The 144,179-nt window shown below is 42.7% G+C and overlaps 1 protein-coding gene across 6 annotated transcripts; it reads right to left on the bottom strand.

Moving 5' to 3' along the window:
• Positions 1-54,415: 54,415 nt before the first annotated feature.
• IL21R (interleukin 21 receptor) lies at positions 54,416-131,859 on the bottom strand. Of its 6 annotated transcripts, none has more exons than XM_073636767.1 (11): positions 131,713-131,859; positions 113,543-113,743; positions 94,870-94,951; positions 86,302-86,389; positions 84,881-84,995; positions 81,292-81,476; positions 76,523-76,668; positions 76,257-76,440; positions 75,186-75,276; positions 72,943-73,027; positions 54,416-61,740 (listed from the first exon to the last, which is right to left on the bottom strand). In XM_073636767.1, exons 4-11 carry the CDS (start codon positions 86,363-86,365, stop codon positions 60,919-60,921), a joined length of 1,692 nt encoding a protein of 563 aa, XP_073492868.1. In that variant the 5' UTR covers positions 86,366-86,389; positions 94,870-94,951; positions 113,543-113,743; positions 131,713-131,859; the 3' UTR covers positions 54,416-60,918. The 6 variants fall into 6 exon arrangements, with proteins under 6 accessions (XP_073492868.1, XP_073492869.1, XP_073492870.1 ...); XM_073636768.1 differs by having other exon boundaries at positions 113,543-113,728; positions 131,713-131,857; XM_073636769.1 differs by lacking the exon at positions 131,713-131,859 and adding an exon at positions 130,562-130,826 and having other exon boundaries at positions 113,543-113,728.
• Between the last annotated feature and the right edge of the window lie 12,320 nt (positions 131,860-144,179).

The following is a 144,179-nucleotide window of genomic DNA, read 5'->3' as shown; positions in this document are numbered from 1 at the left end:
ATTATTAAAATCACTGCTCCCGAAAAAACGGCCATTTTTAAAACTTTTTTTTGCATTGATACATGTCTCCTGGGGCAGGACCCGGGTCCCCAAACCCTTTTTAGGACAATACCATGCAAATTAGCCTTTAAAAATTAGCACTTTTGTTTTCGAACGTTCGAGTCCCATAAACTTCAATGGGGTTCTAACGTTCGTGCAAATTTTCGGTCCGTTCGCAGGTTCTGGCGCAAACCGAAACGGGGGTGTTCGGTTCGTCCCTAGTTGGCGCCAAGAGGTTAATGAGTTAAAAAAAATACCTTTTGATTTGATTCATGAACTGATCATTTGCTGTGCTTTCTGCCTGTGCTGGCTGTTATCAATTACATTGTTCTCAGCACTGCAGAATCAAACTCTCTGAGTTATGAAGAATAGAAGAGGGGTTGGGTAACTTAGCCCGATCTTGTTTCTGTTGACCTGATACAGAAGGACAAATGAGTGTTATTATTCTAGGGCTTGAGGTATGTTACTGGCTGAAGCAACAGATGAAAATGAATGGAAAAAAGCTTGAAAATAAATGCTGGCAACACATCTTAGGAATTGTATGCAATATATTAAATGTTTATTTTTGGCTTTAAATGTACTTCAAGTTCAGCCTGAGGCACTTCAGGGATAATTCACAATAAAAGTGATTGTAAACAATCACCTTGTAAAATAACCCATTCAGTTTAAGATGGAAATTAAAGGCAAAACATTTTTGTATAGATGCAAAAAAATAAAAATTGTAAATACCTTTTTCCCCTTTTTTTATAAATGATCACAGATCCTCTGTTCTCAGCAGCATAAGAGCTGGGGGAGGAGAAGCAGCAGCACACTGAGCTTCCTAGTGAATGGTTGTGCAGCAGGGGAATGTCAGGACATAGCTAGAGAACTGACCACACTGTGCTCTCCTGCTTAATGTGGTCAGTTTTTATTAGGAATGCAGAGGGACTGGCAGGAACACCATAAAGGAAACAATACAAATAGAACAGGATTCTTTCCCATACAAGTACATGGTATAGCAGGCATATATCAGGAATATGAAGCGTTGGGGTAACAAACGCTTTAACTGATAGGTGCAATAGACCTCCTCCTGCATTAACCTGCTTCAATTTGCTTTTGCAGTGATGTTGACTTGTATGGGAAGAGAAGAAATTCTGACATGAACAAAACTGGCTGTCACAGTGGTCACATGATCAGGAGCCAGTCCAACCAGCTCCCTATTATTACTAAAGACTGGGAGCTGTCTTTGACAACTTGCTCTCTGTACTGGATGTGTGCTGTAAGCACAGAAACCTCTGCCACCCAGATTAGAATTAGAATTACTAGTGAAAGTGAGTATGTAAAAATGATAATAGAAAAGAATTATATCAAGAACGATGTACCTTATAGATGCAGTAGAATGCTTTTAGTACCTGTCTGCAAAGGGTTAAAATGACTGGTAAATAAAAAATAAAACTGGACATTGAATGCCAAACTGACAATGGACTAACCTACTTAGGCTGGTTTTACACGGGTGTTCCATTTTTTAGTTCAGTTCAGTCACGTTTTTTTTGTAAATAAAAAGGGATCAAAAAATGGATAAGGATGTCAATGTTTACATCAATTTTCATGTCTGCTGATATCCATTTTTTTACAAAAAAAAAAAAGTGACTGAACTGAACTTCAAACACTGTATATAGCTGGTTACTAAGGATGGGGCTGAGAAGCCGGCCGCCATGTCCTTAACAACTGATGAGTCATCAGCTGTCAGCGGGATTCCCCGCTAACAGCTGAATGTAAAAAAAAGAAATTGTCGGCAAATAAAAATTGCAAAATAATAGGCATGGGGTCCCCCCCAGGTCCATACCAGGCCCTTCGGGTTTAGTATGGATTCGAAGGGGACCCCCTGCTCCAAAATTGAAAAAAAATGGCATGGGGGGGCACTCACTCGTCCCTTCCCTTTCCTGACCTGCTGGGCTGCATGTGCTAATAAGGGTCTGGTATGGATTTTGGTGGGGCCCACGCCTATTTAAAAAAATTTGGGTGTGCCCCTCTGAATACATACTAGACTCGAAGGGCCTGGTATGGACCTGGGGGGGACCCCACGCCGTTTTTCTTGCGATATTTTTTGCCGCCATTTTTTTTTTCTTTTACATTCAGTTAGCAGCTGATAACTCATTAAATGTAAAGGATGCGCTGGCTGGTTACCTGGCCCCCTCCTTAGCAACTGGCTATATACAGTATGTTTAATGGGGGGGGGGGGAGGGTTTAAAAACAGATGTCAGCGGATCAGATGTCAGCGGATCAGATGTCAGCGGATCAGATGTCAGCGGATCGTCCGCTAACATACATTTTTCGTCCGTTCCCTTTTTTTTATGGAAGAAAAATAGGGTTTTCTTCCGTCATAAAAAACTGAGCTTAGCAGAGATGCACATTAGCGGATGTCAGTGGCTGATCTTCCGCTAATGCCCGCTATCCCATAGATAGTCCCTAGTATTAGCAGGTTGCATTGTTGCATCACAGAGGGCTTCATGGCATCCACCCTTCCACCACCCACAAATTACAGGTTCATGAGAAAGCTTGCTTGTAACACCTTTAAGCAGTATACTCTGCTCTAGCAGTTACAGGTAAGCTTAGTGGAAGGTGTCAGTGTTTTGTTTTTGTTTTTTTTACAATTTAACTTTTAACCACTTCGCATCCAGGCCATTTCTGACACTTCGCTCCTACATGTCAAAAATCATCATTTCTTTGCTATAAAATTACATAGAACCCCCAAACATTATATATGTTTTTTTAGCAGAGACCCTAGAGAATACAATGGCGGTCATTGCAACTTTTTATCTTGCACGGTATTTGCGCAGCAATTTTTCAAACGCGTTTTTTTTTTTAAAAAAACGGTTTCATGCTTTAAAAAAAAACAAAACAGCAAAGTTAGCCAAATTTTTTTGCATTGTGTGAAAGATGAAGTTACGCTGAGTAAATAGATACCTAACATGTCACGCTTCAAAATTGCACACACTCGTGGAATGGCGCCAAACTTTGGTACTTATAAATCCCCATAGGCGACGCTTTAAAATTTTTTACTGGTTACATGTTTTGAGTTACAGAGGAGGTCTAGGGCCAAAATTATTGCTCTCACTCTAACGTTCGCGGCGATACCTCACATGTATGGTTTGAACACCGTTTTCATATGTGGGCGGGACTTACGTATGCGTTCGCTTCTGCGTGCGAGCTCACAGGGACAGGGGCGCTTTAAAATTTTTTTTTTTTTTTTTTTATTGTTAATTTTACTTAAAATTTTTTATTTTGACACTTTTTTAAAAAAAATTTTTTTTTTGATCACTTTTATTCCTATTACAAGGAATGTAAACATCCCTTGTAATAGGAATATGACATGACAGGTCCTCTTTACAGTGAGATATGGGGTCAATAAGACCCCACATCTCACCTCTAGGCTGGGAAGCCTAAAATAAAAAAAAAAAACGATCACCGCTTCCCAGCCGAAGCGGCGGCGTTTTATTGAATGCAGAGACCGGGCGTGACATCATAACATCGCGCCCGGCCTCCGAACGATCATAGAGACTCCGGCGACCATCTGGTCCACCGGAAATCTCTATGATGTACATCCGGCGCTTGCGGATCCGCTATCCGACTCACCGATCGCTGAGGTGAGTCGGTAGAAGCACCGGAGGGCGGCGGGAGGGGGGGACGTCCCCTCTTGCCGCCCGTAAGAACAATCAAGCGGTGGAACAGCCGCTATGATCATTCTTATGGTGTACGGAATCGACGGCTGAAAATGCCGGTATCTGAATGATGTCTGTAGCCTCAGGCATCATTCAGATATAACCCCCGAAAGTCGAGGCCGTCATATGACGGCCTCCGGATGCCAAGAGGTTAAATATTTATTACAATTCTCTTTTTTTTTTCATTATTATTTTTTTTATCAGCCCTTTTGGGGGTGGGGGCTTTGGTCAGGTATCAGGGGTCTAAACAGATGCTCAGTTATGAATGGACAAAGTCAGTGATCACTGGCTGTGCATTCAGAAAAGAGCCGGTAAATGACATATATACCAGCTCCTTCCTCCACTCTCCATACTGACAGATCTGGGACGGGGGCCAGAGGAGGACATGGAGGGGGACCGGAGGAGGACATGGAGGACCTGGAGGAAGATACAGGAGACAGTCAGGGATGATCGGTGTGGCGGTGGGGGCAGTTACAATCACTGATCTTCCTGTGCGGCTTTCAATAAAGCAGCTGAAAGCCGCAGATAGGGAGAGGAGGAGAAGCGGCTGTCAGCTGCTTTATTGAAAGCCACACAGGGAGATTGGTGATTTGTACAGTGCCTTGCATTTTTCGTGTTTTGTTGCCTCACAACCTGGAATTAACATGGATTGATTGAAGATTTGCATCATTTCATTTACAGAACATGTCCACAACTTTGAAGATTTTTTTTTTTTTTATTGTGAAGCAACTAACAAATAGGACAAAATAACAGAAAAGTCAATGTGCATAACTATTCACCCCCCTAAAGTCAATACTTTGTAGAGCCACCTTTTGCAGCTATCACAGCTCCAAGTCACTTTGGATAAGTCTCTATGAGCTTGTCACATCTTACCACTGGGATTTTTGCCCATTCCTCCTAGCAAAACTGCTCCAGCTCCTTCAAGTTGGATGGTTTGCACTTGTGAACAGCAATCTTTAAGTCTGACCACAGATTTTCTATTGGATTGAGGTTTGGGCTTTGACTAGGCCATTCCAACACATTTACATGTTTCCCCTTAAACCACTCAAGTGTTGCTTTAGCAGTGTGTTTGTGGTCATTGTCCTGCTGGAAGGTGAACCTCCGTCCTAGCCTCAAATCACACACAGAGAGGTTACGGTTTTGCTCAAGAATATTTCTGTATTTAGCACCATCCATCTTTCCCTCAACTCTGACCATTTTCCAGGCCTGACTGCTGAAAAACATCTCCACAGCATGATGCTACCACCACCATGTTTCACTGTGGGGATGGTGTTCCTTGTATGATGTGATGGGTTTGCGCCAGACATAGCATTTCCTTTGGTGGCCAAAAAGTTCAATTTTAGTCTCATAAGACCAGATCACCTTCCTCCCTACATTTTGGGAGTCTCCCACATGCCTTTTCGCAAACTCAGAACGTGCCATTTTGTTTTTTTGCTGAAGGTAATGGCTTTCTTCTGGCCATAAAGCCCAACTCTATGGATCGCATGGCTTATTGTCGTCCTATGTACAGATACTCCAGTCTCTGCTGTGGAACTCTGCAGCTCCTCCAGGGTTACCTTAGGTCTCTGTGCTGCCTCTATGATTAATGCCCTCCTTGCCCGGTCCGTGAGTTTTGGTGCGCGGCCGTCTCTTGGCAGGTTTGCTGTTGTGCCATGTTCTTTCCATTTGGTTATGATAGATTTGATGGTGCTCCTAGAGATCATCAAAGATTTGGATATTTTCTTATAACCTAACCCTGACTTGTACTTCTCAACAACATTGTCCCTTACTTGTTTGGAGAGTTCCTTGGTCTTCATGGCAGTGTTTGGTTAGTGGTGCCTCTTTCTTGGGTGTTTCACCCTCTGGGGCCTTTCAAAAAGGTGTGTATATGTAATGACTAGGGATGAGCTTCGAGTTTGAGTCAAACACAACGGCTTTTCGCTAGTTCAGCGAACAGCGAACAATTTGGGGTGTTCGCGGCAAATTCGAAAGGGGAACCCCGCACCAAAATTTTAAAAAAATGGAGTGGGGTCCCTCCAAAAATCGATACCAGACCCTTATCCGAGCACGCAAACTGGCAGGCCACAGGAAAAGAGGGGGGGATGAGAGAGCGCCGCCCCTCCTGAACCGTACCAGGCCACATGCCCTCAACATTGGCAGGGTGCTTTGGGGTAGCCCCCCAAAACACCTTGTCCCCATGTTGATGGGGACAAGGGCCTCATCCCCACAACCCTTGCCCGGTTATTGTGGGGGTTTGCGGACGGGGGGCTTAACGGAATCTGGAAGCCCCCTTTAACAACGGGACCCTCAGATCCCGGCCCTCCCCCCTGTGTGAAATGGTAAGGGGGTACTTCATTTCACAAAACAAGTGTCAAAAATGTTAAAAATGACAAGAGACAGTTTTTGACAATTCCTTTATTTAAATGCTTCTTCTTTCTTCTAGCTTCTATCCGCTTTCTTCTATCCATTACGTGACTCATTACGTGACCCCGCCCCCCTCTGACATCACAGGGAATGCCACAGGGAAGTCCCCGTCAAGTCCCTGTGCATCAGAGGGGGCGGGGTCACCAGGTGGCCCCGCCCTCCATTATTTAAGAACCATCAAAAGAGGAGAAGCGTCAAACAGCGGGACCCTCCCATCATTGTGGATGCGGAGCGGCCCAAGAAGAAGAAGGGAAGACGCGGTGGAGGAAAATGCCGGACGACAACCCCCGGAGGAAGAACCAGAAGAACCAGAAGAAGATGGAGGAAGAAACCGAAGGAAGATAGAAGATAGAAGAAAGAAGAAGCATTTAAATAAAGGAATTGTCAAAAACTGTCTCTTGTCATTTTTAACATTTTTGACACTTTTTTTGTGAAATGGTAGGGGTACTTTTGTACCCCCTTACCATTTCACACAGGGGGGAGGGCCGGAATCTGGGGGTCCCTTTGTTAAAGGGGGCTTACAGATTACGATAAGCCCCCCGCCCGCAGACCCCCACAACCACCGGGCAAGGGTTGTGGGGATGAGGACTATGTCCCCATCAACATGGGGACAAGGTGTTTTGGGGGGCTACCCCAAAGCACCCTCCCAATGTTGAGGGTATGTGGCCTGGTACAGTTCAGGAGGGGGGTGCGCTCTTGCGTCCCCCCCTTTTCCTGCGGCCTGCCAGGTTGCATGCTCGAATAAGGGTCTGGTATGGATTTTTGGGGGGAACCCACGCCATTTTTTAAAAACATTTTGGCGCGGGGTTCCCCTTAAAATCCATACCAGACCTGAAGGGTCTGGTATAGATTTTGAAGGGGACCCCACGCCATTTTTTAAAACATTTTTGGCCGGGGTTCCCCTTAATATCCATACCAGACCTGAAGGGCCAGGTATGGACTTTAGGGGGACCCCCCCCTTTAAATTTTGGTTCGGGGTTCCCCTGTGGGGAATTCCCATGTCATTTTTATCAATGAACTTTTATGTGTATTGTTTGACCGGCAATTCATTAATAGCCACGAGTAGTTTTAAATGACTTTTTTCCTTTGAAATGTCATTTTGCTGTCAGACTGTTCTAAACACGGGAAACATGCGCCCCTTTACAGGCATACTATAGACACCCCCCAGGTACAAAATTTAAAGGAATATTGCACTTTTATTGTTTCACTTTAAGCATTATTAAAATCACTGCTCCCAAAAAAACGGCCGTTTTTAAAACTTTTTTTTGCATTGATCCATGTCCCCTGGGGCAGGACCCAGGTCCCCAAACAATTTTTATGACAAAAACTTGCATATAAGCCTTTAAAATTAACACTTTTGATTATTCATGTTCGTGTCCCATAGACCTTAACGGTGTTCGCGTGTTCGAACAAATTTTTTGCCTGTTCGCATGTTCTGGTGCGAACTGAACAGGGGGGTGTTCGGCTCATCCCTAGTAATGAGAGATCATGTGACACTTAGATTGCACACAGGTGGACATCATTTCACTAATTATGTGACTTCTGAAGGTAATTGGTTGCACCAGAGCTTTTTATGGGCTTCATAATAAAGAGGGGGAAAACATACGCACATGCCAATTATAATTTTTTTATTTCTGAAAAATATTTTTATTATATATTTTTCTAATTTTAATTCACCAACTTAGACTATTGTGTTCTGATCCATCACATATAATTCAGATTAAAAAAACATTGAAATAAAGGCTGTAAACAAACAGAGGCCAAGATGGCAGCTTTCTTGGCTGTAAAGGTTAAAAATGGTTTTGCTCTGGTTTAATTTTTCCCTGACTGATTATAATTTAGCAGTGTGATTACAGGGAAAGAGAAGACTGAGAAATTGCATCATCTAGTTTAGAGAAGACAGATAACATCGTGTCAACCACAGAAAATTTACTGGACTGGGTCACAAAGACATAAATGTTAAAAGTAGAGTTTTTCTGAAAAAAAAAAAAAAGATACAGTTGCTGTATACTGTATAGTGACATGTTTGATAATGAAGCTGACATACTGACAGTGCAATTTCCAGACAAAATTACCCAACGACCTACATTTACAGACTAATGATGAGGTAAGAAACTTAGACAGAAGGGGGCTGTTGGGCAAGCCGAAAACCCCTGAGCAACGTATGGGGATAAAGATCTTTTTCTGTATTTCTCAAACTCCAAATCTTACTTTGTTCAGAGAATAAGTAAAACACGTTGGCCCCTACTGAGAGGGGGGAAAATACTGGGTCAAATTCTTTTAAAAAAGGCTAAAATATATTTTCTTAAAAAATCCACTAACTTAGCTATGAAAGTAGTTCCTACAGTATAATGGTGTAGCACTAACTCTAGCTGGAGCTGCTGGTTTAAAGTGGGCTGTTACCTTCACACTCGATACCTCTGTTTCACCGGCATCGGGTCTTCCGTTGAGTTTACCTCTGTGCGATGCAAGCACTGAACACTCGAGTATATTTTCCAATGCTTTAATGAACAAATAAAGGAAGTAGCAGGAAAGAGGCAGAAGGAAAGCTGCAGGGAAGCTCAAATACCTTTCAGTAGCATTCTTCAGAACATTCTTTGGAATTGAACACTTGTAGTTGAATAGTCTCCCCTTTTCTTGTAGGATCTAATCTTTGCCCGTCTGGATAGACATCTCTCACTTGTCTAGCAGCCAGTACGCAGCACGAACAAAAGACTCCACCACAGACTTGTTTGGAATGAAACCCGTACAATCCTTTGCCACAGGATGTATTGGTTTGCGATGAATGTCAGACCCAGTACTTGAACCTTTAAGCCAACCCGGCAGTACTATGTAGTAAGATTACTTCAGGATACGTCCTCCAACCGAGTCACCAGGCCCCTCTCCAGACCAGCACTCTGCATGATCCTTCCATGACGGGTCCTCCCCTGGGATCTTCTCGATTGTCCAGCTTATTCACTCAGGATAGACAGCTCAGGACCGTTCCTCTGCTGCTGTGGTAGGCCCCAGACAGGCTTCTGGGCCCACCCATACGGCGCAGCGACGTGGGCCTCCGGAACGGAGGACCACGAGGTGGTACTCTTAACACATACCTGTCGGCCAGGAGGGCCAGCAGGTGGCTGAAAATGAACCCCAAAATATGGTGTCTGTCCCATAAATGCCCTCTCCCAGAATGCAACTCGGAGGACCACCTCCACCGAGTTGTCCCCGGGACAGAGGAGCACGCATACGTTTCAACACGTTGCTTTTCCAACACTGGCCCATGGTGACTACGACACCCACCGGCACAGTGTGGAACCACATGCAACTCAGCCAAGCTGGAACAGAGGCAAATCTGACTTCCTCTAACAAATGACCCACTATATTTACCTATCAGAGGTAGATTAAAAATCTACCAGCGCTACAATGGCTTTTTTTTTTATTCACTCTTTAGCTTTCAAGGTGCAAAAGAAAATGTTGTAAATGTATGTCCTGCAGATGTCTGAAAGAGAGGGGTAGGGGTGGTAATTGCAATGAAGCATGTTTCATAAAACTAGTATGAATGTGGCGTTCAAGATCAGGGATTTCCTATTGCATGAATCAAAATGTGTAATATACTGTATAAAATTCCCTCCAGAAAGAAACTATACATTAGATGCTACAAAAGAAAAATTCATGGTTAAGAGGAGAGAATACTTTTCGATTATGTGGAAAGGGGGTTAAAAAGGCCCATGAGCTACGTGACTGAAAGAACAAGTGGGAGGAGTTACCCTACTTGCTACCGCGTGGGACGCGTGTGGTGTGCTTGGCGCCAGAGGAGAAGAGAAGCCTCGTGATCGTGCTGAAAAGATCAGAGCGTGGCCATGTCTTTTCCGGCGTTGCAATCGGTTGTGAGACCCAGAGTGTTCCCGGCAAGCACCGTGATGAATACTGTGCAATCTGGAACTCTGCTCACGGATACTGGAGTTCGAATGAAACCGCAGGGGAAGTTTGTCCTGTATACCTCGGGAGATGTTGAGGGACTGGGCATGACCTGCCATCGATGTGGAGGATTGGCTGTGCATCTTCGTCCATTCGGCCGATGTCCGCAGTGTGGAGAGTATTTGTTTGCAGTGGAGCCACCTACTATGCCACCCCGTGCCTATTGGATGGACTGGGTGACAGGTATCGCTACAGTGGAAGCTGCTACCGCTATAGAAAAAGAGCGACGGGCCGCCACTTCGCCTGTTGCTGCCGATAATGTTTCGGATAGAGACACTGCTGCTGCCGTCTCATCAGGAGACATTACTGTGATTCCTGAGTCCACTACACCTGTTCCTGTAGTACCTACTCAGAAGAAGGTGGGCTATGTGAAAGCTTCTCGCGGCCGTGGTCGAGGCCTACCCCAGAGGTTACCTGAGCCGGAGCTACCAGAGCCTACGTCTGTAACGGGTAAGCCATTGTTGGGGACTGTAAATAAGTATTTGCCAGCAGAAGAATTGAGAGACTCGGAAATAGAATCCATGTTGGATCTTTCCGGGGATGATGACTTGTTCGAAACCATGTCGCAAGAGCTATTGTGGTCACAAGGCGAAGATGTTGCCTCCACAATGACCCTTCCTGAATGGACTGCCATGAGTTCTGGGAAGACGTCGCCCTGTGTGGAGACGCACAATGCTATTGCTGGGACTTTGTCAAAAGTTATTGAATCACTACAGACACCTGCTGGGTCTATGGTGAAAAAGTCATTAGACTCCTGTGTACCGCCTGGTATAGGAAAAGACAGATCTTTGCCAAAACTTGCTCGCTTGCAAAGGATGTTAAACAAGCGTGTGGCCGCAGAGTATGGATTAGAATTTCCTTATGTGCCCCAGGATGTCATGCGGGAGATTGAAGATAATCGGGAACTTTGGTACAATGAAGCTGTTTGGGACTACTTGTCTGTGCCTAAACCCTTTAGAAAGACTGGATGTTCTGTCCGGATGGATGAACGTTTTAACGGATGCTTTGTTCACTGGAACTGTGGTCGGCATATCTATGCTGATAAAGTGGTGATCTGCAGACCGGGAAAGGACAATGCTGTGTATTTTATCACCACTGTAGACAAAGAAGGAAAATATGTGACTCTATCAGATCCTCGGTTCTACTGGTAATTGTGGACACTAATACCTTGAAGTTAGTTAGTTAGATAGTGACAGGGCAAAAGAGATCTGCGTGGTCAAGATTTGCGGATCCTGTTCTGTGTTAAATCCAAGGACTTCTGTTTGATAGCCGGATTTCTTTGATAAGAAAAGTTCTTATGCAGGGATGGACTCCTAAAGATTATATATATATTGGTATGGATCATAGGAAGAGAATCTCATTTTAAATAAGACTTTGCTCCTGGTGCTATGTAGTGTATATACGTGTGTTTAAATATGTTTCTTTTTCAGGGATCATCGGATCATATGCAGAGCTGGGAGCCTTTTCAGCTAGTTAGTTAGTGAGGGAAAAAAAAAATGTATATTGTGGTTTTGTTCGCGGCTGTGAACATAATGTTTTATAGATATAAGTGTTATAATGTCTTTAAACTGTCCTTTTCTCAAATGCTACTCTCAGGCTTGAGAGTTACTGTTACTGCGTTAAGGACAGACGTTGGGGACAACGTCTATTGTAGTGGGGGGAGTATGTAGCGCTGGTAGATTTACAATCTATTGCAGATTAGGTAAGTTTAGTAAATTGGGTGTTAGGAAGGTTAATAGTTTGCCTCTGTTCCAGATTGGCTGACGTTGTCTGTGCTTCCGTGCTGACCGATGGGTGTCGCTGTTACCACTAGTCAGTGTTGGAAAGGCAACGTGTCGAAGTGTATAGATGCTCCTCTGTCTCGGAGACAAGCTCGGTGGAGGTGGTCCTCCGAGTTGCATTCTGGGAAGGGGGTATTTATGGGACAGATGCCATGTTTTAGGGTCGTTTTACAGCCACCTGCTGGCCCTCCTGGCCAACAGGTATGCGTTAAGGAGCTACCTCGTGGTCCTCCGATTGGGAGGCCCATGATGCTGCGGCGCACGGGTGGGTCCAGAGGCTTGTCCGGGGCCTACCACCGTGGCCGAGGAATGGTCCTGAGCTGTCGGTCATGTGTGACGAAGCTGGACAGCCGAGGAGATCCCAGGGGAGGACCCGTCTTGGAGAGATCACGCAGCGTGCTGGTCTTTAGAGGGGCCTGGTGACTCGGTTGCAGGACGTATCCAAAAGAAGTAATTATACAGCATAGCGTCGCCAGTTCGGCTTATAGGTTCAGGCATTGTGACTGACTGTTCATTGCAGAAGATCTGATACATCCTGTGGCAGAGGATCGTGCAGATTTACCCCCCCAAGTAAGTCTGTGGCAGAGACTTTAGATTTGTGCTGCGTGCTGGCTGCTAGACCGCTGAGAGAGGCCTATCCAGACGAGCAAAGAGTGTGTCCCACAAGGGGAGCGCATTCCATCCAATTATCTGAAATCTATCAGGACATTTGTTGCTAAGATATTAGAAGAAGATATTTGAGTTTCTCCTGAAAGTTTCCTTTTCCACCTCTTTCCTGCTACTTCCTGAAGTTTGACTGTTTAATAAAGCATTGAAAACATACTCCAGTGTTGGTGCGTGTGTCGTCCAGCAGTAAGCTCAACGGAACCCCTAGACCCGGTGCCGGTGAAACAGAGGGAAGCAAAGTGAAGGTAACAGACCCGCTTAAACCAGCAGCTCCACCGTGAGTTATTGCTACATTTACCTTCAGGTTTGTTGCTGAAAATCTTTCCATGTGTGTCATTTTCTCCTGCACCCCTTGTGTCCCTATGCTTTTCTTCTTCAGCCCGCCGCAGCTAAATGTCCGGCCTGTCAGTGCACATGATGAATTCATGTGCACCTGGCCCGCAGACATTTTAACCCCTTCATGCCGATCTGTACTGGGGTGATACCTGCAGCTGCATGCATTACCCAAGTACCATTTTTTAGAGCCGGCGGTTTTCTTTCTTGGGATAACAATCGATGCAGCTAAAAATCTGCTTGGTTGTTATCCCAAGCAGCGGGAGGGCATTCCCCCCCCCCCCACATTCAGGCACAGAGCCATGATTTGGCTCCGCCCCTCTCTCTTCATTGGCTAACTGACTTTCATTGACAGCAGCAGGAGTCAGTGATGCCGCTGCTGTGTCTCAGCCAATCAGGTGGGGCAGAGGACGTCAGATGACCGAGGCACTTGTGCACATCGCTGGATCATGGTGGGGCTCAGGTAGGTATTGGGGGGCTGAGGGGGACTGCTGCACACAGAAGGTTTTTTATCTTAATGCATAGAATGCATTAAGATACAAAAACCTTCTGCCTTTAGAACCACTTTAAAAGAATGATCAGAGTGAGAAGTCGATTGGGAATAATGAAGTGGTGGCCAGAAAATGTAGAAAGTAGTTTAATGGAGCAGACAAGTTTGATGATTTGGTGCAAACTCTAATAAAACTGTGAGAAATAAAAAAGATGAGACCGTAAAAACAACTCTTAAACCAACATAAAAGCCCATTTTAGTGAAGACAGAGATTTCCAGGCTGAATATTTTCTGATGAAGAGATTGTGATCCCCATTCTCAGAAATCAGAGGAGAAACACAATTCTAGTTGTGATTTACAACCTTCTGCTGTACTGCATAGTCAGGAAGATAAGTCCCCTTTAAAGTTTCCTGTGACATCTGCCTTCTTACTGGATGGAGGAAGTGATACGGTTAATTGCCCAGTGAATAGGCTTGAAGCAAAGAGAGGACATAAGAAGCTGCAAAGCTGAATAAATAAAAAAAGAGTGTTACCTGCCTGGCTCAAACACCTGTTTTTGACACCCCCCCCACAGTCCACCTAAAAGAGAATGTGCAACCGTTGAGGGCTGTACACATGTTGTGGTTGTAATGCTGTTATTAGCGCAGAGGCAAAAATTATACCCTATGTCGTGTGGTAGTATCGGCACCAAACGAGACCCGTCCAAGTGAATAAGGCTGCACCTCCACTGCCCTGCAATAGCCTGGAATTCAGGTGGATGTAGTGTGGTGGTGAAGGCTTTTCAGGGGTTAAAACAGGCAAAGAGGAGACAACATAATGGGGTTGATTTACTAAAGGCAAATCCACTCTGCACTACAAGTGCACTTGAAAGTGCAGTCGCTTTAGATCTGAGGGGAGATCTTAAATGAGGGGAAGCTCTGCTGATTTTATCATCCAATCATGTACAAGCAGATCTACAGCGACTGCACTTCTAGTGCAAAGTGGATTTGCCTTTAGTAAATCAACCCCATTATGTTGTCTCCTCTTTGCCTGTTTTAACCCCTGAAAAGCCTTCACCACCACACTACATCCACCTGAATTCCAGGCTATTGCAGGGCAGTGGAGGTGCAGCCTTATTCACTTGGACGGGTCTCGTTTGGTGGCGATACTACCGGATAAACCCCATTGTCTCTCAGCTGTCTGTGAACCTCCCTTTGAAAAATCTTTATCAGCCATAACATTATGACCACCCAACAAACCCGTTGAGACATGAACTCCAATACACATCTGAAGGCATGCTGTGGTATCTGGCACCAAGCCGTTAGCAGAAGATCCTTTAAGTCCTGTAAGTTGTGAGGTGGGGCCTCCATGGATCAGACTTGTTTTTCCAGCACATCACACAGATGCTTGTTTGAATTGAGATCTTTCGAATTTGAAGGCTAAGCCAACACCTTGAACTCATTGTTATGTTCCTCAAACCATTCTTGAATCGTTTTTGCAGTGTGGCATGGCGCATTATCCTTCTCTAAGAGCCTATTGCCACCAGGGAATACTGTTTCCATGAAGGAGTGAATTTGGTCAGCAACCATGTTTAGGTAAGTGGTACATGTCAAGTAACATCCACATGAATGGCAGGACCCAAGGTTTTCCAGCAGAACGTTGCCTAAAGCATCACACTGCCTCCACCAGCATGTCTTTTTCCAATATTGCATCTAGGCACCATCTGTTCCCCAGGTAAGCGACACATATGCACTCGGCAATTCACATGATGCAAACAAAATGTGATTCATCAGACCAGGCCATCTTCTTCCATTGCTCTGTGATGGACACAGCTGGTAGAGGCAGTGTGATGTTTGGGCAATGTTCTGCCCAATGCGCCCATTTTTGGTGCTTTTGGCTATGGACACGGGTCAGCATTGGTACCCTGACTGGTTTGCAGCTACACAGCCACATACACAACAAACTGCAATGCCCATTTTATCTGCTTTCAAAACATCAACATTTAGGGGCATGTTTACTTGCTGCCTAAAATATTGTACCAACTTTCAGATGCTATTATAATAAAATAATCAATGTTATTCACTTAAACTGCCAATGGTCATAAAGTTATGGCTGATCAGTGTATTTCAACAGTATGTGTAAAAGTCTGCAATAAAAGCATTAAAAAAGAAACTAATGTCAGTTTTAAACATTTTTTTATTAGACAAAACTTTCCAGAATAGCAAAAAAATTACAAAAATATCATACGCTCTTCATTTGCTTACTCATGCATGCAAAAAAAAAAATCCCATCAAGGGTAAAGAGTGAAACGTGTTCATTTACCTGCTTAACAGGATGTAGTGTGGTTACTTTGTATTCTTTGTAATGGCAATACTTCTTATTGAATGATCTAATTAACCAATCAGAGCATGGGAAATAGACTATGGGAATCTCCCTAGGTCTTGCAATCTGATTAATACTGTTATAAATGATGTTTGCATTTGCTCAGTGTAAGTTTGAATGTCTAAGTAGAAAGGCTTTTTTTTTTATATAAAAAAATGTGCATAATCTGAACATGCTGTAATGACCACAAACCCAACCTCAGACAAAACATTTCATTTGTTTTGAATAGAGCAGGGAAAAGTTAGAACTTCTGACAGGTTTTTCATTGCTGTTCCTACTAGTGAGATTACTTCTCACATCTTGCTGGGACAGGTAGCAATAAAAAATCTCTCCAACAGGGACCTGTAAAACAACAGATGTCTAGTACAGTGAGGAAGAGTTAGATCTTTTCATAATATATTATTGCTGTCTATTCATTCCTGTACCAGTAATACCAACATGCAGGGCAGGTACCTGGGAGAGACAGGAGGCATAGCTCCCAGCAAATGTCCCTGATTTCGAGGGACTGTCCCTGATTTGAAACAATGTCCCTCTGTCCCGCTTTCCTCCTCATTTGTCCTTCATTTTGATCTGATCTATAGAGATGTATATAAAATGCGCTATTTATCTTTCAAGTGTTTTACAGTGCTAAACCTTTCATCCAATTTCTAAATGGCTGTATTTGTAAATTCCAAAAGACAGTATAAAGGAATAGTAGTGGTAAAAAAGCACTTGTGGGTTTAACATAATCATAATAACAATCATTTTATTTTTGTACAATTCTCCTTTAAGGGGGAGTGACAAGGGGTGCATCCTATTCCTGCATACTTTCACTAATAGGTGTCCCTCATTCCCATCTCAGAAAGTTGGGAGGTATGCAGGTGGGGCAGCTGCCTCGAGCACAGTGTTTTTATTTCAGGGGAGGAAGTGCTGCATGTGCAACCTGCCTTTCTCTATACCAGTGGTCTTCAAACTACAGCCTGGGGGACAGATGCAGCCCTTTGCTTGGCCCTTGAGGCACTATTTCATTCACTGACACCAATGAAGGAAACAATTCCTTCTAATGACACCAACAATGGGGCACAGTTCCTACCAATGACACCAACAATGGGGCCTAATGATGGGGCACAATTTCTCCCATTGACACCAATGCTGTGGCACAATTTCTCCCAATGGCACTAGTGATGGGGCACAATTCTTCTCAAGGACACCAGCGATGGGGTACAATTCCTCCTACTGACACCAATGATGGGGATTGTTTACTCCCAATGGCCCCCTTAAAGTCTGAAGCCCTTTGTTTAGAAAGTTTGAAGACCCCTGCTCTATACTGATTTCATTATGTACACCATTGACGGACGAACATTGAGGCTCAGGGGCACCGCCCCTCTAATTCATGGGCCCGGCCCCTAATTTACATGCAGGGTGCCGGACGCATGGATTCCAATGTGTTTTTTTTTTTCATTTCGAAGCACATGATTAGAGCTGGAGGCTCTAATTGGCTTCAAAAAGGGTGCGCTCACCCACTTGTGTGACAATAGTGAATTAATATTCGCTATTGTCTTCTTGATTCTCCTCCCCGCCAATCAAGAAGCAGCTCCTGAGACCTGATTGGCTGAGAGGAGAAGCACGGGCTTCCATTCTCCTTCCTCCCACGTCATCCAGGCGCACACGTCATCCAGGCGTGCCTGACACTTTGGCTTGGCTCCCCAGGACTCCAATCCTGCTCCCAGCAGGGGTAAATGCAGGGCCAGACGGATGGACGAATGAGAGAGCGACTGGGGGTCTGATGTACACTACAGAATAATCTGCTGCTGCGTTCCTGTCATTGGGCTCAATACTGCCACCTCTGGCTGATTGCTGCAAATGAGCAGGTGTGTGCTGCCTCTTCTCTACATGGTGAGACAAACATGGTGGTAGCTGGAAGTGGGATCTAAGCTGCAGAAGATCTGGCATGCACAGCACGAAGGGGTTATAGGCGGACACAGTTTGACATCTTCACACTCTATTACTTTGTCTGGGAAGTGGTATCACTGGGGCAAGATGAAAATACACTCCAAGGGGGTCACAGAAGGAACTAAAAACCTGGCAGAAATTTTAACTGTTCCCCTCTTTATCCAAATCTAAGGGGGGAAATGTGATAGAATTGAGCTTCAAAGTAAATGAAAAACCCTAACTGGATGACGGTTTGCTAAAACTCTATGGGGGTTATTTACGAAAGGCAAATCCACTTTGCACTACAAGTGCAAACTACAAGTGCAAAGTGCTCTTGAAATTGCACTGAAAGTGCACTTGGAAGTGCAGTCGCTGTGAGGGGAAGTTCTGAAATGAGGGGAAGCTGATTTTATTATCCAATCATGTGCAAGCTAAAATGCTGTTTTTTATTGTCCTTGCATGTCCCCCTCAGATCTACAGCGACTGCACTTCCAAGTGCACTTTCAGTGCAATTTCAAGTGCACTTTGCACTTGTAGTTTGCACTTGTAGTTTGCACTTGTAGTGCAAAGTGGATTTGCCTTTCGTGAATAACCCCCTGTGTTTCATAAGCAATTGATTTTTTCCTTTTAGAAAATATTGTTCTCACATTTTTTTCTCCTTTGCTGCATGTCAGCACTGCTTATCTACTCCAGCTTCTTGTAGCCACTTTCCTTCTACAATCATGCAATGTGCAGTAGCTAAATATTTTTACTCAGGGCAGGATTCCTAATGGTGACAGTGGTGGACCATGCCTTTGCAATATGAGTCAGCATCGACGCTCGTAGCTTTCACTGAAGTGCATGCGAGAGTTTGACAACGTAGGAGAGGAATTTGGCTTAAAGGGAGAGCATTGCCACCTCACAACAGGAAGTGCCTAAACAAGGACCTTCAAAGCAGGATTAGCTTCTAATACTAAATTAATAAACTGCAGATTTAACATTTTTGAAAATAATTATTGAAACTACATTAGCATGTTAAAGATTTAGTGTTTAGGTTTACATCTATTTTATTATAGAAGAATTTATTTTTCAATATTAGGTGGTCTTCAGGAGGACTCTGTATGTTATGAAGGTAGCACACAGCGCACATACACCTCTCTCACACGCCCGCATACACAGGAACATACTGTAAGTTTGTGGTGCCATCTACTGGAATTTTATTAAAAAAGAAATCAAAAAGCTTCTCTTTGACGTACTATACTCATTTTAAGCTTTTATTCAGCGGCAATGGATGATAGGTTTAGGAGATATTTTTAGGATGTTTCAAATAGGGTACATGAAAAGAGTAAAGACTTCTGGGAATCCTTATGGACCAGGTGAAGAGGACAGGCAGATGATGTCACAATCTACCCTGTCCCACCACAGAACACTTTGGGGTTGATTTACTAAAGGCAAAAAGACTGTGCGCTTTGCAAAGTGCAGTTGCACACTGCAAAAGCAGTTGCTTCAGAGCTTAGTAATTGAGCAGAAGTTCTGCTGAGTTCCATCATCCAATCACGTGCAAGCAAAAATGCTGTTTTTTTTTTCATTTTCCTTGCACGTGATTGGGTATTCTTTGAAAAGTGAAGCTTTACCTCATTTACTAAGCTCTGGGGCAACTGCACTTGCAGATCACAGTCTATTTGCCTTTAGTAAATCAACCCCCTTGCATTCATTAAAAAAATATAAGAGCTTCTCTGGATGGTAAAGGTGGTGAGCGAGCAAATCTCTGTGTTAAGTGTGCAGAGCGGAAGCTGCAGGAGTAGGACCTTGGAGATTGTGAATATCACCGTGCAGAGCGTGTTACTACAGTAGTTTCCAACTTCCATAGCAGCTCTCTATATCAGCTTGGAGAAACGCTTGAAATACCTTTCTGGTTTCATGGAAACCCTGATAATAATTACTATAATAAGAAAAGGGATGATCGGTACTCAGGATGACATACAAAAATAGTATTCCTTTATTGAAAAGACATGTACAAGGCTGTAAAAACAACCTAAGCATTTTGGACGTGGTCACCTATGCTGGTTAATCATGTGACCTTTTTATATACTATTTACTGTAAGTGTTACTTATTCTGTTTTTTATCAGCCATGACTAAGGACTAACGTCTGAAACGCATAAGCTGTTTTTACACTGTTGTACATGTCTTTTCAATAAAGGAATACTATTTTTTGGATGCCTTTCTGAGTGCTGACCATCCCTTACCTCATTATGGTACATTGGAGTTGTCGGCAGCCTCGAGGTCTGAGCACCTTGTGGAGTTATGGGGGAAGGTTGTAGCGCCTACACACCTTTTATTCCATAATAATTACTATTTTTAGAGCTCACAGTACAGTAGTGTGATCGTCAAAAGGGAAGGATGCTCTTTACATTTAGGGTCAGTGGAGGACCCTAAATTAATTCCCCCCTTACAGACAGCTAAAAAAGACTTGGTGTCAGTAGTTACTCATCTGAGATGCAGAAGATGCTCATTGATCAAGGAACCCCTAGCAACCCCTAGAGGGACCCCACGGTTCAATGGAGCCTTGGTTGAGAAAGGTTGCTCTTGATATAAGACACGGATTGAGTTCTACTTTAATAATTAACCGGTTCCCGACCGGCCGCCACAGTTTTACTGCGGCAGGTTGGCTCCCCTGGGCGAGCCACCGTAACTGTACATCGCTCCTTAAGGACGCTGCCGGAGGCGCGCGAGCACCCGCAGCATGTGCCCGGAGCCGATGCAAGTGCCCGTCGGGCACGATGACCGCCATGCACCCACGATTGCTCGTGACAGAGCGAGAACTGGGATCTGTGTGTGTAAACACACAAATCCCGGTTCTCTCAGGGGAGAGGAGACAGATCGTGTGTTCATACTAAGTATGAACGCCAATCTCTCTCTTCCCCTAGTCAGTCCCACCCCCCCCCCCCCCAGTTAGAACACACCTAGGAAACACAGTTAAAGGGGTTATAAACCCTTGTGTTTTTTCACCTTAATGCATCATTTTCAACTCTTGATCGCATAGATTGATAGCAGCGCAGCCATTGGCTCCCAAAATCCAATGACGTGGGCGCCAGGTGGCGGGGCCGAGTCTGGCATTCTTGTCTGTGGATGCAAATGCTGGACTCGGGAGAGCGCCCACAAGCAAACCCCCGGGAGATCGCTTCTCCTAGGGGGTTATCTGATAAGAGGAGGAGCGGCGAGAGCCGCAGAGGGAGCCCAGAATACTGTGTTCGGGGCCACTCTGTGCAAAACGAACCGCACAGTGGAGGTGTCAGGTTCTTGGTAGCAGGCCGAGATGCTGAGAGGGCTCCCCTTGCAGCCGAGTGCAGCACAACCCTGAAGATGACACAGGGATGAGGTGCTCACAGAAGCACGGGTTGCCTGGAAGTAGACGCTGGTGTTGGGAACTTGATAGGACAAAGTCACTGGAGGCAATGTGCTTAAGGTCCAGAAAGGGGGACCAATGGAAGTCCAATAGGAAATCAGAAGCCAGGCCAGGGGGTCAAACACAGTAAGACAGTCCAAGAACCGAATCAACAAATCCAGGTACAGGAGACAGAGAAATGCGGAGTCCGTTGATCAAGCCGGGGTCAGATGCAGGGTGCAGGCAGGAGGAGTCCAAAGCAAGCCGGTACGTGGAGTCAGGAGGTTCAGAGGAGTAGATAAACAAGCCGGGTCGGTACACAGGAGGTCAGGAGAACAAGAGACTCAATCACAGGAACACAGGAAGAGCTGATGACAATCCAGCGATGTGGCACTGTCAGTGGAACGTTTAAATAAACAAGGCGCCTGTATCACGTCGTGCGCGCACCGTTACGTTCGCGCGTACTCGCGATTGCGGCATTGTCACGAACGCACGCGCATTCGCCCGATCGCGGCGCCAGGCGTTCGTCTAGTAATGGTATTGTACCTTCGTGTGCGCTGATGCGCGTTAGCGTGACCTTGCCTGTGCTGGTTAGCTGACCTTGTGGAACTGTGCATGGGGATGCGCCTGTTTCCCTGACAGGAGGTAAGTATGACATGTTTGTTATTTTAAAAAAAAATGTGAATCTTTACAATCACTTTAATCCCTTGATCGCTCCCTAGTGTTAACCCCTTCCCTGCCAGTGACATTTATACAGTAATCAGTACATTTTTTATATTTGATATACTTTATAGCACTGATCACTGTATAATTGTCAATGGTCTCAAAAAAAAAAAAAAAATAATAAAAAAAGGCATAAATCTATCCCCTATTTTGTAGACACTATAACTTTTGCGCAAACCAATCAATATACGCTTATTGCGATTTTTAAACTGAAGAAAAAAAATATATATATTTTTTTAAATTGGGGATATTTATTACAGCAAAAAGTAGAAGATATTGGGGTTGATTTACTAAAGGTAAATCCACTTTGCACTACAAGTGCACTGTAAGTGCACTTGGAAATGCAGTCGCTGTAGATCTGAGGGGGACAGGCAAGGAAAATAAAAAACAGCATTTTTGCTTGTACATGATTGGATGATAAAATCAGCAGAGCTTCCCCTCATTTCAGAGCTTCCCCTCAGATCTACAGCCACTGAACTTCCAAGTGCACTTGTAGTGCAAAGTGGATTTGCCTTTAGTAAATCAACCCCATTTTGTTTTTTTCAAAATTGTCGCTCTTATTTTGTTTATAGCGCAAAAAATAAAAACCGTAGAGGTGATCAAATACCACCAAAGCTCTATTTGTGGGAAAAAAAAGGACGTCAATTTTGTTTGGGTACAGCATTGTACGGCCGCGCAATTGTCTGTTAAAGCGACGCAGTGCCATATCACAAAAAATGGCCTGGTCATTGAGCAGCCCAATCTTCTGGGGCTGAAGTGGTTAAAGCAGTAGTGAACTAAACAAAAATAAATTTAAAATGGTCCCCTGCAGGTTAATGCCATAATGTGCTAGCATGCCCAAACAGAGCCCTCCAGCAGCGTGCTACTACTTCCATCGTTGCACTGTCTTACTTCCTGATTCACGCTCTCCAGCCATTTTAATGGGCTGCAATGACGTCATTCCTGCACATTCGCATGGGAGTCACGATTGTTTATATTGTTCTCTCTGCTTTCATGACACACTCGGGGTTCTGTGAATGCAAAGAATACTGTACATGAGCCAGTGATGCCATTAGCTGGAGCTGATATCAAAGCCGTTTCAAAGACACCTAAAGGTAAGATTTTTTTTTTTTAACTCTTACCTGTAGGCCAAATTTGAAATTTTAACTTTACTACCACTTTAACAGGTGACAGGGGAAAACGTGTAGGATAAGTGAATGGTTCGGGACCTATCGATGGTATGTGTCCCTCTGGTGCATTCCAGTTAATGACAGTTTAACTGGAATATGGAAATGGTTGCACTGCTGGTAGTGTGTCGTCTCCGAGCCGGTGTGTTGTGGCTGGAGGCCTATTAGGATAAAGGTCCCGCAGTATGTGATGGTACGTAATCTTGGGGTTCCACAAAGACCATCAGGCTTAGAGACTGATATGTTTCTGTTTTAAAGAATGTTTTTTCTCCTTATGTTAATTGAAGTTTAAATTGTACGTAATGGTTGCACTTCTGGTAGTGTGTCGTCTCCGAGCCGGTGTGTTGTGGCTGGAGGCCTGTTAGGATAAAGGTCCCACAGTATGTAATGGTACGTAATCTTAGGGTTCCACAAAGATCATTAGGCTTAGAGACTGATATGTTTCTGTTTTAAGGAATGTTTTTTTCTCCTTATGTTAATTTAAGTTTAAATTGTTATTAAAAGGCTGTTATGACCATTTTTACTCCACTCGCTGTGTGGTCTCAGTTATTGGGTTAGGTATGTAAAGTGGTTGGTGGGGTGAGTTGAGTTTGGCCGTCTCAGCCAGTGTTAAGGTTGGGGACATTTGATCTACACTGGTCAAGTTCCCCCCATCCTGCACCTACTTTATAACACTTGATCATTACTGTATATTGCTGCTTTGTATCATTTGTGTGGTATTATTTGTCGTATGTTGACTTTTTTGGAAATAATATATTCAGTATCATGAGGGTGTTTTCAAGGGACGGATAAAGATATGTTTGTAGGTGGGCTGCAGGGCGGTGGAATAACACACTCAGTTCAAGTGCAATTAAAGAACTTGTTAAAATAATGGAGAAACAGTTCACAAATAACCCACTGGAAGGGCAGCCAAACCGGAAACACTCATGTTTCCAACAGCATGTAGAAAGCAGAATGTAGCCAAGCTGTCAACATCTGCAAAGAGGAGAATAATGCAGCCCAACCATCTTGTGCCCAACAGGCAGGTGTCTAGAGAAGTTGCAAGCCCTACACTATCCCTCGTAGACAGGATCGTTTCCCTGCCGGTAGTATTGTCCCTACCAGGCAGGGTACATGTCCCTACTCTAGGGAAATGCATGCCAAATCTGGGAGCCAGGGCATTAAATAGGCTCTGCCTGACCCAAGATGGTCGCCAGAGTCCCATGGGGTTGCAGCATCCAATGTTTTCCCAGTACCCAGGAAATCATAGAGGAACTGTGCCTGCAAAGCGCCCTGAAAGAGCCGTTCCTGTCTGTTCAGTGTGAAAGCCCAAGGGCTTTCACACTGGAGCGGTGCGCTGGCAGAACGGTAAAAAAGTCCTGCTAGCAGCATCTTTGAAGGAGCGGTGTGTATACTGCTCCTCCACCGCTCCTGCCCTTTGAAATCAATGATGATTTCCACTTGATGTCAAGCAGGATCCAGAATGCCATTTGTTCTACAATCCGGCACTCTAATTATGCGCAATCACCTGCCAGTAAAAGTATAGTTTCTGCTTCATCAGCAGAGAAGCAGCAGTGCGGAAGTGTGCGAGCAGTACCACTGCACGGCAATGCTGGGCTAGGGCTGAACTGACACCAACGATGAGGGTTATTTTCTCCTATTGATACCAACAATAAGGGTCATATTGCTCCCACTGACACCAATAATAGACTAATTTTCATACCACAGAAAGAAATTTTGCCATGGGCGTAGCATAAGGGGTTGCAGAGGTCACAATCGCAACCCTGCCCCTAACTCCAGGGGGCCCCTGCAGTTTCCCTGTCATATTATCATATCCTCCACAAAGTCCAGCTGTGGAGTCCAGTACTGGGCTTCCACTTTGCCTTCCACAGTCGACACCCCTCTGTTCTCATTGGCCGGGGAGAGGCTGTGAGCCATTTCCTGAATGGAGAGGATCATGGGGTGAGAACAGCCCAGGATGGGGAAGTGTCTGTGCTGTGTGCTGGCAACATGGAATGGTAATCGAGCTCACTAGCTGGGATTCTCTGTACCCCCCCCACCTGGGGATGTCCACTTACCCCACTTCCCTGACAACTGGAGAAAAGACACACACCTCCGGGAGGTGACCTCCCCCCAACACCTGCCAACACTGACAGAGAAACCTTCAGAAATTGCTAAAACAAATCCCTTAACACCTTCTGAGGGGCTGCAGGCTCCAGATTTCATGTCACATAGCTTTGCCCCCCCAGATCTAAGTTTCACCCCCCCGCCTGGGGTCTCTGTCCTCTGATTCTCCAGCAGTGATCCCTGTCCTCTGATTCCCCAGGGCTGATCCCTGTCCTCTAATGTAAGGAGGAACTCTGGGAACTCTAAACTCTTAAGCCATTTTGAGTATCTTGGCGTGCGGTGGGTGTATCTGTACACACGGTGGAAGTGGTGGGTGGTAGTGGGTGCCCAGGTCAACTTTTGCATCGGGGCCCACAAGCTTCAAGCTACGCTTCTGCACGGGACTTAATGTATCAAGCCAAAAAAGCAGAACAAAAAGATTGTATAAAAAGATATTAGACAACTTTATTAATCACATTCAATATAAAAAATACACATAGTGAAAAAAAGGGTTATTTTATAAAAACATGCTTTGATGTACATTATACAGTAGTGCATAGTATTCAACACAATTGCCAAAGTATATGGGTAAGAACCAAATGATATAGGATTGCTGTTCAACGCGTTTCCTGAAACAAAGTTCACTTCATCAGGAGATAAGGCAATTTTCCATTTAATTACCCATATTCAGCAGGTGTATAAAAATTGTATGAAAAACAGCTTGTAAATCTTAGCAAGTCTTCAACCATAAAATCAATACAGGATATTCCCTCACAAAAGAATAGGTGCAGATGACTGAATGCCGGTCAGGGCAAACTTTCCTGGGAACTGTGGGTGGACCCGGTCGCCAATGGGGAGCCCAGTTGACAGATAAAGAGATCAGCATACGCTGATACTGAGACACCTGGCAAAAATAGTATCCAAGTGAAAGGCAGACCTCCATGACTCTAGCAGGAAGCGGTAGTTTTCTTACCCCCTAGATCAAGGATGGGCTTCTGTTAAACATTCTGACACCAACAATGAGACTTTTTTTTACTTCCACTGACACCAATGATGGGCTTTTTTACTTCTACTGACACCAATTATAGGGTTTATTTTACCTTTCACAAACATCAATGATGGCCATTATTTCCTCCCACAAGCAATGACACTCACTGAGCAGTAATCTAAGATCCCTTTCACACCGAGGGCATTTTGCAGGCGCTATAGCATTAAAAATAGCGCCTGCAATCCGCTCTCAAACAGCTGCAGCATTGTCTCCAGTGTGAAGGCCCGAGGGCTTTCACACTGGAGCGCTCCAAAGAAGCTGCTGACAGGAAAAGTCCTGTCAGCAGCTTCTTTGGAGCGATGAAGGAGCGGTGTGTTTACCGCTCCTCCACCGCTTCTCCCCATTGAAATCAATGGGGCAGCGCTGGGATACCGCCGGCAAAACGCTGCTATTGTTGCGCATTGTGGGTGGTTTTAACCCTTTCTCGGCCACTAGTGGGGGGTAAAAGCACCCCGCTAGCGGCCGAAATGCGCCGCTAATCCGACAGTAAAACGCTGTTAAAAATAGCTGCATTTTACCGCCGACGCTATGGGCGGCTCGGTGTGAAAGGTGTCTAAGGGGCACTAAGTTACTAATACCTGACTCCTGCAAGCTCTACATTGTCCTGGCTCCTGCACTGTACATACATTACATATTTTTTACTAAAATGTGTATTATAAAACCTGCTGTTTGATGATATTAAAAATTTACTTTTTGTTTTTGAAACAAATGCTTTTAATTTCATTTAAATTGTAAACCCTCTTTACTGTCTTAGCCTTAGGTACTTATTATGCAGCTGGACTCCTAGATGTGTATGTGGTTAAGACAATGCGATTAGTTTAGAAGTGTAAAATTTCCTCCAGTTGTGACATTTACAGAAATTAGCCCACAGCCTAGCCTGAAAACAGGGGACATTTGCAATAATGTCAGTTTAGCACGTACCCCACCTACACATTACATCTGTAGACCACCCAAAGCCTTGCCGTCTGGTAAACAGTAATTGCCTTGTGCTTTTTTTTACTTTTCCTATTACTCATTCATATGTTTAACTAATTTTAATTTACACATTTACTAAGTGGAAAAATTTGTGTTGGTTAGCATTGACATGTAAAGTATGGCATAGATGTTTAAGAGGTTGATTTACTAAAAGTGCAGCTCTGCATAGAATCCAATCGGCTTCCAGGTCTTTTTTGTCAAAGCTTAAAGCGGACCTTTAGTCATTTTTTCAACTTTCCATCTATTAAATCTTCTGCCCTTGTAGTTTTAACTTTGGAGAGTAAAACATTTTTTTCCTGCCAGTAAATACCTTATACAGCCCACTGTAGGCTAGGCTTATGACATAATGCACAGCTCTCTCTCTCACTCTCGTGAGATTTTGCCAGGAAGGGAGGGGGATGAGTCATAAGAGGGCCAATGAAAGCTGCAGGGTTGCAGAGCTGGAGATGGGCCTCTGTGTGCCTGTCTAAATCCAGGAAGTGAACAGGCAGCAGCTTTTGCTGCCCACAGTTAAAATGGCTGCAGCCAGACTCAGTGGAGGGAGATTTCTGCAGCATATTTGGCAAGCACGGAATCACAGTATATATAAAATAATATGCAAAGTTGTTGGAGGGAAGCTTCAGAATGGCAAAGATGTTTTTATTACAAATTATGTGAGCAGACTGCAGTTCCTCTCTAAAGTATAACTAAAGGCAAAACTTTGTTTTTAGTTTTGGATAGAGTGGAGAGGGATTAGAGCACCTGTCAGTTTTTATTGCTGTCTGTGCCCCCATTAAGGAGATTCACCCTTTTTTATTTGTCCTGTTTACTGTTATCACTAAAAGTGAAAGTAAAAGAAAATCCCAAATTTTGGGTTGTCCCCAGAAAAGTAATAGAGGAGAAATCTTCCAATGAGGACACTAGTTCTGGTAACCTTGGGGTCCCCAAGAAAGTCCCTTAATTTTTAGGGATTTCCTCTCACTTCCTGTTTGGCTCTGGGACCGGAAGTGAAGGAAAGTCTCCACAATGGAACACAGATAGCGAAAGAAATTCTGACAGGGGTTATAGCTATCCTTTACTCTATCCAAAATGAAAAAAAAAAAGTTTTGCCTATAGTTCTACTTTAATTGAACAAGCTGAAGTTAGAAGCTATTAAGCAAGAAGACGCGCCAGTGTACCAACACCAAATGAATAATATAAACAAAGCAGCAGCTTGAAGTGAGATACACACAATAATAGATAGAAAATAAGAGAGGCTGTGCTAAATAGTCCTAAATATTGCAGAAAATTTCTTTAGAACGGCATGTTATTAATCAACATATAGGATGGAATAAATCCTCTTCCCAGTGGCACCACAGTGATTCCAACCAAATAGTGCCCCGCCACCTTAAGAAAATCTGCTTACTGGATGGCAAGCAAAAAAGGCATGTGGCTATAGCCCAGCCAAGGCCTTTAGCTTGCACAGACGATCTCTGGCTGAGGATCACAGGATAAATGGCTGTAGATCTCCCAAGCCCTGGCACCGTTTATGGAGTCCGTGATCGTTACACTCAGCAATTGACCCAGAAAAAAAGACTGACCATAGTGTAATACAGTCTAATCGATTTAATTTATAAAAAAAGTATTGCACTTACCTTTGGTATGTTTAAAATTTACATATAAAAACAAAGCCAGGCAGCAAACAACAGAAGCCCGTCCTCCTAGAACACAGCGTGGTGACGTCAGTATGTACCCTACTCCAGATGCGTTTCATCATACATGACGTTGTCAATGGGTTCCTGTCAGGGCTTGGCTCAGCCCTTCCTTCTCAAAGCGGGCTGCTCAGCTGTCGGCTAATTGCTAGCTCCTTTCTCTCCACAGTGACTCACCTGTTGATGATATCCTGCTCGTCAGTCCTGCCTACTTAAGCCGTCCAGCCCAGATGATCTCTGCCTTCGCCTTGGTCACATCTCTAGAGACGCTCTCCTGTGTTCCTGTTAAAGACTTGCTTGGCTGACATTCCTTCTGGCTCCAGATCCTGGTTGCTGTTCTACTACGCTCATCTCTGGCTCCCTGACATTTTGGTTTGTCTGACTATCTGTTCCGGTTCCTGAACTCTGGCTATGTTTTGACTACGTTTACTCTGTTTACATTTTTATTATTATTAAACAAGTGTGATTTAACTGTACTTCTGCCAGTGCATTGGCAGCAGGGGTCCCGCTTGCTCCGATCTGCAACCAGGAAGGAAGCGTTATCCTGGTGATTGGCCCCCCTTCTGCTCAGTCGACAGGATCCATACCACAGCAGCAAGGTGCTGGTGAGTTATCCTGCTTACCTTTACTAATAGTGTTGGGCAAGCGGTTTGAGCCAAGCAAAAGTTCAGCCCAAACATCGCCTGTTCGTCCGTTCGGCAAACACCCAAATTTGTTGGCCATTTATCAGCCGGATATTCGCCCGCCGAGTGCCCCACAAGGCACTGCACGCTTAACAGTGCATTCTAGGGCCCTAATTGGATAAAGCCTTGCATCTGACCGCTGGTCAGGTGCTAGGATTCGCCAGTTAGGGCACAGAGCTTTGTCAGAGCCCTGATTGAACAAAGTGATGATGACTTTCTCCAATCACGGCTCAGTGCTCAAAGTTCCACCCCACACTATAAAAGGTTCCTTCCCATAGAAAGCTTTTGCAGTGTGTTGAAGTGGAGATAGATAAAGCAGGGCTCAGTTGCTACTAGCAAATTAGTGTGCTCACTTATTGTGACTCTGAATGTAGAGTGTTAGTGTAGTGTTAGTATAGTGTGTGAGTATAGTGTGTCAGTATAGTGTAGTGTCAGTGTAGTGTGTTAGTGTAGTGCAGTGTTTAACACAGCAATACATAACATTTGAGAGTGTTAGTATAGTGTTAGTATAGTGTGTGAGTATAGTGTGTCAGTGTATTGTGTTAATGTAGTGCAGTGTTTAACACAGCATTACGTAACACTTAACTCTGAGTGTAGAGTGTTAGTGTAGTGTTAGTATAGTGTGTGAGTATAGTCTAGTGTCAGTGTATTGCATTAGTGTAGTGCAGTGTTTAACACAGCATAACATAACATTTTTTTTTTTTGCCTCCTGCCTGCCCCCTTTTTTTAAATTGTCAGTCGCAGCTTTTCTGACTGCGACGTTGGTGTTCCCCCCTTTTTGTTTATTTTTTTATAGTTTTTCTATAAAAGTGCACCAAACACCACTTTTCATTCATAGTTACAGTACATAGTTGGTAAGGTTGAATAAAGACAACAGTCCATCCAGGTCCACCTGTGGTGTGTGTGTGTGTGTGCTTGTAGAAAATCATTTCCCATATCCCCGTATATTATTTTCGCTAAGATGCACGTCCAAGAGTCTTTTAAAACTATACATACTTCCTACTGATACCACCGATTGTGGAAGAGAGTTCCACGTTCTTACTGCCCTGACCGTGAAAAACCTCCTACGCAGCTTAAGGTTAAACTGCTTCTCTTCCAGTCTCATCATGTGGCCCGTGTCCTCTTACACTCGCTGGGACTGAAGAGTTTCATACTTACGCTGGGATCATCATTGAGATATTTGTATATTGCTATCATATCTCCTCTCCTTCTCCCAGGGAGAATAAATTTAGCGCTTGTAGTCATTTCTCATAATTGAGGTCCTCCGGTCCCCATCTGTGAACGTGTGTTGTATTGCCCTGGGCTGCTAGGCCAGAAACCTAAGGCCTATCCCAGGAGGACATCTGGCTGCTAGGCTGTCTTAGGGCCTATCCAGAAATACCTCTAGAAGGCTACAGGGTGAAAGCAGCAACACCCAAAGGCCGATTTTTCCGCAACTGTTTTTACCACTGGCCGACCAGCGCACGCCGATGTACGTCGGCAGAATGGCGCTGGTAGGCAAAAGGGCGTACAGGTAGGTCCCCTTTAAGAAGCAGTGTCGCGGGCGCACGCCCGCCAGGTCTCCGTGACCATGACTGCAGATCCCTTGGACTCGATGTGCGCCGGGTGCCCGCGATCATGTCACGGAGAGGAAGAACGGGGAGATGCTTTTGTAAACAAAACATTTCCCCGTTCTGCCTAGTGACAGGACAGAGATCACAGCTCTCTGTCATCGAGAGCAGTGATCACTCTCCTGTGTATTAAAACCCAGCCCCCTAACAGTTAGAATCACTCCCTAGGACACACTTAACCCCTTCAGTGCCAGTATCATTTACACAGTAATCAATGCATTTTTATAGCATTGATCGCTGTATAAATGACAAGGGTCCCAAAATAGTGTCAAAAATGTCCAATGTGTCCGCCATAATGTCGCAGTCCCGATAAAAATCTCAGATCGCCGCCATTGCTAATAAAAAAATAAATAAATAAATAAAAATGCCATAAAACTATCCCCTATTTTGTAGATGCTATAAATTTTGCGCAAACCAATTAATATACGCTTATTGTGATTTTTTTTTTTTTTTTAACAAAAATATGTAGAAGAATACATATCGGACTAAACTGAGAAAAAAAAATGTTTTTTTTTTTTTTCAAAATTGTCGCTCTTTTTTTGTTTATAGCGCAAAAAATAAAAACCGCAGAGGCGATCAGATACCACCAAAAGAAAGCTCTATTTGTGGGAAAAAAAGGACGTAATTTTTGTTTGGGTACAACGTCGCACGACCACGTAATTGTCAGTTAAAGCGACGCAGTGAAGAAAGTGTAGTGTATCTCGCAACCAACTAAACAAATTAAAGTGAACAACCTTAAAATATAATTGGTAATCTTAATAAGCTGCTATCCCCAAACTGAATGATTATATTACTAGTGCAAATTGAAACAAAATTGGTAGGGAGCGCTTACGTGAAAAATATATTAATAAAAAATATATAATCTTATTAAAAAAATGTACGTTGAGTAAGTCGATCCGAGTATAAGTCAAGGCCCTAATTTACCACCAAAAAATGGGAAAAAATTATTGACCCGAGTATAAGACGAGGGTGAGAAATGCAGCAGCTACTGTAAGTGGAAAAAGAGGGTCAACAATGCCCATCTGCAGCTGTATACCTCCCTGTGTCCTGTGCATGTGTCCTGTGTATATGTGCATGTGTCATGTGTCCCGTACCTGTGTCTTGTGTATATGTGCATGTGTCATGTACCTGTGTCCTGTGTATATGTGCATGTGTCATGTGTCCCGTACCTGTGTCCTGTGTATATGTGCATGTGACATGTACCTGTGTCCTGTGTATATGTGCATGTGTCATGTGTCCTGTACCTGTGTCCTGTGTATATGTACCTGTGTCCTGTGTATATGTGCATGTGTCATGTACCTGTGTCCTGTGTATATGTGCATGTGTCCTGTACCTGTGTCATGTGTATATGTGCATGTGTCATGTCTATATATACCTGTGTCCTGTGTCCTGTGTATGTGTGCATGTGTCATGTGTATATGGTCCTGTGTATGTGTCTGTGTGCATGTGTCTGTGTGCATCCTACCTGTGTCCTGTGCATGTCTCCGTGTGCCGCTCTGCACCGATCAGCGCGTGCTATTTCTATTCGGCGGCCATTCAAAAGTCACGCCTCCTCGTCGTCCATGATAGGCAGAAAACTCCATTTCCTCCGCGGTCAGCCTATCACGGACATTCTCTCATCCTCATACCACAGACGAGGATGAAAGAATGTCCGTGATAGGCTGTACACCGACTGCCTATCACAGACGAGGAGGCGCAGCTTTTGAACTGTGAAAGCCGAGAGCTGCTGCTGAGTGCTATGTAGCGCACGCTGGCCGCCGTCTGCCTGCATGACACACTGATCATGTAGGCAGACAGCGGTGACTCGTGTATAAGTCGAGGGGGGCACTTTCAGCCCCCAAAAAGGGGCTGAAAAATTCGACTTATACATGAGTATATACGGTATATATAATAGAAAGCAATAGAATAGCAATATAATAGAAAGCACCAGCCTACCTGATTAAAAAGTGACAAAGCCTATGGCTAAAAAAATTGACTATAGGAAATACAATATATCCTATGTGATGGTAACATCAACGAAGTACAAATGAATACACACAGTAACAATCCGCTAGAACGTGATAACAGTGAATAAACCTATATCTTAGCACTATAATCCTTGATTGAATAAAAAAACACACAAATGTCACATAACCAAGTGAACATAAAGTCCAAATTGTGATGAATCCTATGGACAAGTTTTCCAATCCTGAAGATACGTGGAACACCTTCACCGACTATAATATCACCCAAAAGTGCTCAATAGATGGGTGTCAGCTTACCAGATGATGTTGACCTTATTAATGGAAAAAAAGGTCAAGCAGGCTTTAGCAAGATAATGCTTGCTACAATAAGGGAGACTGTGGACTGGATTAGCCCCTTTTAACGGTGTGAGGGGCTAATCCAGTCCACAGTCTCCCTTATTGTAGTAAGCATTATCTTGCTTACATCAAGATTACCTCTATAGGGTTATGGTGTGAAGGCACCACCAACACCCAAAGCCCAATTTTTCCGCACCTGTTACTTATATCCAAAGTCTGCGAAAGAGACACCAGACTTTATCTAAAAAAATTGTTAATCTTGGTCTGAGTGTACTATAATTTTGCTTCTTCACATAAGGCTTGCTCGCTGTGGTGCAAAAATGTGTTATTTCCATCCAAAGTCCACCAAAGAGACACCAGAATTTAGCCCAAAACTCTCTAATCTTGTTCCGAGTGCACCAAACTGTGGCTTCATCATACAGACTGGCTCCCCAAGCCGTTGTTTACAAAACAAAGAAAGCTCACAGGGAAAATCAATTTAAATGTAATTTTTTTCTGTATAAATGTCAGTTTTGCTGCAGCAGGTTCTATACACGGTACAGACGTGCCACTTTATAGACAGACTAAGGGTATCCCCCAGGCACTATATTTAAAGGAGTTTTATTTTTATTGTTTCACTTTAAGCATCAGTAAAATCACTGCTCCTTTAAAAACAATCTTTTTTAAAAGTTTTTTTGCATTGGTACATGTTCCCTATGGCAGTAGCCGGGACACCATACTCTTTTTATGGCCAATAACTTGCATAAAAGCCTTCAAAATGGGGAATTTTGATTTTTCCTGTTGTTTTCCTGTCCAATAGACTTAAATCGGACCATTCGGGTCCGAACTTTTGTGATGTTTGAGAGTTCTGGAGCAAACTGAACCGGGGAGTGTTTGATCCATCTATACTTATAACTAGCATTTAAGAATCGTTAGCTTGGCTGGTTAGGGATTTACATTCTTCATCTACTCATGCACAGGCTGTCCCAGCTTCGGTTATTATGCCTAGTGATAATGCTACTGCAGAGATTTGGGCGCCATCTAGTGGCCTTTTTGCTAATGATGCTCAGGTCTCTTTCAATACTTATGAGCCTGTACTTTCTTCTAATGTCTTCTCCAGTTTTCAGTAAGCCAAGTGTCAGAATATTCCCAAGACATTTTTAAAAGAATATTTGCCTTGTGAACTTTCACCTTTAGGATTTCATCTTTCTTTTCGGTTAAAGAAAAGATTTGGCGGGGAGAGTTTGTTGACATTCTATCTCTACTCCCTTCCGCCAAAGAATTTATTTTGAAAACTGAAAAAAAGATGACAAGGCTGATGATTACAGGAGGAGAACTATATCAAGGACTTTTAATAATTGGCTTTAGGCTTTTTTGTGATTTGAGGATACAAAATAAGGTAGTACTGAGTATTACCAGGGAGGCAGACTTTTTAGGCTGAGAAACAGTGGAGACGATATAGCAGTATAAAAAATATAAATTAATTGAAAAATACAAATATCTAAAAAACAATGACAATTGTAACATATAGCATCTATGAATATTGTGCAGTGAGCCCTTGTATGTCTACGCGTTTCACTGTTAGGCTTCCTCAGGACACGGCCAAGGTTCACAGATGAGACAGAGAAGGGAATATGTCTCTCTATCTTAAATTGGAATGCAAAATCATGCAAGTCACGGTAGCATGAGAAAGTTCAATCAGAAATAAGAAAGTATATTAGGTATAGCTAAATATCTCAGCAGGGGCATGAAAACAATATTCCTAATTAAGGGAGCAGCCATTAGAGGGAGGAGGGCCAACACCGGATGCACCACTTAGATCCTGAATTTAGTATCAGCAATGTTGAAGGCTCAATACAATCCCATCGCTGCATATTCAGGATACAAATAATCCAGCGTGCCCCTGGGAGACAGCAATGCACTGCACACAGTGTGCTAGATTCCTAGTTCCGGATTCCTGCCATACACCCATCATTTACTTATTACCAAAGATTCATAAAGATAATACCAACCCACCACAGAGACCAATAGTGAATGGCATAGACTCACTAACGTCCAGATTAGGCCAATATATCGATGTATATCTACAACCGGCTGTACAAAACACACAAGCATACTTGAGGGATATAAAACAAATGCTGCAGATCCTAGAGAATATTCCGAAAGAGGAAGGCCCATGGATTATGGCTACGGCAGACGTTGCCTCATTATATACTATAATACCACACCATCTAGCGTGTGAAGCAGCAAAATGGGGTCTGAGGAAACACACCCAATTACCCTGTATGCAGAGAAAATTTTTAATCAAGTGTATCAACTTCAATTTAAAGAATAATTACTTTTGGTACAATAATAGGTACTATCACCAACATACTGGAGTCGCAATGGGAGCCAAATTTGCCCCTAGCGTATCTGGATTATTTATGGGAGGAAGATAATGTTTTTAAGGATACACCAGGTGAATTGGTGATCTATAAAAGATATATTGATGACATCTTCATCTTATGGAAAGGGGACACAGAGCAACTTACCTGTTTTCGTGAAAGACTTAATATGAATAATAAAAATATCACGCTGACTTGGGACATCAGCAACAGCAAAGTAACGTTTTTGGACTTAGAAATTATACAAGAAAATTCCATACTAAGATCGCAAACGCATTTCAAAAACGTTGACAGAAATAGCTACCTCCCCATGGAGAGCTGTCATCATAAAAATTGGCTTTTTAACGTACCAAAGGGCCAATTTGTACAGCTTAGAAGGAACTGCATACATATGAATACCTTTCTGGACCAAGCAGAAAAGATAGCACTCAGATTCTCTAACAAAGGTTACGATCGCCAGTTTATTGAGAAGAAAGTAGAAGTCTCTGCACTGGATCGGAATGCACTGATCAAGGACACTAACAAACCCAAACAGCCACTAGGGGGAGCACCTTTGATCTAGGATTTTAGTGCACAGCACAAAAAAATCAAAAAGATTATCAAACGCCATTGGCACATACTCTTAGCAGATAAACAACTGCAAGGATCATTACCCGCTCTTCCGTGTTTTATATACAAAAGAGCACCAACTATCCGCGATAGAGTGGTAAAGAATGCAATAGATCCACCCAAGAGAACCTATACCTTTTTTACGGGCAAAGGCTTCTTTCCATGTAAGAGGTGCTTTGCGTGCTTAAAAACGAGAAGACCAAATGAAAGAAAATTCCAGTTTACATCAACGAGTACAGGAGACACATACAAGATAAAAAACTTTATTTGCTGTAACACTGAAGGAGCTGTATATGTCCTAGAGTGCAGCTGCGGGTTCCAGTACGTTGGTCGGACAAAAAGACCACTCAGGGTATGGATTAAAGAACATGTCAAGAACATTTTGAATGGCTATGATAAGCATAGCATCTCTAAACATTTTTTACTATGCCACAATAAGGATCCTACCCATCTTAAATTTTGGGGGATCGAACCATATATCAGACACTGGCGAGGGGGACACAAGGTTAGGACCCTCAGTCAGGCCGAATCCAGATGGATATTTATGCTAGATACGTTTGCACCACGAGGTCTAAACATAGAATTCGACCTGAATTGTTTCCTCAGTGATTTTTAGTTTCTCATGATTACACACTCTGTGTCTTAATCTGTATCATTGGTCGTTTACTTTTTAAATCTGTTTATGAGCTATGTTTTTACTCCTGCTTTTATTGCTCTTTCCTATGTTACGCTCTGCCTCCTTGCTGTGTTGCCCCCCCCTCCCCTCCCCCTCCCCCCCTTTTCTCTCCCCGCTCCTACCCTATTACCATACCCCCTACTTCCCTTTTTTGTCATACTGCACTCGCCACTGAGAGACATTTTTTTATTGTGATTTTTATATCCTTCTGGGCATTTTTACTATTTATTATATATTTTTATATATCCATTATATCTTTCTATCGTTGAGGCAGAATATTTGATACCCCTCGTGGGACTATTTTTACATTATTATATGGACCATACGCTGATTTCAGTGAAAAGGCTTATCCCATGCAGATTTGCTAGTTATTTATTAGTTACCTAGTTACCTTTCCCTATACAATATAAAATTTCTATGGGCTCTCTATTGCCGGCTATCATTTATTTACCGGCTGCCACTGTTTGGCTATAAGGGGGATTTGGCTAAGCATCTAGGCTGTCCCCTCCCTATTAACTATACCAGTTACTCCATCTGCAGCTCTTCTCAGCATGGCATTGCCTTAGATATTCATCAGACGCAGGCCATTAGCGCTACTGACGTGTCTGTCAGTGCTTTGATAACCGTTAAAATGGCCGCCCCCATGCAACCTTGGGAAAATGGCCGCTATGGCATTTTCCCATTGGGCTTCAAGAAAATGGCCGCCATACATTCACTTAACCTGATCTATTTAACCACTTGACCACTGGGCACTTAAACCCCCTTAATAACCAGACCAATTTTCAGCTTTTGGTGCTCTCACATTTTGAATGACAATTACTCAGTCATGCAACACTGTATCTATATGAATTTTTTGTCCTTTTTTTCACACAAATAGAGCTTTCTTTTGGTGGTATTTAATCACCGCTGGGTTCTTTATTTTTTGCGCTATAAAAGAAAAAAGACCGAAAAATCTGTAAAAAAATTAATTTTTCTTCGTTTCTGTTATAAAATTTTGAAAATTAGTAATTTTTCTTCATATATTTTGGCCAAAATTTATACCGCTACATATCTTTGGTAAAAATAACCCAAATTAGTGTATATTATTTGGTCTTTGTGAAAGTTATAGCGTCCACAAGCTATGGTGCCAATATCTGAAAATTGATCACACCTGAAGTACTGACGGCCTATCTCATTTCTTGAGACCCTAACATGCCAGAAAAGTACAAATACCCCCCAAATTACCCCTTTTTGGAAAGAAGACATTCCAAGGTATTTAGAAAGATGCATGGTGAGTTTTTTGAAGTTGTCATTTTTTCCCACAATTCTTTGCAAAATCGAGTTTTTTTTTTTTCTTTTTTTTTTTTTTCACAAAATTGTCATATTAGCAGGTTATTTCTCACACACAGCATATGCATACCACAAATTACACCCCAAAACACATTCTGCTATTACTCCTGAGTATGGCGATACCACATGTGTGAGACTTTTACACAGCGTGGCCACATACAGAGGCCCAACATGCAGGGGAGCACCTTCAGGCATTCTGGAGCACCCATGCCAATTCTGACATTTCTCTCCTACATGTAAAAATCATCATTTATTTGCTAGAAAATTACATAGAACCCCAAAACATTATATATGTTTTTTTAGCAAAGACCCTAGAGAATACAATAGCGGTCATTGCAACTTTTTATCTCGCACGATATTTGCGCAGCAATTTTTCGAACGCGTTTTTTTTGGAAAAAAAAATGTTTTTTGCTTTAAAAAAAAACAAAACAGTAAGGTTAGCCCAATGTTTTTGCATAATATGAAAGATGAAGTTACGCCGAGTAAATAGATACCTAACATGTCACCTTTCAAAATTGCACACGCTTGTGGAATGACGCCAAACTTCGCCACTTAAAAATCCCCATAGGCGACGCTTTAAAATTTTTTACTGGTTACAAATTTTGAGTTACAGAGGAGGTCTAGGGCCAAAATTATTGCTCTCGCTCTACCGATCGCAGCGATACCTCACATGTGTGGTTTGAACACCGTTTTCATACGTGGGCAGGACTTACGTATGCGTTCGCTTCTGCATGCGAGCACACAGACAGGGGCGCTTTAAAAATTTTTTTTTTTTTTTTTATTGTTCATTTTACTTTATTTATTTTAGTTTGACACTTTTTTCCCAAAAAAAAAATTTTTGATCACTTTTATTCCTATTACAAGGAATGTAAACATCCCTTGTAATAGGAATATGGCATGACAGGTCCTCTTTACAGTGAGATATGGGGTCAATAAGACCCCACATCTCACCTCTAGGCTGTGCCTGAAATTAAAAAAAAAAAAAAAAAAAAAGATCCTGGCATCGATCGTAGCGGTGAGTCGGTAGAAGCACCGGAGGGCGGCGGGAGGGGGGGACGTCCCCTCTCGCCTCCCGTAAGAACGATCAAGCAGTGTAACAGCCGCTATGATTGTTCTTATGGTGTAGGGAATCGCCGGCTGAAAAAGATGATATCTGAATGATGCCTGTAGCTGCACCCATCATTCAGATATCCCCGCACAAAGTCAAGGACGTCGTATGACGGAAGGCCAGAAGTGGTTAAAACGCTTTTTTTTTTTAACACAAAGTTGTCCATTTATACAATATTTATAACACATAGCATGTACATATCAAAAATGACACCCCAAAATAGATTCTCCTACTCCTCCTGAGTACGGCGATACCCCATGTGTGAGACTTCCACAGCCTGGCCACATACAGAGGCAGAGTATGGCTGAGCATGGCTGGGTATGGCTGAGCATGGCTGGGTATGGCTGAGCATGGCTGGGTATGGCTGAGCATGGCCGAGTATGGCTGAGCATGGCCGAGTATGGCTGAGCATGGCTGGGTATTGCAGAGTATCGCCGAGTATGACTGGGTATGGCAGAGTATGGCTGAGCATGGCTGAGCATGGCCGGGTATGGCTGAGCATGGCCGAGTATGGCTGAGCATGGCTGGGTATTGCAGTGTATCGCCGAGTATGACTGGGTATCGCCGAGTATGACTGGGTATGGCAGAGTATGACTGGGTATCACCGAGTATTGCAGAGTATGGCTGGGTATTGCGGGGTATTGCAGAGTATTGCAGGTTATGGCAGAGTATTGCAGATTTTTGCGGGGTATTGCAGAGCATGGCTGGGTATGGCAGAGTATGGCTGGGTATCACTGAGTTTTGCAGAGTATGGCTGGGTATCACTGAGTATTGCAGAGTATGGCTGGGTATCACTGAGTATTGCAGAGTATGGCTGGGTATCACTGAGTATTGCAGAGTATGGCTGGGTATCACTGAGTATTGCAGAGTATGGCTGGGTATCACTGAGTATGGCTGGGTATCACAGAGTATTGCAGAGTATGGCTGGGTATCACTGAGTATGGCTGGGTATCGTGGGGTATGGCAGAGTATTGCGGGATATTGCGGGGTATTGCAGGGTATGGCAGTGTATTGCGGGGTATTTCAGGGTATTGCAGGGTATGGCAGAGTATTGCGGGGTATTGCGGGGTATGGCAGAGTATTGCGGGGTATTCCAGGGTATGGCAGAGTATTGCGGGGTATTCCAGGGTATGGCAGAGTATTGCGGGGTATTCCAGGGTATGGCAGAGTATTGCGGGGTATTCCAGGGTATGGCAGAGTATTGCGGGGTATTCCAGGGTATGACAGAGTATTGCGGAGTATGGCGGGGTATTGCGGAGTATGGCGGGATATTGCAGGGTATGACAGAGTATTGCGGAGTATGGCGGGGTATTGCGGAGTATGGCGGGATATTGCAGGGTATGGCAGAGTATTGCGGAGTATGGCGGGGTATTGCGGAGTATGGCGGGATATTGCAGGGTATGGCAGAGTATTGCGGAGTATGGCGGGGTATTGCAGGGTATAGCAGAGTATTGCGGAGTATGGCGGGGTATTGCAGGGTATGGCAGAGTATTGCAGGGGTATTGCAGGGTATGGCAGAGTATTGCAGGGGTATTGTGGGGCATACCAGAGTACTGTGGGGCATTGCAGGGCATGCATAGTAGTGGGGATGGCTGAGCATGGATGGATGGATGTCTCTGTGCAGCGCTGTGGGCACTACACATACAGCCCACAACGCTGCAGCCATCCATCCATCCCCCTCCCCGCTCACAGCGTACCGATCGGTACACAGGCGGGGAGGAGAGGAACCGGCGTCATCAGATGACGCCGGTCTGTTTACATGTGATCGCTCCGTCATTTGACGGAGCGATCACATGGTAAACGGCCGCGATCAGCGGCCATTTACCGGGATCTGTGCCCTAGGGGGCGCGCGAGAGCAGAATTCTGGGAGGACGTCCCTGGACGTCCTCCCAGAGTTAAACAACCGCCCTGTAGCCGTCATTTGGCTATGGGCCGGTTGTTAAGCGGTTAAAGACAACTCTGTGTGCCTCCCAGCATCCCCTGATGAAATCACGTGACCCGTGATGCCACGCGTAGGGACGGGACAGGCACCTTCCACTGTCAGAAGTGTACAAGCTCGCCGCTCATTTGGTTATATACGCCCTTTGCTTGTGTGAGTACTATTTTTAATGTTAATAAAGCTGACTTGGTTTTACAAAATACTACACTATATGGCATCTCTTTCCTCCTCTGGCCGCCTTGCCCCTCAGATGATCTGAGGCATATAGAGATCTAGTCCGGGACCCAGGACCAACCCCCATAGGAGCTGATAAGAGCGGTGATTGATCTATGCTGTAACCTCAGTATAATGAGGTAAGGGGCCACTATCTACCAGTGTAGGATTGTTGCATGAAGAGGACTGAGTATCTCTGTGATCCATACACTTCACATCCCTCACCTATTTCAAGTGATTGGTCTTTGAATCAAGTTTGCTGTCAGTGCTCATAGAGGCATACAGACATAAATACAGTCCAAAAAAGGTGGCTTGTGCAACAGAATCTTCAATGACTCATCAATCCTCAGAGTGCCAAACAGTGAGATAGTGCAAACAGAAAACTTGATTCAAAGACCAATCATTGAAATAGGTGAGCATGACTGCCAATTTGTTGTGTACCAGTGTTTTCCCCTCTCTGTAGGCTCTTGTTCCTCTCTTCCTCAACCTTTCTCAACCTCACTGAAATGTAATAGTGAATGTGATTGATATACAGCATGCAGTGACAGACTTATCAAATGGTGCATAAATAAACATGTAGGTGACGAAACAATTGTTACACACAATTTGCAAAACGCAAAATAAAAACAAAAAAGTACAATGTTACACTGTACGTCCGGAGAGATCTCCAGATGTGTGACGGTAGTCTAAAGTGTCCAGTGTCAGCAGTCAGTGCTCATAGAGGCATACAGACATAAATACAGTCCAAAAAAGGTGGCTTGTGCAACAGAATCTTCAATGACTCATCAATCCTCAGAGTGCCAAACAGTGAGATAGTGCAAACAGCAACTTGATTCAAAGACCAATCACTTGAAATAGGTGAGCATGACTGCCAATTTGTTGTGTACCAGTGTTTTCCCCTCTCTGTAGGCTCTTGTTCCTACCTTCCTCAACCTCAGAACCAACATAAGAATCAAGTAATGCTTGTGCATCATCAAGGAGCAAGTGGCTGACGCTGTGTTCAAACAACTCAGCTGACTCCTTCATGCATGATGCTGGGGCTAGGGTAGGAATAGCAGTGGACAACAAGGCAGAATAAGCTACTCTGGCAGCTGCGGTGGACTGCGTACTAGTCTCAGTTTAGGTGACAGATGATGAGGAGGATGAGGATAGTTTAGTAAGCCAGTTACTGTTATGCCGCGTACACACGAGCGGACTTTACGGCAGACTTGGTCCGGCGTACCGGATTTCGTCGGACAATTCGATCGTGTGTGGGTTCCAGCGGACTTTGTTTTCTCAAAAGTTGGACGGACTTAGATTTGAAACATGTTTCAAATCTATCCGACGGACTCGAGTGCGGTCGAAAAGTCCGCTCGTCTGTATGCTAGTTCGACGGAAAAAAAGCCACGCTAGGGCAGCTATTGGCTGCTGGCTATGAACTTCCTTATTTAAGTCCGGTCATACGTCATCACGTACAAATTCGTTGGACTTTGGTTGATTGTGTGTAGGCGAGTCCGTTCATTCAGAAAGTCCGTCGTAAAGTCCGTTGAAAAGTCCGCCGGCAAAGTCTGCCGTAAAGTCCACTCGTGTGTACGCGGCATTACTGTTACACTGTACACAGAGCCATGATTGGAGAAAGTAATGATGACTGTGCCCAATCATAGCTCATTGCTCATAGACCCATCCCCCTCTATAAAAGGATCCTTCCCACAGCAGCCATTTGCAGCGTGATATTAGAGTAGAGATGAATAGAACAGGGCTCTGTTTATTGCTACTAGCAAGTTAGTGTGCTATTGTGATACTATTGTGAGTGTAGAGTGATAGTTTACTGTGAATATGGTGATAGCGCAGTGTGAGTGTAGTGTAACCATTCATTTTTACGTTAGTGTCAGTTTAGTGTCTCAGAGCAGGTTTAGTGCAGTATATTGAGGTGTGTTAGTGCATGTTTAGTGCAATATATTGAGGATTGTTAGTGCATGTTTAGTGCAGTATATTGACGTGCACGGTTACCATTAGTTCGCGGTTACTGCAGTATATGGGGTGCATTAGTGCACGTTTACTACAGTATATTAAAGTGCCTTAGTGCACTTTTACGGCGGTATATCGAAGTGCCTTAGTGCACTTTTACGGCAGTATATTAAAGTGTCTTAGTGCACCTTTACGGCAGTATATTTAAATGTGTTAGTGCAGTTTTACTGCAGCATATTGAAGTGTGCCAGTGGAGTGTGTCTGTGTAGTCAGTTAAAGTGCACCAAGCACCACTTTCCATTGATTAAAGTGCACATTCTCAATCACATTCACTATTACATTTCAGTGATACCCCCCCCCCCCCATCATGTCTGGAAGGCCAAAAAGGAGAGGCATACATTCCCATGACACTGTGAGGGGTCCAGCAGCGTCTGTATCCACAGGCAAAGGTGGACGTAGACTGTCCTCAGGCAGGGCACCATTTCCTCTGTTTAGTGATGTTGCCCATGCTATCCAGCCACAGCATGCAAAGGAAATGGTGGACTGGCTTACTAAACTATCCTCATCCTCCTCATCCTCTGTCACCCAAATTGAGACTAGTGCGCAGTCCACCGCAGTTGCCAGAGTAGCTTATTCTGCCTTGTTGTCCACTGCTATTCTTACCCTAGCCCCAGCATCATGCATGAAGGAGTCAGCTGAGTTGTTTGAACACAGCGTCAGCCACTTGCTCCTTGATGATGCACAGGCATTACTTGATTCTTATGTTGGTTCTGAGGTTGAGGAAGGTAGGAACAAGAGCCTACAGAGAGGGGAAAATACTGGTACACAACAAATTGGCAGTCATGTTCCCCCAGCTGCAGCGTATTGCCAAGTTGGCTCCAGTGATGATGAGGATGGAGGGGATGATGATGAGGTCACTGACATGACTTGGGTGCCAGATAGAGCAGAGGAGGAAAGTGAGGGTGATGCTCAACCCCAACGAGGCAGCCATCATGGAAGAGTAGAGAACAGCCAACCTAGTCCATCACATTGTGGAGCTGTTATCTCCCGGCCCACTTACCACAGTTTAGCTGGGCCATTTTTAGCACATGTGCAGCAGATCGCACTGTTGCGATTTGCAAACTTTGCCTCAAGCAGATCAAGCATTGCAAAAACACCAGCCATTCGCGTACCACATGCTTGACAAGGCATTTAACCTCCTATCACTCAGCCCGTTGGCAAGAGCACCTGAAAGCCACACAAAAAGGGATGCAATTCTGCTCCTCCTCACTCCTCATCTTTCAGGTCTACCCCAGCTATATTTCATGACCTTTCAGCATCCCCCACTGACAGGGATGATGGTATAGCGAAGGGTGTCACACCACCAGCTGTAGGTTATAGCAGGCAAATTTCTCTGCCCCAGCTGTTGTAGCGGGAAAAAAAATACAGTTACTGCCACCCACATGCCCAGCATCTAAATTCAAGCTTGTCAAACCTGCTGGCTTTACAACTCCTGCCATTCCATTTAGTGGATTCTGTCCCCTTACGTGAATTTGCAGAATGTGCTGTACCACAATGGCAGGTTCCCAGTCACTATTTCTTTGCGTGTAAGGCCATTCCAGCTCTGTACCATCACATGGAAGGCAATCTTGTGGCATCATTGGGCAAGGCAGTCAGCGGCAAGGTCCACATTTCTGCTGACATGTGGTCCAGCAAGCATGATCAGGGACACTATATTTCATTCACAGCTCACTGGCTAACTCTGCTTGCAATTCAGGAGGATGCAGGACAGGGCTCAGTGCTGCAGATTGTTTTGCCGCCACATCTCCATACAGTTGGTGGTGATGATGCAAGCTCTGTCAGCTCCACCCCTTCTCCCCCTCCTCCTCCATGCCCTCCTCTGCAGAATTGTCCTATGAACCACCAGTACCCCCTAAGTGTTCAAAGAGCTATTCAATGAGTTAGGCTAAAAGATGTCATGCAGTGCTTCAGCTGGTCTGTCTATGGGACAGGAGCCACACTGGAGCAGAGCTTTTTTCAGCTCTGCAGGGGCAGGCCCAAAGGTGGTTCACGGCACACCAGTTAGTTGGAGCCAGAAATGGTGGTGTGCGATAATAGCACTAACCTCCTGTCTGTCCTTAGACAGGGAAAGTTGACACATGTGCCATGCCTGGCATATACATCAATTTGGTGGTGCAGCATTTCTTAAGGGTTTGAATATCTGCTAAAGCAGGCCAGAAGTGCCTGTAGTCATGGCTTGGCACACATGGAAACCAGTTGGGGGATGGAGAAGCAGGTGAAACAGCACAAGGAGCCAGTCTTTTGTGCTGCACTGCAAGACACATGCTGATCAGGGGAGAGAGCAGAGTGACCGCATTCCTGTGCAAATCGCATGCTATGTCTGTGCGGTGAGATTTGAGCTATTCATTTGTATGGTTCAAATTGCCCCGCATCTGCACCAAAAAAGGTGCAGGATCCTTTTTTTCCCTGCACTGGAATCGCACCCATGCACCCATGCAATCTGATTCTGTCCATTGCACTGTGTTTTGCTAACCATTTTGGGGTGTCGTTAACTTAACATTGACACCCACATGAACGGTGGGTGATTTCAATGCAGTGCGGGAAAAACATACAGGATTTGCTGTGTTTTCCACACCACATATATGTGAACCGAGCCTTACTGTTCAGTAACAGGTTGGGGAGGAACCAGGCCTGTAATTGTTATTTAACTGCAGCAGAGAAATATCAGGTCTCCTGCCCTACCAGATGGAGCTGTGCTGTGCGGCTGATCTGTTTAAATCCTAGGACTGGTTGGACACAAATACAAATCCTTTGGCAGGTAAATGAGCTCCTATATATGTATTTAATCTGTCTAGCTGTTGCCTGGAGTTTAGCTATATAAATCCTGTATAATAATAATAATAATAACTTAAAAAGCTGAGTAGTTATATTTTTGTCTAACCATATACAATGCAGCCACATGTTTGTGGACACCTGACCATGTATATGAGCTTGTTGGACATCCCATTCTATAGCTATGGGCATTAACATGGAGTTGGCAACTCTTTGCAGCTATAATAGCCTTCTCTCTCCTATGAAGGCTGTGCACCAGGTTTTGGTGAGTTTGTGCGGGTATTTTTTGCTCAATCAGCCAAAAGAGGGTTCGTAGTTCTGATATCAGGGATGTAGCATTAAAATGTGGCTATGGGCAAAATCATAAATAGCGTATAGCGCTAACCCCTTAGGAGCCGCTGAGTATTTTGGGTTACCTGTCTCTTTTGAGCCTGATCTAGGAGCACAGGCCCTGCTAACATCACCGTAAAAGCTTGACCAGGTGAACCCCCTGGCTTTAAAACACAAAATAATTATACAGTTTAAGATGAACAAATACTCTGATTGTATTAAGGTCGGGGTATAATTAGTGCAAGCACAAAAGAAATAACAATAAGCATTCACAAAATTTAAACACACTTTAAAGCTTAGACAAGTGATCATGCACAGTACCACTTTAAACAAGCTCAAATGTCCGGCAGGACCAGAGTTTGAACTGAAATAGGCTATTAAGAAACTAGACTATTTCACTGCTGGGTTTTCAATGGCTGGGAACAGGGTTTAACTATACAGATGAGATTGCAAATAATATTGTCCCCTTTGATATCCCAAAATGTTGGAACAAACTCTTCTGCATGCTTGATGGAGCTCTAGTTTGTGCACATCAGGGTTGAGGTCCTTTTATGTAGGAGCAAGATTTACAGAGGATGGTAGAGCAATAAGAAAAGTTCCCCATGGCCCGATGGTGAGAAACTGGGGAAGGTGTATGGGGAATGGCTAAAGTTGAGGAAGGGGTGGAAGTAGACTTCAAAAGAATTGAACCGCTGTAGGTGGTGAGCTAGTCTGATGCACACCTCCCTTCAAGTAATGCCCGGCGTCCTGCGAATCTGGGCCCATAGAGGAGCCCAGTCCCGGAACATGTTCTGGCACTTGACTCCACTAATCCCTCAGTCAAGTGCGCGCCATGCAATGCACTGCCCAGCCAGCACAGCCCCCCACCTCCCCTGCCCACTCATGCATCTGCCCACTCGCTAGCTCGCCAGCCGCTCTACAGGCTGCAGAATGGGAGAGGAGGTGGGCTAAGTCTGCTCCATATCCCCCCATGTTCTCCCTGTGCCCTCCAACAACCCCCTGCATGCAGCCAATCCTGTGGTTGTGAAGGGGTTGTGTGGGCGGGAATTTTAAAGCAGTGATCCTGATGTCATTGCCCGAGATTCTGGAGAACAGCCAGCCTCGGGTGAGTGAACTCTCTGCTCTCTCTCTTCCTTCCATGTGCCATAAAGATTTTTCCCTTCTGCTTTCCATGTGTCATAGTGATCCCTTCTTCCTGCCTTCCATGTGCCATAGTGATCCTTCCTTCCTGCTTTCCATGTGTCGTAGTGATCCCTTCTTCCTGCCTTCCATGTGCCATAGTGATCCTTCCTTCCTGCCTTCCATGTGCCATAGTGATCCCTGCTGCCTTCCATGTGTCATAGTGATCTTTCCTGTCTTCTTTGTACCATAGTGATCCTTCCTGCTTTCTGTGTACCATAATGATCCTTCCTGCGTTCCATGTGCCATAATAATCCTTCCTTCCTGCCTTCTATGTGCCATAGTGATCCTTCCTTCCTGCCTTTCATGTGCCATAGTGATCCTTCCTTCTTTCCTGCCTGGCTTAAATATACCATAGTGATTCTTCCTACTTTATATGTGCCATAGCAATTCTTTCTTCCTGCCTTTCATGTACCATAGTGATCCTTCCTGCCGTTCATGTAAACTAGTGATCATTCCTGCCTAACATGTGCCATAGTAATCCTTCCTGTCTTCCGTGTGCCATAGTGATCCTTCCTGCCTTCCATGTACCATAGCGGTCCTTTCTGCCTTCCATGTGCCATAGTGATCCTTCCTTCCTGCCTTCTACATGTCATAGTGGTCATTCCTGCCTTCAGTGTACCATAGTGATCCTTCCTGTCTTCTATGTACCATAGTGATCTTCCTGCCTTTCATGTGCCATAATGATCCTTCCTTCCTGCTTTCCATGTGCCATTGTGATCCTTCTTTCCAGCCTTCCATGTGCCATAGTGATCCTTCCTTTCTGCCTGCCTTCCATGTACCATAGTGATTCTTCCTGCCTTATATGTGCCATAGTGTACATTCCTTCCTGCCTTCCATGTACCACAGTGATCCTTCCTGCCTTCCATGTGCCATATTAAGCCTTTCTGCCTTCCATGTGCCATAGTGATCCTTTCTTCTTGCCTTCCATGTGCCATAGTGATCCTTCCTGCCTGCCTTCCATGTACCATAGTAATTCTTCCTGCCTTATATGTGCCATAGTGATCCTTCCTGACTTCCATGTACCATAGGGATCTTTCCTCCCTTCCGAGTGCCATAGTGATCCTTCCTGCCTAACATGTGCCATAGTGACCCTTCCTGCCTTCCATGTGCCATAGTAATCCTTCCTGCCTTCCTTTTCCCAATTGATCCTTCCTGCCTTCCACATGCCATAATCATCCTTCCTGCCTTCCATATACCATAGTGATTCTTCCTGTTTTCCATATACCATAGTAATCCTTCCTGCTTTCAATATACCATAGTGATCCTTCCTGCCTTCCATGTACCACAGTGATCCCTCCCGCCTTAAATATGCCAAAGTGATCCTTCCTGCCTTCTATATGCCATAGTGATCCTTCCTTCCTGCCTTCCATGTGCCATTGTGATCCTTCTTTACAGCCTTCCATGTGCCATAGTGATCCTTCCTTTCTGCCTGCCTTCCATGTACCATAGTGATTCTTCCTGCCTTATATGTGCCATAGTGTACATTCCTTCCTGCCTTCCATGTACCACAGTGATCCTTCCTGCCTTCCATGTGCCATATTAAGCCTTTCTGCCTTCCATGTGCCATAGTGATCCTTTCTTCTTGCCTTCCATGTGCCATAGTGACCCTTCCATGTGCCATAGTGATCCTTCCTGCCTGCCTTCCATATACCATAGTAATTCTTCCTGCCTTATATGTGCCATAGTGATCCTTCCTGACTTCCATGTACCATAGGGATCTTTCCTCCCTTCCGAGTGCCATAGTGATCCTTCCTGCCTAACATGTGCCATAGTGACCCTTCCTGCCTTCCATGTGCCATAGTAATCCTTCCTGCCTTCCTTTTCCCAATTGATCCTTCCTGCCTTCCACATGCCATAATCATCCTTCCTGCCTTCCATATACCATAGTGATTCTTCCTGTTTTCCATATACCATAGTAATCCTTCCTGCTTTCAATATACCATAGTGATCCTTCCTGCCTTCCATGTATCACAGTGATCCCTCCCGCCTTAAATATGCCAAAGTGATCCTTCCTGCCTTCTATATGCCATAGTGATCCTTCCTTCCTGCCTTCCATGTACCATAGTGTTCCTGTCTTCCTTTATTCAATATACCATAGTGATCCTATCTTCCTTTATTCAATATACCATAGTGATCCTTCCTGCCTTCCATGTGCCATAGTGATCCTTCCTTCCTGCCTTCCATGTACCATAGTGATCCTGTCTTCCTTTATTCAATATACCATAGTGATCCTTTGTGCCTTCCATGTACCATAGTGATCCTAAAAAAAAAGGGGTCCACTACCCCCACCTGTGACTGGCCATTACACTAAGCAGCATTGGAGGGCAAATAGATATAAACAAGGCCAAGGAGAAATCCAAGAAATTCCAAGCTTACTTACCGACCAGCCCATGGACAACCAGATCAACCTGTCTAAAAGTATGCGTTAAAAACAGGGGTTTAATCTGCACACATTTGTAAATAACTGCGTAAGCTACAGAGCCCCGCCAAAGTACCCTGGTATATGTAGTTCCTATCACTGACTGATGAGTGACTCCACAGTGGAAGCACATGCATATTGATGAGTAGGTGGACTGGCCTTACAGTAAGCAGCATTGGAGGGCAGATAGATATAAACAAGGCCAAGGAGAAATCCAAGGAAAAATTCCAAGCTTACTTACTGACCAGCTCATGGACAACCAGATCAACCTGTCTAAAAGTGTGCGTTAAAAACAGGGGTTTAGTCTGCACATATTTGTAAATAACTGCGTAAGCTACAGAGCCCCGCCAAGGTACCCTGGTATCTGTAGTTCCTCTCACTGACTGATGAGTGACTCCACAGTGGAAGCACATGCATATTGATGAGTAAGTGGAGGGCAGATGGACTGAAGGGAGCCCACTCATTCTTAAAAGGTACAGGTGCACACTGAGCACCAAGCAAATTGCACAATGGCTGCAAAGGTGTCAGTGCGTTGCCTGACCAATATAACATTGTTGCAAAAAAGGGGTCCACTATCCCCACCTATGACTGGCCATTACAGTAAGCAGCATCATCCGAATGCATGTGCTTCCACTGTGGAGTCACTCATCAGTCAGTGATAGGAACTATAGACACCAGGGTGCCTTGGCGGGGCTCTGTAGCTTACACGTGTATTTGCAAATGTGTGCAGACTAAATCCGTTTTTATAACATACTGTCAGACAGGTTGATCCGGTTGTCCGCGGGCTGGTCGGGACACAGTACTGGAAAGGCGTGTTCTGTGTGCATTTCCCGCACTGCATGCAGCCATGCTGCCCTTGTGAGACACACGCAGGTGCCATTAATTGTTAATGGTAGCGTGTTTGTGGCCACCAAACCACATGGTACTGCAGTTCTATGCAGTTTGGTGTGGTACGATTTGAAAAAGTAGTGCTTTGCAGAGAGTCCCCATTCACTTGAGTGGGTTGTGGTCGGTGGGCAGTAGGCCCACCAAAGCATCAGGGGATATAATTCCTGCCGCAGATAGGAAAAGAAGCAAAGCATCATGGCTGCAGCATATGTACACCCCCAGCTGCTGCTTCTGCAGCTAAAGGGGAGCACTTGGCGAGGTGGTAAACCCTGTGGCTGAGCCACGGTTTTACCACTCTGCAGCTAAAGGGGAGCACTTGGCAAGGTGGTAAACCCTGTGGCTGAGCCACGGTTTTACCACCCCTGCAACCACTAGTGTGAATGAGCCCTAAGTGTTATGTTGCTTATTTCTGACATTTGAGATAGGATTTCCTTGTTGTTTGTTCGTGGCTAAGAATTTATCCAATAGAATCACTTGTAGCTTGTGGATTGGGTTATGGAACCCTCTCACCCAGTCTGTAGACTTAGCAGAGCGAAGGAGTGGTTCTCTCAGTCCCTCTGTAGTAGAAGCAATGCCGATACTACAATCCAACAGTCTGCAGGGTCGACTCTCCTGCCTCTCAGTGATGCGGTCCCTCTTTCCGGCTCTTCGATGCAACCCAACCAGGCCTGAGTCCTCCGAGTCCCACACTGCCGTCTCACACACATCCTGACCCTCTCACAGTCTCCTTCCTTCTTACCCCGAAAGTTCCCAAGCTTTAGATTATATAGGCTCTCACCGCTTTACCGCTGGGAAATGTAGTCTGCATTTAGCTTGCCTGGGTACAGAAGTCCTGTTATCAGCATACAAGTTCAGCAAAGCTTTTCTGTACTTTACCAAAGTCTAAATAACTAAACTGCAGAACACTGCCATCTTGTGGTTAATTTACATCCTGCAATCAGTAACAGTGCAGTCTGTTACAAACGCATACAGTGCCATCTGTCAATAGTATTAAGACAGCAGTTTTTGTTTTTACCAGTTCTTCTGGTAGCATACTTTTATTACCTGTGTACAGGATATCTTAAGCCCTGTACACGCAGGCTGAATATCGGGCGGTATCGGACGGTTCAACAGAAAAAGGGTGACATTCGGCCCGTATGTACGGCAGCTGGTCCAACAGAAGCAGGCAAAATGTTCAACTTCTGTTAAAGGGGCATGACTGCAAAAAGGTTTGCCGATCGGCATCCAATCAGCGCTCTCAGTGCTAACCAGTGTGTTCTGGCAAGGAAGTGGGGGCAATCAGTTAGTGTTAATCAGGCAATCCCTCCTGCTAAACTATTGTGTTCTTCCAGCAAGGGGGCGCAGGGATCTGTCTCTGCCAGGAGAACACAGTGATTACTGCTAGCGGCTATAGCTGCTGGCAATAATTGTATGCTAAAAATTCAACATGTTGGTTGTACCCAAGTCAATTGATGGATCAACTTGAGTACAATCAGCCTACCCACAGATGGATTGAATATCAACCCGTCCCTGCTGAACCGATAAAGATTCGATTCATCTATGGCCAACTTTAGATGAACATATAGTTTTATTCTGATACAGTCAGGCTGTTTATAAAATCAGAATGTTGTTGATTGGAGCACTGTGCACTGGGTGTGTTGGACCACTGGAAATTTTGTCCACTACACTCTGTGTGGGAGCAGAAAGCTGAATCTTCTGTATTCCATTTTATTCTCATTTTACATGTTTGGTCCTGCCTAAGAACAACTGTCCCAAGATGCCTACTATTACCTTTACTAGAAATCCCTACAGAAAAGTATTTTCGATGCTCTTCACTGATTTAGTTATACTTTGTTACTATAGCCAAACTTTCACAGGCCTGATGGCTGATCCCTGTGAACTGTCTTTTTACTGTTAATGAGATTGCATTCGTGGCCACTGGCCAGTAAGGTTTCTGACACTGGACATGGGTGTGGCATTTGGGAAATCTCAACCTCAAAATCATGCAAAGTGAAAAGGACCCAGTAAGGATCCAGTAAAAATGGGAACTAAATCAAAGCAGGGTACAGAGGAAATGTTATGGCTTATAAAGGTAATAGTAGACATTTTGTGGTGTCTGTTCTTAGCAAGACCTTTTAAAGGGCATTTTCCCCTTTTGCCTTTACTGTTACTGTGGCCGTATTAGAGCTAAGCCCCCTTGTGTAGGTTTACACTAATTAAGGCCTCATGCACACAGAAGTATTTATTTTTGAAGTGTATTAGGTTTTGCAAGTTTTTGAAAACACACAGAGGTTTATTAGCTTTAAAGTCCTCAAGAGTAAACATCATACTTCCCAACTTTTTGAGATGGGAATGAGGGATATCTATTAGCAAAGGTATGTAGACATAGGACACATCTTCTGCCACACCCCTTTATAGGAGAAATATACAAAAAAAAATATTTATTTTTTTACCACTTTTTACTATTCTTATTAATATTTCTTTATATTGGCTTTTGAATTTTACAAATGCAGCAATTTAGAACTTGGATGAAAGGTTTAGCACTGCAAAACTCTTTTTTAAAGATAAAAAGTGCATTTTATATACAATTATATAGATTAGACCAAAATGAGGGACAAATGAGAAGGAAAGCGGGACAGTCCCTCAAAATCAGGGACAATTGGGAACTATGAAACATCAAGGGGCTTTCTTGCACCCAGGGAGCTGCATGTGCTGCTTAACACTCCAAAACAAGTGAATGGTTGTATGTAGCCATACTCATGTAAATGCTGATGACGTCTGCAGCAGTGTTTACCCACGTATGCATGTACAGTGTATTTCCCCAAACAGGAAAGGTATGTTTGGGGAAATGCACCTTACACACATGCAGGAGTAAATGCAGAAGCAGAAGCAGTCAGCATTCACATGCGTATGGCCATGTACAGCAATTCACATGTATTGGCAACTGTATACAGCACATACAGCTCCCTGGGTGGGAAAAAAGTGCTGGGAATTTTATGCTCAAGCACATTGGATCTAATAAACATCCATGTGCATGAGGCCTAAAATGATCAGTAGGATTCAACTGTTGGAATGAGCTTGGGTGTGTTCGGTTCAGAGTCTGAACCCATGTAAAAAAGCCCGCCAGGAAGCTGTCACTGTTCTATGCCAATCATAAGCAGCCAAGGCATTCCCTGCCCCTCAGGTGCTCTTATATATGCCATTGGTATAAGTCATGCACATATATAGGGCCACTTACGAATAGCATAGTTACAGCTTCCTGTGCTCATTCTTATTCAACTGCTAATCAGGTTCTGGTGATTATTTAAAACAACAACAAAAGCAGCAACACTTATACATACAATCTTTTATTTGGATTGTTCTCTTCCGTCACATAAATCCATTCTATGTAATGACAGGTATAAGTCTTTATTGCACAAGTAAAAGGCAAGCCACTTTATAAAGCAAGTCAAAGAGTAAAGAAATCAAGTGTACATAAAAAGAAAATAATGATGAAGAATCATTTAATACTTTTGCTTCTGGAGACTTTGTCACTAAGGGGTTGATTTACTAAAACCACAAAGTGCAAAATATGGTGCAGCTGTGCATGGTAGCCAATCAGTTTCTAACTTCAGCTTGCGTGGATGTAAACCCGATTCATGAAATTTGAGCTGGTCACATATATCTGCAGTGTTTTCTTATCTCTCTTTGAGAACGCCCTATGTCCCTTAGCTTTCTCCTGCTCTGTTCTGTTATCAGCCAGATAACTTCTCACAAATTTTGTGTTGTGGAGGGAGTGATCAATAGATTAGCAGACAGCTTGCTGTGTCACAGAACACCTCTGAGAGTCTTTGCCAATGTGGAGAGGGGGTGTGTGCCTTTCCTCCTATCAGCTGTCTTGGCTGTATGCCCAGACTTCACACTCTGTGTTAAACAGGAAGCGAAAATCTCCTAAAATGATCTGAAGTTTCTAAACAGTATATAATATTGAAGACAGCAGATATACATGTAAAACTTATGTAGGAGGAATTGTTTCACCTCTGTGTATCATCTGAGGCTGTTCACTCCACTGTGTATATGTGAGAGTTTACATCCACTTTAAGCTTTGACAAAAAAAAACTGGAAGCTGATTGGTTCTATGCAGAGCTGCACTAGATTTTGCACTCTTCAGTTTTAGTAAATCAACCCCTAAGTGTTGGGGACCTATCACACCACAGTTTTAGGATTTTCCCTTTTTTCCCGCTTCAGTCAAAATCTATAATTCAATTATTCATTAGGAGAATTTACATCTTTTCCTTCTCATCTGATATATACATACACAGGTAACTATTTACAGGGGCTTTCCATTTCTAACAACTAAAAGTAAAATATATTTGTAACCTTAGACCTTATGCCCATTTTCATATTCCTTTAGGCTACTTTCACACTGATGCGTTTTTCAAGCGCTAAAGGGCTAAAAATAGCACCTGTAAAGTGCCTGAAAAACACCTCCCCTGCAGCTCCAGTGTGAGAATCCGAGTGCTTCGGCAGCGGCACTTTGCGGGCACTTTTAACCCTTTTTCGGGCACTAGCGGGGGTTAAAAGCGCCCGCTAGTGGCCAAAAAGCACCGCAAAATAGACAGTAAATCGCTGTTAAAACTAGCAGCGCTTTACTGCCTAACGCCGCCCCGCCCTAGTGTGAAAGTGCCCTTAAAACTGCAGGGCCTTTATGTGGGTTTTATGTGCATTGGTGGTTATTTACAAAGTGTGTAACTATTAGAGACTAAGGATGAGTTTGGATTTGGCTTGGGTTCAATCTGAACCCAGAAGGAAGCTGTCAGTACAATTGTCAGGACCTAGATCACCTGCTAGTGGCACTGTGGTTCCTCCCTGGGCTGAGGGTTGTAATTTCAATGTCCACCAGCGGGGGTGTCCCAGCAGCCAGCAGACCCAGTAATCAAGTAATCAGTTTCCATCTAATGTTGGCTGCTGTGAGAGTATTTAGCCCCCCCATTAAGTACCTCTGGCTCTAGTGTTTTGCTGCTGCCAGATTGTGTTTGCCTAGATGCTCCTCTTGCTCCTACCCCGTACCCTGCCACCTTGTACATGCTCTCCCTTGTTCCTGATCCCATTGTTGTTTCCCCCTTCCCATCTGCTCCCTGCACTCCCCTAGTTTCTCCATGCTTTTTGTTGTTCCCCATTTTGTATATATTGTATATAATTAGTTGTTAGGCTTCTGTTTGTTAGTTATTAGTTTGGTATACTGTCACTGTGTTTTTTGGTTCACTTATACTTTCATGGAAGGATTTTGTTTTTCTGTAAATAAAACTCACTTTAAAGAACCATAATCTGGTCCCAATTTCCTGAGTATAGCCTGTGACAGACCTAGTTGGGACAGGGGTTTTTGGAGAGAACCGGGAAACCTTTTTCAGCTTCCCATGTCCCTCTTATGTCTAAGTCACCCTGTATTAGGGGCACAGGGTGACCAAGCAAATGGGATAATAATATTTATCCACGATATGTCCCAGGAAATATTCAAAGAGTATTCCTGGTTTATTTGATTTTGAACTATACATGTTAATTGAAAGAGCTGATCACATTGGCCTCTGTACAATGTAGGAGAGCTACTGGGAGCTCCTGCTATTGTGTAAAGGTGTGTGTCCTGTGTTTATACCTATGATAATGTAGATTGCGTCTTCTGAGCTAGAAGACGACAAGGCTGACCTGAAAGGTCAGGCCTCTGAGTCACCTAGGCTGGTTAAATTATTAGATAATTAGCTCATGTTAATTTATGTTTCTGGTTACAGTTGTATTGTTAGGGTAATATGATCAGGAGGGGGAACCTCCTCCTCAAGTGTATAAAAGACTGTATTCTTGTTCTAATAAACAGTTCTATTTCTAGTGTACTCCAAAACTGGTGTTGCCTGGTTCTTGGGGTTACTATAGATAGCCAGATCCATTGGTCTTATGTTGCAGGTCTTGGGAAGCAGCTTCTTGGCGGAAATACCCAACAGGGTGTCCGGAGTCCATCACATAGCCAAACAGATCTGGACATCTCTGCTGCTGATTCCTAACAGCCAGGCATATTAGTAATGTTGATAAATTAGGTGAATGATGTCATAAGCATCCCCATCCCTTTGTGCATGGGCAGCTGTGGGGAAGAGAATCATTTTTGTGTAGCTGGTTGGCCCGCCACTGACAGCTTCCTTCCGAGATCACACGAACATGGGTCACACCAAACCCAAGCTGAATACAAGCTCATCCCTATTAGAGACACATTTGTTATCAGTTTATGGCATACCTGTGCTTTGCCCCTGCAGACCAAATCACCAGGTTTGATTTACTACCACCCTCAGCATTATATGCTCTTTTTTTCACTCTCCCCCATTCAGCTACTGTTAGTAAAGGAAACACCTGATGCATCCAGATATGGAAGAACATATGACTCACTCCCCTTCCTGTCATGTTACAACATTGGTTATATATTGTCACAAGTGGTTAGAGAGATAGTTCTTAGCCTTGTGTTACCTCTGGCCAAAGGGACTGTTCCTTCATTGTCCATTCACAAACTTGGGGGTAGGGAAGAGATGTGTAAGCATTACTGAATTGCAGCACAGAAAAACAGGTCTCATGATATGCACAAAATGGTTATGTTGTGTGGTAGACAGACATCTGAAGTCTCCCGGAAGGTGCGGGAGACCCCCGCATTTCTGCGGTGGCTCCCGCACGCCCGCAAGTGCTCCCCATCTCCTGGGAATGATCGGTGCAGCGGCTGTCCCTCCTGCTGCGTACCAATCATCCCCAGCTTCTCTGTGTACTCCTTCCCCGTCCCCCTCCGTGTCCTTCTCCGTCCCTCCCCCTCATCACCCGCAACCGGCTCCCCTCCTCTCCTCTCCCGCTGGCTGTGGGGGGAACTAGTAATTGGACACAGTGAGCGAGATTGCTCCTGTGTCCTGTGATTACTGAGCAGAGTAAACTGTGTTTACTCTGCTCAGTTTATGAATGGACAGGAGCCTCTGTCTCCTGTTCATTCATCTTTAGTGCTGAGAAAGGGACTGGGGAATGTGTCCTCAGTCCCTTTGTCTGTCTCAAAGGGGAGATGACAGGGGTCTGTTTAGACCCCTGACATCTCACCAAAGCCCCCCCAAAAATAAAGAATAAAATATTATTTTAAAAATTCTAAAAAATGAAAAAGTGTAAAAAAAATTTAAAAAGCATTGTGAAAAATTTTTTAAAACAAATTAAAATGTAAAAAAATCAATTATTAAAAGTAAAAAACTACTGACACCATCCACTGCCACCCACCCCCCACCCACTTCCCCAGAAGCACTGCGAAAAAATTTTGAGAGAGTGATTTAAATAAAATTTTGCCATGGGGGTGGTGTTTGTGGGTGCCAAGTGCCACCTCCCTGAAATGAGTTTTTGCAGGTTGGGATGTCTGGGTAGTGCTGTTTAAGTCTCAAAACTGGATAAACAGAAGTTCAAATCCTTTCACAGGTTAAACAACTCTCATATATATTTTGTTTAAGGACCTTAACATTTCATCTAGATCTGCTAAGTAGGATGGAATTTCAGCTGTAATGTACATGTTTCTTTTGTGCCTAGCACATGTGCATTAGAATTTGTACGATTTTTCTGAAAAGGAATCACATTCACGGTTAGAATTTTCTTTGTTCAGATAAGACATGATAACATTTTTCCATCCTGCTCCTCTGAATTTTTTCATTACTAAAATGACTGTTGATTCGACACCACTAACCATTATACACTCAAACATTCTGAAAATGAACATTATTTAATTAAATTTTACTGGTGTATGGTCAACTTTACATGTCCAGTTTAAAAAAGGCTTTTAGGGAAAGAGTTAGGGCCTGTGTCATTGAGTTTTTTTTTTTTTCAGATCAGAACTGCTTTCCCCAAACAAGTCAAAGGGAAAGTAAAAGTAGTTTGGGGCAGGGAGATGCCGCTTAAAAGTATAGTCCTGAAAGAGGTCAAATTCATGTAAAGTTCACCTGTCAAAGAATTCTAAATGATCTCAGAAACTGATCTCAAATGCAAGTGTGCACTTTAAAGTATTTGCACATATACATAAGCACTTATACTGTATCCACTTGGCTGTTTATACTGTGAGCCCTTACCTGAAATCAGTCCTGCTAACACAAATTAGTTGTTAGGGAAGGTGCTGCCATTGGTATTCCTAGACATGAATAAGTATCCATGACTACACCTCCAAAAACAACCAATCCATTGCAGCACCACTGATGAGTAAGCCACAATAAAGGGTCATACACACATGCCGAATACTGGGCAGTTCAATAGGAACTGGCCGATATTTAGCTTGTGTGTATGGCAGCCAGTTCAAAAGAAGCTGGTCAAAGGGGCATGACTGAAAAAGGTCTGCCGATCACCATACTAACATCGGATTGTTAGTACAGGACCTTCTTCCTGAGACCCTGTTTTTTTTTGTTCCGCCCGCTGGGTTGAATGAAAAAAAAAACGGATAGTGTGTACTGTACTAGGCTTAAGTAGCCTTTTTATAAAGAGTGACAAAAATAACGTAGGAACGCAAGAACATCCATTGCACATGGTGACCAATGAGGTATAATCTATTATTCCCTAGGATAATTGATTAGGGAATAGAGTTGCACACTGTTAGCAAGCACTCCAGTTTTATTGCTGTTATCTTTTCACTTTTTCTAATTATTTCAAGCTGCAGTTTCCTAAAAAACATTTTTAAAAAACTACTATTATTCCCTAGGATAATCAATTAGGCAATAGAGTTGCTCACTGTTAGCAAGCACTCCAGTTTTATTGCTGTTATCTTTTCACTTTTTCTAATTATTTCAAGCTGCAGTTTGCAGTTTCCCAAAAAACATAAAAAAACTGCTTACTGATACTCCTGGACTGGTAAGCAGTAAACAAGCATGGTCAGCAAATGAAAAACATCCATTTATTAAAACAGAGAGATTTCAAGCATTTAGGTGTTCACATGTCTTAATTACAGCACATACCCTACATACATTCAATGGTGGTTTTCATTTGTATATGCTAGCTATGCACTGTGTTCAGTGCTTAGCAAACAGAGTTCTTTTTAGACAGAAGACAGTTAATATATTTATTATAATACTCAATGGAGAATGCAGTGGGTGGAAACTCCAGTCTGGCTACCTTGTCCGACTTGAAACAATGGCCATCAAGGCAGGAACACCAGCAATCAGTTATAGGTAGCTATTATTGATCCAATACTCTGACCTTCCTATAGATTTGAAATATTTGAAGGGAGAGGGCTTATGCTTTATCTCTAATCAGAGTTGTCTGTATTTGCTACATCAATGGGACTGAAACTGTATGGCAGAAGGCAAGGTTAGTTAAGCTAAGGCAAATATTAATAATAGAAAATACACAAAGACATGAATTCATTTGTAGGCATTTCAGCTTAAAAGTGAAACTATATCTGAAATATTTTGATTTGAATAAATTGGATAAGGGTTAGTGTCTCTATTAGGCTTTAATTGTTGTCTGTTTCCCCTGTAGGGAGTAGAGTTGGTTCTCAAGTTTGGATGACAATTTCATGAATTCAAAAGTCCTGACCAAAATCCCAATATCCATATTAAATTTAGCATTTTAGATTTCCAAATGGTTTCCGGGAGAAAGGGACCAAAGGCTTTATTGAAATCTGTTTCTGCCTTATGCTATTGCATGGATGACCTTTGCTTGACTGTCAGTGCCACCAAATCCCACCCTTCCATCTTCCTTCGTTTTGCTGGTGGAACTTTACAGAAAATGGCTTTGGCTTGCCATAATGTGTCTGCATACATCAATCCATTGCATCCAAAGATACACAAGTATTTAAAGACCCAGATGAGGTACTGTACTTTACTCTGTTAGTTTTTTTGTTGTGGATTCAGCTAATACAGAATGACTTGGCACCCACTGTTTCACATAATTTCTTTCATAAGTTTCTTCTTCTCTACTGTAGGTGTCTAAGCTGAGTGGTTCTGGCGGTGTGCCTTTGTTTCCAAAATCACTGTCCACTGGGCTCCCACATTCAGAATCACAGAAACCACTGTCAATGGTATCCAAATCTAGGCAAATCCTAGGATAGCCAAAATCAGCACTATCCCCTGAGTCTGGAGAAAAGGCATTATAATTGTCATTGTAAAAAACATTTTCATCATCATCCTGGCTTGGAGAATCTTGAAACTCCCATCCTTCTGGTGAAGCTGGCACCAGGTCCAGAATACTTATATTTGGTCCCAGGAAAACTTCATGCAGACGGACATTAGAGTGAGCTGAAAAGTTTGTGGCACCTTGAGAATCTGATTTCTGGTCAAGCATGGGGTTCAACAGTTTGCTGCTGTTGCTGTCAAGGTTAACACAAGGGTAGCTGTCATCTCCACTCTCATCCATAGCAGCTTCCGGACCATTCCTGGTGTTGAAGTGAGGACAAGCCTGAGTGCCCATGGATGGGTTTTCAAAGACCTTGTCTAGAACTGCTTTATTACAGTCACAGTTCTTGCAATTTTCGTTGTCTCTACTTGGGCATGGCCTGTTAAGTAAAAACTTCTGTTTTTCAAAGCTGTTGAGATCCTGCTTAGATGCATTTTTTAGTAAACCTTGGCTGTAGACTTCAAAGATTTCTGGGAATGCCATGCTATCAAATGGTGTTGCTTGGTAGTAAGAAGAACCCAGCCAGCTCTGAAAAAAAATAATATATAAACCACTGATTATGTGTCGTTAGAAGGCACTTTCTGGTTATTTCTGGCAGTTATAATTATTTAGCTAATGAAAAATCTTTCACAAGTAAAGGGAATTTCTAGAAAATTACAGATTTTGCCTGCTGATAATATCTAGTATTAAAGCCTAAGTTTAGTTTAAATAAATAAAAAAAAAACAGCACAAGGGATTGTACTTACATTCAATGAGAAGTGTCCCTTGTGCTAGTGGCTGCTGTCTTAGTTGAAATTTTCAGTCCTCTGCTGGGGGGGTTAATACAGTTGATAGTTGATGGACCTGTTAAAGGCACCTATCAAGTTTTTGGCTTCCTGCTTCTCCATTCATAAAAGCTGTACAATAGCTTCCATCAATGTAATGTGCTCTATGAGTGGAGGAGGTGGGCCTTTCATTTATCTGCCTGTCCTATATTCTTTAAGGCTCTTTTCCTTGATGAAAGCCATAGTACAGCTTCTTTGAATGGAGGAGGGGATAGAAAGGGCAGGACTAATCAGTACTCTTGATGATTGTCTATACAGGTCCAGTGGCTGCAGGGGTATGGGGGGGGGGCAGATGACTTAAGACTTTAACTAAGACAGCAGTTGCCAGCATAGGGGACTATTCTTGAATGTAAGTACTGTCCCTTGTGCTGATATATATATATATTTTTTTAACTAAACATGGGCTTTAATCTAAAAATTTCAAGCTTCAGCAGAGCAGACATCTTGCTACTGCTGTAAGATCTGGTGGTGTGTAAAGCACATGCATACATATGGAGGAAACTAAATGAAATTAGGGATTTCACCTTCATTTGGAAATACATATCTACATCACAGAAGCATATACGCTATGGCCTCGTTCACTTGTGCAGGGCCAGGTGTTCCATGCAGGCAGTCCCACTGATGTCTGTTGGGACACAATGACATCCGTGTGGGTGCAGGCGCGTGTCATGAATGCACACAGGGTGAGTTTGGGAATACGCCTGCACCCACATGGATATCATATTGGTACACAGCGGGGTTGTTTCCCAATAGACATTAATGGGACTGCCTGCATTAGGGATACACGGAACAGCGTGAACTATAAACATTCCCTGCTCAGGACTACAGTATTGTACGCCCTATGTGAACGAGGCCTATATCAGAAAGCACCTGAAATAAAGTATACTGTAGTGTTCATACCTCTGGCCTGTAGATGTAAGTTTTTTAAGTTGTTACATGTATAACGTGTCTATATTCTGACAAGTGTTGTCAAGTTTGTGTTTGTGTTCCTCTTTGTGGATGCCTGAAACTATTAATAAAACTCTACGAGGGGGATTTACTATAATTGGATCTGTTGCAACTGCATGGGTACTAATCAGCTTCTAGCTTTCATTTAGAATGCTTAACTTAACAAGCTTTAGCTGGAAGTCGAATGGCTACCATGCACAGTTGCTTCAAAAATTTTCCGCCCCAGTTTTAGTAAATTCCCCCTACAACTACTTTGCCTCCCATACTACAAGAGATAACAGTTACCAAAACATTTGATTTTGTGATATCATTCTGATGCCCAATCTACTAGCTTCACATTTTACCTGGGTTGTAGATGGGCCCCAGGAACCAAAATTAGAAGTTAGCTTGGCCCTGAATCACACCAGTACTGCAAATTGCCTTTGTTCCCAAACATCTCCTCCAAGTTACCTACTTAACAAGAGTGCATGATATATAGAACATTTTCTATAGGAGATATTGATTTTGCCTAGTCATCTAAGGTCACATTTTAAAAAATGACAGTACTCCTCTTCAACCTTCTGTTTTTGTAATTGGCTGCTTTGGCTTATAGGCAATTAACCAGCACCAATCACAAAGCATAAAGGTGACATTTGGTGAAATTTAGAATGCGGTGGGCATGGATGTCAAAATAGAAAGTACGCTAACTGAAACTCCCTATGAAGTTGTAAAGGGTAATGCCTAGTACACACGATGAGAATATTGGACGAAAAAGAAAAAACACATTCGGAAGATCGTCCAATAATCTGTTCGTTAGTTCACAGCTTTTGAGAGCCGATTATGACAGTTTTTGCAAACAATATCTGAAGGAACATGCACAAAAATATTCTCATAAGATAACAGAACGATTTTCGTGTAATTATTATAGTATTTGTACATAAAAATTGTGTGACCATGCATGCTCAGAAATGAAAGCATACATTACAATAAAATAAAATACATTACATTGCTTTTGAAATTGTATTCTGTCGTATGAGAATTTTCGTAATTTTAGTAACCTATTCGTTTTCCATATGAGACCAAGAAAAGCTAGAAGAATTTTTACGCGCATTTGTGCAAAAACATGTAAATACACGCATTTACAATACTACCCATCCTTGGATTTTTTGTTTTCCCATAATGGATTGCATTTTTATCTTCTGACAGAAATCTGATGTTCAATATTGTGTGCAAGTACCAGGAGTGAGGGTCATCCAGCCATATATGTATTTGCTGAATAAAGTCTATTCTATAGTATATTAGGAACACAATAAGGGTTAGGCTGGTAAACACAGAAAGAGCTGTATTTTGTATTTACCTGGCTAAAAAAAAAATGTAGAATTCTTATTTTTTAAAGCAATGAACATACACACTATTACTGTACATTTATCAAAAAAACGCAAAGGAAATATATTTTTATTGCTCATCAAGCAGGTGTACATGCAGCCTTTTATCTTTCTTTCTGATAGAAAACAAATGCAGTTGATATGGTTAATGGTTACTGTTGCTATATATTTTGTATTAACCTTGATAAACCACATCCTCCATGTGTGAAACGACATTCACAATAAAAACCATGTGGGTGGAAAATGTATCACTTAAACATGTTTTAGTGGTTTGGTTAGTTATGTACATGTAATATAATAGCTGTTGCATATTTGAGAAAAAGATCATTTTTTTTAACCTTTCTGCTCATTATCCTTTTCAAAGTCGAATCAAACTTCCAGTACTGACCACAAACATTAGATGGCTGTTTGCATGATGGATTTTACTGCCAAACCATTACTATTTAATGCCAAATGTACATAATCATTCCTTGTATTAAAGTGGTCAAACTAGTTATGGGGTTAAAATTAAATACTGTATTTATTGGGGTATAACACTCACTTTTTCACCATGAAAATCAGGTGCAAATACCATGTGCGTGTTATACGCCAATACTTCAATTTTAGCTGCCTCGGAGGGGACAGGGAGGGGAACAGGATGAGCGCCATCACATTACATACAGTGAGAATCTCCTTTTTACTTGGCAGCCTCTGTAATAGGAAGTCCTGTCTCCTGGGCTGCCATTGGACCACTGTTCTGTCTATCATAGGAGATTCTCACTGTATGTAAATCTGTCGACGTTCGTCCCTCCCTGTTCCCTCTAGGGTGCAGATGGGCATCAATCAGGCTGCACTGATGGCAATGGTAAGGCTGCTGCATTGAAGGCAATGGTGAGGCTGCTGTGTTGATGGCAATGGTAAAGGCTGCTGCATTGATGACAATGGTAAAGGCTGCTGCATTGATGACAATGGTAAAGGCTGCTGCATTGATGACAATGGTAAAGGCTGCTGCATTGATGGCAATGGTGAGGCTGCTGCATTGATGGCAATGGAGAGGCTGCTGCATTGATGGCAATGGCAAGGCTGCTGCATTTATGTGGACTGATGAGTGAGGCTGCATTGATGTGGACTGATGAGGCTGCATTGATGGCACTTGTGAGGCTGCAGATGGGCACTGACCCTTATTTTGCTTCAAAGTTCCTTATTTAAACTGTAAGTTTTTTTTCCTGAAACTTCCTTCTTAAAGCGGGGGTCCACCTATCTATCGTTTTTTTTTTTTTTTTGAGTTCATTCACAAACTTTTCTTCTCAGCATTACATACTCACATATTGTGTGTAATATGTCCGCCTGTGTCAGATTTCGTCGGAAAGAATAACTTATATTATTCACTGCAGGCGGTTTCCATCTTCATTGTGGGCATTTGAAGCCCACAAGCATTTATTTTCTGGATGTGGTGAATGCTGTGCTCCCAGCATTCACCGCTCATTCCCGCACATGCTCAGTGGCATCCTGGGAAGCCTGAGACTAGCTCCCAGGAGTCTGGGAGAGGCTAGAAACACGCCTACTCCCACGGGAGGAGAACCAGGAAGTGCAAAGAAGAATAGAAAAATAAAAGGTAATTATGGCTATTTAAATTTTTTTAAACGGCATGTCAGCATCTAGGCAAGGAAGAGAATACATACAGATATTGTTCAAAATTTGGGTGGAACCCCGCTTTAAAATGAATGTGCGTGTTATACGCCTGTGCGTGTTATACGCCGATAAATACGAATCCTCCCTGTAAAAAAAATAAATAAATAAATAAAAATGCTGCATACTTACCTTTCTGGTGTCAAATGCCTACTCCCCTGTTGCAAGTTGTGGTTCCTCCCACTGGCTAGTAGTTATGTAGAAGCTAGTGGAAGGAACTACAGCATATGATGTGTGAGGGGATGGACAGATATTTGGGAAATTTTAAGGCATGGGCTGGTGGAAAGGTAAAATATACAAAATTACTTTTTACAGGGAAGCTTTACTTTCATTTTCAGGATTAGTGATAGGATCACTTTAAGCAAACATATCTATTTCCCCTGCAGACAGCTCGGAAAATAACCTAAAGCTTGGGTGCATACAGATCGAAAATCTTCCAATTCAGCAGTGACCGTTCAATCAAGTTCAATCTGTGTGCAGCCTTCTCAGTTCGACAGAAGCCAATGATGCCAATCAATGGACCCTCTGAAACACCCTGTCCGATCAGCCAACCAGCTGCAGCACTGATCAATGTATTCTGACAGCAGAGAGTCTCTGCTGTCAGAATACTATGTCCTGTAAGGAGGAGGGGGGTATTTCTGCATCCACTTTGCTTGTGTGGCTACAAGAATCTGTTAGATTGTTTCATTCAGCCAGCTAAAAAAAAAAAACTGTGTGTACCTAGCTTTAGCTATTAGAAAGGTTTGTTGAGTTCTGAGGGATCTAACACACCTGTACACATGTGCTTCTGATCTTCCATAGCCACAAATATACTCCTGAGGCTTGACTGGACTTGTAGCTTTAACTCTTTCACATTCCACAGAGAAAGCAACACATGGGGGTTGATTTACTAAAACTGGAGAGTGCAAAATCTGGTGCAGCTCTATGTGGTAGCCAATCAGCTTCTAACTTCAGCTTGTTCAAATAAGTTTTGACAAAAAAAAAACCTGGACGCTGATTGGTTTCTTTGCAGAGCTGCACCAGATTTTGCACTCTTTACTAGTTTGATGGAAGTCAGCAGAGCTTCTGCTCATTTACTAAGCTCTGGAGCAACTTTGCAAAGTGCACAGTCTATTTGACTTTAGTAAATCAACCCCTTTATATCCTGGTAACACTGCTTACCAGAACAGATAGAAAGGATTAATCTCCATGGCAGGAACACTGATGGAAATAAAAACCTTATTTTATTTATTTATTTATTTCAGGTACTTATATAGCGCCGTCAATTTACGCAGCGCTTTACATATATATATTATACATTCACATCAGTCCCTATACCCTCAAGGAGCTTACAATCTAAGGTCCCTAACTCACATTCATACATACTAGGGCCAATTTAGACAGGATCCAGTTAACCTACCAGCATGTCTTTGGAGTGTGGGAGGAAACCGGAGTACCCGGAGGAAACCCACGCAGACACAGGGAGAACATGCAAACTCCAGGCAGGTAGTGTCGTGGTCGGGATTCGAACCAGCGACCCTTCTTACTGCTAGGCGAGAGTGCTACCCACTGCGCCACTGTGCCGCCCGATGGTCGACGGAGCGATCCCTGCTGAGCAAGCGGATGTTCACAGGGCGGATCATCATGGATCCGCCCCGTGTGAAAGGACCCTTACAGGAGTATCAACACGTTCCACTCTATCCAAAAAATTATGACTTTAGATATACAGGGGTTGATTTACTAAAGGCAAATAGACTGTGCACTTTGCATGTGCAGTTGCTCCAAAGCTTAGTAAATGAGGTAAAGCTTCACTTTACAAAAAGTACCCAATCACGTGCAAGGAAAAAAAAAAACAAAAAGAAACAGCATTTTTGATGAAAGTCAGCAGAGTTTCTGCTCATTTACTAAGCTCTGGAGCAACTGCACCTTTCAAAGTGCACAGTCTATTTGCCTTTAGTAAATCAAACCCAGGGGCAGACTGACCATTGAGCGACTCGGGCACTGCCCGAGGGCCCTGGGCCACTTGGGGGCCCCATCAGGGTTGCCAGCCTCAGTAAAACCAGGGACAGTATGTATAAATCTGTGGTTTTTTTTACATCTATGTATACTGTGTGTACATGTATGTGTATACTGTGTGATTGTATACTGTGTGTGTGTGTATACTGTGTGGCCCCATAATCTCCTATTGCCCGGGGGCCCCATGAGTTATCAGTCCGCCCCTGATCAAACCCACAGGGGTAAATTTACTAAAGGCAAATAGACTGTGCACTTTGCAAAGTGCAGTTGTACTCTGCAAGTGCAGTTGCTCCAGAGCTTCGTAAATGAGTGGGAGCTCTACTGACTTCCATCATCCAATCATGTGCAAGCAAAAATGCTGTTTTTTTTATTTTCCTTGCACGTGATTGGGTATTCTTTGCAAAGTGAAGCTTTACCTTATTTACTAAGCTCTGGAACAATTGCATTTGCAGAATCAACTGCACTTTGCAAAGTGCACAGTCTATTTGCCTTTAGTAAATCAACCCCACAGTGTGAGCATTTCAATTTCTTTGATAGTTTCCGCAATAGTATTTTCCACCTTATATTTCTTATGATTAATGAGTAAACTTTTTGTTCCTTTTACAAAACTGACACGACTAAGACCCCTTTCACACTGAGCTGCCCCGGGCGTCAGTGGTAGAGCGGCGCTATTTTTGCGCCTCTTTACCGTTGTTTTAGCGGCGCTATTCGGCTGCTAGCGGGGCAGTTTTAACCCCCGCTAGCAGCTGAAAAGGGGTTAAATCCGCCCACAAAATGCCGCTGCAGCGGCGCTTTGCCGGCGGTATAGCAGAGCTGCCCCATTGTTTTCAATGGGCAGGGGCGCTTTAGGAGCGGTGAGTTCACCGCTCCTAATGCGCTTCAAAGAAGCTGCTGGCAGGACTTTTTCTGATGCCCTGCCAGCGCACCGCTTCAGTGTGAAAGCCCTCGGGCTTTCACACTGGAGTGAATGGAGACGCTGTTTCAGGGCGCTTTGCAGGCGCTATTTTTAACGCTATATCGCCTGCAAAGCGCCTCAGTGTGAAAGGGGTCTAAATAAAGAAATGCTGAAAAACTGCCACATCAGATTTTGTGTATGGTTAAGTGGCAAGGTTTGTAGGCATGCAACTGTTATTTTCTTCTAGTTGATCACTTCCTTTGAGGAAGTGGCAGGAAGCTAACATAACTATTGTGTGCAAAAGATACAAAACAAATGAGTTCTTACACAAAAGTGTGCTGTTATTATACACAATAACATAGGTTTCTGTGTATTCACCACATTTCTCATCCTTCTATCTTAAGGGAGAACTGCACTCCCACCGCATTTCCCCCCCCTTACTTTTTTGTGTTGGGTTACACACAAAACACATACACGCCCAGCATTCTGTGCGGATCTGATGAAGATGGTGGTGTAAGATGGGGTGTGCAGCGGCAGAGCAGTGCATCATTAGGGGCCATCTACAAGAACTAGGTAGTGACAGCCATACCCCTGATGATGTGCTGTAGGGCATGCACTGTAGGTAAGAATCCAGGACTTGTGAGGAAGATTCCTGAAAAACATTTAAAATGAAATGACAGAAAAGTGGGTGGAGAGGGTGAAGGCATTAACTTCTTAGCACCGGCCCTTTAAGAGGTTTAGGATGCCAGGAGGCGGGGTTTATGATCATGTGACTACCGCGATTGGCTGCCATGGCAGTCACATGATTGGAAAGCTTCCGTTCGCAAGCAGCGATCGGGAACTTTCTGTTAACCACTGGTAACTGTATCAGGAATGCTCTTGGCACAGCTCTATTTGCTCAAATTCATGCAGATATGCAGCTGCTCGGCACCACCCACCAGCCGAAAGGCCGTGTATTTGCGTGTGGCCGGCGCCAAAAGGTTAATATGGGATAAGGGATATTAGATGAAAGCATCTCAATTTTTGGTTGGCGTAGTGCACGACAACCCTTAATAAGCATGCAGTTTAAGCAATTGGGCGGTTTATAAAAGATCAAATTCAGCTTGAGTGTCTGCCATTTTTGTTTTAAACACTGTTGCAGTGAATCTGGGCTGAATCCTGCAGCAGAGCCCAGTTCCTGCATTTGATTCCACTAATCCAGCTGCCAGGTGCACGCCGTGCTGCAACTGGCAAGACTGAGACTGACACCTCAGTGCCCAGCCAGCACAGTTCCCCCACTTCCCCCATCTGCTCTACATCCCGACCAAATGGAAGAGGAGGGAGGCTAGGTGTGCTCCACCTTCTCCCCGTGTCCCCGTGTCCACCCACAACCCCTGGCATGCAGCCATTGTTGTGCCTGTAAAAGGGGTTGTGTGGGCAGGAATTTTAAAGCAGTGCTCCTAATGTCCCTGCCTGAGCCTTTGGTAACCAGCCATACTCGGGTGCGTAAACTCAGTCTTTGACTGAACTCTGCTCTCTCTCTCTTCCTTTCATCTAATTCTTCCTTCCACATAATATAGCGATCCTTCCTGCCTTCTATGTACTAGTTTAACCATTCTGTCCTGCCTTCCATGTACAATAGTGATCCTTCCTGCCTCCCATTTACCATAGTGACCCTTCTTTCCTTCCTTCCTTCTATGTGCCGTAGTGATCCTTCCTTCCTGTCTTCCATGTGCCATAGTGATCTTTCCTGCCTTTCATTTACCAGAGTGATCCTTCCTGCCTTCCATATGCCATAGTGATCCTTCCTGATCCTTCCTGCCTCCCATGTGCCATAGTGATCCTTCCTGCCTTCCATGTACAATACCACAGTGAGCTTTCCTTCCAGCTTTCCAAAAACCATTGTGATCCTTCCTGCTTTCCATATACCATAGCGATCCTTCCTTTCTGCTTCCATGTGCTATGGCAATCCTTCCTGCCTTTCATGTACCATAGTGATCCTTACTGCCTTCCAAATACCATAGTGATTCTTCCTGCCTTCCATGTGCCATAGTGATCCTTCCTGCCCTCCATGTACCATAGTGATCTTTCCTGCCTTCCATGTGCCATAGTGATCCTTTCTGTCTTCCATGTGTCATAGCGATCCCTTCTGCCCTCCATATACCATAGTGAGCCTTCCTGCCTTCCATAAACCATAGTGATCCTTCCTGCCTTACATGCACCATAGTAAACCTTATATCCCGCCTTCCACGTGCCATAGTCATCCTTCCTGCCTTCCATGTACCATAGTGATCCTTCCTGCCTTCCATGTGCCATAGTGATCCTTCCTACCTTCCATGTACCATAGTGATCCTTCCTTCATGCCTTCCATGTGCCATATTGACCCTTCCTGCCTTCCATGCACCATAGTGATCCTTCCTTCCTGCCTTCCATGTGCCATAGTGATCCTTCCTGCCTTCCATATACCCTGGTGATCCTTCCTGCCTTCCATGTACCGTAGTAATCTTTCCTGCCTTCCATGTGCCATAGTGATCCTTTCTGTCTTCCATATACCTTAGTGATCCTTCCCGTCTTCCATATATCATAGCGATCCTTCCTGCCTTCCATGTGCCATAGTGATCCTTCCTGCCTTCCATATACCATAGCAATCCTTCTTGCTTTCCATTTGCCACAGTGATCCTTCCTGCCTTTCACATGCAATAGTGATCCTTCCTGCCTTCCATAACATAGTGATCCATCCTGACTTCCATGTGTCATAGTGATCCTTTCTGCCTCCCATGTGTCCTATTGATCCTTCCTTCCTGCCTTCCATGTGTCATAGTGATCCCTCCTTCTTGCCTTCCATGTGCCATAGTGTTCCTTCCTTCCATGTGTCACAGTGATCCTTCATGCCTTCCATATCCCATAGTGATCCTTCCTGCCTTCCATGTACCGTAGTGATCCTTCCTGCCTTCCATATACCATAGTGACTCTTCTTCCCTCCCATATACCACAGTGCTCCTTTCTCAATTCCATGTAAAATAGTGACCCCTCCTTCCTTATACCATAGTGATCCCTCCTGCCTTCCATGTATCATAGTGATACTTCCTTTCTTCCATGTACCCCAGTGATCCTTTCTTCCTGCCTTCTATGTACCATAGTAATCATTCCTGACGCCTTTTCATGTACCACAGTGAGCCTTCCTTCCCTTCTTCCATGTACCATAGTAATCCTTCCTTTCTTCCATGTACAATAGTGATCCTTTCTTCCTGCCTTCCATGTACCATAGTGATCCTTCCTTCCTGCCTCCCATGTTCCATAGTTATCCTTCCCTTTCTCCCTAAGGATTGGTTCACACTGAAACACAGTGCAGGAAAGGCGCGTTCTGTGTGCATTTCCCGCACTGCAAGCAACCATGCTGCCCTAGTTAGACAAACATGGGTGCCATTAATTGTTTATAGCATCATGTTTGAGAGGTATGCAATACCTACATTTACAACTGTGAGACTGAAGGCAAAATGTAGTATAAGTATAGCACAGATTACTAAAAGGTCAATTTATTGTTTATTTCTTGCAGTTTAGGAACAGCATTTGATATAATAATGGAATAAAGGCAGGTTGGCACCCCAATGTTTTGTTACATTGGTTTGTGGCACATGGCTTTTCAATTAGTTTGTGTCTGAATACATATACAATTATTTTTTTCAGTTTTATAATTAAAACCTAATGTAGTATGAGTAACATCAGAGGTTATTTTCATCAAACCATGTTATATACTCAACATATAGCCCGTGAAATGTGGAAGCAGATGTTCACTTATTACAGATCATGTGATTTCTTGTATGTAATGCGTGTGGATCCATTTATAGAATCATTACTATACAGCAAGAATGAGCCAAGCAGCAAACCTCAGAACCCCAGCAGGCTTACGTCATGTTAACCTTTGCACCCACCCTGTGCATCATCTCCCTCCCACAGACCTCTTCTATATATAAAACTGTTCTCAGTGCTAAAAAAGTAATTGGATGCAAAAGCTACTAATGACTAATGGAACATTTTAGAATATGTATTTTGTTACCTTGAAATCTCCGTGATGAACCATGTATAGTGGCTTAAAGAAAGATGCAGGGTCGGGTATGAATACCCACTCATTCTTCCATAGACTAACAATAAAAAACAGAAAGCAGATAAAGATTTACTTATATTATTAGCAAGGTTGACACAAGGTCATTTCCTCTGTAATAAAATACCTCCTCACAAGATAAAAATTATAACTGTTGTTGCTGCCTTCTGAAAATACCCATGCACTGACTTTAGATGTTCAACACTTCTGAATAACTGCCCATAATACATATGCTACAAACAAAAATCTATGAATTTTTTGTACATAGTTACATAGTTACATAGTAGGTGAGGTTGAAAAAGACACAAGTCCATCAAGTCCAACCTATGTGTGTGATTATATGTCAGTATTACATTGTATATCCACTATACTTGTTCTAAATCAGTGACTCAAAAATGATTGAACCTTTTGATTAGCATGAATGCAGGCAACTAGCATTTTCAGAAGCAAATCAACAATAGTAGGTCACATATCTCTTTTAGTATACGTTTCCTTTAATTATACATTTTAAAGTAGATCTATTCCCAGTCACTAAAATCTCATCCAATTAATCAATCAATCAGAGAACACCTTTTATTCATTGATAATGAATGTGTGCCAAGGCCAAGCCACTCGCACAGACCCTAGAAGTTTACAGATCTCACAGTACAGTGCTAGTTTCCCCAGTGGACCTCCAGATATCAGATTGGCATACCAAGCTGGCACAATATAAGTATGTAAAAATATAATTCCTGGAGTTCAACTTTAAAATGAATTTGTCATAACGGAAGTTGCCATTGCTAACCTCCTCCTGCTGTTTCTCTGGCTGTCTCTGGCTTTTTAATATGTATGATTCACAGACCCAGGACAAATATGAAGCAAATGGAATTCTATGTAAAATCAGAAGTTCTTATCTCATTTCTGTTCTGGTCCGGTGACTAGGAAAGTACGAAAGCCAATGGATTATCACTAGCTGAGCAACTATTTTTTTCTTTAAAATGGAGAATAACCACAGTAGCCCATCTGCTTCTTTTACTACACAATTCCTTCATTAATAATAATAATAATAATAATTTTATGGGAGTTATCATATGTCTGTAAGTGCAGGTTAACTTCAAAACTTAAGTTGACCATCAGCATATATCTTAACAAAAGAGTGGAGTGGGCATACTGTCTGTTCTGCTGCCTTGGAGCCCAAATATGCATCACGTGTGCATAGAGAATGTCAAATGGAGGCCAAGTGGACAGGACTGAAAAGAACCCTTCCCTTCTACTAATGATAATTTTGGTTGTTCTGTAGAAGGTACATATATAAAGTGTTTAAGGACTGTGTAATGGAATTATGTGCATTCCTTCTAGTAACATTAAACAAGATAACCTTGTCCCTCTTGGTCATGTCAATAGAAGCAAAGCAAACTGAGTACAGAATGGTGAACTTTTTGAAGAAACCAACAAAACTGGTTATATATACTGGCTCCATTGGTTCCAATTGGAGACAACTGGCACTGGCACCACAGTTATGGGTTTAGACTTTTACTGCTTGATGGGGTTCCATAGGGCCACCCCTACGTTCTACTACAATAAGGAATGATAAGCTGCAACTTAAAGTAGAACTATAGGCAAAACTTTTTTTTTTTCATTTTGGATAGAGCAAGAGAGGATTATAAGATTTTTTTGCCAATGTCCCATTGCGGACATTTCCTTTCACTTCCTGTCCCATAGCCAAACAGGAAGTGGGAGGAAAAACCTGCAAATTAAGGGAATTCCTTGGGGACCCCCAGGTCACCAGAACGAGTGTCACCATTGGAAGATTTCCCCTCTATTACTTTTCTGGGGACAACCCAAAATTTGGGATTTTCTTCTACTTTCAATGATAATGGTAAACAGGGCAAATAGAGAGAGTGAATCTCCTTAACAGTGGGGGCACAGACAGCAATAAAAACTGACAGCTTTCGAATCCCTCTCCACTCTATCCAAAACTAAAAAAAAAATATTTTAAGTACTTATTGTTTTTACTGCAATCAGTATTACATTCTTCCAGATGCAGCAGGATTAACAATACACCAATCATTTATTTATTTATACCATATGTAGGCTGGAAATTTGTCACCTTACTCCTAGGTCATCAACGCTTCTCGGTAAACAATCCAGAACAAATACTTATTGCTGTTGTAAACACACCTGATAATATAAAAAAAAAAAAGGAAAAAAAAACGTACCACTTTGGCCTTTTGCAAGCAAAGAGAATAGCTGCCACACTTAAAGGACACAGCACCATTATTATAATGACCCATTTTTGCAAGGAGTTTTCTGAAACAAAAAAATAAAATAAAGGATTTTGTTTAAGGTTTTAGGAAAAACTCAAAACAAATGCATGATTAGTCTTTTTTTTTTACTTATATACCATATGAATATTTTTATTACACTGAGATGACACACCCCAACTGAAAATAAAAAGCTTGGGAAGGTGGGTAGAGAAGCTGGATTCTTTATATGTTGTTTATTGCTGTCATGCACTAGTAAATAAAAAAGTCTGAATATTGGTCTGGCAGCTTCTACACACTTTGGGTTGTGGATAAGTGAATTTAGAATTGAAGCACCACACTATGATATTTAAGTCCACATACAAATTTGTCACAATGATAGATTGTTTGCCATTTTATTCCAATATATAACTGGAATAAATTGTATTTGGACACGAATATTACACTGTGGTGCTTCATTTCTAAATTCACTTGAAGTGATTGTAAACGATTACCCTGTAAAACAACCCATTCAGTTTAAAATAGAAATGTAAGGCAAAATAGAAATGTAAGGCAAAAACATCATAAATATATTTTTCCTTTTTTTTATGTGATCGCATTCCCTCTGTTCTTAACTGCATAAGAGCTAGGGGAGGAGAAACAGCAGGACACTGGTCTTTCCAGGGGTTGTGTTTCAGGACAGGTCTGATCATTGAAGGAGAGCAGGCTGAGTTCCCAGCACAGCTAGAGAACTGACCATGGTGTGTTTTTTTGCTTAGTGTGATCAGTTTTAATAGCAGGGGGACTGCCAGGAACACCAGGGATTTCACACAAAGGAAGCAATGCAAAGATAACAGGATAATTTTCATACAAGTACATGGTACAGCAGGCACATATAAGGAATATGGAATGTTGGGTTTACATATTCTTTAACTAAAGTCAAGAAATCAGCTAAAATGTAAGCCAATCGGGGCAGAAGAAAAAAGCAAGTAGGTTGGTTTACAGGAGGAACCAGCTATAATCGGTATATATGTTACTACGTATTACCAGTGCTGATGCTATCTGCTGGGGTTCTCCATGACACTGGTGTACTCCAGCTACCCCAATGGCCACAATATATTCTCTTTGGTTGAGCCCGGATCCTGGCAACATAAATTTCATCATCTTCAAATAGTGATCGCAAGAGGACCAAGCTTTTCTCATCTTCATAAACCTGGACAGTCTTTTGGTTCTATAAAAACAAAGTAATAGAAGAATTGCTCTGTAGCCACTGCTCAACCACAGACAAATTCACTGTATGCAAATTCTCTTACCAGCCAAGATTCAGCATACTTCTTATAGCTTAATTCATAAGCCAGCGTATTGCTTCTATATGTATCTGAGTCATAGAGTGTTCTCCAGGAAAAATTGTAATTCTCAGAAAAAGAGACGGTGAGATTGAGTGGTGCCCGTGGTTTAACTGTTGATGAAAGAAGGTTACAAAAATAAAATATGAATATTCGCCTAAAGCTGATTTACAAACAAACAGCTGAATACACTATTGAAATAAAAAAAATGGGAATGGTGTCATCTACCAAAAGATTTGTAATTCCGCTCAGCCATTTTTGTGATTGATAGACCTCTGCCAAGCAGTGACACCACTTTCTCTGTGAGAGTTCTAGTTGAACTCTAACCACGACATGTTTTTCCCATCCCACACACTCCTAGACATTCTGTTGTTTTTATTTAGCCTCCCTGACGGTATTCCCAAGTGTGGCTCGGGGTTAAATTTCAGCACCATTAGCGGTAACCCCGAGCCACACTCAGGATTACATCTCAGGATCCTGGTGCAGTGTTACTTACCTTGTCCCCAGGATCCTGCGATGTCCCCCGCTGTGTCTGGTGGCTGTGTCCTCCTCCGAAGCCTCTCTGTGCCAGGCTCCGTTCCCTGCGAGCGTCACGACGCACGGGGGCGCAGCCTGGCGGCAAATTAAAAAAACTGTAAAAATCATAACACATACAGTACTGTAATCTTACAGATTACAGTACTGTATAAAATCATTTCACATCCCTTTTGTCCCCAGTGCTTTGTCCAATGCCCTGCATGCAGTTTTATATTATATATACTGTTCTTTCTGTCTGGAAACTTGAGATTGTCCATAGCAACCAAAAAGTGTCCCTTTACGTCAAAAGTGGCTTTAGACCAGCTAGAAAACAGCGATAGTAAATTAGTACACTTGCAGAATTGAACGAAAGTGAATCGTGGGGAAATTTATTTTATTATTATTATATTATTATTTTTTTTAATTATTTATATTTATTTATTATATTATAATTTATGATTTTCTGTTTCAAACTTCATCATACCCGGGATGTCTACTAGACTCTTGTTTGTACAGATTTAAGTGTGTTATTGTTAAGAATTACAGGCCTACAATATAAAACGTCAAATTTCCATGCAAAATAATTGTACCGCTTTCAGCACCTAAAATCCGAAATAATCATACCACCAGGGAGGTTAAAGGGTATAAAAACCCAAAATCTACCTTTTCATTATTTTTGGCATCGTGCCTCACTGTATACAGTTTTCCTGAATCGGTGATTCTCCATCAGGTCCAGATTAGGTAAATTGACATCTCTCCACAACTTGCCCACTCTCCTTTTCCATGAGAGGTGATACACTTGTATCTCACGTGTTACAGTACCCGCATGTTGCATGCAGTTGGTCTCCTTGGATGTATCTACCTCTGTTATGCTAAGTTGGTCTGGATATGCTGCTGGAACATACTACTAACATACATCTGTTATTTATATCTATGATGATTACTTGTGTAGACATATTGCACCCTCATCCTCTCCCCTGAGGATGGAAAAATTACATAACATTTCTGAAACGCATTGGGTTCGGGTCCAGCTGTGAACACCTTTGTAAACCTGGTAGCCTTTTACTCCATGAAAGGCCGGTTTGGTGCTCCAGCTTACCTCATGATCAGGGTGCTTTTGCATATATGTCCAATCATGTTGTGCTTTTTATGTATTCATGTCCCCCCTTGGGAAAATTTTTATTGATTGTAACCAACAAACTTTTGTCATACTTTTTTAATTAATTACTATTATTACGCTTTTTTTTCTTACTCACACCCTCCCCCTATCTGTTTATAAAGTCCTTGTTGGGGTTAAATTTCTTTGTAGTGGCTATTTTCGATGTTGACAGATTAAGTGGGCTCTTAGTGGTCTATGAAGCTCTTTCCTCTGTATACACTTATTTGAGGTGTAACTAAGTCAACGCTTTTATCATTTGTTTAAGGTGTGAGCGCATCTGCACACGCAGTGAGGCAAAGCCTTTAGGAGGATGGCCTGGTGTCAACAAGGCCAGCAAAGAAACCACTTCTCTCCAGAAAAAACATCAGGGACAGACTGATATTCTGCAAAAGGTACAGGAATTGGACTGCTGAGGACTGGGGTAAAGTCATTTTCTCTGATGAATCCCCTTTTTGATTGTTTGGGGCATCCGGTAAAAACCTTGTCTGGAGAACAAAAGGTGAGCACTACCATCAGTCCTGTGTCATGCCAACAGTAAAGAATCCTGAGACCATTGCTTCTCAGCCAAAGGAGTGGGTTTACTCACAATTTTGCCTAAGAAGAAAGAATGGTACAAAAACATCCTCCGAGAGCAATTTCTCCCAACCATCCAAGAACAGTTTGGTGATGAACATGGGCTTTTCCAGCATGATGGAGACATCTTGCCATAAGGCAAAAGTGATAACTAAGTGGCTTGGGGAACAAATCATCAAAATTTTGGGTCCTTAGCCATGAAAATCACCAGACCTTAATTCCTATTGACAACTTGTGGTCAATCCTCAAGAGGCGTGTGAACAAAACAACCTCCACAAATTCTGACAAACTCCAAGCATTGATTATGCAAGAATGGGCTGCCATCAGTCAGGCTGTGGCCCAGAAATTGATTGACAGCATGCCAGGGCAAATTGCAGATATCTTGTAATTATACTTCAGTATACCATAGTAACATCTGACAAAAAGACCTAAAAACACTGAAGCAGCAGACTTTGTGAAAATTAATATTTGTGTCATTCTCAAAACTTTTGGCCACAGCTGTACTGTTTGTAGAAGATAGCTTTCTAATATATATCACTGTACCTGCCTGTAGTAAACCACTGACCTATTTCCTCTGTCCACCAACATTCAATGTCTGTCTGAGTGGAGTTAGACAGTTATATTTACTGCTCTCTAGTCTATAGTCTAGGCCAGTGATGGCGATCCTTGGCATCCCAGATGTTTTGGAACTACATTTCTCATGACGCTCCACTACATTGCAGAGTGCATGAGCATCATGGGAAATGTAGTTCCAAAACATCTGGGGTGCCAAGGTTCACCATTGCTAGTCTAGGCTCATGTATACTAGAGGCACTAGATGGATGATGACACTGATGGATGGATGTCTTCACTCACAGCTCTTGCAAAGAAAACACTTAACACTTAAAAAAAGTAATATCGAAATCACGTGACCTCCACTAAACTTGCTAAAAAGTATGAGGTGCTACTTCTTATTTTAATGACTGTCTTTTCCTGTCTTTTTTCTAATACTCTTTTCCATATTGATTGCTTTTACTTTGTCTTTTTTCATATACAATTTACATTTGCTTTAAGCCCTGTCCCCTTCCAGTGAGGGACCCTTCCTTTTTTAGGGCCCATGTACACTGTTATGCTTTAATGCACATTTTGCAATGTTTCAATGTCCCCGTAATAAAAATTATCTGTTCCTATCTCATTTTGAAAAATATGACATGTCTATTTTCATTTTTTGTGTGTTGGGAGACCCATTGACGTCAGTCAGTACATCAAAATGCAAATAACATATGGCAAACAGGTATTAACAGCTTTGGTTGATAACCATATCCACTCCATATTCTAAACTGAAAAATGCTTTGGAAATGTGCATCAGCATGCATCAAAAGGCATGTCAACATACAAAGGAAACACACCAGCAAAAAATGCACCTTTACACACACACACTTAAATGGGCCCTTAATGGGGTGTTTAGTGAATTTTTTTTTTTAAATCAGCACAAGGGACAATACCTACAACGAATGTCATGTGTTTCTCATGCTGATAGCTGTAGTTTGTTTTTAAACCTTTCTTCCCTCAATAACCCCCCTGCCCTTGCTGCTGTAATATTCCAATGTCACTCTGGAATGGGACCTGTCATATGTACTCAACAAGAGTGCCAACTGTGCCCGCCCTTTCTGCAGCCCTTCTCTATTCATAGAGTTTTACTATAGCTTCTATGGATGAAACACGGTCTATAAATGAGGAGAGGTGGATGAAAGAAAGATCGCGCTCGCAAATGTAAACAGTGTTTAAATCACACATGTGAGGTATCGCCACAATTGGCAGAGTGAGAGCAATAATTCTAGCACGAGACCTCCTCTGTAACTCTAACCTGGTAACCGTTAAATTCTTTTAAAGCGTCTCATATGGAGATTTTTAGGTACAATAGTTTATCTCCATTCCACGATTGTTTGCAATTTCAAAGCATGACATGTTACATATCTATTTACTCGGTGTTACATCATATTTCACATTATACAAAAAATTGGGCTCATTTTACTGTTTAATTTTTTTTAAATTCCTGAAAGTGTCTTTTTTCCTCAAAAAATGCGTTTGAAAGACCGCTGCGCAAATACCGTGTGACATAAAATATTGCAATGATCCTCATTTCATTCCCTAGGGTCTCTGCTAAAAAACATATATAATGTTTGGGAGTTCTAAGTACATTTCTAGCAAAAAATATGGATTTTAACTTGTAAGCAACAAATGTCAGAAACAGGCTTAGGCGTGAAAGGGTTAATAGAGATTTTCATGCTGGTTATACTGGGTAGTAATAAGAAGCAATGTTAGTGATTTGGAGTCCAAAGGAGTTTAGATAACCATCTGCTGAATTGCCACTCCAAGAATGAATTGTTTAAAATACAATAGGATTAGGTCAACAATCCCTCTAGACCTCATATCTCCATAGTAGAAGCTATGTTTTGTCATATTCCGTGTCTACTGCAATAAAAATATAGCTTGGCTGTTGGCTTACATTTTTTTCCTATGATGAATGGTCCACAATTCTGAATTAAAACATCATTCCCATTGATGGATGCATTTATGAAAATTGTGCATTCAGTGTCATAAGTGAAGTCTTTCATATCAATGGTGCAGGTGTACTCATGTTTGTCACCCGATGCACTCAGTTCACAGTTCTCATTTTCCTCTTCAAGTGTCCTTTAAAAAAACATAAAAATATAAGCCAACCAGATATTTTGCATGTGTAATATTTAAGTATGAAAAGGAAAACTAGGCTTTAGATGGGGTGTAAACTGAGTAAGAAAGTACTACAAAATCTGTTATTTTGACCGATCAGAATTTTGTTTCCATTCCCTTACCTACACTACATTAAAGATACTGGATCTGACAGATCACTATGAATGATGTGAGCCCTTAGTGCATATCATTGTATGAGATCATTATAGCACAAAGAGATTTTGCAACATTCTTGAACTATAGCAGAGCACTCCTTTTTCTGTGCAAAAAAAAAAAAAAAAAAAAAAGTTGCTTACATCAGACATGTGCTGCTAAATGCTAATGCCCATTGATTGAATTTGGAAGAAGGTTGTGGTGAGTCCTAGCAGGTTCAACTCGCCTGAGGATGGGAAAATGTCTTACTGCATTTTTTTTTATCTTTTAAACCTTTTCCCACATATGGCATTGGCAATTAATAAACTGGTAGATTGGTTGATGAGACTGTAGAAACTGTACATGGTATGTATAATAAACAGACTGCTTCCTATATTACTGTAGGTAGGTGGGCAGGTAGTCAGCACTGGCCTCTGCTAACCTGAGCTTTCTCATTTGAATCTTGATATTAAACAAAGTGGTCTCATGACCACTGCTTACTACTGGTGCTAGAGAAAGCCTGGCATAGGATTAGTGTGTCTTCTGACATGGACTTTGGGCACCATCTTGGGGGAGCCTGTGTCTAAAGAGACACAGGGGTTGATTTACTAAAACTAGAGAGTGCAAAATCTGGTGCAGCTGTGCATGTATAGCTTCTAACTACAGCTTGTTCACTTAAGCTTTGACAATAAAAACTGGAAGCTGATTGGTTTCTATGCCGAGCTGCACCAGATTTTGCACTCTGCAGTAAATCAATCACACAGAGTTCTTATGAGCATTGGGTGGTCATCTTGGGGAGGCAGAGCGCTATAGCATTGTCTGCATCACAGAGGTGCCCAGCGCGGGAGGTGCTTGGAGGAAGAGACAGATAGGCTTGCCTACTTGACCAAAAAAGCTTTGGCTATTCTTCTCTTTTAGGGACAGTTCACATACATGCTGGGCCGTTTTCCCTGCATTTTTTCAAAGGAGTCCGCTGCAGTTTTGTTCACAGGTTCAGGTGCAATTCAGGTACAAATTTTTACTTGAAATCGCTACTGAACCAGACTAAAAAAGCACAGAACTCTTTAAAAATGCACCACATATGTGAACCGGCTCCATAGAGAAGGCTGCCAGTTCACATGTCATGTTCAAAACGCATCCAATTGGCATATATGTGAACGAAGTCTTAACCTCCCTGGCGGTATGATTATTTCAGATTTTAGGTGCTGAAAGCGGTACCATTATTTTGCACAGAAATTTGGCGTTTTATATTGTAGGCCTGTAATTCTTAGGAATAGTTCACTTAAATCTGTCCAAACAAGAGTCTAGTAGACATCCCGGGTATGATAAAGTTTGAAAAACGAAATAAAAAATTATAATATAATAAATAACTATAAATAATTAAAACACATAATAATATAATAATAATAAAAATTATATAATAATGTAATCAAATCAAAAACACTGAAATTTGCTCAGTTGCAGAATTTTAGCTTTTATTACTTTTAGTGTTTGATGACGGATCTCCCCACAAATCACTATCGCTCAATTCTGCAAGTGATTATAATTTATTATCACTTTTTTCTAGCTGGTCTAAAACCACTTTTGATGTAAAGAGACAGTTTTGGTTGCTATGGACAATCTCCAGTTTCCTGGCAGAAAGAACAGTTTTATATATATAAAACTGCATGCAGGACACTGGGCAGACCACTAGGGACAAAGGGGATGTGTCATTATTTGATACAGTACTGTAATCTGTAAGATTACAGTATGCTGTATCTATACTGTGTGTTTCACTTTTGAATTTACCGCCGAACTCCGTCCCCGTGCGTCGCAACGCTCGCAGGGAACGGAGCTCGGCACTGTGAATCGAGCGAGACACAGCGGCTCGCCGATCACAGCGGGGAGACATCGCAGGAACCAGGGGACAAGGTAAGTAATCTCTTCCTGGATCCTGCGATGCAAGCCCGAGTCTGGCTCGGGGATACCGCTTTTGGTATGTAAAATCCACCCCGAGCCAGACTCGGGAATACCGCCAGGGGGGTTAAAGTGGTTGTAAACCCTTATGTCTTACTTTTATCTATATGTAAGCCTAGAATAAGGCAAAAGAGGAAGTAAAACCCATAGGGGTTTACTTCTTCTTTAAGGAAAGGCACTCCTCCCACAGTCCCTGACGTGTAACAAAGTAGCAGTAGGGATGGTGAGTAGTGTTCCCAAATTGTTCCATGCTTAAAAAATCTGCAGTGGTGACCAGGACTCTTTAAAATCAGCAACATTAAGGTTTGAAACAGCAATAAATACAGGGGTTGCACAAAAATTTGGAAACACGTGGTAAAAGAACAAAATTGTTAGCTAAAATGGTGTTGGACCGCTTTTGGCATCCAACAGCTTGAATTCTCTTGGTAATTGACAAATATACACTCACCGGCCACTTTATTAGGTACACCTTGCTAGTACCAGGTTGGACCTTGCCTTCAGAACTGTCTTAATTCTGGTGTTAATTAAGGTGTTGTAAACATTCCTCTGAGATTTTGGTCCATATTGACATGATAGCATCATGCAGTTGCTGCAGATGTGTCAGCTGCACATCCATGATGCAAAGCTCCCATTTCATCACATCCCAAATGTGCTCTATTGGATGGAGATCGGGTGATAGTGGAGGCCATTGGACAAGGGGGAGGAGGAGGAAGAAGACGCATGGAGGGGAAGGACTACCCACGATGGCTCAGCCACCACGGCTCCACTCCCCAGCTCGGACAAAGGAGGGAGGAGGACGGGTGATTGGAGTCATCCCGGGCATGCAGGACCTAAGGTAAGGAGGTCGTCTGTTGGGGGTGGTGGTTACACTGTGGTGTGGTGTTGTTTTCCCTGAAATCATCTTCACGGAGGGGGGGTAGGGGGGAGTCATTCGTTTTTCACCTTTCGAGCACCAGCCACCACTGGGTTTTACTGGCCAATTCATATAATAATAAGCATTTCATGGAGTTTGCTCTGTGAACACAGTCGGTCACCCACTTGGTATGGGTGCCATTAGCACTTTCTGGATGAATTCAAAGTGTTTTCTGATTGGCTGAAGTGGAGAGCATGCATCACTTCTCCGCCTCTCCGCCTTGCCCAATGCCTGGAATTCCTAGAATTCTTCTTTTTGTTGTCCAATAAAGTGTGTGTAAGTGTGTGTGTGGTACATAAATAATTAAGCATTTTTGATACCCTCACATTTTTGACAATTAGGCCTGGGTAACCATTCTTCTTACCATTCTACAGCTGATGAATTCAAATTGATGCTGGTTCCATCTTTATCATTGTTATATTTGCATGTCAAGGTGTCTATGTAATCGACATAACAGAGGAGATGTCCGCAACCTGCAACTGCAAGATCAAGAGATACGAATAAGCATGGCAAAAAAAGATGCGTATGCAAACTTTAGCCTAAACTTTTTTGAGAGATTGGGGTAGACTTAAAGCATCTGTCAGTTGTTTATTGTGGTTTGTATCTGTAAAAAAGGCATAGTCCACCTTTTGAAAAAAAATTATAAATTGCACAAACGAACAAAAAAAAAATAGCATTTATTCATTTTTTGCATTGGAGCTTGCAGAGCATTGCAACCATGATCAGTGCATCATGGGGGTTCTGTGCACAGGCATCTGCAGACTATTCCAGCTTCAGGTCCGTTCAGGGGTGTGGACCTTCAGTTATGGAGCTGGAGGAAATAATCAATGAATGATGAGGGATGTGAAAATCAGAATCATAATCAAGAACTACACACTGGGATCGACTCCTTCACATGTCTTTATTATTTCACAAGCATACAAAATGTTCTAGCCCAGGCACAGCCCCTCCTTGACGTGTTCACTATTAAAGTGTTTAGTCATGAAAAGTCATTAAAGTATAGCTAAAGGCAAAACTCTATTTTTTACTTTTGGATAGAGTGCAGAGGGATTGGAACATCTGTCAGTTTTTTACTGCTGTCTGAATCCCTGTTGACCTGTTTACCATTATCACCGAAAGTGAAATTTTGGGTAGTCTCCAGAGTAGTAAAAAGGAATCTTCAAATGGGGAACTAGTTCTGCTGACTCTGGTGACATTTAGGGATTGCCTCACTTTAAATTGATTTCCTCTAACTTTGGCTATGGAACAGGAAGCAATGGGAAGTCTGCCCAATGGGACACAGATGGCAAAAAAATCTGACAGGGGCTATGACGCTATCTTAAGATATCGAAAATGGAAAAAAAAGTTTTGCCTTTAGTTGTGCTATAGGCGTATTATGGTGAAGCCAAATATTAGCAACTAAAACCTCTATTTTTAGCGCAAACAAGTTAGACAGTGTTTTGTTTTTTTTACTGGCTAGATAGTAGGTGTCCTAGGAATTTTTTTTTTTTTTAAATAGCAGTCTTTTTTTTTTTTTTTTTTTTTTTTTTATGAACAGGACCTTTAAATATTTTAACAGCGACAAATGAGTTTATACAGTAAATTTGGATTTAACTTAATGAGTGGCGATGAGTCATTTCTTTGAAACATTTATTGCTGTCAGTATCTGAGTCAGCACAGGTTTTTGCTTAGAGGATTTGTATTGATGTGGCTTAACGGGGAAAAAAAGAGTCTAAAGTGTAGGTGTGGTTAAAGTATCAGAACCCAAGTAACACCGCGCTGAAAGCACAAAATAACTGTACTTACTGGTCATTGTTATGCTGCACAAAGATAATAACAGGACCATTATAGCTTTACTTCTCCTTTTCATCTTTCTAATGGCTGTTGTTTTTTCCTGAAACCAAAAAAAGAACCACTTTATTTATTTATTGCCAAAAGGCCATTCATGTGTTTAAAGTGTTTCTAAAGCCTTAAGTTTTTTTTTTTTTTACCTTAATGCATTCTCTGCATTAAGGTAAAAAAACCTTCTGTGTTGAGCATCCCCCACACATCCCCGTCACAATATATTCCACAATAAAAGAAAATGATTATTTCACAGTGAATCGTTGACCTTCCTGCCCTATTATATATTGTACAAGTCTTTTATTGTATTAGAGCCAAATGATGAACAAGACTCTAGATGGCGATGAGAGGGGGGATTCAATGATTAAAAAAGATGCATTTTGTGGGTTCCAATTATCCTATTTCCAACGTATAAAGTCAGCCATGCTTGGTCAATAAATACAACACATTTTGTGGGTTCAAATTATCCCACTTCTTCCGGTTCTGAAATGAAAAATTTAAAATTACACCACAATGCATGCCCTTATTTGTTGATTCATTGATGCATTTTCCTGAAGGTAAAAGGCTCTGATAGTATATTCAACCACCTTCAATCATAAAGTCAATTGTGGCCACACACAAATCCCTCCGGATCTTACATCATTTTCATTACTAATAAAAGTAGACAGGTATACTTAAGGCCTAAGCCCAGGCAAAACCTTTGTTTAGTTTTGGATCGAGTGAGGAAGGGAAGGTTTTTTTGTCCTTGTTGACAAGAATCCCCTACGTCCTTTACTGGGGACAGTGTGTCACTAGGGCAGGAAGTGAGGGGCGATCTCCCCAATGGGGTAAAGTATGTGATATTAACTAAGCGGTTCTAATGCTAATGCACGCAACTGAAAAAATTATTTTGTTATTGTTTGCGTAGAGAGGAAACTAGAGGAAGTTTGCAGACAGCATTAAAAACCTCAGCGGGGCTCTACCCATTCTACACGCCTTGCAAAAAAACAAAGTTATCTACAAAGAAGTGTGCTGTATGAAATGACCCTCAAATCCAATCAGCTTCCAGCTGTCATTTCTGAAATGTAGGTTATGAAAATGAAATTTGACTGCTGATGGTTGCTACGTGTAACAAGAAATGTTCCTGTTAGCAGACTATTGATACATCAATTTCCTGTTATTTTCAAAAACCTTTAAAGCTTATTTCCATGTTTCCAAGCTGGTCCAAATGTACTGTTTCCTTTGCTAACTGCTGCACTGGCTCTAAACACTGTATGTACCCCATGTAGATTCTGCTACATAGAGTACACAGTGCTGGGTTCCAGCTGTTAAACAGAAAAAGACTTCCCATTTCACACCCAGAAGAAAATAGAGTCAATCTGAGCTCAACCATTCAGATGCAGCTTTGTATTCTGTGAATCAATACAAAGCTTTCACTGCTGAGGCAGAAAGAGTGATGTCATCGGCCCGCCCCTCCAACTCAGCCAATCAGTGGAAGCTTTGTATTCATTCACAGACTGACCAACTCATATTGTTCTGGGTGTGAGACGGGAAGTCTCTTTCTCACATCCAGAACCCAGCACTGTGTACTGTATGTAGTTGAAGCGTACAGTGCTTAGAGCCAGTGCAGCACTTAGTGAAGCTTGGTCCAAAAAAAACAATTTAAAGTGCAAGGAAACCTGGAGATCAGCTTTAAAGTGTAACTTTAGTCAGAAAATTAAGTCCTTCTAGATCACTTCAAGCTGGCTCTTTTTGCAGGTATAGCTATGCAAAACATTAATAATAAGTGTCTATATTGTTTAAAACAGAAGTATGGGTTTGCACTTTCTTCTAGATTAATACTTACCTAGGTGGATGCAGCATCAGTTCAATGCTGCATCTGTCCCCTGGCGCCTCTGCACTGAGAACCGAGCAATCGAACAGCACCGATCGCTCGGTTCTGATAGATCCCTGAGCAGAGAGCTGCAGAATGTCAGTCAGCGGCACTCTGCTCTGCCCCCTTCTTTGCTCACTGGAGCACTGGGCTGTGGAGGCCATCCCGCCATCCTCCCATGTGCCTGCAGGTTGTGCTACCTGAGGGTCTGCTTTGCTGGAAGCTGCAGAGAGCTGACTGAGGGACTGTTGTCTGAGAATCTAGTTTTGTATCAAAGGAAGAGAGTGTTGCAAGGATATTGGAAGGAGGCAACCAGTTTTCCAAGGATGTTTGTGAGTACATACTGGAGCGAGATCCCTGAGACATTTGGGCTGAGGCCATCCCTCAGATGTTAGAGTCAGCTGCGTGTGTAGACATAGGAGGACATAGTGTCCAGTGTCTTGAAGAGCTTAGTCTATTTAATTCCCAGTGAAAAGACTTTGCTTGGATTGGCCACCAGAGGAAAAATACCATCCTCAAAGTTGCTACAGGCTATTAGTTCTATAGAAGATAAGTGTCCTCCCATCTCTACATAGTTTCTGGAGTACCTCACTCAATTCCAGGTAACTAACACTAACACCATCCAAGTTACCCAAAAAGAAAAACACCAAAAAGAAAACCCTAAGACCGTTCATTAAGCCAAAGAGTGACTGTGACCATGTGCCTGGCTGTGGGGCAACTGTTGGGAAAATGAACCCTGAGCATCTATCTAGCAACTCTTATGGGGGTAGCGCTTCAGTAATAAGGCTAATTTTGTAAAACTAATTTTGTATATTTCAAAAATAGGATACTCAATGTAAAATAATGGGCTGCAGGAAATGACAGATGTAGTGTGAATTGTGGTTACTGTCTGTCACTACTGACATATCCTCACACCCTCACATGGAGTGGAAGGTTAAAGCAAAGCCCACAACACAATGAGATGGGCACTGTTATCTATTCTTGTAAGACCACAGGCTACAGTCAGACCTGATAACCTCTGCTATAGTAAGAACCTTCACTATTTATTCTCCCTTGGACATTTCCAAAGTGCCCAGAACAGAGGTACATTTATCAAGCAAGTTACCAACAAATTTAGAAACAAATCAGCTGCCTGTAAGTTACTGGCGATATATTTGTAGATTTTTGCCGAACATTTGTAAAAAAGTACATTTGATGCCTTGATAAATGTTACTCAAAAGTGCTTCAAATTTTCCTTTGCTGTTACCTTTGATTTTGGAATGAATGGACTTTCCCAAATGAAAACCACACTCACTGTTTGATAAAAAATGTTCTATCCTGTTCCTTTGAACTTCCTCGTCACTGCAGTTGACAATGAACATCGATCTGATCTCAATAACCATTAGAAAATCGAACCAACAGTATTAAAATGAAAAATTTCGAACAAAATTCTATTAGTGTACAGTCAGATTCAGCAAAGCCTTTGTAACCCATTTTAATGCATATTTTGACCCCTGCCCTTCTATTGCTGGGGCAGCAGACGGTTACAGATCGGCAGAGGTCTTTGAAAAATTTTCCTCTAAAGATGAGACAGATTTTTTATCAAAATGAGACCGATTTGAGACATTTTAGAAGTTGTCACAGCAGGTTTAATTCTACCCCAGTGCTATTTTCCAGTAGCTGAAGGGAACTTATGAGTAAGCCCCCCTTTCACATCTAGTCTTTTACCGCAATGTGAATCAACACACCTTACATGCGTAGACACATTATGGTGCCATTCATTTTGAATAGCACTGCAATGCACTAATGAAATATAAGGGACGTTTTGGTGTATAGGAAGACCACTGATTTGTCATTGACTGATGTGGCATAATGCACATTAATACATGCGCATTAACGCACCACACTAACGCTAAGTATATTTAAAGTGGTTGTAAAGGTTGATGGTTTTTTACCTTCATGCATTCCATGCATGAAGGTAAAAAAACCTTCTGTGTGTTGCTCCCCCCCACAGCCCCCCTAATACTCACCTGAGCCCCCTCTCGATCCAGCGATGTGCACGGGAGCCTGGGCTGTCCCAGGTCTCTCTACTCCTGATTGCTTGTCAATCACAGCCAGTGAGCCAATGAGGAGAGAGCAGGGGGTGGGACCAAGCCGCGGCTCTATGGACGCACTGAGTGGGGCTCGGGAGGGAGCTCACACCAGTGCCCCCCATAGGAAGCAGCTTTCTTTAGGAGCACTCATCAAGGGGGAGGAGCCAGGAGCACCAGCAGGGACCCGAGAAGAAGAGGATCAGGGCTGCTCTGTGCAAAACCATTGCACAGAGCAGGTAAGTATGACACATTTGTTATAAAAAAAAAAGCTGAAGTCTCAAATCCGCACTGTTCCCATTTATCACTGACTGACTGTGTGCCAGAATTAATTGATGAATGTCCCACCACAGTGTAGTGATCTATTTATTTCTATCCCTTTTGAAAGGGCAGTGGGAGATGTTTCAGCACCCCCACCTACCCATTACTTCCACCCAGTGACAGTGGACAGAGTTTCCTCTGATTATGGGTGCAGACCTTCTGTGTGCAGCAGCCTTCCCCACTACTGTCAATCACAGCCAGTCAGACAAAGAGGAGAGAGAGGGGAGGGGCTAAGTAGTGGCTCTGTGAGTGAATAGACACGCAGAGCAGTGGCTTGGGAGCGAGCCTGCTTGGGTGCCCCCATATCAAGCTGCAGGGAGGGACCAGGAGGATCAGGGCTGCTCTGTGCAAAACCACTGCACAGAGCAGGTAACTATTATTTTTTTTTTATTTGTTTTTTTAATTGCCTTTAATATCACTTTAAGGCGAACATGTTCACACTGTTTCGACACGGAAGTTGCACAACATCTTATCTGATTTTGCCCAGCGACTTCATGTCCGACTCCCATGTGACTTCAATGAACGGGATCTGACTTTAAGTCTGGTATGGATCTTGAGGAGGAAACCCATGCCAAAAAAAACAAAAAAAACGGCGTAAGGGTCCCCCCAAGACCATACTAGAGTCTTATCCAAGCATGCAGCCCAGCAGGGCAGGAAAGAGGGGGGATGAGCGAGCGCCCCCCCTTCTAGACCACACCAGTCCACATGCCCTCAACATGGGGGGTGGGTGCTTTGAACTGCTCTGCGCCCACCCCAAAGCTACCTGGGTGGTAGTTGCGGGGGTATGCGGGCAGAGGATATCACCTTGAGACCCCGTCCATCGTGACGTCACACGCCCCATGGCTATATAAGAACTGGCAGACACTGGACCTGACACAAGAGTGAAGCCTGGAGGGAGAAGCGGAGGGAGAATAAGCAGAGGGAGAAGAAGCAGAGGGAGAAGAACTGGAGGGATAAGAACACGGAGCTATGACAGGGGACATTCTTCATTTTTAACAAAGGACTTTTCCAAAACCGTCTCTTGTTTTTTGTAACACTACACTTATTTTTTGGTGAATGGGTACTTGTTAAAGGGGCTTCCAGATTCTGATAAGCCCCCTGCCTGCAGACCCCCACAACCACCTCTCATGGTTGTCGGGAAGAGGCCCCTGTCCCCATCAACATGGGAACAAGGTGCCTTTGGGGTGCACCCACCACCCCACATTGAGGGCATGGTCCAGGAGAGGGGGCACTCGCTCGCCCCCCCTTTCCTAACCTGTCAGGCTGCATGCTTGGATAAGGGTCTGGTATGGCTGTTTGGGGGGGACACCACGCCGGTTTCTTTTTTATTTTTAAGGTGTAGGGTTTCTCTCAAAATCCATACCAGACCAAAGTCTGGGGGGAACTCCACGCCATTGTTTTTTATACTGCCGTGGAGTTCCCCCTCAAGATCCTCAGAGCACAAGTCGCATGCCAGAAGTCGGATCAGTTAAGATGATGATCCGACTTGAATGCGACTTACATTCAAAGCAATGGGCTGAAATCATGCCCAAGTTGGACCAAAGTGGTGCAGGAAGCATTTTCAAAGTCGGACCAGTTAAGACAGCTCTCATAGGTAACCATTGATTTTGACATGTCATGCGACTTGTGCTTAGGAAGTCAGAGCCTATGTCAGACCAGTGTGAACCGGCCCTTAGGCACATTTTTTATCTACAGAAATTTGTGCATTTATTATTTTTTCCTTAAGGCCCCTTTCACACTTGTGCGACTTGTCCTGCGACTTGGGACTGCAAAGTTGCATGACAAGTCGTACCCCATGGTTTCCAATGAGTACCATCCATATCTGTGCGACTTCAAGTCACACCAACTTCAAAGCAGTCCCTGTACTACTTTGGTCCGAATTTGATGCGAGTTGAGGTCAGTTTATACAGGCATTCCCTGAAATCGCGGCAAAATCGTGTCAAAATCGCAGGCCACAAAATCATGGTAAAATCGCCACAAAATTGCGCGACTTTCAAGTCACGGCAGTGTGTAAAGGGCCTTAAGGTGAACTCTTTAAATCCCTTGAGGATAATCATGGGAACAAAGCAGATAACAGAGTTGCAGAGGAAGAGAGCCCAGGAAATTGTCAGCTCACAACACTTCTGGCAGAATCAACAGGTTTTTTTTGCACTTATTGAACGGATATAACAAAATACCTTGAAAGGAATATTTAACAGGCCAAAAGGGCTGAATAACAAAAATTGATTATTAGAAATGACATATACTTTAAGCTCTGCACACACATTACAATATCTAATCTCTACTAACAACTCTGTAGTCCTCTGATTGTATACATATCAATTCAATAGTCTAGGTAGGTACTCTTATTACATTGTTTTACTAATTCTAAAGAGATTGTGATTGAGATTGTGCAAAATAAATTCAGATTTTAAAGTGTTTGTTAAGCTTAAGCGACTTGCCATGCGATTTGACAGTTTAAAATTGTATGTCAAGTTGCACTCTATTGCCAGCATTAGAAGCAGTCAAATCGGTCCGACTCTATCAGAGTCGCACTGATTTTGAAAGCAGTTCCTGCATGACTTTTTTCAAGCCCAGCTGCGACTTGCATAGACATCTGTGCATGAAGTCGCACCTGAAGTAGCACTAAAACACTACTTTGAAATCGTGCTGCTTCACTTGAAGTAGCATAATTTCAATGTGGCAATCGATGTGACAGGGGTGTTATACTCATTAGTTCCTATTTCTCAGTTGCTGTTTTCCATGCCTCTCAGGTCTTATATCCTGCTAGATTTCTGTAAACAACAAATTAATACAAGTATATGAGGCACAATGAATAAGGAATATATAAGATTTCAAAAAAATGATACTGAAAAAGAGAAAATATCAAATGTGGTCTCCTTTAAAAATGAAAGGGGTACTAAACTCAAAGCAAACATTGATTATATTGCAGGTCACCAATTCTTAGATGTGATGTCTGCATTCGTTTTCTTTTGTAGGCTTTCTTTTTTTTATAACTATCTTCTGAAATTTGAATTTCAAATAGAATAAATTTGAATACATAAGAAAAGAATAGAATAGAAAAGTATAGAATAAAAAAGAATAGAATTCAAAAAACAATAGAAGTGAATAGAATAGAATAGAATAGAATAGAATAGAAAGAATATAATCATCTCCCAAAATTCAAAAAGAATCAATTCGAATTTGAATAGAATAGAAAAGAATAGAATAGAAAAGAACAGAATAGTATAGAAAGAAAAAAACACAGAATAGAAAGAATATAACCATCTTCGGAAATTCTAATTTTGAATATAATAAATCTGAATTTGAACTGAAAAGAATAAAGTATAAAATAAAAGAATAGAATAGAATAAACAAATAGAAAATAATAGAATATAAAGTATATAACAATATAACCGTTTTTCGAAATTCGAATTTTGAATAGAATACATTTTAATACAATAGAAAAGAATAGATTACAATAGAAGAGAATAGAATAGAAAATAAAGAATAGAATAAAAAAAACAATAGAATAGAATGGAATAGAAAGAATATAACCATTATCCAAAATTTGAATTTTTAATACAATTCGAATCGATTGGAATTCGGAAAATTCGAATATATTTGAATACGCATAAACTAAACGAATTCCGAAAACGAATTAAACAAATTTAACTAAACTAAATTATGTACATAACGAATCGAAACAATTTTTTCATTCTGCACATGTCTAATCAACATTTATTTATGTATGCAAAAAAATTTTATGCCAAAAGGAAAACTGAATACACAACAAAAAAAGCCAAAAAGGGTTCAAACTCCTCTGTGCTCAATCAAATGTAAAAAAAAAGTTTTGACTTGAGTCAAGCTGGCCATACACGAATGGATTTCTGAATGAATGTCACACGAACATAAGTACGAAAATTCGGATCAGTTCATCTGATTACTTGACAAATGTTGTTTGAAAGTACTTAAAAAATTCAATTTTTTGGATTTGATTTTGAAATGAATGGACTTTCTCAAATGAAAACCACATAAACTTCTAGAAAATAAATCATGTGAGAAAAATGCTCCACCCTGCTCTTTCAAATTCTCTTGCCAGTTCAGTCCAAAGCAAACATTGATTTGAGCCCAATAACAATTAAAAAAATTGAACAAATGTTCTAAAAACAAGAATTTTCCAACAAAATTTTACTAGTATATGGACAACTTGACACATAAATAATAAATGATAACCAACTAAACAAATACAGAGTTTATCATACTCATTCAAAAGACAGATGGGTCATTGGTGACAAGTTCAAAAATTACCTGTGTTTAATTGTCCATCATGGAGAATCTATTTAGATGATCACAGGCAAGCGTAGTGACTCTACAAATACAAGACAGCCGACTGAAGAGACAAAAAATGATATGGATCTCAGTAGGTTTCTGTGTAATTATCACGTATGTCACTGGTGTCATACGTAAGGATGTGGTGGTGTGGGATGTGTAGACAAAACTGAACCTACATGTTGTACTTCTGTCTCTGAGAAGGTGGGTGAAAAAAAAATACATATTCATGATGACGTCAGAGCAATCAACCAAACTCACAGTAAACATTAATTAATTAATACATTTTTTACTTTAGTAATAAATATAATTGAGCAAAGGAGGGATCTAGGGGAAGTATTTTGTCCTTCAAAGAAGATTTTATTGTACAGTACTATTTACTTTTCACAACTTTGAAGGCTGCCAGTACTTAATCCACAGCTAAGTTTTATCCCTTCTCCAGAATAAGCATTGATACCTCAGTCTTCTGTTCCCTCTTCCTGCACCAAGAGCCAGACCATACAACCAACGTTGTATCCTGGCCTAAGCCAACAAGGCCCAGGCCTAGGGTAGCACTTTGCAGGGGGGCAGCACAGAAAGAGTCCCCGCCAGCTTGCGCTACACAAGTTAGTGTAGCGCCAGTCTTATGGGGCGGACTGGGATAAGAGGTAAATTAGCACCCCCATAAAACGGCCGCACTGCTTCTGGTATGCGGGTGGCCGGCATTCCGCAACTGTGGGGGGCGGCACTTCTAATTTTGACTGTCCTCTCATCCTGGACCACAAACCTTCCTCACTGGGCTATATTTTTTTCTGCTGCACCATTGGCATGGTTATATCTTCTTAGTCCTCTCCATAAAATTATCAGAAATTTGTGCTTAACCACCTCGCTGTCACATTTTGTATGACAATTGCGCGGTCATACAACACTGTACCCAGATGAAATTGTTATCATTTTTTTCCCCACAAATTGAGCTTTCTTTTGGTGGTATAGAAGAGTGACAAGTTTGAAAAAAAACACAATATTTTTTACTTTTTTGCTATAATAAATATCCAATTTTTTTTTCTTTAAAACCAATTTTTTCCTCAGTTTAGGCCGATACGTATTCTTCTACATATTTTTGGTAAAAAAAAAAATCGCAATAAGCATATATTGATTGGTTTGCACAAAAGTTATAGCATCTACAAAATAGGGGATAGATTTATAGCATTTTTATTATTATTTTTTTTTTTTACTAGTAATGGCGGCAATCTGTGATTTTTATCGTGACTGCAATATTGCAGCGGACATATCGGACACTTTTGACACATTTTTGGGACCATTCACATTTATACAGCGATACGTGCTATAAAAATGCATTGATTACTGTATAAATGTGACAAGCAGGGAAGGCGTTAACACTAGGGGGTGATCGAGGGGTTAACTGTGTTTGCTAGGGAGTGTTTCTAAGTGTAGGGGGAGGGGACTCACAAGGGGAGGAGACCAATCGGGGTTCCTCTGTACTGGGAACACACCATGGGTCTCCTCTCCTCTGACAGGACCATGGATCTGTGTGTTTACACACACAGATCCACGGTCCTGCTGTGTTACCGGCAATCGCGGGTGCCTGGCGGACATCGCGGCCGCCGGGCACACGTACCAGTGCCCAGTGACACGGCAGGTGCACGCGATTGCCATCGGCGGCGCACGCACCCCTTGGTGGCCCGGGAAAGCGAGGGCGTCATATGACGCCCTCCCGCAACGAGAGCTGCGCCGCCTGGCCGTCAATTGACAGCTGGCAGTCGGCAAGCAGTTAACGTAGAATTAGAGGCAACACTTTTTTTTTTCATTTTGGATAGAGTATGGGAGGGTTATAGCCCCTGTCAATTTATTTTTTACCATCCCTGTCCCATTGCAGAAATTTCCCTTCACTTCCTGCCCCACAGCCAAACAGGAAGTGAGAGGAAATCTATGCAAATTAAGGGAATCCATTGCCCCCCCCAGGCCCTCAAAACTAGTGTCCCCACTCAAAAAATTCAGGGCGGGTCTTAAACAGCAAGGGGTGTGGCCTTGACAGGAAGGGGTAGGTCATATTTAAATTTAAATTAGGGGGTCATGAGTTTAGTCAGGCCTAGGGCAGCACAAAACCTAAATACACTACTGCATACAACTTCCCTGTATAATATACTGTATATATATATATATATATATATATATATATATATATATATATATATATATATATATATATATATAGTCCACAGCGTCTTCCTGCTATTTGCCTGTTAACCACTTCAGCCCCGGAAGGTTTTACCCCCTTCCTGACCAGAGCACTTTTTACAATTCGGCACTGCGTCGCTTTAACTGCTAATTGAGCGGTCATGCAATGCTGTACCCAAACGAAATTTGCGTCCTTTTCTTCCCACAAATAGAGCTTTCTTTTGATGGTATTTGATCACCTCTGCCGTTTTTATTTTTTGCGCTATACACGGAAAAAGACCGAAAATTTTGAAAAAAAATGATATTTTTGTTCTAAAAAAAATCCAATAAACTCAATTTTAGTCATACATTTAGGCCAAAATGTATTCGGCCATATGTCTTTGGTAGAAAAAATGTCAATAAGTGTATATTTATTGGTTTGCGCAAAAGTTATAGCGCCTACAAACTAGGGTACATTTTCTGGAATTTACACAGCCTTTAATTTATGACTGCCTATGTCGTTTCTTGAGGTGCTAAAATGGCAGGGCAGTACAAAACCCCCACAAATGACCCCATTTTGGAAAGTAGACACCCCAAGGAATTTGCTGAGAGGCATGTTGAGCCCATTGAATATTCATTTTTTTTGTCCCAAGTGATTGAATAATGACAAAAAAAAAAAAAAAATTACAAAAAGTTGTCACTAAATGATATATTGCTCACACAGGCCATGGGCATATGTGGAATTGCACCCCAAAATACATTTAGCTGCTTCTCCTGAGTATGGGGATACCACATGTGTGGGACTTTTTGGGAGCCTAGCCGCGTATGGGGCCCCGAAAACCAATCACTGCCTTCAGGATTTCTAAGGGCGTACATTTTTGATTTTACTCCTCACTACCTATCACAGTTTTGAAGGCCATAAAATGCCCAGATGGCATAAACCCCCCCCAAATGACCCCATTTTGGAAAGTAGACACCCAAAGCTATTTGCTTTGAGGCATGTTGAGTCCATGGAATGTTTTATATTTTGACACAAGTTGCGGGAAAGTGACAAATTTTTTTTTTTTTTTTTTTTGCACAAACTTGTCACTAAATGATATATTGCTCACACAGGCCATGGGCATATGTGGAATTGCACCCCAAAATACATTTAGCTGCTTCTCCTGAGTATGGGGATACCACATGTGTGGGACTTTTTGGGAGCCTAGCCGCGTACGGGGCCCCGAAAACCAATCACTGCCTTCAGAATTTCTAAGGGCGTACATTTTTGATTTTACTCCTCACTACCTATCACAGTTTCGGAGGCCATGGAATGCCCAGGTGGCACAAACCCCCCCCAAATGACCCCATTTTGGAAAGTAGACACCCCAAGCTATTTGCTGAGAGGCATGGTGAGTATTTTGCAGCTCTCATTTGTTTTTGAAAATAAAGAAAGACGAGAAAAAAAAATTTTTTTTTTCTTTTTTCAATTTTCAAAACTTTGTGACAAAAAGTGAGGTCTGCAAAATACTCACTATACCTCTCATCAAATAGCTTGGGGTGTCTACTTTCCAAAATGGGGTCATTTGGGGGGGTTTTTTGCCACCTGGGCATTCCATGGCCTCCAAAACTGTGATAGGCAGTGAAGAGTGAAATCAAAAATTTACGGCCTTAGAAAGCCTGAAGGCGGTGCTTGGTTTTCGGGGTCCCGTACGCGGCTAGGCTCCCAAAAAGTCTCACACATGTGGTATCCCCGTACTCAGGAGAAGCAACAGAATGTATTTTGGGGTGTAATTTCACATATTCCCATGGCATGTTTGATCAATATATCATTTAGTGACAACTTTGCGCAAAAAAAAATAAAAAAAATAAAAAATTGTCTCTTTCCCGCAACTTGTGTCACAATATAAAATATTCCATGGACTCGACATGCCTCTCAGCAAATAGCTTGGGGTGTCTACTTTCCAAAATGGGGTCATTTGGGGGGGTTTTGAACTGTCCTGGCATTTTATGCACAACATCTAGAAGCTTATGTCACACATCACCCACTCTTCTAACCACTTGAAGACAAAGGCCTTTCTGACACTTTTTGATTACATAAAAAAATAATTTTTTTTTGCAAGAAAATTACTTTGAACCCCCAAACATTATATATTTTTTTAAAGCAAATGCCCTACAGATTAAAATGGTGGGTGTTTCATTTTTTTTTTTCACACAGTATTTGCGCAGTGATTTTTCAAACGCATTTTTTGGGGAAAAAACACACTTTTTTAAATTTTAATGCACTAAAACACACTATATTGCCCAAATGTTTGATGAAATAAAAAAGATGATCTTAGGCCGAGTACATGGATACCAAACATGACATGCTTTAAAATTGCGCACAAACGTGCAGTGGCGACAAACTAAATACATTTTTAAAAGCCTTTAAAAGCCTTTACAGGTTACCACTTTAGATTTACAGAGGAGGTCTACTGCTAAAATTACTGCCCTCGATCTGACGTTCGCGGTGATACCTCACATGCATGGTGCAATTGCTGTTTACATTTGACGCCAGACCGACACTTGCGTTCGCCTTAGCGCGAGAGCAGGGGGGACAGGGGTGCTTTTTTTTTTTTTTTTTTTTTTTTTTTTCTTTATTATTATTATTTTTTTATCTTATTTTTAAACTGTTCCTTTCATTTTTTTTTTTTTTAAATCATTTTTATTGTTATCTCAGGGAATGTAAATATCCCCTATCATAGCAATAGGTAGTGACAGGTACTCTTTTTTGCAAAAATTGGGGTCTATTAGACCCTAGATTTCTCCTCTGCCCTCAAAGCATCTGACCACACCAAGATCGGTGTGATAAAATGCTTTCCCAATTTCCCAATGGCGCTGTTTACATCCGGCGAAATCTAAGTCATAAAATGCTCGTAGCTTCCGGTTTCTTAGGCCATAGAGATGTTTGGAGCCACTCTGGTCTCTGATCAGCTCTATGGTCAGCTGGCTGAATCACCGGCTGCATTCTCAGGTTCCCTGTTGAGACAGGAGAGCCAGAGAAAAACACGGAAGACGTTGGGGGGGGGGCATTCCCTCCCACTGCTTCTAAAAGCAGTCTAGAGGCTAATTAGCTGCTAGGATTGCTTTTACATGAAAGCCGATCGCTGGCTGAAAAGAATGATACCAAGATGATACCTAAACCTGCAGGCATCATTCTGGTATAACCACTCAAAGTCGTGAATGGCGTACCTGAAGACAAAAAAATGGTTAACAATAAAGCACAGTAAACGGTAAGGTATAAAAAATTGCATATCTGAAAAGCAAACATGATAAAACATAACAACAATAAAACATTGCAGAATAGAATACAGTAAAAAAGAGCAGAACAATAGAGAGAATAGAGAGAGAGAGAACAATAAAACGACAACTATTTTTTTTTTTTTTTTTATATTTTTGTTTGTGGTTTTTTTTTTTTTTTTTTTACACTTTTTTTTGTAACTAACTTTTATAACTGTAACCGGTTCCAGGTTCGGGTCTCTCAAAATGCGATGGCATCTTGGGAGACCCTGTGAAAGTGTGCCTAGTCTGTGCAATGCTGTACCCTACGCTAATACTCAACTAGTGAATGGTAGCGTTCAAAACATTCACCAATGCAAAGACCAGGATTGTCAGGACAGGAGGGACAATAATAGGGGGTGTCACGCCTATATCCGCGCTTGCTGCAGACACGACATCTTTTTTGGGGGGGTTCATTGGGTAGGGGTACTCGGGAGGACATAAAGAAAATGCCTCTCATGCAGCCGACTGCATTTGGTTGGGGATGTGAATGGGGGAAGTACGGGTGCTGCAGAAGTGGTGGGTTCCCAATTAGGATTGGCGAATGCAGCAGGAAGGGCACTATGGACACGACAGGCCTGTGTTTGTCTTCTTGGTGGCAGCGGGACACTACTTGTGCTTGCCACCTCACCAGCTTGAACTGCACTTATGGGACTCGCCACGTCACCAAGTGTTACTGCAGTACTGGTTTGACTACGACCGGGGTGTACTAGGCCGCTGGTGCTTGCCAGTTCACCAAAACGCTACCAAAAAAACTGTTAGCGATCGCAGGGATCAGGCCTGACTCTGCGAACGCTGCAGTTATGCGTTTAGTGTTTTGTAAGTGTCAGTGATCGATCGATACTGCACTTGGGTGGGCTGGGCTGGGCCGGGCGGAGGGGCAAAACGCAGGTGCTAGCAGGTATCTGGGCTGATTCCGCTAACACTGCGTTTGTGGGAACCCTAAACTGCTGGGGACGCTAGTATAGACCTGATCAGATCAGATATTGATCCGATCAGATACTATACCACTAAGGGAGGTGTACGCTGCGTGCGTGGGTGTTAGCGGTACTGGCGCTAACCTGACGCTGCCTGGGGCTGGTGCTTGCCAGTTCACCAAAACGCTACCAAAAAAACTGTTAGCGATCGCAGGGATCAGGCCTGACTCTGTGAACGCTGCAGTTATGCGTTTAGTGTTTTGTAAGTGACAGTGATCGATCGATACTGCACTTGGGTGGGCTGGGCCGGGCACAGGGGAAAAACGCAGGTGCTAGCGTTTTTGGGAACCCTAAACTGCTGGGGACACTAGTATAGATCTGATCGGATCAGATATTGATCCGTACAGATACTATACCACTAAGGGAGGCGTATGCTGCGTGCGTGGGTGTTAGCGGTACTGGCGCTAATCTGACGCTGCCTGGGGCGACGCATATCACCGCCGGGCGATCAGGGGGCTAAACCTTTATTAGGTAATAAACGACGGGTGCCCTGACACTATAAAAAATAAACGAACTAACCAGCGTCACCCGTAACGGTTATACGGTGATCAGTGGTGAAAGGGTTAACTAGGGGGCAATCAAGGGGTTAAAACATTTATTAGGTAGTATATGGGGGTCCCTGTCACTATAAAACGCTGACGGCGAACCTAAATATTTACCTCCCTAACTAGCGTCACCAGCGACACTAATACAGCGATCAGAAAAATGATCGCTTAGTGACACTGGTGACAGGGGGTGATCAAGGGGTTAAAACTTTATTAGGGGGGGTTAGGGGGGTATCCTAGACCTAAAGGGGGGTAATACTCACTGCCCTAACACTGTAACTGTCACAAACTGACACCATGCAGTAATCAGAAAAAAAAAAAATACTGCTTGCTGTCAGTTTGTGACGGGGGGAGGGGTGATTGGGGGGGATCGGGGGGCGATCGGGGGGGGATCGGGGGTGTAAAGTATGCCTGGCATGTTCTACTGTGTGTGTGTGTGTGTGTGTTGTGCACTCACATGTCTTCTCTCCTCGGCGCTGGGACGGAAACTGCCAAGCCGAGGAGAGATGACATCACATCCTCTGCCTGTGTGAAATTACACACAGGCAGGGGAGGATTCCGATTGGCTGGGAGCGATCGCGAGGGGGGGGCCACGATCGGATGGTCTCCCCCTCGCCTCCCGACGCACCCAGTCAAATGCCGACCGCCGCTGGCACCGGGGGGGGTCCGATCGGACCCCCCGCCCGCGGGAGGCAGATCACGTACAGGTACGTGATTCTGCCTGCCCGTGCCATTCTGCCGCCGTATATGTGCGTTAGGCGGTCGGCAAGTGGTTAATATTGCAAGTCTAGGAAAGTAGCTTAAAGGCTAAGTTCACCTTTTCTTTTTGTCCTTCTAAATTCCAGCTCCCCTATGCACCAATATAGCATTCATGCACTTTTTTTGCAAAAATATCAAAGCTTTCCATAAAATCTACAGACACGTACCTTACTGTCCTCCATCCATGATTCCAAACGTAGCTACTGCTTCTGTCTTACGTCCTTACAGACTGTAGGTCATGACAAAGGAAGGAGTTGACCAGCTGACCTCATTAGCACACACCCTGCATCATCCACCCTCCCATTCCCAGCTGCAGGTTTTTTTAAATGAAATGCAATCAATTAGTGATTATCATTCTCACTAAATACACAATATACAATAAGATTGCTTTTTTTCGCCCCAAAGAAGCTTCAGAACTTTTTTTTTAGAGTGGAGCTTGGTGTGTTTTTTACTCTAAAAATGCAAGGAAATGCACAGCTGTGAATGGAGTCGCATTGTTCTTGTGTTATCGCACCAATTTCACTTTCAGGCCCCATTCACATCTAGCATAGTGGGAGTGAACGTTTGTGTCTCATTTTTCCTGTGACACGCATAGGGCAGCCTGTTGATTTAAATGGGCTGTGTATATATGTGGCTTATGGGACATGTTGGCATTTTGTAGGTTGCGTTTTTTTTACTGTGTGTTTTGCAGCATTTGCCATTCGTTTTTCTCACATGCCAAAATGTGTGTTTGCTTCTGTGTTTGGTTTGTTGTTAACAATTAATATCACTGAAAGCGCAACTAGTAATTTTAGATGTATAAAGGTGGCCATACACTTTACAATCTGATTGTACAATCTCCTTTAGATCTGTCATCAATTATGTAGTGATAGGGCCTGCCTGATTGGATATAGAGTGACTGGTTAGATAGGTGTTTCCTCCTATTATATAAGTGTGGTAAATCTAAACGAGAAAACTCATGTGGGAATGCGAGTTTCTGCTATGCAGAGATGTGAATGGGGCTTGACAGCTGAGTGTTTCTGTCAACTCCCTTCTATGTACTTGTATAAAGATGGCCATATACTATGCAACCTGATTGCATAATAATAATAATAATAATAATAATAATAATAATATATTGTGTATTTTGTGAGAAGGGTGATCACTGATTGGTTGCATTTCATTTAAAAAACGTGCAGCTGGGAGTGGGAGGGTGGATCATGCAGGGTGTGTGCTAATGAGGTCAGCTGGTCAACTCCTTCCTGTGTCAGGACCTACAGTCTGTAATGCCGCGTACACACGATCGGACTTTACGGCATACTTGGTCCGGCGAACCTGAGTCCGTCGGACAATTCGATCACGTGAGGGCTCCAGCTGACTTTTTTTTCTCAAAAGTTTGATGGACCTAGAAATGAAACATGTTTCAAATCTGTCCGATTCGAGTCCGGTCGAAAAGTCCACTCGTCTGTATGCTAGTCCGACGGACAAAAAACGACGCTAGGGCAGCTATTGGCTACTGGCTATGAACTTCCTTGTTTTAGTCCGGTCATAAGTCATCACGTACGAATCCGTCGGACTTTGGTTGATCGTGTGTAGGCAAGTCCGTTCATTCGGAAAGTCCATCGTAAAGTCCGTCGAACAGTCCGCCAGACAAAGTCTGCCGTAAAGTCCGCTCGTGCGTACGTGGCATAAGGACATAAGACAGAAGCAATAAATACGTTTGGAATCATTGATGTAGGACAGTAAGGTACGTGTCTGTAGATTTTATGGAAAGCTTTGATATTTTTGCAAAAAAAAGTACATGAATGCTATATTGGTGCATAGGGGAGCTGGAATTTAGAAGAAAAAAAAGGTGAACTTAGCCTTTAAAGTGGTTCTAATCTGAAAAGATTTAGGGTTTTGGTCATTTTTACTTTGGAGTTAAAAGTATTTTGACCTCTTCCGGACCAGCCGCCGCAGTTATACTAAGGCAGGTTCGCTCCCCTGCGGGACCGTCGTAGCTGTATGTCGGCACTTTAAGACGCCTCCAGCGTGTTAGACTTGAAAAACTTAATATAAATAAGTCACCGGGACCAGATGGCTTGCACCCGAGGGTCCTTAACCACTTCAGGCCCGGAAGATTTGGCTGCTCAATGACCGAGCCATTTTTTGCTATACAGCACTGTGTCGCTTTAACTGACAACTGCGTGGTCATGCGACGTTGTACCCAAACAAAATTGACGTCCTTTTTTTCCCACAAGTAGAGCTTTCTTTCGGTGGTATTTGATCACCTCTGCGTTTTTTATTTTTTGCGCTATAAACAAAAGAAGAGCAACAATTTTGAAAAAAAACACAAAGGGGGTTATTTACTAAAGGCAAATCCACTTTGCACTACAAGTGCAAAGTGCACTTGAAATTGCACTGAAAGAGCACTTGGAAGTGCAGTCACTGTAGATCCGAGGGCGACATGCAAGGAAAATTACAAAACAGCATTTTAGCTTGCACATGATTGGATAATAAAATCAGCAGAGCTTCTCCTCATTTCAGATCTACCCCTCAGATTTACAGGGACTGCACTTTCAGTGCAATTTCAAGTGCACTTTGCACTTGTAGTGCAAAGTGGATTTGCCTTTCGTAAATAACCCCCAGTATCTTTTACTTTTTGCTATAATAAAAATCCCAAATTTAAAAAAAAAAACAACACATTTTTTTCTCAGTTTAGGCCGATATGTATTCTTCTACATAGTTTTGGTAAAAAAAAACGCAATAAGCGTATATTGATTGGTTTGCGCAAAAGTTATAGCATCTACAAAATAGGGAATAGATTTATGCCATTTTCATTTTATAATTTTTTTTTTACTAGTAATGGCGGTGATCCGCGATTTTTATCAGGACTGCGACATTATGGCAGACACATCGGACACTTTTGGCATATTTTTGGGACCAGTGACAATTTATACAGCGATCAGTGCTATAAAAATGCACTGATTACTGTATAAATGTCACTGGCAGGGAAGCGGTTAACACTAGGGGGCGATCAAGGGTTAACTGTGTTCCCTAGGTGTGTTCTAACTGTAGGGGGGATGGGACTGACTAGGAGGAGAGAGAGATTGGTGTTCATACTTAGTATGAACACACGATCTGTCTCCTCTCCCCTGAGAGAACCGGGATCTGTGTGTTTACGGGTGCCTGGCTGTTGTCGTGCCCGCTGGGCACTTGCATTTGCTTTGCAGGCCAATGTGAGTGGTCAAAGGATGAATCGAAGTAAGGTAACATCGTTTCGCACAGGGAGCCAACCTGCCGCAGTACAACCGCGGCAGCGGGTCGGAAAGGGGTTTAAGGAACTCAGTCAGGTGTTAGGTGATAGCCAGACCATTGTTCCTCATTTTTGTGAAGAGTTTACTGACTGGAATAGTACCAGCTGATTGGAGAAAAGCCAACATGGCATCAAAATTAAAAAAAGGCCGAGATATATCCCTGGGAAATACAGACCAGTTAGCTTAACATCAATAGTCTGCAAGCTATTGGAGGGGATGATAAGGGACTATACACAAGATTTTAGTAATGAAAACGGTATCATTAGCAGTAATCAGCATGGATTCATGAAGAATCGTTCTTGCCAGATCAATCTATTAACCTTCTATGAGGAGGTGAGCTGCCATCTAGATAAAGGAGGGCACGTAGACGTGGTGTATCTGGATTTTGCAAAGGCATTTTATACAGTTCCCCACAAACATTTACTGTACAAACTAAGGTCTGTCGGCATGGACCATAGAGTGAGTACCTGGATTGAAAACTGGCTACAGGGGTGAGTCCAAAGGGTGGTGATAAATGGGGAGTACTCGGAATGGTCTGGTGTGGAAAGTGGGGTCCCCCAGGTTTCTGTCCTGGGACCAATTCTTTTTAATTTATTCATAAACAATCTGAGGATGTGGTAAACAGTTCAATCTCTGAATTTACGGACAATACAAAGTTAAGCAGGACAATAACTTCTACGCAGGATGTGGAAAGCTTACAAGAAGACCTCCTGGAGGACATTAGATACGAGGAAAGGTTGCGAGCACTGAACTTATTCTCTTTGGAGAGGAGACGATTGAGAGGGGATATGATATCAAAGTACAAATACCGTACTGGTGACCCTAGCATAGGGAACAAATTTTTCAGTGAAAGGGAATTTAAAAAGACACACGGCCATTCATTAAAATTAGAAGAGAAGCGGTTTAACCTTAAACTGCGTAGAGGGATCTTTACTGTCAGAGCAGTAAAGATGTGGAATTCTCTTCCACAAGCATTGATATCAGCAGGGGGCATTGATAATTTCAAAAGACTATTAGATAGGTATCTTAACGATCACAACATGCAGGGATATACAATGTGCTATTAACATAAACGCGCACACACACAGGTTGAAATGGATGGACTTGTGTCTTTTTTCAACCTCACCTACTATGTAACTATGTAACCATCAACTGTTGCATTTCGTTCATTCTTTGCCTAAACCCAGACACTTTCTTAGAAAATGTATATCTTTTGAGGAGACCTGCCAAGCCACTGGGGTGATACGGCGGTCTTTATCTTTTTCCTATCAATTTCTAGTAAATGCACACTCTTCTGAAGACCCTGTGTTTCTGTGGGAAAGAGACTTGTGAATTACTTTCTCGAAGAAACAAAAGAGCAGGATTTTATTTTTCACTCAGAATCTATCTGCAATAAATACCAAGTGATCTTCTACAAGCTGGTGACCAGATAGTATAGGATACCAGCAGTTCTTTCTAAACTTTTTCCATAAAGTAATCTGTTTTGCTGGCGCTTTGACACCCATCCAGGCTCTCTCATACATATATTCTAGATAGCCATATATATTATGCCCTTTTTGAAGATCAGTCCTGGAGATCATCCATAACTGGTTTTGAACTAACTGACAAACCATAAGCGTATACATAAGCATATTACTCCACCTGATGCCCATGTCCTACAAGACGTATAAAAAGTCGTTAGTAATCCACCACTTGAATGCCACCAAAGCATGCATCCAGTGTTCCTAGGAACAAATCAGTCCTCCATCCTTAAAACAATGGTTCGCCAGGGTTAATGACATTCAAGAAATGGAAGGCCTTACTGCAGCCCTTGGAGACAGAGGCTCTGAGCAAACCTCAAAATGGTTTCATTGGGAGAATTTCAAATGCTTGTCCAAATATAAATAAGAATTATGAACTTTCATTACAGCCTTTGCTTGTTCAGCCAGTACTCAGACCGCTGTATACTTTTTCGCTGTGCAGTACTGCTGTAGAGAAGTATTAATGGTTTAACTTCATGTTATATAATAAATATATATATATATATATATATATATTAGAAAAATGCACATAGGTAATTGCTGGACTTGACATTTTCCTGATATTTATATAGGAAAATGGGGACCACCAGTTCCCACAATTGCCCTGCTGTGAGGCCCTGGTTGTATTTCTCTTCACATACTAGGTTGAGGACAGGGGGAACTGGGAGGAGAGGGAACACCCTCCCCCCCCCCGGTCTTTTATTTTCTTACCTTCCTCCCCTTTCCTTCACCTCTTCCCTTTTAACGTCTCCCTCCCATTTTTTCCCCCTTGTTCCGGCAGCCATCTTTAGGTCTTTGTGCCTGATGTTTTCCCTTTAGAGGGTTACCCCCTAATTCCTTAGGCCCCTTTCACATGGGGCTGTTCATTTTGATGGACTCCACTTGCTCATTGGCGACCGCTCTGTTGATCCCTGCTGAGCTGACGGATGACAGGCCCATTTCTGCTCATTGTGCAGGGACGGACATGTCAGAGCTCCGCTCTGCTCTATGGTGGATCGGAGGAAAATGGACCGCCTGTCAGTTTCATCCGATCTGAACCGCCAGACGGATGGAAAAAAGGGTGGAAAAAATTGACAGTCAGACCTGAACGGTCCGCCCATGTAAAAGGGGCCTAAAAATAAATGTAAATATTTTTGGGAATGTTCCCTGACTAGTTAATGCTGACAATTACTTCCTTCTCTTGTGAGACTATATTATGTTGTATACCATGTATCCTATGTACTGACAGACTCTCCTGTATTTTTTAAGAGATACAGATCTGTATATTTCCTGGATCTCTAAGGGTATAAGTCTATGGGGTTGATTTACTAAAACTGAAGAGTGCAACATTTGGTGTAGCTGTGTATGGTAGCCAATCAGCTTCTAACTTCAGCTTGTTCAATTAAGCTTTAAAAATCAAATCAAATCAAATCAAAAATCAATACCTGGAGGCTGATTGGTTTCTATGCAGAGCTGCAACATTTTTTGCACTCTCCAGTTTTAGTAAATCAACTCCATGTATTTCACATATAGCCTCATCATGACTAGACTGTTAAAGTAACTTTTAGGACTTACATTGATGGTATTAGTTTGACCCCAGGTTGAGATACTTCTTAGATCATTCAGATTTCAGGTGCATCTGCATTTGGCTTCCTTCTTACCTTCATTTGACTATTTTATATTTCCAAAGACTTGTATGGGAATGCAAAATCTGTCTTATGCAAACAAAAGCCCACTAACATACAGTATGCCTTAAAGTTGTACAATATGTATTTGCCTGTATTAAAACCAGTACCCTGCCTAGAGCCCCTGTTCTGCCTCTTACATTAGCTAAGTGCTTAAAGTGGAACTTGAGTAATTTTTTCATCTTTCCATCTATTAAATCTTCCGCCCTTGTTGTTTTAACTTCAGATAGTAAAACATTTTTTTTCTGCCAGTAAATACCTTATACAGCCCACTTCCTTTTTCTTGTCTGGTAAAGAGCCTAGGCTTATGACATCATGTACAGCTCTCTCTCACTCTCATGAGAGTTTGCCAGGAAGGGAGGGGGTGGATCATAAGAGGGCCAATAATAGCTGCAGAGTTGGAGGTGTGCCCCTGTGTGTCTGTATAAATCCAGGAAGTGAACAGGCAGCAGCTTCAGCTGCCCACAGTTAAAATGGTCGCAGCCAGACTCAGTGGAGTGAGATTTCTGCAGCATATTTGGCAAATACAGAATCACAGTATATATAAAATAATATGCAAAGTGTTTGGAGGGTAGCTTCAGAATGGCAAAGATGATTTTATTACAAATTATGGGAGCAGACTTCAGTTCCACTTTAACAGTTATCTCTCCTGTAATTTATCTTCAGGCAAATGACCCCCTACACATTTGTCCTTCAGTATTCTTTGAGTGTGAGTTGTAACCATTTTATATTAAAGAAAACCTGCCATAAGAGGTCTTTTGTTTATTATATTTTGGGGTAAATATATGGTGGCGTGCAAATTACGTCAACTTTGTTTTGGTAAAAATTGCAAGAAAACTTAATTTGTTAAGTTTGTATAAAGTCACCAATTGTTTATCTAGACAATCTGGACTTTTCCTTTTAACTGGAAAAGGCTACCTTATTTATAATGATAACTTTATAAATGAGAAAACAGTGGGGGAATTCTGTCTAAATATTAGCAAACTAAGGGTGATTCATTTTGCAACTACGTCATGCATAGCTGTTAAAGATGATATCTGTGGCAAAGTAAATCATGTACTACTCAGGTAGCTGTTTGATAGCTTAAAAAGAGTTGAGATTAGGGTAGAAACTAGCATTACACCAGCATTGGGTGACATTGAGGTTATAGTCATTTTGGAGAACAGGTTAGGGAACATCCAAAAGAGCCTTATGTTAAGACTGCTTATAACTATGGTTCTAGATGTACAAACAATTATATTTTAGCAAAGAATTTCATATCACTTCTCTTAATAGAACCTTTAAAAATGAGCAATATACTATTTGCAATATCTTATTCTTAATCCTATCTAAATGATATATTTTATATTTGGCATATTTAAAGATTTTTTTAATCAAATATGATGGGTACACCAGAAGATGATTAACTGATTGTGCTTGTGACCACTTAACTGTCGGTGTAAAAAGGCTTATCATATTATTATTATTTGCACAAAAATGGTCACACCAATTAACCAAAATTATATTTATGCATTGTTGTATTTCTTATACATTATGAACAGCAAGTTTATAACATAAAACTAAAAAAAATAAAAAAAATCTGCTCCTCCAGGCAATTAAACAAACAGGGTCTCCCTAACACAACAACATAAAAGCAACATCTGTACCTTTTTAGTGTTAGGTCAGCAGTGAGCTTTTTCACCCACAGCAGGCTCCAAAAGCAGAGTGAGCAAGAGAAAAAGCGCCCTGAGCATAATCAACTCACAAATATAAAGGCTCGTAGCTTTACAGCTTCATAAAAGTCTGGCTACTAGGTAAGAAGTGAACCTAAAAATTGATTCTTTATTTCAACCAAGGCTCTACAGAGTCTCTGAGATCCAGCACCCAGTCAGAACTTATTAAGATTCAGAAAACAAAAATATTATTTTCTCTATATTCGTCATCAACCCCTGGAGCCCCTCACCAAGTGTATATGATAAACCTAAGTGACACAAACACTCCATCCACAATTCTGCCAGCCAGTGAATTGTATTCCATCTGGAGTTCCCTTTGTTATTAATATATTTTTTTTCTTGAAATGTATATTTTGCACATGGATGTTATATAAACTTGATATAGATTTTCTGCTCATAAGATATACAGTAATCCCTAATTTTGTCATTAAGGAATATTTACTTTCAATAAGTTTTTATTGAGAATAATATATAACAGACTTATGAAAACAAAATCAAACTAGTTTCGATATATCGAAAATAGGGTGAGTAATGCGTTTACTTGGAGCGGCGAATACAATAATTTTTAGAATTTCCGAGAATGAAGCGGCAAGAAGATAGATCAGCTATATAACAGAGTTTAGAGTAGAAATTTGCTGAAATGAAATAATAACTCCCAAAAAAATAGGGAAATTAATGTAGCAAGTTTGTGTTGATCAGAGTATACCAGTATTATGCTGATCCTGCAACCATAAAAAAAAAAGACATATAGTACATGGCCCCTAATGATCTGACTAAATGGACATAGGAGACCTGAAAATGGTTAAAACTACTACCATTTTTTTTCTATCTGCTTGATATTATTGAGATAATTCCCACACCAGACAGGTGTCATTGGAACATGTGTCCCCTTTAGAAGATTTTTCCTCTATCTCTTTTTCTGGTGAAAACCCACAATGTTGGTTTTCATCACTTTCAGACAACCGTCACAGGACAGAAGATGAATCTACCCAGCGTGCCGTGGACACACACAGCAAAAAAAAAAAACAATGGAGGTTCTAACTCCTTATCACACTACCCTAAACCAAATGAAACAGTTTTGGCTTTGGATACACTTCAAGTTGCTTACTGTATATGATTCAATACATTGTTGTTAATATTCATTATATTTGGCAGTTCTTTATAGCATAATGTGCTGGCAGTGTGAGACATCTGTGATGCAATCATTTGTGATGCAATAATTTGAATTTTCTCTGGTAGTTAATCTGCTCGCACTCTCTTCTACTTTTGTGCTTTTTGGTTTGGAACCCATTCAGTTTCGTGCTGGAAAACTACAGGTCAAATAACAAAAACTGCACTGTCAAGATCATTTGTCTATGGTGAACACGGGCTAACACTTACGGAAATGCTCATAGAACATAATCAGAACATTCAAGCTGGCTTCTGTTTTCATCAGCCCATGCAGTTATCATAAAACTGCCAAAGACAGCATCTCTTTGGAACAGAAAGTCCTTTCTCTCATTGCAAAAACACATCTGGATTCTCTACTCTCTTTACCTATAATAGCTTTATTTTTTAGATGATGGCATGGGTGAGGCATGTCAGACCACAACAAAAAGAATGTTTGGCCCTTTGAAAAAAATCAGTGGATGAAATACTGCATCAGGGTGCAGCTGCATGGCAATCTGTACTGACACTACAAATTATCCTGGAGGTGTTGCTGAAGATATGTGGGACAGCCAATTGCACTGCTAAGTGATCAGCTTGGATAAATGATATGCCTTCGACATCTTTATGTCTGTGAGTAATTATTGGATGTTTAATACATTTTAATGTTTTTATGATAATACACTATGCGGTTTCCCTTTTCGTTGCCCAATATCTGAGGAACCACCGGATTATCAGTCATACCAGTGTATGGGAAGACTCTTCGGAGGGAGTGATACATTCTGAGCGATTTATGCCGAGCATTTATATGTGAGGCAAAACCATTTGGTGGGTGAGACTCACAATTCACATAGGGTGATCACTTGAGGTGATTGCTTGTAGAGTGGGATAATCCCATCATCTTTCCTGCATGATTGGAACACAGCTATTTGTAGTTATATTATGTGCGGGACTTTTGCACAGACTTTTTAATGGATTTTAACACTCCATGCTTTGAGTTTCTAGAGATATATTTCTTATAAAGGAGGCAGCAATATTGTTTTCACTGTTATAGATTCATTGTTAAAGCCCTTTATTTATCACTTTTTATTATTGTTTGAGTTATATGATTTAGGTTCATTTTTTACAGAGCGGTGTTATTAGAGGTTTATTAAAAAAGAAAGTACATGTATTCAAAACTGGAATCTCCATCCTCACAGTAAAGCATGTAGACAGTATGTAAGCTGACCATAAATGTATAGGGTGAACAAAAAAAGTCAATAGATTCACAGATTCCTCCATCCCTGCTAAAGGGTGTAAAGACAAATCTCCCTTTGCAGAATACCAAAACAGAACAGTGCCTGCGTCTGATTGGATGTAGACAGTGTTCATCCAACAATTTTTCACTTGGCTCATTTAATTAATAGAAAATTCGATATTTGTTGATGCGGGTGTTGCCGCCATGGCCACCAACAGGAGTTAATTTTGCCCGATTTAGCAAATCAGAATTTGATGCACAAATGGCTAGCTTTAGATTTGGTCAAACAGAAAGAGAAAATATTTTTCATGTAGGTAGAAACCATCATAGATTTCCTTTTAGGAGTGTTTTATTAGCCCTTACCTTCACTCACAATGATGGAACACCTTGTGAATGTGCTCATATCCAAAGTCAAAGATGCCAGTACAAGCCTTCATCACATCAAAATATTGACTTGACGAGCAAGCTGTTATATAATCCACATATAGGTGAAAGCCAACGACAACTCATAGCCACTTAAATTTGCTGTCTTCTGATAGAAAGAAAAACCTGTGAATACAGAGCCTGAAATGAAATGATACTTAATAGTGAGACAATGACATTTAAAACACAAGCATCACTGAACATTTTCAGATTGTGTTATTAGTCATACAGTATTGTCTTCCTGGGCATATACCGTAAAGACTGTCTGCGCTAGTTGCCATAAAGTACTTTCAGCCACTAACAGTGTCGCTATTAGGGAGATTCAGTTTCATTTCTAATACTTGGCATGGGACTGGCTGATCTGGTCACGTGGCCCAATTAAGTGATAAACCATACTGCTAAGTGCAATGGCCGGAAAAAGAATTCTGCCCAGGGCAAGGAGTTTTTATACTGATGGCTCTAGGGCAATGTATACAGCTGGCAGAAACAATGTCTGTCACTCAAAGCAACATCTAAGAAGGAAACCAAAGTTCAGAAACTAGGACTTCAATGAGAGAGAAGACAGACAAGCACAGAAAAAGCCAGGAGACTAGAGGATTGGAATAAAATGACTTGCAAACAAAAGACAAGTCTCCAGTGGATGATCAAAGGCTCTCACTGAGCAGCACAGTCAAATGGTATCAAATTAGAAAAGCTGTTTGCTGGGTACCAATGCCTACAAATTCTAGAATGGCCTTGTTGGTGACCAGTAATAGAAAGAAAACAAAAACAACCAACAAGACAGGTGGAAATCAAGGGCTGCCAATTATAAGAAAACAAGACAAGGCAAATTCTAGACAGAAGAAGCACATGCAAATGTGCAGACCAGGCAACAAAGGCTGGTCTAAAGAATAGCAAGAGCTAAAGAGGAATTTTACCTCCCAGATTTATTTTAATCATATCCCCTACCATCTTGTCTACTAGGGTAAGCTGAGATCACATACTAACCCGCCCAGCAATTCCAGTGCTGCCCGCTGTCATCCACTGCACTCCTCCACATTCCAGGTCCCACGTCACCATCTACTTTCCTGATGTCATCAGGAATTCAACTGTCTCTTTTGGGTCCTAGCAACTAGTACTCTGATGATGCTTTTACTGGGGATGCACAGTATGTTCTACAGAGTCACAAAATCTCCTGGGATGTGTGACGCATGGTATATGATTCTCGCCTAGACAAGAAAGTCTGAAGCGCTTTGCTAAAAGGGGAGAGGCATACAATGCAATAAAGATGTAAAAATGAGTGAAAGTTTGCTTTAACATGAACTGAGGACTCACACAACAAGGAAGAATAAAAAAGGAAACCAGATCATGAGGAACTAAAAAGAAGATAACAGGTAAGGCAAGACTAGCGTTCCAAACAAGGCAAGTGTTCAGGACAAGGATGTCAAACAAGAAAGCACATAGCAAAGTTTGAATGCAGACATCTATGAGCAAGGATAATCACATCAATGTTGTTGTCAATGTTGTTGTCTTTCTCATGGGAAAGATCAGACCACTACTGAAACCACAAAGTGGGAAAGTGTGCTTGGGGGGTGCAAGGATGACAAAAGACAGAACAGGCTATGACAACAAAAGCAACAATGTGAAAAGCCAGGGACATAGTCTAACAGTATAGTATAATAGGCAAATGGAAAATATGGCGATCTAGACAAAGCAGGATCAAATCCATGCAAAGAGAGCTTTACTTTACAGGTGGACGATCATTATTTGAAACCATTTAAAGTGGTTGTAAACTCTGTTACACCACTTTTTTACCTATAGGCAAGCCTATAAGAAGGCTTACCTGTAGGTACCGTAAATATCTCCTAAACTTGCACATCATCTGTGCATGCGCACTGAAGAAAAGGGCCGCTGGTGCCATTTCTTCAGGATTCGTGCCGTGACCGGCGGCTCCCGCGCGAATGTTCGGGAGTGACGTCATCATGGCTCCAACCAATCAGAGCGCCAGAGCTACGAACCCGGAAGTAATTCCGGTGACAGATGTCGGCCGTGTACTCCATGTTCCGACGTTGATTCAAGGCATCGTTCTAAAGTAAGTATTTCATAATGAGCTAGTATGCGATGCATACTAGCTCATTATGCCTTTGTCTTGCAGGGGTTTTTTTTCCCAGGTTTACAACCTCTTTAAGGACCAAGTCAATTTTTTACACTTTGTTTTTACAAGTTAAAACCATTTTTTTTTGCTAGACAATTACTTCAAACCCCCAAACATATTTTTTTTCAGCCACGCTAGAGATGGTAGTTGCAATACTTTATGTCACACCGTATTTGCGCAGCAGTATTACACGCGCAATTTTTGTGGAAAAAATACACTTTTTTGAATCATAAAATAAGAAAACAGTAAAGTTAGCCCAATTTCTTCTATTTTGTGAAAGATGTTACACTGAGTAAATTGATACCCATGTTATGTTTCAAAATTGCGCCCGTTTGTAGAAAGACGACAAACTTTGACACTTGAAAATCTCCATAGGCGACATTTAAACATTTTTACAGGTTACCAGTATTGAGTTACAGAGAAGTTCTTTTGCTAGAATTATTGCTCCCGCTCTAACAATCGTGGCAATATGACACATGTGTGGTTTGAACACCGTTTACATATGCGGGCACGACTTATTTATGCGTTCGCTTCTGCGCGTGAGCACGGAGGGATGGGACGCTTTAAAAAACATTTTTTCTTATTTATTTTACTTTTTATTTCATATTTTTACACTGTCCCTTTAAACATTTTTTTTGGATCACTTTTATTCCTATTACAAGGAATGTAAAGATCCCTTGTAATAGAAAAAAAGCATGACAGAACCCCATTAATGTGAGATTGGGGACAAAAATACCTCATATTTCACATTTACACTTAAATGCAATAAAAAAAAGTCTTTTTTTTCCAATAAAAAAAATTGGCCCTCTAAGGCTGTTGGACGGAAGTGACGTTTGATGTCACTTCTGTCATCCAAAGGCATTGAGTCGAGTGGGGGCCATCATTCCCTCACTCGACTTCCTGAATCTCAGGGGACAGCATCGGATTGTCTCCGCCACTACCGACAGCTCCGGTAAGCGCCAGAGACTACCTTGATGCGGCAGGAGGCGGGTGGGCACCTCTCCCGCTGCCGATAAAAGTGATCTCGTGGCGAATCCGAAACTTAAAGCGGACTGCCCGCCGTTGAAGAAAATACCGGGGTTATGGCAGCAGACAGCGTTTAACGGCAAATTAGTGGCGTAAATCCACGGTGGGCGGTCCCAGGAGGGGTTAAAATGCATGCAGGTGCAGTTCAATCTCCAATTTCCAATAACATCACTACCTCCAACTAGAGAATCACTAACACACGCTATATTTTTACTAGAGAGTGGCAAATTATGGAACGTTCACTCCATATGTGATCTGCCCAATCCAACAAAGTGATCCAATCCACCATTGTAATGAAATCTATTCCTATTTAATAACATACATACAAGCACAGAAAATAAATGATGCTAGCAGCCTAGTTTGGGAGAGAAACTGATTTGCATATTGCATGTTGGATGTTATTCCAGCTGTAGAAACTGAGACAAAATCGCTAGGAGTTTATATATAGAGATCTAAACAGCTTTTACCAAAAATAATACAAATTGTTGCAAAGTTGTAATTTCGACCAGAATTTTTTTTTTTACCATGTAAATAGTATGAGCACCCTTTATAAATATGGGTTTAGTGATTGGTTGAAAAAGTATTCCGCTTAATAAATGTACCCCTGTAGTAAATATGTCAAATATTATTATTATTATTATTATTATTATTATTATAAAATGCATACAGTTTATTAATCACACCCTGTAATGGGTATTTGCTCCGTTTTAAACATGACCTTTCATTTTATTGTGGTTGCAGCTTAAGAAAGCACTCTGGAGGATTGACAAATACCTAAAAATCCTTCTGTGAAGAAACATTTGGAATTCGATATGGCAAGGCTCTTGCACTTAAAGGTGAACTTCAGGCTAAACAAATATACAGTGGGGATGGAAAGTATTAAGACCCCCTTAAATTTTTCACTCTTCGTTATATTGCAGTCATTGACTAAACTCATTTAAGTTAATTTTTTTCCTCATTAATGTACACACAGCACCCCATATTGACAGAGAAACACAGAATTGTTGACATTTTTGCAGATTTAGTAAAAAAGAAAAATTGAAATATCACATGGTCCTAAGTATTCAGACCCTTTGCTCAGTATTTAGTAGAAGCACCCTTTTGATCTAATACAGCCATGAGTCTTTTTGGGAAAGATGCAACAAGTTTTCCACACCTGGATTTGGGGATCCTCTGACATTCCTCCTTGCAGATCCTCTCCAGTTCTGTCAGGTTGGATGGTAAACGTTGGTGGACAGCCATTTTTAGGTCTCTCTCCAGAGATGCTCAATTGGGTTTAAGTCAGGGCTCTGACTTATGTGAATTGTGTGATGACTGACTTTTGCCGGAAAATCTGACCGTTTGTACGCTCTATCGGACAATTTTTGTTGGATTTTCCGCGGACAAATGTTGGATGGCAGGCTTATAAATTTTCTGTGGACAACGATCTGTTGTCAGATTTTCCGATCGTCTGTACACAAGTCCGTCAAGTACAAACACGCATTCTCGGAATCAATGCTCACCAAACACAACATTAGCAGAAGGTGCCCAAAGGGTGGAGCTAAAAAGCCACGTAGTACGTCACTACATTCGTGTTTGTTGGTCGAAAATTGTGTGCCATTTGTATGCAAGACAAGATCCTGGTCAACGCCCTTCGGACAAATGTCTGACGCTTTGTCTGCGGAAAATCCGATCGGGTGTACGAGGCTTTAATCTTTCACAGATAACCAATTAATAAATGACCTGCTTTTTATCTTCTGCATTACAATTCCTTCCTGGCAAAGACATACAGCTCATCTGTCCTTCAGCATCTGAAAAATGCTGCTCGTTTTTGTATTCCGGCCCTGTGGAAGTTCTCCTCTTCACTGACCTTCCAAAAGTGGATCAGACAAGTGGAGGACTTTAGGGTTATGAAAAGTCTTACAACCTCATTGAAAAACTTCCACCTGGTTCTAGTGGCTAAATTTCACATGTAAAGATGACTTTAAACAAATGATATCTGAGTGACCAGGAGGCTCCATGGACACATGGCTTACCTTAACAGCTACCCAGTGCAATCTTTTCTGCACGAAGTTCCTAGTTTCCCACCGGCTGCTCCCTGATCTCCCCTCTACCTCCTTACTTTTAATCAGCAACATATTCTTGTTTTCCCTCTTCCTTTTCATCATTGACCTCCCTAGATGGAAGTTGTCACCCTTAAATTTTTACCATACCATACAGAGCTGGCCTTTTTCTCCCTATGTTTTTTGTTCAACCCACACCGGTATTTGAAAGGAAAGAGACAGAAATGTTGATCTACTGTTTGCAATGCTGTCTTCTAGTCACAGTCAAGTCAAAGACATATTTTCTTTACGGGTTACTTATCCTAATTTTCATCAGTATCTATGTTTCTTGATTGTTGACAGTTTTTTATTGAACAATTGATGTCCCTTTGCACTGTAATTTGCCCAATGTTCTCATGTACCTTGTATGTCTGGTTAACTTTCCCATTGTTTCTGTATAGTGTAGCCTAGAATGATCCAGCATTTGTCTGTAATTACAGATTTTGCAGTGCTGTTGCAGGAATGTACAGGTTCTTCTAGGTATCTGCACTGCAGTATTTTATTTGCTTTTGTTCTAGAGGCAGTGTCTCTTTAACCTCTTTCTGACCGTGTAACACATAAAGGTGGCAGCAGAAAAACCGAGTCTTAATAGTTGCCGCACTTATGCACTCATGGAGGTCCGAGGCTGTGTGCTGAGAGTGTGCTCACTGCATGCTCCCAGACCACTTACTAATCTCTTTTTTACAGACTCCTATCTTGTGACCACTGTGAGAGCCAATCAAACCAGTCACGTGATCAGAAAGTTACTCTGCAGCCATTAAATTCCACTTGAAGGCTATTACCTCCTTGCATAAGGTTAGCTTCACATCTGAGCGAGTGCGGGGAAAAGAATGCCTTCCCACACCCGTGCAAAAATGCAATGCTTTTAGCAGATGTGTGGGGGTGCCGTTTATCCTAATGACACCCCCACACACTTGAAACCACAGCTTTTCCTGTTCTGGGAACTGCACAGCACTATGCAGTTTCCCTGCAGCTGTGTTTTTGGAAAACACATAAAAATAAAAGTAACTCTCATATGGTAATATATTTAAAACCAGCTGCACAGTGGTCAAATATATCCTGTAAGGATTCTGTGTTGGCACTGCGTGGAGCACTGAAGTGTTGGGTGTTTCTCTCTTTATCCACTCACTACCACAACTGATTGGATCTTTGGACATTTTGGAAGCTGAAGTTCCTACAAACATTATATTTTGTATGTTATAGACATGTTATAGACATTCTATATGAGATATTTATGCATAATTTACACACTTTGAGAAATTGATATTTGTATATGCATTCATTTTTTGAGCGCTGCCCGTTTTCAGTTATTACTTTTTAAAACATAGTGAAAGGGCCTATTCAGATACAGGAGGTCCTATGTGGTTCATTAACCACACTCGTTCATTTACATGCATTACGTTGCTCGTTACTGTGCAATGCGTTAAGGCAACACAGTTTTTTAAAGGACTGTCAGCGCACCAAAAACACAGCACACAGTAGTGTGTTGCCATACATTGTGGTGCACTGCAATGCCTTAGTATGTTAGAGGGTGCCCTTGAAAATCAATGATACCACAACACACTAATGTGTAATTCATGCATTATTGCACATGTTACTGCAAAGCACCTCAAGGGATATATGTGAGTGGGTCCTAAAGGTGTCTATAAACATTATATAACAGTTTCCTGATCCAGTTGTTTTATCCGGAATGGGGCAATGATCTAACATGCACGGGCAGACTCAGATAGTCCTAAACCACTGTTGTCAGAGGAGAAAGACTTTACAATTCCTTCCGTTTCCCAGCTTGGAGTTTACACTAAGGACTCCAATATGTTCCAGTATGACAGCAATAGGTGCCCCAGGGGACAGTTGGTAAACTTTAGCGCCATCACATTTGAGGAAAGGAAGTGAGCTACCTGCTCCTCCACAAGTGAAAGTAGTGGGTATGTAATTTCAGTTTTCTGGGCAAACATAGTAGGGGGAAACAAAGGGGGATATTAAATTACCGTATTTATCGGCGTATAACACGCACAGGCGTATAACACGCACATTAATTTTAAGGGGGAAGTTTAGGGAAAAAAACTTAAATTTTAAATAAGGAACTTTGAAGCACAATAAGGGTCATTGCCCATCTGCAGCCTCACCATTGCCATCAATGCAGCCTCACAAGTGCCATCAATCCAGCAGTCTCACCATTGCCATCAATGCAGCAGCCTCACCATTGCCATCAATGCAGCCTGATCGATGCCCATCTGCAGCCTAGAGGGGACAGGGAGGGGGGCGGGACGAGCGCCTACAGATTACATACAGTGAGAATCTTCTATGATAGACAGAACAGTTGTCCAATGGCAGCCTAGGAGACGGAACTTCCTATTACAGAAACCGCCAAGTAAACAGGAGATTCTCACTGTATGTAATCTGACGGCACTCATCCCGCCCCTCTCCCTGTCACCTCCGAGGCAGCTCAAATTGAAGTATTGGCGTATAACACGCACACGGCATTTGCACACAATTTTCATGGTGAAAAAATGATATACGCCAATAAATACAGTAAGTATAATCAGCAGCAGTGGCTGGCATTAATGTGAACCTATTGCTTCGCCCTGCATCATCGGGGCATGGTCTGGTTTAACTAAAGCCTCACGGTAATTCTAAGGGCCCCTACACACCTGTACACTCTAGTAACTTGCATTAACAAGTCAGGTTTATTCTAACTCTTAAACCTTAACTAAAACTGGGTACACAATGGAACTGTCCAAAATGCACTACCTTTATGGCCCTGTCTGCCACCTACCACAGAAATCATTCAATTAAAACATTGAATGTGTCAGGCGAAAAATTGTCAACCCCACAGCAGCTGCAGCCAATCAGAAGCAGTCACTGTTTTTGCTCTGACAGCTGCTTGTAGTGATTATTTGTCAGAATACATTAGCCCCAACTGCGCTATATAGCATGGATGGAGGAATCTCAGCCTGTGGGCTGAACGAACTTTATATGTGTATATCCAGCTTAACAATGAAAGTGAATAAAACCAATAATATTAAAGGTTAAGTTCACCTTTGGGAATATGTTACATGTGAATATGTTCCATCCATTTTTAGGTTGGAACATGTAACATGTTCCCACTCCAGCAGCCGATCTGCTGTCTCTAATGACAGCAAGCTAGGGATCTTCTCTCCGAACATTCATTCACAGGGTTTTTTGAATGTCACAACTATATCTACCCTTAGTCTTTGTGGCTGTTGGCTTGTAGTCCTCAATGAACTACATTGTAGTCCTCAATGAACTACGCTGTTGATCGCTCAAGGTAGGGATGAGCTGAACACCCCCCGGTTCGGTTCGCACAAGAACCTGCGAACGGACCAAAAGTTTTGAACCCCATTAAAGTCTATGGGACTCGAACATTCGAAATCAAAAGTGCTAATTTTAAAGGCTAATATGCAAGTTATTGTCCTAAAAAGGGTTTGGGGACCCAGGTCCTGCCCCAGGGGACATGTATCAATGCAAAAAAAAGTTTTAAAGACGGCCGTTTTTTCTGGAGCAGTGATTTTAATGATGCTTAAAGTGAAAAAAAAGTGAAATATTCCTTTAAATATCGTACCTGGGGGGTGTCAATAGTATGCCTGTAAAGTGGCGCATGTTTCCCGTGCTTAGAACAGTCCCTGCACAAAATGACATTTTTAAAGGAATAAAAGTCATTCAAAACTGCTTGCAGCTTTAATGTAATGTTGGGTTCCAGCAATATGGATGAAAATCAGTGAGACAAACGGCATGGGTACCCCCCCCCCCAGTCCATTACCAAGCCCTTTGGGTCTTGTAAGGATATTAAGGGGAACCCTGCACCCAAATTTAAAAAAGGAAAGGCGTGGGGCCCCCAGGCCCTAGATACTCTGAACAGCAGTATACAGGCGTTGCAAACAAGACAAAGACTGTAGGTTTGTTGTTAAGTAGAATCTGTTTGTAATTTGAACTGCTATATTTTTAAAGTGTAGCTCCAGCCAAAAAATCTATTTTTAAGCTTTTTGGAAAACATAGGGAAGGGTTATCACCCCTGTAACATTTGTTTTGCTGTCTGTGCACCTCTTCAGAAGATTTAACCTCACTTTCTGTCCCAATGACAAATGTTTTTTGAAAATTAGGATTTTTTAGTGAAACAAGGATTGGTGATAAAGCATCATTGAAGAGGAGACACGTTTTTCCCATATTATCTCTTACAGGAGAGAATTTCCCTTCCTAGGGGTAGATTTCATCTCACCTGGTGGGCGCAGGAACGGGCCCTACTGTGAAATATTAGATCAAGAATTGTAATTACATGCCATTGTTGAACAGTGGTAGAAAAATTGGGCCTTTGGTGGTGGTGGTGGTGGTGGTGTTACCACAACACTGTAAGCCCTCACAGTTACTCTTGGTGGGTGCAGGAATGGGCCCTGCTGTGAAATATTAGATCAAGAATTGTAATTACATGTCCCTGTTGAACAGGGGCAGAAAAATTGGGCCTTAGGCACTGGTGCCACAACACTGCAACTCCTCACAGATGCTATAGTTGGAGCGCAGGAATGAGCCCTGCTGCAAAGTATTGCATCAAAAATTGTTATTATGTGCCCCTGTTAACCACTTCAGCCCCGGAGGATTTTACCCCCTTCCTGACCAGAGCGTTTTTTGCAATTCGGCACTGCGTTGTTTTAACTGACAATTGCGCGGTCGTGCGACGTGTCTCCCAAACAAAATTGACGTCCTTATTTCCCCACAAATAGAGCTTTCTTTTGGTGGTATTTGATCGCCTCTGCGACTTTTATTTTTTGCGCTATAAACAAAATAAGCGACAATTTTGAAAAAAAAACATTATTTTTTACATTTTGCTATAATAAATATCCCCCAAAAATATATAAAAAAACATTTTTTTTCCTCAGTTTAGGCCGATCGTATTCTTCTACATATTTTTGGTAAAAAAAAATCGCAATAAGCGTCTATTGATTGGTTTGCGCATAAGTTATAGCGTTTACAAAATAGAGGATAGTTTTATGTCATTTTTATTAATAATTTTTTTTTAGTAATGGCGGCGATCAGCGATTTTTATTGTGACTGCGACGTTATGGCGGACATGTCGGACATTTTTGACACATTTTTGGGACCATTGTCATTTATACAGCGATCAGTGCGATTAAAAATGCACTGATTACTGTGTAAATGACACTGGCAGTGAAGGGGTTAACCACTAGGGGGTGAGGAGGGGTTAAGTATGTCCTAGGGGAGTGATTACCAACTGTAGGGGGATGGGCTAGCAGTGTCATCACTCTGATCACCGCTCCCGATGACAGGGAGCTGTGATCAGTGACACTTGTCACTAGGCAGAAAGGGGAGATGCTGTTTACATCAGCATCTCCCCGTTTGTCCTCTCCGTGAGGCGATCGCGGGTATCCCCGCGGCGATCGAGTCAGTGGGACCCACGACCCGACTCGCGGTGCGCACGCAATGGCACGATGGGGAATTCAAATGGACGTACCTGTAAGTACCATGCCATTCTGCCGACGTACATCGGTGTGTGCCAGTAGGGAAGGGGTTAAACAGGGGCTGAAAATTTGGCCCTTGGGCACTGATGCTGGTGCCACAACACTGCAACCCCTCACAGATACTATAGTTGGAACGCAGGAATGAGCCCTGCTGCAAAATATTGCATCAAAAATAGTAATTATACGCCCCTCTTAAACAGGAGCAGAAAAATTGGGCCTTGGCCACTGGTGGCGGTGCCCAGAACCAAAAATGTTCTTACAAACTATCAGCATGAAAATTGAGGAGGAAGAAGATTGTGACTCAGCATAACAGGATAGTCACTCAGCAGCAGCATAGCCAGTCTTGAAGGGATCTCACATTAAAAAAAAAAATCAATCATTTACATCAGCATCAGGTGCTTGGTAGCTGGTGATCCAAGACTGATTCATTTTTATGAAGGCCAGCCGATCGACCGATTTGGTGGACAGGCGCACCCTGTGATCGGTTGCAAAGCCTCCAGCAGCATTGAATGTGCGTTCCGAAAGAACGCTGGATGCAGGACAGGCCAGTAGCTCAATTGCATACTGTGCAAGCTCTGGCCAGTGATCCATCCTCAAGACCCAGTAACCCAGAGGATTTTTTCGGTGGGAAAGGCGTCCAAGTCTGATCTTGCCCCTAGGTAATCCTGCACCATGTGAATCAGACGCTGGCGATGGTTGCTGGAACCGATCAGACCTTGGGGCTGCGGACTAAAAAATTGTCTGAACGCATTGGTCAGACGGCCACCTTCTCCACCACTCCTTCTGTGACTGACCGAAGCCTCAGCAACACATTGTCAAGGAGGACCAGGAAATTGTAACCTCCCAGGCTCTGGAAACGCGTTGCACAAACCATTCTGCAAGGCCTCCCGAAGATGTTTCATCATCTGCTCCCTCTGAGAAGACAAGATAAGGTCCGTAACCTTACCCTTGTAACGTGGATCGAGGGTTGCCAGCCAGTAATCATCCCTCCCCTTGATGTCACGAATACGAGGATCCTTCCGCAAGCTTTGCAGGATCAGGGAGGCCATGCAGCGTAGGTTTGCTGAGGCATTCGGTCCAGAGTCCTCTGGGTCACTAAAGACGACATGATCCACAACCACCTCCTCCCAGCCACGTACAGTTCCATGGGTTTCTTTGGACTGTAAATGATCCCTAGAAGACTGTTGCTGATGCTGAGTGCCAGGCTCCACCTCCATGCTGACACAATCCTCCTCCTCCTCCTCTTCTTGTGTGATTGGCGGGCACGCAGGAACCCTGTCTGGAGGCCTTGGGAGGTAAGGAAGTCCTCCTCCTCCCTCTGTTCTGCCTAAAGTGCCCTGTCCATTATTCCACGCAGTGTGTGCTCCAACAGGTGGACAAGAGGGACAGGTGGACAAGAGGGACAGTGTCACTGATGCATGCACTGTCACTGCTCACCAATCTCGTGGCCTCCTCAAATGGTGACAGGACAGTGCATGCATCCCTGATTATAGCCCACTGGCGTGGGAAAAAAAAACAAGGTCCCCTGACCCTGTCCTGGTGCCATAGTCGCATAGGTACTCATTGATGGCCCTCTGCTGTGTGTGCAGCCACTGCAGTATGGTCAATGTTGAGTTCCACCTGGTGGGCATGTCACAGATTAGGCGGTTCTTGGGCAGGTTAAATTCCTTTTGGAGGTCAGCCAGCCGAGCACTGGCATTATATGACCTGCGGAAATGCACACAAACTTTCCTGGCCTTCCTCAGGACATCCTGTAAGCCCGGTTACCTGCCCAAGAACCGCTGCACCACCAAGTTAAGGACGTGACCCAAACAGGGCACATGGGTCAGTTGTCCCTGTCGGAGGGCGGAGAGGAGGTTGGTGCCATTGTCGCAAACCACCATACCTGCCTTAAGCTGGCGTGGCGTCAACCACCTCTGAACCTGCCCCTGCAGAGCTGACAGAATCTCTGCCCTAGTGTGGCTCCTGTCCCCCAAGCACACCAGCTCAAGCACCGCATGGCATCTTTTTGCCTGCGTGCTTGCGTAGCCCCTTGAATGCCTACGGAGCACCGCTGGTTCCGAGGACAAATCAGCCCAGGAAGAGGCCATGGAGGAAGAAGAAGAGGAGGGGGTGGAGGAGAGAGGTGTGGCAGAATCACCACTAGTAGAATTTTGGAGGCATGGTGGTGGAACAACCTCCAACACTACTGCACCCTGTCCTGCATCCTTCCCAGCTGCCAGAAGAGTCACCCAGTGCGCTGTGAAAGATAGGTAACGTCCCTGTCCATGCCTGCTGGACCATGAGTCAGCGGTAATATGCACCTTACCGCTGTCCGCCCTGTCCAGCAAGGCCAAGACATTGCCTTCCACATGCCGGTAGAGAGCTGAAATCGCCTTCCGTGAGAAAAAGTGGCGTTTGGGAACCTGCCACTGAGGAACCGCACATTTCACAAACTCACGGAAGGGGGCAGAGTCTACCAACTGAAAAGGCAGCAGTTGAAGTGCTAGCAATTTAGCCAAGCTAGCATTTAACCGCTGGGCATGTGGATGGCTGGGAGCAAACGTATTTCAGCGATGCAGCAGCTGGGGCAGGGAAATTTGCCTGGTACAATCTGACATCGGTGTACCAACAGCAGATTGCCCGCAAGTACTTGGCTGTGACACACCTAATTCTACACCTTCATTCCTCTCAGTGTAGGTTTCAGAGAGGACTGAAGGTATAGGGGGGTTGGAGATCCCAGCTGATGAGGAGCAAGGAGAGGTCCGCTTTGTTCTTTGGTGTGGGTCTTTTAGGTATGCTTGCCAACAAACTGCATGGCAGGTCGACATATGTCTGGTCAAGCATGTGGTGCCCAAGCGGGTGATGTTTTGGCCACGCGAGATACGCTTGAGACATATGTTGCAAATAGCAGCGGTCGGATCTGATGAACTCGTCTCAAAAAAGGCCCACACCAAAAAACCTTTGGAATAACGCACAGAGACAGCAGCGCCCTGCACACACAGAGCTCTGCGGTCTGATGCAGTCTGTGTGCTGCCCTTAAGCCGTCCCCTGGAGGGCATCCTGCCTCATTGGAGATGTGTCTCCTCCTCCTCCTCTCTCCTATCAGGCAGCCACGTGGAGTCAGTGACCTCATCATCCCCTCCCTCCTCATCACTGGAGCAAAGCTGGCAGTATGCTGCAGCTAGGGGAACATGACTGCCAGATTTACTTCCTTCTTGGGCACCCCCTCTCTCTGGGCTCACGTTACTGCCTTCCTCTAGCTGGGTACCATCATCAGAGCCTTCAAAACGCTGGGCATCCTCCTGGAGCATGTACCCAACACTGTGGTCAAACAGTTCAGGGGACTCCTCAGGAGGACATGATGCGGCTAGGGAAGGAGTGACTGATGCCATTGAGCCGAGGCAAGAGGCCACGTTGGCAGCTGCTTGCCAGACAAAGTACCCTGAGCCTGGGTGAGAGAGGATGAGGAGGATGAGGACGGCTTGGTCACCCACTCTACAAAGTCTTCCGCATGTTGCAGCTCAAAACGGCCAGCTGCCAAAAAAAAGGACAAGTGTGTCCCATGGCCACATGCTGATGAGGATGCACCGTCTCCACGACCAGCACTGTTGCCTCTAGACACAGAGCCTGCTTGCCCTCTTTTATTGGCTTGTGACTGTCTGCCTCTCCTTGTTGGCCTTCCAGACATACTAATGGCCTGCAGTGAGATGTAGCTGCACAAAGCTGGTATGTATATATATACTGATACTGCAGCTAGCAGAATCAACTGCCTGCCTGTAGTATTATTAGTATGAGAACACCAGCAATTGTCTTCAGGTAGCTTTAGGTGCACACTGTGCAGAGGACACAATACACTAACTGTAAATACTGCAGCTGCCTGCCTGTGGTATTAATAGTATCAGAACAACAGCAATTGTCTTCAGGCAGCTTTAGGCGCACACAGTGCAGAGGAAGCAATACACTAACTGTAAATACTGCAGCTGCCTGCCTGTGGTACAAATAGGATCAGAAGAACACCACCTATTTTCTTCAGGTAGCTTTAGGTGCACACTGTGCAGAGGACACAGTACACTAACTGTAAATACTGTAGCTGCCTGCCTGTGGTATTAATAGGATCAGAACAACAGCAATTGTCTTCAGGTAGCTTTAGGCGCACACTGTGCAGAGGAAGCAATACACTAACTGTAAATACTGCAGCTGCCTGCCTGTGGTACTAATAGGATCAGAAGAACACCACCAATTTTCTTCAGGTAGCTTTAGGTGCACACTGTGCAGAGGACACAGTACACTAACTGTAAATACTGCAGCTGCCTGGCTGTGGTATTAATAGGATCAGAACAACAGCAATTGTCTTCAGGTAGCTTTAGGTGCACACTGTGCAGAGGACGCAGTAAACTAACTGTAAATACTGCAGCTGCCTGCGGTACTAATAGGATCAAAAGAACACCACCAATTTTCTTCAGGTAGCTTTAGGTGCATACTGTGCAGAGGACACAGTACACTAACTGTAAATACTGTAGCTGCCTGCCTGTGGTATTAATAGGATCAGAACAACAGCAATTGTCTTCAGGTAGCTTTAGGTGCACACTGTGCAGAGGACGCAGTACACTAACTGTAAATACTGCAGCTGCCTGCCTGTGGTATTAATAGGAATAGAACAACAACAATTGTCTCCAGGTAGCTTTAGGTGCACACTGTGCAGAGGATGCAGTACACTAACTGTAAATACTGCAGCTGCCTGCAGTACTAATAGGATCAGAAGAACACCACCAATTTTCTTCAGGTAGCTTTAGGTGCACACTATGCAGAGGACGCACTACACTAACTGTAAATACTGCAGCTGCCTGTGGTACTAATAAGATCAGAAGAACACCACCAATTTTCTTCAGGTAGCTTTAGGTGCACACTGTGCAGAGGACACACTACACTAACTGTAAATACTGCAGCTGCCTGCGATACTAATAGGATCAGAAGAACACCACCAATTTTCTTCAAGTAGCTTTAGGTGCACACTGTGCAGAGGATGCACTACACTAACTGTAAATACTGTAGCTAATAGGACTAATATGATCAGAAGAACACCAGCAATTTTCTTCAGGTAGCTGTAAATACTGTAAAAACACCTGCCTGCTTGTCAGTAGGAAGAGAATAACAGGAATGGATCTAACTAAACTGAATACAGTGTGTGTATATATATATATATATATATATATATATATATACACACACACAACACCTAGGATGCATATACTGTATATACACAATACACTGTAAGTGCAGCTAACTGACTCGCCTGACTCTATCTAACTTAAATCAAATGACACTGTCTCTCTGTCTATCGCTCCGCTGCCACCGCAACACACTACACAAGGCCGCCATGCAGGCGGACTTATATAGTGTGAGGCGTGTACCAAACCCCCTGAGCCATAATTGGCGAAAGCCACAGTGGCTTTGGCCAATTACAGCTCTCTGTATAGACAGCGCTGTGATTGGCCAAGCATGCGGGTCATAGCAATACTTTCCTGGCTCTAAGTAAAAAAAAAAGAAAAATGCACATTTTTTTCCTGCAAAAAGATAGCCATTTATATTTTTCTTTACAAAGGTGAACTTATCCTTTACAGTATTATTATATTACCTATATGTTATATGATAACAAAGATAAATGGTCACACAATTGCATCTCAACCATGCCTCCTAGACATGGCCTCTTCATGGCATATGCCACATTGACTTTTCCTCCAGAGAATTATGTCTCCTCTTTCCTTGATGGATGGGAAAAAGATTTGGCTCTACACCTGAAACCTGAACAAAGAGAGTTCTTACTCTATTTACACACAAGTCCCCCATCTCGTTAAGGCTTGAGTGCATATTGCCAGATGTTGGTTCTGACTGTTGGAGGTGTGGCATGGCTAGGGGTACAATTTCTCAATTTTTGTACATGTCCGCGGATCCACCCCTTCTCTCGAGATGTCTGTGCCTTGATTCACAATCTCACTGATCTGTCCCTAGAACAGAACCCAGTTGCATGCCTCCGACACCTCAGCTTGCTGTCCAAAGAACGTACCACCTGGTGAGAAACCTCCTCAACGTAGCCAAGGCATGTACAATGGCACAATGGAAATCTCTGTCCCCCACACGGTGTCTCAGTGGAAACATTTGGTGAATGATATAATGAGCGTGGAAGACCTTACCTCATCCATGAGAAAACAAAAATCTAGACATGGGTTTACTGGAATTAGTTTACCTTCTCTGAGGGTTACCAGGAGCTCCTCACATCTAGTCTTGTATAAGCCAAAATATAATGGCTATGGGAAGGAACGTTTGCTGCCTACTCACCCCTAATACTTCCCCTATTTCACTTTGCTCCTTTCGCTTTCCTTCTTGTGCCCCTGTATCTCTTTTCTTTTCTCTGTGAAAACATGCAACCGTTTTGGCGGGAAATTGGATTCCCCTTCCCGTCTGCGACCTACGTTCTTTTTACTTTTATTTACAAAACTTTACAGTCATACTGCTTTCAGCAAATTCACTAGCTCGGTTTTACCAATTACTGTTGACTTTTTCTCTTATGGAACATCTTCACTTTGGTAAGCCACACCTCATTCTATGTTTTACCCATCTAGTCAAGACCAGACCTATTGTACTGATGCTTGCTATGTGTACTTTGTGTAAATTGTCACTAAAGTAAAGAGTTAAAATTAAAATTTGCCACACTGATAAAATAATACATTCACTAAACTGCATCCAGATAAAAATAAATAATAGTATAAAAATATAAAATAAAAAATAACTATTTCAATAAAATAGTGATTCAAGCTTTAGTAAAAACAATGACATTTACTAAGTCAAAACAGTGTAATATTTTTTTTGGGTGATTAAAATAAAAAAAAGCAACATTAGAAAGAAATTTAAAAAAATGTAAAAAAACAGTAAAATATTGCTTTTGCAAAATATGTCTAAAAAGCAACACTGCAAGAAACATGAATATTACAAATAATATGTTAAAGGAAATGTCTTCTGTTAAATAAGGGGGCTACTGTTGAAGATTCCCTTCTAAAAATGCTGATTGCTGGCTGCTGTAATGATTCTTTGGCTGTAATACTTAATATTTAAAAGTCACTGACCAGAAACATGTACACAGGTTGGGAAAGTCAGAGGAAAGTCAGCAGTCCTCATCTAAATTCTTGTTTGAGATCAGAGATTCAGTGAATCACTCTCTCCTGTGTTTACACCTGGGATTCAGCATGACAGTCAGTATTAGGAGAGGTCGGCAATAGGAACTTCTATGTTTCTCTTATTACTTTTTTTAACTGCACTTGTCTATTTTATATAGGTAAAATTAAAAAGCAAAACATAAATAAATAAATAAATAAATAAATAAATAAATAAATAACTGACCTGTTGTAAATAGTAGTCATGGCATGATATCTTGTCACCTGAAGATAGATTATTTCACATCAAGAACATCCAAAAACTGAAAGAAAAATCAAGTCCTCACTTTTGTGTAAATGATGCCACAAGCCTCTAACAGTATTGAGAAATGCTTCTATTGTGTGGTTTCATCTTTAGTCAAGCCTTACAAGCAATGATTTGCATGAGGCTCTAAATGCTGATTAATAATGAGAAAGAGAAAAAAAAGTGTGAAAAAAGTGTGCGTATATATATATATATATATATATATATATATATATATATATATATATATATACACACACACAAAACGTATTTATATATACAGTATCTCACAAAAGTGAGTACACCCCTCACATTTTTGTAAATATTTTATTCTATCTTTTCATGTGACAACACTGAAGAAATGACACTTTGATACAATGTAAAGTAGTGAGTGTACAGCTTGTATAATGCCCCGTACACACGGTCGGACAATGATCGGACATTCCGACAACAAAATCCTAAGATTTTTTCCGACGGATGTTGGCTCAAACTTGTCTTGCATACACACGGTCACACAAAGTTGTCGGAAAATCCGATCGTTCTGAACGCGGTGACGTAAAACACGTATGTCGGGACTCTAAACGGGGCAGTAGCCAATAGCTTTCATCTCTTTATTTATTCTGAGCATGCGTGGCACTTTGTGCGTCGGATTTGTGTACACACGATCGGAAATTCCGACAATGGATTTTGTTGTCGGAAAATTTTATAGCAAGCTCTCAAACTTTGTGTGTCGGAAAATCCGATGGAAAATGTGTGATGGAGCCCACACACGGTCGGAATTTCCGACAACAAGGTCCTATCACACATTTTCCTTCGGAAAATCCGACCGTGTGTACGGGGCATAACAGTGTAAATTTGCTGTCCCCTCAAAATAACTCAACACACAGCCATTCATGTCTAAACTGCTGGCAACAAAAGTGAGTACACCCCTAAGTGAAAATGTCCAAACTGGGCCAAATTGGCCATTTTCCTTCCCCGGTGTCATGTGAATCATTAGTGTGACCTCATGGCACCTCATGGCAAAGAACTCTCTGAGGATCTAAAAAAAAGAATTGTTGCTCTACAAAAAGATGGCCTAGGCTATAAGAAGATTGCCAAGACCCTGAAACTGAGCTGCAGCACGGTGTCCAAGACCATACAGCGGGTTAACACATTAACAGGTTCCACTTAGAACAGGCCTTGTCATGGTCGACCAAAAAAGTTGAGTGTACGTGCTCAGCGTCATATACAGAGGTTGTCTTTGGGAAATAGACGTATGAGTGCTGCCAGAATTGCTGCAGAGGTTGAAGGGGCACACTGCATGAAATTGTTCTGCATGACTATCGTCCCAGAAGAAAGCCTCTTCTAAAAATGATGCACAAAAAAGCCTGCAAACAGTTTGCTGAAGACAAGCAGACTAAGGACATGGATTACTGTAACCACGTATTGTTGTCTGATGAGACCAAGATAAACTTATTTGGTTCAGATGGTGTCAAGCGTGTGTGGGGGCAACCAGGTGAGGAGTACAAAGACAAGTGTGTCTTGCCTAAAGTCAAGCATGGTGGGAGTGTCATGGTCTGGCGTCTCTTGCCTACAAGTGACGCCACCCGACTCCAGGCAGTCTCACAGCTGGAGTCTGCAGACCCGGAAGGAAGATGGGTGAAGATGGATGCAGCCTCCAGCGGGGACGATGAGGGCTTCGTTTGCAGGTAAGTGTAACATAATGTGCTAGTATGTGATGCATACTAGCACATTATGCTTTTACATTTGCAGGTCAGAAGAAGAAAAAATTAGACTTTACTTCTTCTTTAATGAATAAAAAAAAAACGACAATATTTACCGCAATTGTTTTGTATAATGTGAAAGATGATGTTAAGCTGAGTAAATAGATACCTAACAATACTTTAAAATTGCGCACACTCGTGGAATGGTGACAAACTATGGTACCTACAAATCTCCATAGACAATGATTTAAAAATGTTTACGGGTTACCTGTTCAGAGTTATGCCCCGTACACGCGGTCGGACTTTGTTCGGACATTCCGACAACAAAATCCTAGGATTTTTTCCGACGGATGTTGGCTCAAACTTGTTTTGCCTACACACGGTCGCACAAAGTTGTCGGAATTTCCGATCGACAACCACGCGGTCACGTACACCATGTACGACGAGACTAGAAAAGGCCAGTTCAGAACCAAGCGCGGCACCCTTTGGGCTCCTTTTGCTAATTTCGTGTTAGTAAAAGTTTGGTGAGAGACGATTCGCACTTTTTCAGACTCGTGGCTTTCAGATCGTTTTCTGCCGTTCAGTTTGTGCTTGTGGGTTTGTATCTGCTCTTCAGTGCGTGCAGCAAGTTCCGCGTGACTTTAAGTAGTCATTGTATTCTTGTTCGTTTGTTACTGGTTTTCAGGTTGCTCTTCACAGGCCTTGCTGTTCTTCAGTGCGTTCTGTTACTTCGTTCTGAGCAGCTGACCGTTTTCTAGCCATGTTTCGTATGCGTACTCCTCGTAGAGTTCGTGCTGTGCGGGGGCTTGGTGTTGGGGTCCTGACCTTGACACAAGTCCAGTCCATGAACAGGGTGGGGAGGAGTTCATGGACCAAGAATTGGTTGCTTCAGCGTGACCAGTTCTGTCATATGCCTTTGCTCCGTGAGATCCGTGAGAATAATCCTGATAATTTCAGGAACTTTCTCAGGATGACGGACCCCGTATTTCACCGTTTGTTGGCTTCGCTGACCCCCTATATTAGCAGGCAGGATACCTGCATGAGGCAAGCCATCACTCCGGAGCAGAGGTTGGTCGCTACCTTGCGGTATTTGGCCACAGGGAGAAGCCTGCAGGACCTCAAGTTCTCAACAGGCATCTCCCCCCAGGCTCTGGGGATCATTATCCCAGAGACCTGTTCTGCCATCATACAGGTCCTGCAGAAGGAGTATATGAAGGTAAGATTTTTATCCTTTTATATCACATTTTATTGTATTGAATGTTTGCTAATATATTGTATTTCTTCCCTCATTCCCTAATTACCATGATTGTAATATGCTGTGAATGTCCCCTTTGTTCTCATGCATGCTGGATTTTTATGTAATTATTATTTTATGTCCTTCATACATATTTGCTCTTCAATAACCTCCCCAGCATGGTGTCTCCTGGCCTATATTCACCTCATGTAGTCACTTAACAATGTATTTTATCAGCTCCATAGTAGTGCTTTACCCCAAACACCCCCTAAAATGTTTGGAAATGTTATTTTTGATTTAAATTCAGGCAGAGTGCCAGAGGGTTTTTTTTGTGGTGTCCCCAAATTTTTTGTAACCCTCCCTCCCCCAACTGCTAAGTCAGCTGATCCCAATTCTCTATCCTCAATCATCTATCTGCTGACTTTGCCAAACCCATACACACTATACCCACCTCTTTACTGGTCAGATTTATGGATGAATTCCCCAAAGCATGTAGTGCAAGGGCCTGCCTGTATACTTTCCAATGGTACTGTTTAAAGTTTTTGTATCCTATTATTATCTTGATAGGTAATATCAGAATGTTCAAATGTGCTCAAATGTGTACAGTGTGTATTTATATCTTTGTATTATGACACTTCTTACCTGTCCAGTGGTCTGCCAATAGTGTAACTAAGGAGGGGCTGTTCCAAGTAATACCCTGTATTTAGGCATTCATCTCTTAATGAAGTGAAGAGGGTTACCTGTCCAAGAGTTCCCCCCCCCTATAATGTTAGAAATGGCCCATGAGAGGGGGGGAGGGGGAATATGATAGGTGTACCTTATACTTTGTTGTTGTTAAATTCCCCTTAGTAAATGCTATCTGGAGGTTGCCCCATAATGTTTGTGTATAATCTGCTTGCCATGTATCTTTGAAAAAATAGTAATGTTTATTGTTTTTTCATCAACAGTTTCCTTCAACGCCACAGGAATGGCAGACTGTGGCCTCCCACTTTGCCCAGCGGTGGGACTTTCCTAACTGCGGAGGGGCAATTGATGGGAAACACGTCCACATCGTCCCACCACCCAACTCGGGGTCGTACTATTATAATTACAAGGGGTTTAATAGTATAGTGATGTTGGCAGTGGTGTCGGCTAATTACGAGTTCTTGTATGTGGACGTGGGGAAGAATGGCCGGATGTCCGATGGTGGAGTCATCGCCCAGACGGAGTTCTACAGGCGTCTCCAGAATGGCAGCTTGGACTTGCCACCTCCAGAGGACAATGTTGAAGGTCTCCCATTTGTGTTCGTTGCTGATGAAGCATTTGCGCTGGGGGACCACCTGATGCGGCCATTCCCAATGAGGACCCTCACCCCGGAACAGAGGGTTTTTAATTACTGGCTGGCCAGAGCCCGAAGAGTGGTGGAGAACACATTTTGAATCCTGGCCAGCCGGTTCCGATTATTTCTGACACCCATCCATATGGCGGAGTATAAACTGAACCATATAATACTTGCCTGCTGTGTTCTCCATAATTTTTTAAGAAAACATTCAGCCAACTATGCTGGCTCAGTTGGGCCTGAGGCCGGAATCCCAAATCCATCAACACTGACGGCGCTTGAAAGTGGCCGTCCTGGCTTGCCCTCCCTGAATTCCCGTGATGTCCGGTTACGCTACCTGGAGTTCTTTGCGGGTAGGGGGGCTATCAATATGCCAGACAATCTGTGACACCTTTTTCAAATAAAAAACAACCAAAAGAAATTCTTTGTGGACATTTACTGCTTGTGTTTGTTTTAGCTGACCCTGACAGAAATGTGTTGAGTGCAGAAAATGTCGTGATTGGGTAATCTTATAAAAAACACTGTTGGCTGGTACTTCCTAAATGCAAAAACACATTTCACTACAAGTGCACTTGCAACTGCACTGAACCTGCACTTGTAGTGCAAAGTGTATTTGCCCTTAGGAAATAACCCCCATTTTTGCATAAAACAGCAATTACATCACCCCAAAAGTGTTGTAGTGTTGAGACAATAATCCACACATTCTTGAATAAGGCACTTTTTTATACCTGCACAATCACATGTGCATTTACCAAAGGTTTTTAAAACAAACCAACATGTTTGTTGTATAACAATGTTTGCAGTAGCATTATCAAAAATCGAAATATCCATTTCAGATAAAACAGGCCTGTGTAAAACCAACAAGAAAGCCAAAAAACTTGAACTTACAAAGTTCACATATGGTAAAAGCTGAAGGCTATATCAGACATCAGTATTTAGGAACTGGGTTTGATATAGCGTTCAGATGGGGGGAAATCACCCCTGGAAAAGCCAAATTTGGAAGATACACACCAATTTACGAATGTCAACATGTGCTATCTGCCATCAGGGGGGATCAAGGGACGTGTTTTGGGGGAGCAAGCCCTTCCTCAACGCTACTTTATAATTGAGGAAGGGGTTGCACCCCCAAAACGCGTCCATTGATCTCCCGTGATGGCAGATAGCACATGTTGGCACACTGTGTGCATCCTCCAAATTTGGCTTTTCTAAACATTGAAAAAATTTTGGTAAGATTGGACCATGATAAAACAGGTGATTTTGTGGGGTTTAAATTCGCCCCAAAACATCAATGATGTTATTATTTTTTTAATAACATCACTGATTTGTTGCTAGATGTTTTGCAATTGGAGATTACACCCCATGATCTCCCCGATCAGTATCTGGGCACTTTCAGATGTAAAGCGTTCTGGATCACGATCACCTAAAAAGAGATAAAGAACAAAAAAAAGGTCTCAAAAATCTGCCACCATCCATCTCTTTTACCTGAGCCTGTGGTCGCAGACACTCACCTGTTGTGGTGCCAATCTCCACTACATCTTCTTCTTCCTCCTGCTCAGCTTCTTGGGTTGGGATTTCCCCTTCTTCCAGAGGGGGGGGGTCTCTGGTCTCCTCGGATGAGGGGTGTCCGAGTCTGTTCTCCCCTATGTAAAACAAAAATGGTATAATTAGCACACAGATATTTGATGGCAGAACTAGAAATAGGAAACATTGCTTGGAAGTGGGGTACAATTGTCTATTTTAGCCGAGTTCCAAGATGTATATTTTTTATTGCCCTTTGTCAAGCTGCAATACTTTACCTGTTTAGTACAAGCTTCACAGATGTAGCCCCCCCTATAGTATACACTGGAGCATCAGTGTGCCCCCCCTAATAAAAATGGTGTTCTTATGTCCCACACTAGTGCTCCAGTGTCCAGATGTGAAAACAGCTGCTCAGTGTCCTCTCCTTACACACAATCTAGTTTGCATTTCATTCTAGTAACAAACCCATCTACACAAACAAATATTTGGCATCCAAGTAGGCCCCCAAAAATGTGTGAAAATGCATATGGCCTAAACAATGGTGTTCTAGAGGCCGAAAGAAAAATGTTTGATACGAACGAATAATGGGCCCATGAACATTAAAGTTGACCTTTTTAAACGTTACAATTAATAAAAGCATATGGAGCAGAACGAACGTAATAAAGACAGAAAGAATAGGAACACAGCACAACTACTTACTTTTTTGCAGCACTCTCCGGATCTTTCGGTACTGCTCTGGCTCTCTCAACTTCAGGTCCGACCACCGCTTCCTGAGCTGATCTTTAGACCTTCGTACCCCAAAATTCCGCTCAAGACTCCTGACCACTTTCGCCATGATTTTGGCCTTTCGGATGTTGGGGTTGGGGTAAGGCCCATATTTTCCGTCATAGTCGGACTTCCTCATGATGTCGACCATCTCCAACATCTCCCCAAACGACATATTTGTGGCCTTAAAACGTCTCCTTCTGGATCGGGACGTGCCTGGATCCGGGCTTTCCTCCTCCTCCTCCTCGTTGCTAGAATTAGCACGCACCTGTTGTAACTCCGCCATCATGCTCCTCCCCCACTGCGCCGAACGAAAAGGGGCGGGGAATACACTAGAAAGAACGTCAGGGGCGGGCGGAGTTACACGCATGCGCAGTGTGTATAAAGCGTAACACGCGTGCGTATTACGTACGATCTGTGAGCGGAGGAAGGAGCATTGGACGCGCCGATCGTAAGAACGAAGGTAAGAGACAAACTTGTGCCTATACTGCTTCTAGATTGAGGACTATATTGTAACAAGATTAGGAGAGTTTTGTCTGACATTAGGCTTTGTCTTGTGTTGTGTCTTGCAGTGAACATGGATATCTTAATGAAAGACAATGACTTCATGTCAGTATTCGTAGAGATGCTAAGTGAGCTGCCCTGTCTGTGGGAGATTACCCATCCCCCATTTCAAGAACCAAGCAAAGAGGAAGGCAGCACTGGAGCAATTGTGTGAAATTGTGAAGCAGGTGATCCCCACGGCAGACATCACTTATTTAAAGATTTTCATTGGTGGCCTGAGGAGCACATATCTGAGGGAGCGCAAGAAAGTCCTGGATTCACAGAGATCCGGAGCAGCAGATGACATCTATGTCCCCAGGATGTTGTACTATGACAGGCTGCACTTTCTGGCAGGCCAGACTGAACCCAGGTCATCACTCTCCAGTCTTCCTTCCACGTTTCCTTCCCCCCTGGCTGAGGATTCTGACGCCCAACCTGGGCCTTCCAGGCCACATGTAGAGGAGCCCAGATTGAGCCAGGTATAGCATTCCTCTAAATATTTCTGCTTGTACAATCAATGATGTTAACTAGATGTTAGTTGGGAGTACTAATTTAGGATTGTGATTGATGATGCAAAAACTAAAACCATGTCCCTTTTTCATACACAGGGAAGTCTCAGCCAGGAGGTGGCCGGGCCGAGCCGGCTGGCTGATATCAAGGTCCCTCCACCCCCCCTGAAAACAGAAAGTGGCAGTAGGAGGAGTACCCTAGAGGAGGCGGCTATAGCATTCTTTTGGAGGGCTACAGAGGTCCTGGGAGCACCCCACACCATGCAGGAGAACATTGCTGCCTTCATAGCCTATAAAATGCAGAGGATGGAGGAGGGCCAAAAAGCCATGTGTGAGGCCCTCATATCAGAGGCTCTGGAGAAAGGTATGAGGGGCCAAATTACACCTCACACACATCTTTGGGATGGTCCTCCTCCTCCTCCTGCAGGTCCTCCTCCTCCTCCTCCCTCTCCTCCAGGTCCCCCCTGTCCTCCTCCAGGTCCCCCCAGTCCTCCTCCTCCTCCAGGTCCTACTCCTCCTCCTGCCACATCTCCAACTGCACAGCCACAGCCCGGAAGGAAGCGTGGAAGGAAGACCAGACAGTGATTGCCCTGGGTTCAGTCTGGTCGGCCAAAAGATGCAGCCTCTTGTGGTACCACAGCCTGGGGACACAGATGTCATCTGCTGCTATCCGTGTCTCTGTGAATCCCGGACCAGACTGCCCTCCCTTAGATATGGACTCCTCAGGCCACCAATTTTAATGTTGAAGAATTGATGTCTGCCGTGGGGGTCCCAGGCTTCACTAATTTCTCATGTTGATCCAGTGTTGCCTTCCTCTTTGTTTGGTTCTGATCCCTTAATAAAGGATTTTTGTTTTGAATTATACTCTCCTATGTGTTTTACTTCAAAAATGACAGTTGGTTTGTGAGGATTCAGGTACATTTCAAATATACAATGTGAAATGAACAAGGGACACCAACAACAAACAATCTCCTTGAGATTAAATAATAAAAGATATCAATGGTGTTGGGGTAACTTGACACACAAAACACACCCAAAAATATTCTGGAGTAAAAATAAAAATAACATTGAACAAAGATCAGCCTTGGAAAAAATTCAAACATTAAAGAAAAAAAAAGGCTTAAAATCCAAAAAAAAAAAAAATTAAAAAATATAAAACTGTCAGATGTGACAACTAATAACAATATATTGAGGGAATCCCACTAAAAAAACACAAATAAAAGTTTGTGAGAAGTGTGTGTGAATATGAGCAGCAAAACTACTTAATTCTTGTCACATTATAAAGAAGAAGAGAGTGCGCTGTATGCAGCGTGACGAAAGTGCTGTATCCATTGCGAACGCTAAGTTTACCAGAACGAGCTGTCCCGTGTCGGAATTTCTTCTGAGCATGCTTGGCACTTTGTGCGTCGGAACAGGCCACACACGGTCGGAATTGACGCGATCGGATTTTGTTGTCGGAAAATTTTATCTCCTGCTCTCCAACTTTGTGTGTCGGAAAATCCGATGGAAAATGTCCGATGGCGCCCACACACGGTCGGAATTTCCGTCAACACGCTCCGATCGGACATTGTCCATCGGAAAATCCGACCGTGTGTACGGGGCATTACAGAGGAGGTCCTGTACTAGAATTATTGCTCTCGCTCTAATGATCGCGGTGATACCTCACATGTGTGGTTTGAACACTGTTTACATATGCTTGTGCTACTTACATATGCATTCGCTTCTGCACACGAACACGGACGGATGGGGAGCTTTATTTTTTTTCCTATTTATTTTACTTTTTATTTTTACACTGTCCCTTTATTTATTTATTTTTGAACATCCCTTGTAATAGAAATAAGGATGAGAGGTCCTCTTTATTGAGAGATCTGGGATTAAAAAGACCCCAATTCTCTTGTTTACCTTTAAAAGCAAAATAAAAATGTTAATTTTTTTTTACTTTTGCTGTAAAAAAAAAAAAAATGGTCGGGGAACCAGAAGTGACGTCAGACATTGCTCTGATCCTCCAAGGGCATAGAGATGAGTGGCAGCTATCTTGGCCTCACTTTTCTTATAGCCCAGCTGAGGGCCACAACTAATCGCTCCCAAGCTTTACCGATGGGTCAGGTAACCGACTGGGAAGCTTCTAAAAGTGATCCTGCGGGGAATTAGCCAGCGGTACCACTTTTCTATGAAAGAGAACCGGTCATAGTAAAAAACAATACTGGGGTTATGGCAGCTAGCTGCAGCCATAACACTGGTATTTAACGTCAAAGTAATGACGTATTTTTACTATGGGCCAGTCGGCAAGACAGCAGAGTTTGGACTCGCTGCACTCCAAAGAACTACTGCAGTCTTCTACTACAGAAACAATGTTGTCATTTATTTTTGTTGGAAGGAGCAGAGTCACTTTTAGATGATCAGATAACATATTCAGAGTCCTCTACCGCAGAAGCAATGTTCTTGATTTTTTTTTGGAAGCAACAGAGCTGCTTTCAGATTATCAAATAAGATATAAGAGAGCTCAAAGATGTGCAATCAGCCCTGCAACCAATACAAATTCAGCAAATTAGTAGAGTCACTGCTGACTTCTGGTTATGGTAAGTTATTGTACACTACTGCTCTACACTCTACGTTGTAGCACTAAGGTTGAAAAAAAAACATTTCCACTTCCCCCTCTTAGAGACCTTTAAAAAAGAAGAATAAAGACTGCAGATCAGATGAGAGAGATAGGCCCAAAGCGAAAAAAAAAATAGGCATAGGGCAGGGAAAATATGAAAGGAAAGGGTTGATTTTTGAATGGCTGGATGGGTGGTCCCTTACCTTATTGGCTGGTTTTTGCTGTGTAGGTGGGGCTGCTTGGGGGGGGCTGGGGGGCTAGGCAGGGGGAGATCCGAAATCACAGCAAATCCTTTGGAGCAGAGGCTGAGAAGAAATCTCCCGCCTTCCTGCCCTGGATTGCATTGGTTGCCAAATTTTCTCCAGCTTGGTGTCGGATGTAGTGGGGGATGTATATGTGGGAACTATGTACAGCAGGGCTCAAAATGTCAAGTCCTGAGCTACTAGCCAGGCCTTAAGGGTTACTCGCCACCAGTTGCCCCACCCAACCACAACCATGCCCCGCCCCTAAACACACCCTTATAAATTATCTCATGAAATGACACTTAAATGTTTTATGCAGAATTAAGTTACAAAGATAAATATTCACAACTTTATCAGTGCCCCTCAGCACAGCCTCACCTGTGCCCATCAATACAGCCTCACCTGTGCCCATCAATACAGTCTCACCTGTGCCCATCAATACAGCCTCACCTGTGCCCACCAATACAGTCTCACCTGTGCCCACCAATACAGTCTCACCTGTGCCTATCAATACAGTCTCATCTGTGCCCACCCATGCAGCCTCACCTGTGCCCATCGGTGTTGGACCGGTGTTCTGTCTATCAAATGCGCCGGCTGAGGAGGCGGGACTGTGTGACGGTGAGTGGCGTCGGGAACCCAGCAAATCAAATGAGCTGATGTTCGGCCAGCTCGAATTTTTCTCTCCTCTCTTCCCCTGGCTGGGAGAACGGCTTCCGTTCAACCCCGCCTGCCGGTGGTACTCGGCCTCCTCCTCCGAGGCAGCCCATGCTCACCAGCCCTCATTTTCTACTCACAAAATGCAAGTAGGTGAGTGGGAAATTTGAGGACTGATGTACAGGATTGGTGACATCTGGGGTACCTTAGTCATGTGCAGTAGCATGTAGGCCAGCGCATTGTTTGTATTTGGACTGGTTGTCTCTGAGTCAGCTTAGCGCAGTTCGCAATCTGCACTGTGGAACTGCCAAAACTTCAATAGGCTGTATTGGTCATCTGCCAACCTTAGTATTGATCTATTGTTGGATGTTTTAAAGGGGATTTTACAACCAGATTGTAACATGTGTGGCCAGGCTTACACTTACTAATAAATATGTAGGGCAGGGGTATACATGAACTGTCCATTCTATATAAATCCAATCAAATAGGACCTCACAATTCATATGTGTTGGTGAATTAAAAGGAGATTGTAAAATATGATTGTAAAAATTGAAATATTCTAATAATAATTATCCCATTTGTAAAAGAAGGATTTCACATTTTTTCGTTTTAAAACAATTAAAAAGCCAAATTGAACTTTCCGTTTATCAAAACAAAAGGTGTTTAAAATCTTCCAGTCCATTTTCTTTACAAAGCAGCCACATCTAGAACGCCCTGTGCTCTGCCAGGATGCTGCAGAGAAGGACCCTTGCTCTGTGTGGAAGCAGTGGTCTCTCTGCATAGGTCTGAAACTCCTCCTTCTGAGTCAGACCTATATCTCTGCAACAGACATCCTTACCCCCTTACTATTTGCTGATTGTAGAGCTCAAGGGCTGTGTTGGACGTCTGCAAAGAGACCACTGCTTCCAAACAGAGATCACAGGTTTTTCTATGTAGAATTTCAACTGGGGAAAGGCTTTTCTACTTACGTTCTGTCTGCTTTCTAAAGAAAGTGAACTGCAGGATTTTGTACACCTTTTGTTTTGATGAACCTAGGATGTATTTAGCGGATTTAACTGCTTCTGCCCCACGTACATTTACTGCGGCAGGGCATACCTGTACGTGATTTTGTGCCCGCGGTTTAGGGGGCGCGCTGTTCCTGCTATGATTGAACACAGCGGGAGCCAATCAGTGGGTCCGGCGGGCACGATGGCCGCCGCGACCCCGCGGTCGTTCACAGGAGAGACGGATCAGCCATCTGTCTGTGTAAACAAGGCAAACGGCGGATCTGTCAGGAAGGGAAAGAGAGATCTTGTGATTCAGCTAAGCTGAATCACGGATCTCTC

This window comes from Aquarana catesbeiana, linkage group LG06 (assembly GCF_042186555.1).
Source record: "Aquarana catesbeiana isolate 2022-GZ linkage group LG06, ASM4218655v1, whole genome shotgun sequence".
Classification (NCBI taxonomy): domain Eukaryota; kingdom Metazoa; phylum Chordata; class Amphibia; order Anura; family Ranidae; genus Aquarana; species Aquarana catesbeiana.
The sequence above is the reverse complement of the archived record's forward strand: the minus strand, read 5'-3'. Positions and strand labels throughout refer to the sequence as shown.

Bases quoted from the DNA above. Each gene is read 5' to 3' on its own strand.
- IL21R (XM_073636767.1), bottom strand. From the start codon at position 86,365: ATGAAAAGGAGAAGTAAAGCTATAATGGTCCTGTTATTATCTTTGTGC. The intron at 84,996-86,301 runs GTAAGTACAGTT...TTGATCTTGCAG, and splicing joins GTGCAGCATAACAATGACCA to TTGCAGGTTGCGGACATCTC. The intron at 76,669-81,291 runs GTAAGCCAACAG...TTTCATCAACAG, and splicing joins ATTCATCATAGGAAAAAAAT to TTAAACCACGGGCACCACTC.